Source organism: Bos indicus x Bos taurus, chromosome 8 (genome assembly GCF_003369695.1).
Source record: "Bos indicus x Bos taurus breed Angus x Brahman F1 hybrid chromosome 8, Bos_hybrid_MaternalHap_v2.0, whole genome shotgun sequence".
In the NCBI taxonomy this organism is placed as follows: domain Eukaryota; kingdom Metazoa; phylum Chordata; class Mammalia; order Artiodactyla; family Bovidae; genus Bos; species Bos indicus x Bos taurus.
In genome coordinates, this window is record NC_040083.1 from 86942532 (window position 1) to 87086710 (window position 144179).

Here is a 144179-nt window from a genome sequence, read left to right on the forward strand (position 1 = left end):
GTCTTGGGAAACCTCTTTCAGTGTCTTTACCTGCCTGCTGCCCACCTGGGTGGCCCATGCCCGGCACCAGGTAAACACAGTGGCTGTTTAACACCGACTATCAATGCCTGGGCACTTTCTCCAGGTAAGCCTGACCTCCCCCAGCTCCCAGCAATTCTGTGTCTCCCTGTGGCTGGCCCTGTATATGAAAAGTTGTTGGGGCCGTATGGGATGGGCTGGACATAGGGGAGCAGGGGGGAAGGAAACCTGGATTCTAGCAGAGCTCCCTCTTGTCCAGACGACTTCTGATAGCTGTCTCCCCACCACCACCACCGCCATGCCCACTGTTCTGACTGGCCAGAATTGGGGTGAAGGCTGGGGCCAGAGAAAGAATCTGTGGCCATGAACATGGGTGAAGTCTCTAGGCTGTTAAACACAGCCGTTCAGAGATCATAGTGGGGTGCCTCAGATGGTTCCCATTTCTCTGCCTGATCTGGAAGCAGGGGGGGCCTAGGTTGGGGGTAGCAGTGCCCAGCCAGGCTATTGGAGGCATGGACCCGTGGTAAAAGTATTTCTTTATGCAAATATAATCATGTCTGAAACAAAGTGTTAGTTTAGTCGTGCCCAACTCTTTGCTATCCCCATGGGTTCCGGCCTGCCAGGCTTCTCTGTCCATGGGATTCTCCAGGCAAGAATACTGGAGTGGGGTGCTGTGCCCTCCTCCAAGGGATCTTCCTGACCCTGGGATCAAACCTGGGTCTCCCACATTGCAGGCAAACTCTTTGCTATCTGGGCCACGAGTCAGCTGGATCACAGATTCTCTGAGTGAGAATATTCCTCTAAGGTCAGCATTTCTGAGCCCATGGGCCTTGCAGGGACACAGGAGCAGACACATGGGTACACAGCGATGGCAGCTGGCTTCTCAAAGGACTCTCAGGGCCCTGCGCTTTTGCTGGGGTGACATGGCCAGAGGCTGGTCTGTTGCAGGTGGGCAAGCCCATGTTACAGAAAGAGGGAGAGCCTCAGGGCAGGGACAACCAGTCCTGGTCAGCTACCTGCCCACAGATGTTCTCAGTTACACAGCACTGTGTTCTGACCCTGTGCTGGTCTGGGTGCTGGGACCCAGGGTGAGCAGGACCTGGTAGACTGGTACTGCCCTCCTGCCTGTGACCCTTTCCCCGACCCCTGCAGACTTGTGGACTCTGTGGGAACAGAGTCCGGTCTCCTCTGGCTCAGGGATCAGGAACCTGCCTAGTGCTGCAGGGAGCAGAAGGGGTCAGGCCAAGTACCCTCACAGAGAAAGTGGTGGAGTCCTGGAGACAGTCGGGCCACAGCTGTCAGCATGTGAAGTGCAGCGCCCTCTGACCCCCAGCAGTTCACACGCATGGCAGCACAGGACACGCAGGACCGGAGTCCTGGGGGCACTGGGTTATTTGGAAAGAGTCTGGAAGCAGGTGGTCCTCCGAGAAGCCGACTCTAAGGAAACGTCAGTGCAAGTGTTTATCAGCTAGAGCGTGGGTTCCACACCAGAAGTGGAGAGAGGTAGGGCCACAGCCGCCTTCCCACGGGGCTCGTGTGGCCCAGCAGAGCTGTCCCAGGAGGGCCAGACACCAGACCTGCACAGACCTGGACAGCCCACCTGGACGAGGTGATGTCCCTCGTCCCTCAGGATGTCCGCCTGTGCTAGGAAGCTTTGTGGACCCTCTGGCTGAAATGGGGCTCCTGGAAACCCAAGATATACCTCCAGGCCCTGGGCTTCCCTCTGGGACAGCTTCAGGCTCAGTCCTGGGAGCTCCTCCCTGTGGCTCCACTTGTGACCAGAGAGGGGGTCACTGTACAGCTGAAAATGGTCAGGATGGGCCTCGCTCTCTGCCCCCCTAGGACAGGGAGGCACCTCAATGACTTGCTCATGTAACCCTGTGTTCTAGTGAAGTGAAAGTGAACATGTCAGTCGCTCAGTCATGTCCGACTCTCTGCGACCCCATGGACTATAGGTCACCAGGCTCCTCTGTCCATGGAATTCTCCAGGCAAGAGTACTGAGATGGGTTGCCATTTCCTTCTCCAGGGGATCTTCCCAATCCAGGGATTGAAGCTGGGTCTCCCGCATTGCGGGCAGATTCTTTACTGTCTGAGCCACCGGGGAAGTGAAAGTGACACAATTTGACCCCAGTGCCTGAGACTGTGGTCTCCCTTCTGGGCCTTCCCAGTGTATCCATACTTGTCTATTCTTACAAGCGGTTCCCAGGCTGCACCGGATTCAGGCCCCACAGAACTAGAAGTGCTTCTGCTCCCCCCGCCCCGCCCCAAACACCTTGGGAGCCTGTTCCTCCTGGAGACCACACATCAGACTTACCCACCGGCCTTTAAACATTGTCAACACCCAGGCCACAGCCCAGACCCAAGGAGACGAGCACCGCATACCCCTGCAGGCAAGTCTGGAGGGCAGCAAGTCAACCACCAGAGCCCGGGCCCCTTGTTACTCTGCATGGGGCCCCATGAGCCTCACCTGGGAGCTGGGAGGCATGAAGTGTGCTTTCCCAGTCCCATTGCTTCAGAATCTGCTTTTCAACCAGATCTGTGTGATCCATGAGCCCGGGAAGGCACTGAGAAGGGTGACTGGGAGCCATTTGGTCCCCTCTCGGGTCTCCCTGGCACTCATTCCGCTCCACAGAGAGACAGGGCGCCTAGTGCGGGCAGGGCCGCCGGACCCTGGGTTTCCTTGAGGATGCTCGTGGTCGTTTCCTGGAACCGTTGTACAAAGCACTGCGGACTGAGCACCTTAAACAACAGAAACATACTGCCTCACAGCCCTGGTGGCTGGAAGTTCAAGATCAAACCATGGGCCGGGATGGTTCATTCTAAGACTGTGAGGGAAGGATCTGCTCCAGGCCTCTCTCCTTGGCCTGGAAAAGACTGTCTTCAGGTTCACAAGTCATCTCCTGGTGTGCATGTCTCTCTGTCCAATTTCCTGTTTTATAAGGACAAAGTAATGTTGGACCAGGGCCCACCCACATGACCTCATCTTACCTGAAAGTGGAAAGTAAAGTGAAAGTTGCTCAGTTGTGTCTGACTCTTTGACTCAGAGAGCCCGCCAGGCTCCTCTGTTCCATGGGATTCTCCAAGCAAGAATACTGGAGTAAGCCATTCTCTTCTCTGGAGGGTCTTCCTGACCCAGGAATCGATCTCTGGTATTCTGCATTGCAGGTGGATTCTTTACTGTCTGAGCCACCAGGAAAGCTGCATCTTACCTAAATCATGTGCAAAGACCCTCATCTGTCAGTAAGATTGTGCTCACAGGTACTGGGCTAGTATTTCAGCATCTTGTTGGGGACACAGCTCAACCACATCTTTCCAAGAGTGTCTCAGGGCGAGGTCGGTGCTGCAGCCTCCTCCTAACTGGCTAGAGCCACCCTCAGCCAAAGGAAACACAGCAAGTCCCTTAGAAGGCCCAGCCTGGCTTCGGCTGCCCCTGTCATCTTCAGAAAGACACGGCATGGGCTTGGGGCCCATCTCTGAACTATGGGGTCAGTCAACTAGAATCTCTCTGTGCTGGGAGTGAGGTTCTGGTTGGACTCCAGTGGGGACCCAGCTATTTCCAGGCTCTTGAGATGAACCAGTGAGCACAGTGACAGAAGAGTCCATCTGCACAGTGTTATAGGCTGAGTCATGTTCCCCAAATCCATGTTAAAATCCTAAAGAAGGGAAAATTTGGTCTCAAAGACAGATGTTCACAGAAGGACTAACACGTTTTTCAGGGAGAAAACAGCTGTCTGCAAGCCAAAGAGAGAGGCCTCAGGAGAAACCAACCCTGCTGATGCCTTGACCTTGACCTTCCAGCCTCTAGGACTGTGAGGCGAGAGATGTCTGCTATATAAGTTGCCCTGTGTTTGGTGCTTTGTTATGGCAGCTCTGGGACACTGCCGCACCCAGGGATGCTGACCTGGGGAGGACTCTAAGCTGCTGGCTTCAGACAATGGTTGGGCACAGGGAAGAGCATGTAAAACATGCTTTTTGGGGAAGGGCCTGATGGCCACACGCAGCTCCAGACATACACCTAGGTGTGCAGGCAGATGCAGCAGGCATAGTCTGAAGAACCTGACTTTGTTCTTGTCCCGTGAGACATGGGCCAGGAACAGTCCTGCTGGGCCTTGGTTTCAGGGATTTGGATTCAGGGCAGGCTGCCCTGCCAGGGATCACAAAGTCTGTTGGAGCTACACGTGAGATCCCAGGATGCTCAGCAGTAAGGTGGGGGCATTCACAGATGCCGGGGATCAGGACGTTTCCATCTTCTTTATGAATCTAGCCTTGGTTTCATCCACAGATGGTGTGATCTTGGGAAAAGGAAGCAGAGAATGTGGGGGCCAGGGGGACCCTGATGATGTCCCGAAAGGGCTGAGCTCCAGGGGACCCAGGTTGGGGGTGCAGAGCAGGTGGTAAGCATCCAGGCAGAACTCAGAGTGTGGTCCTGGAAGGTGACTTCTCTCCTCTTTTCAGGCACTGTCCATCCACCCCCACTTACACCATCTACACCCTCCAGGATAAACATAAAAGATATTTAGTCCCCCTGTTTGAGGGAGTTATTCAGCCAAGCCTTCCAGGTTGCGGGTCTCCACCAGGATGTGTGTACGGGAATGGCTCAGACTGACATCACCATGGATTTTGCTCATTGCTGGGCATCCTGCAACTCATCTGGGACACAGGTGCTGCCTGTGCTTTTGAGGGTGAGGTCCCCAGATTCTTTTCCTGGATGAGGCCTGAACCTCACAGTTTCCTCCAAGTCACCCTCTGCTGATTGATGACAGCTCCTGACACCTTCTCAGGCCCCCTGACACCCTATCGTCCTATTTGTGAGACTCTGCAGACAGAGAGGCAGTGAAGGAGGCAGTTCAGTTCCTAGGCTGTTTGCCAATTTGCTGGCCAACACCGACAAGCTGATCATGACACTTACTTCTTCATGCCACAGATTTCTCAGTTCTTTTGTGAAAAGTTGGAACCCAAATCACAGGGAAGTGATGAGGTTTAACAGTCAAAACCACCAAGTCAGATTTCTATCAGTCAAGGGAATTCAAGACCTTCGCTTTTCAATGAGATGCTTTGCAATTGCCGGGGCCCCTTAGAGAACTGTCCTGGTGGGTGTTCAATGACCCATCATAGAGAACGTTGGTCAATGCCACTTGGCCTTCATTGAAGAAGCCCAACCTCCTGGAACTCAGGTGGGGCTCTGACTTGAACTTCCTGTCCCAGGGCGCCAAATGGTTCCAAGTCGCCCAAGTTAGAGCCCTGATACAGAGGAGCACCAGTGATGGGCCACACAAAGGGGATGGGTTGCTCTGTTAAGTATTATCCATGCCTTGGCCCCTGAAGCTCCACTCCAGATGAGTGGAGTATTGCTGTGGGAACGCTGTAGAGAATGCAGCCTGGACACCAGCATTTTTAAGGTTCCAGCTGACTCTACTGTGCAGTCAGGCCTAGGACCCAGTGGTATTGGATGAAGACATCTGGGTTGGCCTCTTTTGGGCAGCTCTTTTCTGAGTCAGGAACTTCCCATTTGTAAAATGAGGAATCAGTGATCATAATCATCTCAAAAGTTGATTGTTTTTAGACTAAAAATAGAAGATGTACCTCAAAAGGCTTTGCAAGCTACATTATGCAAATGAAGCTTCTATTACAGAGTGCTCAAAAATGACACCACACACATTTGCTAGTCTACCAAAGCAAGCTGAACCAGGTGTGTGTGAGCGATGTTCTGGGCATTCATACTTTGCTTGATTTTTTAAAAATCGATTTTAAAGCCCTGTGCGTGCTGGTTGTCCCAGTGGTCAAAGGTGCAGGCCATGGGTTGCCAGAAGGCATCAAGTGGGAGTTCCTTCCTCTGACCCACGTTTGTTCACCTGGCATGATCCAAAAGCTGTATGTCACTTTCAAGTGGCATGGATGAGTGGGCTAACTTTGTTTTCTCTCCCGGTGAAGTCTCTAAGAATCAACAGTGGCTTGAGGCTTCAACCGAGGCTGAGGAAGGGTCCTTGCCCCTGTTAGCCATGCAGGGAATTGTCTTTGAGACAACCTGGGACTTGGCTAGCTTCCAAGCGCTGTGCAAGCCCACTCTACCAGTGGGCTGGTTCCTCAGGGGCAGGGGGACAAGGAGTCACAGCAAAAGCCTAAGTTCCACTGAGGATGCACCTGCAGGTGTGGAAAGGGTGCCATGTGCTCTCAGTAGCCCTGCCTCTCTGCTGAATGGGGCTCCCCAGCACCCACGCCACCCTCTCACTGCAGAGCAGCAGGCGAGTCTCTGTGCAGTGCAGGCAAAGCAGCTTTTCTTGTGCACTGAGACATTAGGCTCTTATAAAAATATCAATAACATGCCCTTGGTCCATGCTGCTAAGTGGGGGAAACCAGTTCTGCACACTGAGAACTGAAGTGGGGAAAGCAATGATCAGGTTGTTAACAATGAACAGTTATTTTTGTTGAGAAGAGTATTAAAAGTACAAGAAAGTCTGCATATGACCCTGCAATCCCACTCCTGGACACATATCCAGAGAAAAACATGATCTGAAAGGATACATACACCTCAGTGTTCATTTCAACACTATTTATAATAGCCCAAACATGGAAGCAACCTAAATGTCCATCAACAGAGGAATGGATAAAGTAGATGTGGTACATACATTCAATGGAATACTACTCAGCCATTAAAAAGAATGAAATAATGCCATTTTCAGCAACATGGATGGACCTAGAGACTGTCATACTGAGTGAAGAAAGTCAGAGAAGGAGAAATAGCATGTGTCATCCCTTGTGTGTGGAATCTAAAAAGAAATGATACAAACAAATTTATTTACAAAGCAAAAACAGACTCATAGACTTAGAGAACAAACTTACAATTGCCAGGGGGAAGGATGTGGGGAAGGGATAGTTAGGGAGTCTGGGATCCATGTGTACACATTGCTATACTAAAATGGATAAACAGCAAGGACCTACTATATACCACAGGGAACTCTGCTCAATGTTATGCAGCAGCCTGGATGAGAGGGGTGTTTGGGAGAGAATGAATACATGTATGTGTATGGCTGAGTCCCTTTGCTGTCCACTGAAACAATCACAACATTGTTATTCAGCTATATTCCAATAAAAAGTGAAAAGTTTTTTTTTTTCTTTCTTTTTTTAAGTACAAGCAGATCTGAAAAAAAGGAAAAAAGCTGAACACCTGTTTGACACAGCTTCACACACACACTCACACAGAATCCCTGGGGAACATTACAACAGAATACAGGCCCCATGAGCCAATTTTGGACTCTGTGTTTTAAAATTATGACATACAGAAGTAGGGTTTTGGAGTAGAAGGAACTCACCGGCACTTTAAGGCGAACCCTCACCTTAAATGAGAAAGCAGACTGGGGGACATGATGACTTAGTGCCCAAGAACGAAGCATAGGAAAGATACAGAAAAATCTCATTGCAGGACATTCAGGAGCAGACATCGTACTGACTTGAATGTCCCAGATGGAACAAATGTCTAAATGTTCTGATTGCAGAGCAAATCATTTGCCATGGCTCTCTGCTGTGCTGTGCTTTAGCTGGGCAGCCCTTTTCTTGGGAGCAATCACCTCCGCTCAATTCTGTCTGTCTCGGAAGGTTGGCTTCATCTCTGAGCCGAGTGGAGTCTGCTCAGGTCCTGATGTCCTGAAACAGATTGTGTATTTAGGTCACCTTCTTTCTGTCTGGTTTTCCTGCCTTGTACATAATCGCTTGAGGTAAAGGGAGAGATAAGTGGGTTTGGCTTCATCAAGCATCCTGTTTATTTTCTTCAGGGTTGAATGTTGACAGAAGCAAGAGGAGGAGGGGGAAGGTGGCGAAATGGGGGCTTACTGGGCAGCTCATGTGCCTTTGTTCTGGTGGGTGCTGGGGGGCAGCACACTGCTATGTAAGGTTGCCCACTGGGCACCTGGGCAGGCAGAAAGCTCCCTGGCCTCCCTGGGAACACATCCAGTACCCAGAGGTCATGCTCTCCAGGGTGACTTCAGGATGAGAGATGCCACTCCTGATGTTCTCCAAGCATCACCAGGTACATCACGCAATCAAAAACTGCTTCCTGCGCAGAGAATGCAGGTAACTCGCCTACTCTGGTGAAAATCATTTTCTTTCTGGCCCAAGGCCCCTGAGAAGGGCTTGAACTTACCAAAATGGTTTTCTTGATCAATAATCTTTCCTTCCTTTCCTCACCTGCTCACTGCCTATGATGCTGACGCCTCTACCCTGCCCCCATGTCAGGGAAGAAGGGACTTGAGCAGCTGTTCACAGGCCATGAGTATTTACAGCATCATCTTCCAAACAGCTTTGACAACCTTGGTGGTTTATAGAAAATTCATGATGTCATTACTTCATATGTGCTGTGGAGAATAAACAGCAGCTAGACACTGGCTCTTTACTTTTATGAATGAGAAAGAGTTGTTTGTGAACAATATTCATTTTCCACTCACTGTTCCACAGCTGAATGGTAGTCATGGAAAACTGAGTCATTCAAAGACCTCAAAGACTGCAAAGGCATCAAGTCTCATGACTCATGGCTTTGGTAAAATAACGCCTAGCTGAAAAAATAGCTCCTGGAAATGGCCTCAGTTGAGTGGCATGTGGGCTGAGAGCATCGCTTGGTCAGCGAATACCCCATAGGAGGGCAATAACTGGCAGTGCCAGTCTGGTGAGATCACGAGTTCAAACAGGCACAGATGGGCCAAATCACAGCTCAGGATGTGCTGGCTATCCAGGTGGATGCTTGCTGCACTTGGGGTAGTGGCTCTGGGAATGTGTTCTTTCTTTCTTACATTTTTTGGCCACACTGTGTGGCATGTGGAATCTTAGTTCCCTGACCAGGGATTGAACCTGTGTCCCCTGCAGTGCAAGTGCAGAGTCTTAATCATTGGACTGCTAGGAAAGTCCATGTTCTTTCTTAATGTAGGTTAATATTGTAAAACTACAAAACAATAAGTGGTCTTAAAAAGAGTTCTATGTGATGAAACATCAAGTTATATGCCCTGCGCCCTCCTTCTGTATGAAAATGTCATCGTTTGATTTCTTTTTCTTCAAAGGAAAGAGTGATTATATGTGTCCTGGCATTGTGTGTGTGTGAATGAGAGAGAGAGAGAATATGGTGTATAAATAACCCAAATTTGAGAACAGGATGGGGCTAGTTTTTCAGCAATAAATACATGGTAACTGCTTCCTTGAGCTTCCCTGGTAAAGTGGTCAGTGGTAAAGAATCCATCTGCCAACACAGTAGACACGGGTTCAGTCCTTGGGTCAGGAAGACCCCCTGGAGAAAGTCATGGCAACCCACTCCAGTATTCTTGCCTGGAGAATCCCATGGACAGAGGCACCGAGGGGGCTACAGTTCATAGGGTCACACAAGAGTCAGACATGACTTAACAATTAGACAACAACAGCTTCCCTGGCTGATTTCAGGGACAGAATCACCTTCCCACAAACACACTGCATCTGCTGTAGAGATCCCTCCCTCTTGAGTGTTAAGTGTGGTGTTTCCCAGTCTGTGAGGAGCACCAGCTCCGTCTTGCTAGTAGTCCTTGAGCACAATGATGGCTCTATGGTTAAAGAAGTCAGGAAAATGATGAGCTAGAAAAAAATGTGTGAAAAGTTCTTTGCTGCGCTATTCCTTGAACCTTGGGCTAAGGGGACACTGGGATTCTTATGTGGAAATGCTCCTAGCCATGCTATTTGACCAGGGAACTGCTGCGTGCACAGCACAGCTTTGTCTCCAGACTCATATTTGTAGGGAAGACATTTGTGAGCTGTTTATTGGGCTTCTCTTTGGGTGATGGCAGGGAGAAGGAGAAGGGGTAGGGCTTGAGTGCTTGAGTGCACTTTGCCTTTGCTGGGCTCCCAGTGCCTGAAAAAGGCCATGATTGAAGAGGACTGGTTTTCCCTGAAGGTTCGGATAAATTCCATCCTGAGGCTACAAGCCAATGTCCAGAAGGAAGCAATTACTGCCTAAAGTGGGAAATGCCGGCATCGTTTGTCCTGAATTAAGATCTCATTCTGGCTCTCTCAGGTATTTTTATTTTTCTGAAAATCAGCTGTATGTTTCAGAAGCTGGGAGCCATCGCCACTCCTGGCCTTCAGTTCAGTTGGTGGGCAGTTCAGGATCACATGAGGAGCTGTCATTTCCTTCTATCAGGTGGTCACTGGGTATGTTTCTTTATAGTAATCACAGGACTTTCCATAAAGGGGGTTACTTCTCAGGCTCCTCAGTTTGGCCTGTGTGGGGGCGATGGGGAAAATGCCTTCTCTTTCTCAAGTCGACAATTTCAGTGGAACTCGTGAGTGGACAAGAAGTCACCCCAGCTTACAGGAAGGCGGCTGTTCTCTGCCAACCCCTTTCCCTTGGGCCCCAGCAACTCTCATCCTAACTGCAGCTCGGGACAAAGTCTAACAGGCGCTTTTTCTGAAGTGAGAAAGTGTTTATTAACTGGTTTTGAAGTCTCTTCCTGCCTTTGGAAGGTCAAGCCACAGGTCTTAAAATCTCTTTCAGCCCAAGCTCAGTTTGGTGATAAAGCCACTTCACGTCACCGTTTCCAGTGGTCACAAACATGTGATTGCTTGGGTTCTGCTTCCTCACAGTGATCACAAACGGGATTGCTAGTTTTCTACTCTCTCCCTGAGCTTGAAGAAGTCATTTCCTGCGCCATCACTCAGCGCCACCTGCTGGCCGGCAGAATTCCCACAGGCCAGGTGCTGCGGTGACTCGGGCATTTTTAGAATATGCAGCCCCGCCCCCGATCCCGCCTCTGCGCCTAGCACTTAAGTGTGCCAGGGCAGTCAGTGGGTAACCCTCAGCTGCAGTTTTGCACATCAGGAGGCTGAGTTTGTATGACTCCCCCAAGGTTAGTGCTGGAGACCACCTGTCATGCTCTGCTTCGGGGGCAACCCGCCAAGGGGCTGTTTGGCGGTCTGTGTTGTTCCTGTCCTGGGGCCGTCTTGACCTCAGGGCTCACCAAGGGAGAGTGAGGCCAGTCAACCCAGGTCTCCTTCAAACCTCTGCCTGCCAGGAGCCGGAGAAATTCTAGTGGGCCTGGAGGGAGGCTGGCAGCCAGGAGAGACTCTGGTACTTGACCCTGGCATAGAGCAGGTAGAAGAGAGATGACGAGCCACCATTATATCTCCCACGGCAGGATGTCTGCCTTACACTTGCACTGAATTCCAATGAAGTGGTCGTTTGCAATAAGGTTCAGTGTACATGTGTGGCCTGTGTGTTTATGAGGTATGTTACATGCAAGGTATGTGTCTATGTGATGGCCATGCATGTGTGTGTAACCTCCTTTAAAAACAGGGAATGGGTTTCTTTCCTTGTCACCCCCAGGGCTCCCTAAGCTATGTGTACAGAGAAATGGAAAGTTCACACCCACAGCCCTGCTCTGGCCCCTTTTGGGATTTCTGTCTTGTCGGCCCACATCCCATTAGGGTACATTGTGAGCTGCAAGGCTCTTGCTGGGCAGACCCCTGCCCGTGAACAGAGGAGCTCAGTGGCTTAGGGCCCTCATCAATAGGCCTTTCCCTTCTGTGCATGGCAGAAACTTCCAGATCCACTCCCACCAGCCTGCAAACATCCACCATTTTAGACCATGGCTGGGGAATTAACATTGTTTTTAAGCATGCCGCACGTTGGACATGCTGTTCGACAGTGTATTTGACAGTATACCTGTCCTATTTGGGGCTTCCCAGGTGGTGCTGATGCTAAAGAACCCACCTTTCAGTGCAGGAGGTGTAAGAGACACAGGTTTGACCCCAGGATTGGGAAGATCCCCTAGAGGAGGAAATGGCAACCCACTCCAGTATTCTTGCCTGGGAAATCCCACTGAGAGAGAAGCCTGGTGGGCTATAGTCCATAGGGTCACAAAGAGTCGGACATGACTGAGTGACCGAGCACACCTATCACATTTTAATTACATCCATGCAACTCATCACAAAGCTCATTTAAATGTTTTATTAAAAATTACAGTTGAAAAAAAGTCCAGTGACAAAAGATTGCTCTTCTGAAATGAATGGAGAATACGACGCCCAGATTAACTGGTCAGCTGTGCTCCTTGGGAGGCTGGATGCCTGACAATCCAGCAGTCTGCCCCACATGTGAAAACCCAGGTGGGGTTCTGTAGTCATCGGTTGGGAGTAGATGTGAAGTCACCATCCAGTGGCAAAGGCAAGGCTGATACCAGCAATTGCAGGGAAAGAACAGGTTCAGACAAAAAGCATTTATTATTTTAACCACAGAATGAATTATGTTTCTTTTACAAAAACTTTTGGTCCCACTGAGGAACAAGGTGTTTGTGGCATCAGCAGACAATTGATGCCGGCCAGGGCAATGTGTCCATCATGCTGTCCTTTTGTTCCTGTTAAACGTGGACTGAAAGGTGAAGGCACGTGGAGTGAGCCCATATCAGGGTAAAGATGCTCAGAACCATCAGAAGGGCAGTGTGCATGTGAAAGCCCAGCCCAGGCCAGATGCCCCAGAGGAGGCTCTAACCTTCCAAATTTTGCTCATTTACATCACAAATCCCTCTTCTACAAGGTTGCCTCTCCCTGTGTCCCCTCCTCTGTGACCCCAGGGGAAAGGAGAGTTATCCATAACACAGGACACAGTTTTCACCAGATAAGACATGGACATTGGCCACAGGGGGAATTCTACACTCAGGTCTCTCTCCACTGGGGGCGAAGCAGAGGACAGAGCGGGAGGGGGAAGCACTGGCTGCCTCCCAGGCTGGGTTTCTCTTGCCCACTAGCATTCTAGATGGTCTTCCTCCCCAGACTCCGGGGAGGGGTGAGGAGATGCTAGGCAGTGGACAATCCCACCAGAAAGAAGGAAAGAGCTCCGCACACTTATTACATGCACATCCCTTATTCCTGTATTCATGTGGCCTCAGCTCAGACACACTTTAGGGCCGAAGAAGGACCCTGGGAGTCCAGCAGTGTGTATGGATGGCCTCTTTCTTAGATGCCATCCTTGCTTTATCCACATCTTCCTCTGATAACTCTACACAGCCTGACCATCTTTATAATTTCAGTGTGCTGTGCATTGAGTATCTGCTCAGCACGCAGGGATCCTCTCTTTAACACAGTGAATAAACCACGAGGTGGCACGATTCCAAAAAGCATGGGCAGGTTCTGAAAGTTTCTTAACACAAGTTCCACCAGGGGAGTCATGTCTTTGCCTGGCTAAGCTGGGGTGCTGACTGCTGCCTTTCTCTGTTCCCAGCTTCCCTGTTAGGAAGTGGGGCCTCCTCCTCTGGCCATCAGCTGGATGTAGATGCAACTGATGATGAGATGGTCTGAGTTTATGTGTCTTGACAGACCTAAGAAGGATGGCCAATTAACACCTACCTTCAAGGGCTACAGCAAACCTGATATCAATGAGCTGATGCCCTACATATGATCAAACAATAGTCAGGATTAACAAGAAGTAGGGGACTAGAAAAGATTTCCTGGGTCTTGTAGCTTCCACTGAAAATCATACTCAATGAGGCTTACTTGTGGGCAGGGCAGGGTCTTTGGCTTTATTTTGAATTAATACTTGCTTCAGAAACTTATCTTTAGATGGCCTTGGCCAACAGGTTGTCCCTTACCATGAATACAGAGAAAGTCAGGGAATTCCAGCTGCGGAAGAGGAAGCTTGGCTAAGCAGACAGCAGCCCGCAGCACCCTGCTGTTTGTCCTTGGTCAGACCTGAGATGATGGGCACCTTCTCCTCTACTGGATCTTTACAAAAAACCTTCTTTATTAGTCTTCAGTCAAGTACAGCCTTCTGAGAGTCTGAAGGAGAGAGGCTTTTGCGGGGAGAGTAGGCCAAGCCAATTCATTCTAACAGGCCCTGTTTTCCACGTAGACCCAAACTTTCTGCCTCAGAACACACAGAGCAAAAGCAGATTTTCCCTGAACTGGGCTACAGGCTTAGAAATAGCACTGATGCAGCCTGATTTTTGTTTGTTTTTAAGCCTCAAAGCACTTTTATTGGGGAAAGTTTTTCAGTGGCAGGACTCAGTCTCAGGACCTGTCAGAGCCATGTTTTAGAGGCAGTCAAACCCCTTCTCCTCTCCTTTCCCTCCCTGGCAGGTGTCACAAGCCAAAGGCGTCCTCCAGAAATTGCAGCCAAGGTGGGCAAGAAGGCTCAGCACGCCGTGGTGATGCTTGGTGTTCAAATGCAACCCAGGAGCCTGAGAACTGGAAAATGAGAAAGGAATTTGCAAACAAATCCTGCAAACAACGTGCCACATGGACAAGAAACGCACACGGATCCATAGGTTCCTTAGTCCTGCTGCCTGTCTGTCTGTCTTCCCACCGCTTCTCTGGGACGGGTTTACTTTGTGGAGGGTGTGTTCCAGGACAGGCTTTGGGGGAACAACAGTCACGGACACAGTCCACCTGAGCCGTCTCTCCCAGTGGGCAGAGGGAGATGAAGGCTCAAAATCAACGCACTAGAAAAGTCTTCCCGCAGCCGCTCATCTTCTGAAAGAAGGCGTGGGAGCCTTTAGTTAACCACGTCGTAGTAGTAATTGCGCAGCCGCAGTTCCACAGCTACGAATCCAGGCCTGTTCTCCACGCTGCAAAGGGAAGAGAGGTATTACTGTTTGTTATCAATGCTTGTGAAAAAGCGCTGATCACAGCTGGGGCCTTTGCAGGCCAAGTGCGAGTGGAGTGGAAGCGCCCTCTGCTGGCTTCCTCAGGAACCCGCAGTCACAGCACACCCCTTCTCTGGGCTCAGGTGACCAGAAGTCTCTGGGGAGCAGTGTCAGGCCCACCCTAGACCCACAGAACTAACCTGCATACAACAGAGTACCCAGGTGACTCCTGTCCACGTAAGGTGGGAAAATTTTGTACTCAGAGTCAGGATCTTTAAACCCCACTTTCAGAGATGGTCTCTTTATGATCTAGCAAAACAGAATGCATCTGAAAATACTTAGTTGATCAGTGTGCTGTAGATATACATTTAACACTTAGCTCCTAATCTTTTTAAGACAAAAATGTGGGCACAATTTAAGGTTGTGCCCCAGTAGATGGCTCTAGATTTTCTGAAAACATGCTGCTATTACACACCGTAATGTGGCAAGGTCTTACTTTTGTCACTGTTAGCAGGTGAGGCGATGGTGTATGCAAACCATGGGTAAACGTTTTTAACAATCTGCAGCCTCTAAACAAACATTTATAGGCATCTCTGTTTCCTCTAACATGGGCATACTGAACAGGATCAGCTGAAAGCAAGTATTTCTTAAAACTCTGAGAATATGTCCTTGCTTGGAAGTTATTTTATTTTGCAAGATTTTTGGCAATATTGCAAGTGGGTAAAATTGCCTAGTAAGTGACACAGAACTTGAGGTTAAACTGCATACACTGTCCACATTCAACCTTTTTGACCAACAACAGCTGCAACTTCACTTGGTTCAGTCTAGATATGAGAGAATAGCCAGGCACCCCACATGGGGACCAAAAATCACTCACTCACTGTTGTAAGAGCAGTGGTTTCTACAGAACCAAAATGGGCTGTTCTAGCAAATGGCATCAAAATAAATGGTTGCACTCATGGTTTTCATTTGCACTTATGGTTTTCAAGAGCAAGCAATAAAGCTGCTTGAAGTATGTCATCTGTGGTCATGGTTAGAGACAAAAGCTTCCTCTGTCTCACTGTGGGAAGATGTGTCTCCAGCCACCAAGGTGTGTGCAGGAGTGGAAGTGATGGCCAAGCCTGGGATGCAGAACCACAAGTGGAAATGTGTCCACACAGAGGGAAACCGTCCCTCCTGCTGCTAAGTTTCTACAACTAAAGAGCACAACCTCATCATCTTTGCCAAACAGGGTGCTCTCCTCTGACCGAATGCACAAAAAGTCCCTAAGAGTCTTACTGTGAGGGTTTCATCCACCTAATAGCCTGTACTGGGTGCCGTGCTTAGTTGCTCAGTCGTGTCCGACTCTGCAGCCCCATGGACCATAGGCCGCCAGGCTCCTCTGTCCATGGGATTCTCCAGTCAAGAATACTGGACTGGATTGCTATTTCCTCCTCCAGGGGATCTTCCCGACTCAGGGATCAAACCCACGTCTCCTGCATTGCAGGCGGATTCTTTACCGTCTGATCCACCAGGGAAGCCCATGAATACTGGAGTGGGTAGCCTATCCTTTCTCCAGGGATCCCCTGACACGCCAAGCGAACTAGTGTGGGGAAATAGGAATAAAGAATGACCCTCAGCAAAGATGCCTGGTCAGGTTTCCCATAGAATCTCTCCTTTACATTACGGGCCAGGCTGCTGCCAGGAGGCCAGGGAAACTCTGAGCTTCTGCAGAGGAGTGTGGCCAAGGGTCCTGTGTGCTTGCCGGTGTCCCGCCCACTTCTGTGTACCCGGTCTGGGGTGCTTTTGTTGCTCTGACCCTGGTGCCCAGCAGCCTCCTTCTCTTCTCATTTCCTGCACTCAAGTTCCTCAGCCTGCAGTTCTCAATTGGAACACCCCTTCCTAAAAGAGGCCAATATGGACTTGTCAATGGAAGTATAATCCCCACCCCTGGCAAATTCTCTGTGTGTGTGCCGTACTGTACTCGGTTGCTTAGTCGTGTCTGACTCTTTGCTACTGTATGGTAGTAGGGTTCGACTACTACCAGTCGAAGTAGTGTCCAACTCTATGTGCCTGTAACCCTCCAGGCTCCTCTGTCAGTGGAATTCTCCAGGCAAGAATATTGGAGTGGGTTGCTATTTCCTCCTCCAGGGGATCTTCCCCACCCAGGGGTGGAAATTCTCTACTCTCACTCAAAGCTCCCTGTGGTTTGCTCTGTAGCACCATCACAATATGTAATCATGTGTTTAAGTGCTTGGTTAATTTGTTTCCTGTTCGCCCAGCCCAGAATTGTTGACTTCCATGAGGAAAGTTGATCTTTCCCTTGGCTGACCCCGGGTCATTTTTAGATAATAAAGAGATTCTTAACTTCCATTCCCAGCTACAGTCATGAAAGATGCTTCCTGGGATGTTGCAGAATTCCAGGTTACATCTGAAAGCACTTAGAATATCCATCATCTTGGAGATGCTTCTGCAGCATCAGATGTCATACCTGAGAAGAAACCTGATCCTCAAAATATTAAATCTATTGGCAGATATATGAATTCCTCCTGATTACAGACCTGCATCTTTTCCAAGCTACAAGGGCTCTGCAGCACACTTTAGTGCCAGAGGGATGGAGACCCTGGCCCTGGGTTTCTCCACAATGCACATCCAGGCAGCCAAACCCAGGCAAGGTCAAAGGCCATGTCCCTGATTCTCAGGGGCAATGCGTTTCCCTGGCCAGCTGAGCTCCCCTGCACATCACGTGCCTACAATGTCACATGTGCTCTGCCTGGAAGGCCACTGGGGCAGACTCTAGGGCCACTGTTTCAAGTTCTGAGTCACTTTGGGGGAGTGCAACCTGAGCCAATCCATCCGTGATCATGCCTCAGGCTGAAAGGTGATCAGGAATTAGGACAGTATGACATCTCCCTGCTAAATACTTCCATCATCTTCTCTTACCAAACATGGCATGTATCCCCAGACCAGACACTTAAGAACATTTGTTTTTTATTTTGAACACCCCTTAACCCTGATATCATCTACGTTTAAATTTTTATACCTGGAATTAGAGTAATTGTATACTCTTTGGACTAAAGAACAGAAGTGTATGGTCCAGGAAGCAAGACCTGTCCCCGATTGTTTGTTTGAAGGGAGCCGACCCCTGATTCATGAAAAGGTAGCATTTATGGTCCTTATTAGTGCCTGGCAATTCCATCAGCCTCCGGAGGATTGGGCTAAATGGCAGGAAGGGCTAGGTACTCACTCATAGGTCCAGCACAGGGTCATCAGCTCGTACATCTCTCTCGGACACCCTGGTGGGCACCCCATCCTCTCTCCTTTCTCCAGCATAGCAGAAACTTCACTGCCTTTCATTCCCTAAACCAGGCAAAACCAAGCACAGCATTCAGCAAAACAAAACAAATAGAACCCATCCTTGAAAACAAACGAAAGAGTAGATGCTGTGTGACTTCAATTATATAAAGTACAAGAAACAGAAGCACCTAACCTATGATGCCAGGAATCAGGTGGGGTGACCCTTGGGGTAAGTCTTGTGCATGTAGGGGGAAAAGGGAGCTTTGGTTTCTGCTTTGAGGGGCTGGCTTTATGGACATGTCCCAGTTATGAAATTCCATCAAGCTGTAGCCTAGGATTTGTGCACTTTTCTGTATATATATTTTTATGTGAAAAAAAAATCTTAGAAAAGATTACTGAATTGCACATTTGCAAATGAGAGCAGCCATTATTTTTATTTCAACTCTAATGAATGTTGATTTGGGTACATGTTTAAGTAAAATTCGTATTTTAAGGCAGGATGAAAAAAATTAAATATAAAATCCTCTCTGTGTGTTTTGACCTCCTCTCTCCCTCCCTAGTGGGCAGTGTGTATCTGCAGTACACATTAACCAGAGCTCCTCAAAGACAGGAGGACCTGCTTGACCACAGAGATCTATTTTCTTTCTCTCTTCTGACACTGGCAATGTCACTTCTTTAAAAAATAGTGCTCTTTCTTAGCTCTGAGGGGGTCGTGGTGACTTGCTGCTCCCTCTGTACATGCTCACCTGGACTGTGTATATCCCTAGTGAATGAGTATGTCATTTTGATGTATAATCTTTTGTCTCAAAAGATCTTGTCTCTAAGACTGTGCCTTTGACTTTTAACAGGTGGAATAACTCTCAATGCCTTCTAACAATTTGCTTCCTGGGTTATGAGCCTCAGTTTGGCTCAGATAAAATTCCCTTTTTTCCTTCTGAACTTGATAGTTAACTGAATTTTTGTTGACGTACGAGTGCATATTTATGTGTATAATAGACAATGAAAAAAAAACACACATTGTCCAGATAGTTTCAAATATTTCTTTCAGTTTATAATAAACTGAGATCACATTAGCTCTGCACTCTCAAAAGATACAGACTCAGGAAGGGTGACCAAATTTGATGTTTTTCAGGGTCCTGTAAAGATAATCTGGTGCTTATCTGTTCTGACAGCCTTATAATTAGGACACGAGGCACAAGTAACTCACCCGATATGGCTTCTGCCCGTAGGAAAACGCTTCCCACATTAACACTCCGAAGCTCCAAACATCACTCTTGCTGGAGAACTTGTAGTAGTTGATGCATTCCGGAGCGTACCACTTCACAGGCCACTTTCCATGGGTCTGGGCCTGAAAACCAGGCAAATGGAGATGTTCCATCAAGAATAAAGTGATGGACACCGTGTCTGTTCACGGCAGCACTATTCACAACCGCCAAAGGCGTGAGCTCCCCGAGTGTCCGTTGACAAGTAAACGGGTACACAACACGGGGTATATTGATATAGCGGATGCACATCTAAGAAGGAAGGGGGTTCTGACAGATGCCATAACATAGATGAACCATGCAGTTACCTTGTGTTATGCTCAGTGAAATAAGCTGGCCAAGTCACTAAAGGACTAATACATGATTCCGCACAACTGAGACCTCTGGAGTCACAGAGACAGAAAGTAGAATAACTGTTGCCTGGGGCCAGAGGAGGGGGAGAGATGGAGAGCAGCTGTTACAATGGGTAGAGTTTCAGTTTGGGAAGATGAAAAGAATTCTGGAGAGGAGTTGTGAGCAACGTGAATGGACATTACTGAACTGTACTCTTGAAATGGTTAAGATGGTAAAATTTATGTTACGTATGCTCGTGCTAAGCTGCTTGAGTTGTGTCCGAGTCTTTGCACCCCTCGGACTGTAACCTGCCAGGCTTCTCTGTCCATGGGATTCTCCAGGCAAGAATACTGAAGTGGGTTGCCATTTCTTCCTCCAGACGTTATGTATATTTTACTGCAATTTTAAAAATCAATACAATCACGACTCACAAATGCCTGTGTTTATATATATATTCTGTCTGAATCTTAAAATATGATTAAATCTTAAAGTTTTAAGGTTTAAATATGTATTTTTAAGATTCGGACTGAAGTTTTTGTATCCTCGAAGTCTCTTTCTCTCACCTCTTTGGTTGCTCACAGCTTCTTGGAGTTTGGCATGACAATGCAGGAGTCAGGCCTGAGTGTTACTTAATGGTTTTTGGGCTGTTTACAATATATTTAACTATTATTGTACATTTGTCCACAGTTTTAAGTCAGCCCTGATTATTTTGGGGGAGAAGATTTCCTAGTATCATTTAAAACAAAGTTGCAAACTTTCTAATTTAAAAAAGCAAGTGGTGGTAAAAAGATCAAAATTTTGCCCAGAAAAACCCTTTCTGAGGGACATGAGGTTCAGTGTGACATGGACAAGTCTTACTACCTCCCCTGGAAGTCACTATAACCCTGGTGGCATCTCTTGGGGTGGACAGAGGGAGGCCAGCTGCGCTATGGTGGCCAGAGGGGGACAACTCAGGGATTTTAATCTGAGATCTTCTCTAAACGGCACATTGCTTATACTTCTGCCTCATTCATTTTATGCATTATTTTTAGATTTTGATTTCAGATTTTTCTGAACAATCTAGTCATGTATGTTATTTGAAGTTTATTCTGAATTTTGATTACAAGATAAACCTTTGACAAATCCTAAACATGAGGGAAAATGAGTCTCTTTCCACCACAGACTCCAAGTCTCATCAACAGAGACAGCACATTTGATTATTTTTCTTGAGTCCTTCCAGAAAAATCTATATACAAGTATAAATAAGTAATACATGCTTTTTTTGAGAGGTAATCAAGCTACAGGCATATACTTCTTATACTTTACTTTTTAATTTTTCTACTTAGCCATGTGTCATAGATATATTTCTGTCAGCACTTGCAAAGGAAGTCACTTTTAGAAGAGTTAATTGCATGCTTTCCATAAATCTGCTATGATTCATCTAGCCAGCCTCCTGCTGAGAGGTCATTAAGTTTTTTCCTGATTTTCGCTCTTACACATCACGCTGGAGTGAACATTACTGACAGTGTGTATTTGCCCTGTGTATGGAGTACTTGTAAGGAGCTGCTGGATCAAAGGGCATCTGTATTTATGGTCCTGGTGCTGCACAAGTCCATGCTGCCATGCACAGTTCTCCAGGAGCCCAGCTAATTCGCTTCTGCCACTATCATCTCTCCTTAATCTTTCTTAACTTTTTAAAGTTTTTCATTTCACTTTGTTTTCTTAAAGAAATTCTTCATGTTCTCATTTTTTCACATGTGTTCAGTTTCTTTAGGCTGCTTCTCACATGGCTTTTTTTGGATACAGTGTGATGACTGAGACATGTATATACTGCAAAATATTTACAACAATAAAATTAGTTAACACATCCTTCACCTGACAAGATTACCATTTTTTGTTGTTGTTGTTGTTGAAATGGTGAGAACATTTAAGATCCACTTTATTAGTAACTTCGAAGTTTACAATGTAGTGGACTTCCCAGGTGGCTTAGTGGTAAAGAATCCAGCTGCCAATGCAGGAGACCCAGGTGATGTGGGTTCTATTCCTGGGTCAGGAAGATCCTCTGAAGGAAATGGCAACCCATTCCAGTGTGCTTGGCTAGAGAACCCCATGGACAGAGGAGCCTGGTGGGCTACAGTCCATGGGGTCACAAAGAGTTGGACACAACTGAGTATGAGCACATACAATGTAGTGCTCTTAACTCTAGGCTTGTAGGTTAGAGCTCCAGAATTTATTTTATAACTAGAAGTTTGTACCCTTTGACCAATATCTTCTCATTTCCCCCACCTCCCAGCTCCTGGCAACCACAATCTACTCTCTGTTTCTATGACTTTGGCATTTTTTAGATTCTACCATACAAGTGAGGTCTTATAGTATTTGTCTTTCGCTGACTTTTTCCACTTAGCATAATGTCCTCAAGGTATGTCTGTGTGCTGTGCTGTGCTTGGTCGCTCGGTTGTGTCCAACTCTTTGCGACTCCATGGACTTTAGCTGGTTAGGCTCTTCTGTCCATGGGATTCTCCAGGCAAGAATACTGGAGTGGGTTGCCATGCCCTCCTCCAGGTGATCTTCCCAACCCAGGGATCGAACCCAGGTCTCCCTGGGTTCATTGCAGGTAGATTCTTTACCATCTGAGCCACCAGGGAAGTCCAAGAATACTGGACTGGGTAGCCTATCCCTTCTCCAGGGGATCTTCCCAACCCAGGAATTGAACCAGAGTCTCCTGCATTGCAGGTGGATTCTTTACCAGCTGAGCTACCAGGAAAGCCCCCAAGGTACATTGATGTTGTTTCAAATGGCAGGATTTCCTCCTATTTTATGGCTGGATATTTCCCATGTATTGTCTACAGTTTTAAGCCTACTCACACATACACACACATGCACACACTCACACACACATCACATTTTCTTTATCCATCATCTATTGATGGATATTAGATTGTTCCCATGTCTTGTCCATTGTGAATAATGCCGTAATGAACATGAGAGTTAAGATATCTTTACCAGATAGTGATTTCATTGTCTTTGAATATATACTTGGAAGTGGGATTGCTGAATGATAACAATAGTTCTATTCTTATTTTTTGAGGAAACTCTGCATTGCTTTCCATAGTGACTGTACAAATTTATATTCCCACCAATAGTGCACAAGGGTTCCTCTTTCTCCACATCCTCATTAACATTTTATATCTCTTATCTTTTTGGTGACAGCCATTTTAACAGGTATGAGGAGACATACGGTGGTTCTGATTTGCATTTCCCTGTTGCTTAGGGATGTTGAATACCCTTACACGTACTTGTTGGCTATTTGTATATCTTCTTTTGTTATAGAAATATAGGAAAAATAGAATCTTTCCATTCTGGTCCTTTGCCATTTAAAAACTGGATTATATGGGTTTTTTTGCTACTTAGCTGTATTGAGTTGTATGAGTTCCTTATATATTTCTGGTAATTACCAATTATCAGATAGATGGTTTTCAAATATTTTCTCCCATTCTCTAGGTTGACCTTTAATTCTGTTGATTGTTTCTTTTGCTATACAGAAAACTTTTTTGTTTGATATAGTCCTGCTTGTTGATTTCTGCTTTTGTGGCTTGTACTTTGGGTTTCATATCTAAAAAATCATTGCCAAGACCAGTGCTGAGGAGCTTTTTCCATATGTTTTCTTCTAGGAGTTTTATAGTTTCAAGTCTTACATTTAAATTCATTAATACACTTTGAGTTAATTTTTGTGAGTGTTATAGTCCAGGGGTCCACTTTCATTATTTTGAATGTGAATATCCAATTTTTGAAGAGTATTTTTCCCCATTGGATATCCTTGACTCTCCATATCAAATATTACTTGACTATGTATGCGTAGGCTTATGGGCTCTTGCTTCTGTTCCATCGGATTTCATGTTTGTTTTTATGTCAGTACCACACTGTTTTGTTTACTATAGTTTGGTAGTATAGTCTAAAGTCAGGAAGCATAATGCATCCAGCTTCATTATTTCAGAGGATTGCTTTGTCTATTGAGGGTCTTTGGGGTTCCATATGAATTTTAGGATTATTTCTTCTATTTTTGTGAAAAATGGAATTCTTGTAGGGATTTGTATTGAATCTGTAGATGGCTTTGTGTAGTATGGTAATTTTAACAATATTAACTCTTTTTATCCATGAACACAGGATATCTTTCCATTTATTTGTGTATTCTTCAATTTTTCATCAATATCTTTTTTCAGTCAGTAGATCTTTTAACTTTCTTGGCTAAATTTATTCCTAAATATCTATTGTTATGATGCAATTGCAAATGAAAGTTTTTCCTTCATGTCTTTTTCAGATAGTTCACTGTTAGTGTATAGACGTGCAATTGATTTTTGTATGTTGATTTTGTGTTTTGCTATTTTACTGAATTTGTTTATTTGTTTTCACAGCTTTTTGATGCAGTCTTTGGGTTTTCTATATACAATGTGGGGGTTAAACAATGTGGAGGTTCAGGGTGCCAACACTTTATATACTCAAAAATCCATGTATAACCTTACAGTTGGCTCTCCATCTTCATGGTTCTGCATCTATGGATTCAACCAATAATGAAATATGTAGTGCTATAGTACATACTTAGTGAAAGAAATCCGTGTGTAAGTGGATCTGCACAATCCAAATCTGTGTTGTTCAAGGGTCAACTGTATAAGATTATGTCATCTGTCAATAAAGACAACTTTATTCTACCTTTCAGGTATGGATGCCTTTTATTTCTTTTTTTTAACTTGAGGTAACTTTGATACATAAGGCTTTTCTCCCCCTAATTGCTCTTGCTAGGACTTCCAGTACTGTTTAATAAGCACTCATCTTATTCCTGATCTTAGATAAAAAGCTTTCAACCATTTTCCACTGAGTTTAACATCAGTTGTGGGCTTGCATACATGCCCTTTATTGTGTTGAGGTATGTTCCTTTTACACCAAACTTTATGAGACTGTTTATCATGAAATGATGTGAATTCTGTCAAATGCCTTTTATGCATCTAATGAGATGACCATATGATTTTTATCTTTCTTTCTATTAATATGAGGTATCACATTTACTGATTTGCATATATTGAACTATCCTTGCATTCAAAAATAAATCCCACTGGACCATGATGTGTGATCTTTGTAACGTGTTGCTAAATTTAGTTTGCTAGTATTTTGTTGAGAATTTTTGCATCTAAGTTCATCAGGGATATTGGTCTATAGTTTTCTTTCCTTGTATCTGGCTTTGGTATCAGGATAACATTGGCCTTGTAAAATGAATTTGAGAATATTTTCTCCTCTTCCATTTTGGGCATTAATTCTTCTTGATATGTTTGATAGAATTCTCTTATGAATTCTGTTAGGTCCATTTGGTCTAAAGTATAGGTCAAGTCCAATGTTTCCTTAGTGATTTTCTGTTTGTATGACCTATCTATTGTTAAAAGTGGGGTATTGAAAGCCCCCACAATTATTGTATTGTTATCTATTTCTCCCTTCATATATGTTAGTATTTGCTTAATATATTTAGGTTCTCCAATGTTGGGGCGTGTATATTTACTATTATTATGCCTTCTTTATGAATTGACCCCTTTGCCATTATAGGATGACTGACCTCCTTTGTCTCTGGCTAAGGTTTTTAGATTGAAGTCTATTTTGTATGATACAAACCTAGGTACATTTGCTACTTTTTGGTTTCCATTTGTAAGGGATATATTTTTCCATCTCTTCACTTGGAGATTTTGTGTATCCTTAAAGTTGAAATGAGTCTCTTGTAGGCAGTATATTAGCTGGGTCTTTTTTTTTTTTTTTGGTCCTTTCAGTCACTCTATGGTTTTTGATTGACAAATTTAATCCATTTACAATTACAGTAATTATTCACGGGTAAAGATTTACTAATATCATGTTATTGTTTTCTGGATATTTTAGATTTCCTATGTTCACTTCTTCCTCTCTTGTTGTCTTCCTTTCTGATTTGATGATTTTCCATAGTGGTATACTTAGTTTCTTTTGCTCTATCCTTTATGCATCTACTGCAGGTTTTTTCCTTGTGGTTACCCTAAGGCTTACATAAAATATCTTACAAATATAAATCTATTTTAAGGTGATAACAACTTAACTTTAATTGTATCCAAATACTCTAACCCTTTCACTCTTCCCCATACATGCTATGTTTTTGATATCACAATTAAAGTTTTTTATATCATATATCCATTAATAAATTATTGTACCCATAGCTATTTTTAATATTTTTGTCCTTTAGCCCTTATGCCAGCATTAAGTGATTAACATAACACCATATTACAGTAATGGGGGATGCTAAATTTGATTAGATATTTACCTTTATCAGTATGCTTTATATTTTCATATTTTTCATGTTACTAATTAGCATCCTTTTATTTTAGCTTGAAGAATTCAGAATTTCTTATAATATAGGTCTAGTGGTAATATACTCCCTCAGCTTTTTTTTTTGGCTGGGAAAGTCTTTATCTCTTCATTTCTGAAGGACATAAAGTGTTCTTTGGGATATATAGTATTCTTGGTTGGCATTTTTTTTTTTTTCTTTCAGTACATTGACTGTATCATTCTACTCTCTTATGGCTTATAGATGTGTGCTGAGAATTCTGTCGGTAGCCTTAGGGGGAGCTCCCTTGTAAGTGACAAGATTTTTTTATCTCTTGCTGCTTTTACAATTCTTTTTCTGATTTTTTGACAGTTTTATTATTGTGTGTCTTGGAGAAGATCTATTTCAACTGAATTTATCTGGGACCTATGAGCTTCATGAACTTGGATGCCCAAATCTCAGATTTGGGAAGTCTCAGTCATTATTTCTAAAAACAAGCTTTCTGCCCCTTTCATTCTCTCTTCTTGGACTTCAATAATACATAACTCATTTCGCTTTATGGTGCCCCATAAGTCCCATAGGCTTTCCTCATTCCTTTCTTTAAGACAGTTTTTTGGTTGTGTTGAGCCTTTGTTGTGGTGTGCAAGCTTTCTCCAATTGCAGTGCATGGGCTATCAAGCTGTGGTGCATAGGCTTAGCTACCCTGAAGTATGTCTCTGACCAGGGATTGAACCCATGTTACTGGTATTGGAAGGTGGATTCTTAACCACTGGACCACTGGGGAAATTCTGAGAGAATCAATTCCTTGGCAGGTTGATAAGAAGTGTGGGGTCCCTGAGGAGAGGAGGAAGGGGTCAGGGGCTCTTGAAGCAGAGACAGGGGTCTGGAATTCTTGAGGCTTTCCCTTTCCTGGTGAAGAGAACTCTTTCTAGCTGGGTTCTCGCCTGGCACTGAGAAGTAATGACCTGAAGGATGGGATGATGCAGGCAAAATGAAGTTATTGTTCTTTCCTTTTAGTGCAGTTATTCTCATGTTTTTCATTCTGCTGTGTTGCTAAAGCTTTTTAAGTGGACTCCAGAGTTCTCTCTGGAGCTCTGTGAGATGGTGAAGGACAGGAAAGCCTGGCGTGCTGTAGTCCATGGGGTTGCAAAGAGGCAGACATGACTGAGTGACTGAACAACAAGCTCTCAAAGCTGTTTCATTCATGGATAGCTATTTGACCATTGATCATTTCTGGAGGACAGAATCTGGATCTCCTACCCCACTGTCTTGTTCCTGATGCTTTGCCTTTTATTACTACACTATCTTCTACCTTTTCTTTCCCTTCTTTACAGACTTTCAGAGATCTGCTTGTTCCCTTTTCAAAATATGCTGTTTAATATCTGTGGCAGTTGAAAAAATTGACCCTCATGTTCTTGGACATTCCTCCCTTCTGCCTTGAATATGGGTGATCTGGGGTTGCTCTGACCAATAGAATAAGTGGACAAGACTCCTAGACAGTTCCTAGGCCCTGAAGTTAAGAGTGTGACAATCTCTACTTCCTGCCTCTTGAGTAACTTGGTCTCAGGACCCAGTTGCCATGCTGTGAGGAAGCCCAGGGGTACATGGAGAAGTCACATGTAGATAAGTTATTGTTAAATGGATACAGACCAGTGAAAGTCCCAGATCATGGCCCATGCCAAATCAGTCATTAATGGTGTGAATGAGCAGAGTGGAAATAAATCCTCCTGACCTCTTGGAACCACCCTCATGACACTGTATGGAGCAGAGATGCACCATTTCCACCAAGCCCAGCCCACACTGCAGAACTGTGAGTAAATAAATGCTTGGTGTTGTTTTAATGCAACAAGTTTTGGGACTATTTGTTATCTAAACTTCTCTGTCTCCTCTTTAAGCCCTTGCTTTAGATAGTCTGTATTTTCTTCTTCCTACTTATATCATGAAGTGCATGTTCCAAAGTGTCTCTAACTTTAAAATCTATTTTTTTCTGGTGTGTATGTGTGGTTATTATTTGAAGGTTATTGTTTCCTTTGCTCCATCTCCTAGCAGTCCCATCAAAGGGATCATTTGATGCTTTATACATTCTGTCTCATTTCTGAAGTGGCTTCTCTGGGGCCAGCTTGTCTATGAAGAATGGAGTGAGGAGCTGTGATGGGAGCTCTGCTTCTGCTTCTCAGCCTTTGTGCTGACCCTTCACTGACTAAGATCTGCTATCCATCACCAGCTGCCATACCTACTGCTGTCTCTCAGAGAAAGCATGGGTGGGTGTATGTGGTCACTTAGGTGTCTTCTCCAGCCACTTTGTGGTGTGGCACTCAGGGAAACTCCACAACTCTCATCCTGCCATTCACTAGTTAGATCATCAGGGTATGTCATCTATTCCTGAGACTTCTGGACATTCCCAGGGTCATGAAGAGTTGAGAATGTGTTCTTGACACCCTTTTCTACTATCTGGTCTCTGTTACATTTTCCAATTGGCCAGGGTAGACTCTACATACACTCTGTGACTGAGTTCATATGAGGATGGGGCTTTTTTTACTTTTTTCCCTTCTTTTACTTGCTATTAGTTCATTTGAGGATTCATAGAAGAGCTTTGAAAAATCCTACTAGAGTCAACCTGTCCAATACATGTTTTCCAAAGTAATTTAACAAATGAATTCTATTCTTGTTTTTTCCAGCTGAATCATCATTAATACCTTGATTCCCCATTATTCTAAGGAACATAGTTTGGAACATACTATTCTGAGTAAATCTCAAGTTGTGACATATTAGACTATTTCCATCTTTTTAACAATAGAATCAAAGCTTAAGAAGAACATTTCTTACACAGTTATTTTTCTATGGGGAAATTGCTTCTTGAAATCTTACCAAAATAAAATAAAGAACCATATATTTGCATTTCAGATTTTTACTACCAGCTGCTCTCAGTGGTGGGTAAGTTGTTCATACCTTGTAGTAGTTTTCATCAGCACGAAGTGCTTTGGAAAGTCCAAAATCACTGATCTTGGCATAATGTTGAGTAACCAGCAAGACATTCCTTGCAGCCAGATCTCTGTGCACAAAATTGCATTCTTCCAAATATTTCATTCCCATAGACACCTGATGAACCAGCTCTATGATGTTTTTATCCTTGACATGCCTGAAAGTCACACATATGTCATTAATGATAGTGAACAGGAGTCCATTTCAGAACAACCAACCATGCTTCTTATACAGAGAGAATATGAACCAACTTATTTCCTATTCTTCTAAAGCAAGAGTCATAAGTGGTGGTGACTGGTATTCAGCTGCTAGAATTTTCAACATGTGCTTTGAATTACATGAAAAGCAGTATAACAGGGTGGTCAGACCTGTCTCATGGAGAGCCAGGGTTCAGTTAGAACCCTCTTTCCAATATTGAAAAGGTAAGAACAGCAACCTTGAGTCCCAGTGAAGTACAAACAGGTGCAAATGGGATAAAGTAATCAGTGGCTATTGTTACGACTTATTCCTCATGACTCTCTATCTCAACCATGGCTGGAGATGAGCATAGCATGATTACTCCATTGATGGTTGCAATGAATTAACAGCAATGGGTATTTTCAAAAATAATTACTTATGGGAATGCAGTAGTGAGCCAGATATGTAAAATATCACTGATTTCCCATATAAAATGTTTATTTAATTGTTTCTTTTAAAAGAGCACATTCTTTCTGCCTGGTAAGGGGAGAATGCTTGCCAAGATAGTCTAGGGCTGACTCTATCACCAGGCCAGTATGACATGAGCAAAGGAGACCACATTGTTGAATTAGAGTTTTTCTTTATAAATTAAGAGCTAAAGAACACTTAATCCAAAGACTACAGCTCTCAAACCTCCCCACTCAAGGTCCCTGATTGTGGGCCAACTCTGGGAAGGCACTAGAGGAGACAAGGGTTCTGGAAGAAATCAGGCTATGATGTTCATTGGGTAGACAGGCCCTGCCCCTCACATATAAGCTGCTGAGGCACCTAAGGATACCTGTTCTGTTGTAAATATTTGTTGAGTGGACCAAGTTCTGCCATCTCCATGACCAGCATCCAGGACTCAGCTTCACATATCCCTATCATGCGCACAATGTAAGGGTTGTCAAGCTGCTGCATGACATTCGCTTCTGCTAATAACTCATCCTTAAGAGCAGGGTCATTGGCCTCATTTTTCAGGATTTTCACAGCCACTGTTTTCACAACTCTGCAAAAGAAATCAGAACACATAAGACACTTTTCAAAGTGGCTCACGTATAATTATCTTCCATGAAGCATAATTCCTGTGCTGGAAATGATGATATGGAAATACCTGCCACAGAGTGGAAATGTGTCTGTTGTACATGGCTAATTCTTCAATCATGTTCTCTCATTTTGTAGACAGGGAGTAATACCTAATTAGCTGAAAATAATGGGAGAGTGCCGAAGAATATCCCAACCAACCAGAAAGCTGACACACTGTAGAATATTTAAATAACTTTTAAATAAACTTTAAAAACTATGACATGCATGGATTCCAGTAACATCTTGAGATTTATCACATTATTATGTATAATGTATGTAATTGCAACATGCCTTTAATATGTGTTACAATGAATTTCCAGATGCAGAATTAAAAAGCATGCACTGTTGAAGCTTATAATTTACAAAACACTTCTAAAAACTGAGTTTTGTTCATTTCAAGCATGCTTCAAAATGTTTGAAAAAAACTAATTGTTTTCCATTTTTGAATAAAAGCATCATCTAAGTCGTGTTTAAAGTCTTGAAAATATCCTGACATAGTGGGGCTTAAATAAATAAATAGCACTTAACTATGTACAGTTTGAAAAACTGCATCTTTTCATGATAAAGTTTCCACAAATGCAGGAAGTATAACTCTTTTGTTGAACTTCAAAAGTAGAAAATAAAAACAGAAGTATCAAATAAAATAGGTTAAAAAATATAATAACAGAGTAAGTCTGACATACATTTGGAAAAGAACATATAGCTGCAGTGTAGAACTCAAGAGTATTTACACATTACACACAAGATGCAGTTCCTACACAGATGGAAGTATAGAACTTATCCAGTACCCAAGAAGCCTCTGCATCTTCCTCCTGAGATCAAGGAAATATAATCTTATGCCATCTCTAGATAGCTTATTGTTTTACCTTTCACATTTCAGTCTACCATCCATCTGGAATTAGTTTCACGTATGGTGTGAGGTAAGGGTCAAAATTAACAAGCATAAACCTCTTGATTCTTCCAATGTTTAAGGAAGAAAGAACATTCACAAACTTTTCCAGAAACAAAAAGAGGAAGGGAACTCCCCAACTCATTTTATGAGGTTATCATTAGCCTGATGCCAAAACCGACAAAAAAATTACAGGAAAATAATTTACTGATATCTCCCATGAATGTAGATGCAAAAATGCAAAGGGAAATATTAGAAAATTTAATTTAGTGCTTTATGAGAAGGATATAATGAATATATAATTCATAAGATCAACCCTGGGATTTCTTTGGAAGGAATGATGCTAAAGCTGAAACTCCAGTACTTTGGCCACCTCATGCGAAGTGTTGACTCATTGGAAAAGACTCTGATGCTGGGAGGGATTGGGAGCAGGAGGAGAAGGGGACGACAGAGGATGAGATGGCTGGATGGCATCACTGACTCGATGGACGTGAGTCTGAGTGAAGTCCGGGAGTTGGTGATGGACAGGGAGGCCTGGCGTGCTGTGATTCATGGGGTCGCAAAGAGTCGGACATGACTCAGCGACTGATCTAATCTGATTTGATCTGATCCAGGAATGCAAGTTGGGTGAAACATCTGAAAATCAATCAGTGTAATTCATCCATAAACACAACAAAGGAGAAAAAGACTATCAGCAGAGGAGAAAAAGTAAACCAAAAATGTAACACACATTTACAATTAAAAACAAATCTCTCAGAAAAGTAGAAATAAAAGGAAACTTCCATAATCTGATAAAGAGCAGCTACGAACCTACCGGTGAAATATTGAAAGTTTTCCGCCTGAAATCAGGAATGAGGAATGTGACCACTGGCACTTTTATTTAACATTGAACCACAGTTTCTAGTTAATACAATAAGGCAAGGAAGAAGTGTAGAAGTATGAGAATTGGACGGGATGAAATCAAACTCTTGTTATTTATAGATGATATATTTCTGGGTCAAACAATACACAAATAAACTACTGGAAATAATGAGTGAAAAATAATAGAAGACTTTAAGAAAAGTTGTTGGACATCAGGGAAACAGACAAAATCATATTCTTGCATTCAAGCAAGCCCAAGGAATAGCAAGTAAAAATTTTAAAATTATACCACATATAAAACCAAAGATACTAAATACCTATGAATGAATCCAGCAACTAAGCTGTGCAAGACCTTTACACAAAAAACTAAATAATTTTGCTCAGAGAAATTAAAGACCCAAGTAGATGGAAAGATGAGTCATGCTTATTGATATGAAGACTCAATACTGTAAAAACATCATTTTGCCCCCAGTTAACCTATGTGGCCTTTCCTCTCCCCACATCTCTAGTTGAAATTATGTATCTATGGTCATGTCCATGTCAATTTGTATATTTAATTAAGCAAGGAATTGAGTATCACAAACAAGTTGAGAAAATTTATACCTTAATACAGGATAATTTGTATTCATTTTATAAAATAATGGACATATATTAATTTATTTAAAAGTAAACATAGCAGTCATATATCTATATATATATGACTTTATATATCTGTCATATGTCATATATATATATATATACACACACACACACACACTTGGACATAACTTAGTGACTGAACAATAACATATATATACACATATATAAACACATATGGTGAAAGGCGTATGATTAAAAGCATGTTTCTGTGCCTACTCTTGCTTGTATTTTTGACCCTTTTATCTGCTCAAGGAAAAAACTGTATACAAATTCCTTAAATTTAAAATAGCATCAAACAACCAAACCCAATTATATTCATATCAGTAACTTCCTAGCTTGGACATAGATTTTCAGAGGATTTGTTTCAAAGGACTTTAGAAACCAATTTTACTGAAAATTCCATGACAGATGCCTTCTAAGCACCAAATAAAGTACAAAGAGATTTTTAGTAATCTAGCAATTTTAATTGTTATATACTACATACTAGGGTTTCCAAGGTGGTGTTAGTGGTAAAGAACCCTCCTACCAATGCAGGAGACATAAGAGGCATGGGTTCAATCCTTAGGTTGGGAAGAGCCTCAGGAGAAGGAAATGGCAACCCACTCCAGGATTCTTGCCTGAAGAATCCAATGAACAGGGAAGTCTGGCAGGCTACAGTCCATAGGGTTGCAAAGAGTCGGACCCGACTGGAGCACCTTAATACACACATGCACACACATAATACATACTGTTCTTTGAAATTATAGACTAGAGCAGATAAATAATTATACTAATGATACTTGTCATCAAGAATTTTCTGGCTAAGAGAAATGAGACACAATTTTTAAAAATCAAAGAAAGTAAGTGAAAACACTGTTATCAATGAATGATTGCATCTTAAATAATACATATGTGCATGCATGTGCATATAGAGACCTGAAAATTATAGACACTCAGGTTTGTTAACGGTTGCAGTGTTTGAGTGGTAAAATATGATGTTTTTATTTTCTTATGTTTTCATTGACTCTATTTCTTAATTTGCAATAAAGGACACACAATACATCTAAACTATTACATACACAGTTAATATATATAATGGACGCTTTCATTGTAATTGTACCAGAAATGAACAAAAATTATACAGTCAACCACAAAGGATTTAGCCATGCCACATTACATTTTGTGTCTGGGATTAAAAGAACACGATACATGTATATATGGTAGTTTCTAGAATGTAAGCTCACGTGAAAATAAGTGCAGGGAAATGGTGCAAACTTTTGACTTACTTTTTCATCTGGTAATAGCCCTTCTTCACAGTCCCAAAGTTCCCAGAGCCCAGTTCCTTGTCCTCCAGGGTCAGCAGCTTCCGGTCCAGGTAGACCTCCTTGGGCCGGATCTCCTCGGGGTCTGCATAGGGGCTTTCGTAGACCTCAGTGTCCATGGGCAAGGCTTCTCTCTGAGCTTCTGAAAAGGAGTTAGGAAGCTGGCAGCCTGTGAACTTGATCCCACGTGAAATTGCCGTGTCCCCTGCTCTTGCCTCCTGGGGTCATGCCTTGTCTTTCATGACCTTGTCCCCTGCTCTTGCCTCCTGGGGTCATGCCTTGCCTTTCATGACCTTGTCCCCTGCTCTTGCCTCCTGGGGTCATGCCTTGCCTTTCATGACCTTGTCCCCTGCTCTTGCCTCCTGGGGTCATGCCTTGCCTTTCATGACCTTGGTTATCTTGGGCATTTATAGCGCCTGTGAGCACAGCCTTTCCCAGCGATGGCAGGGTAGGAAAAAGACCCTCATCTTTGTTGTTCTTGACCCCTGTTCTTGCACTAAAGTACATCAAGAAAGAGTTTTCCTGTCAGCAGCAGAGACAGATGTGCTCAGCCACGTCCAAATCTTTGGGGTCCCATGGACTGTAGTCTGCCAGGCTCCTCTGGAATTTTCCAGGCAAGCATACTGGAGTGGGTTGCCACCCCCTACTTCAGAGGATCCTCCCAACCCAGGGGCTGAGCCTGTATCTCTTGCCTCGCCTGCACTGGCAGGTGGATTCTTTACCATTAGCACTCCTAATGGACTGTGGTGCCTTTAAACTCCGTCTGAAAATCCTGGCCCTCCTTCACTGAGAGGCGGGTTCTACGTCACCTCCCCTCCATGGCTTCTGTAATCATGTCCACCGATAGAGTACATCAGTAGTGATGCTTGTGATATACTCAGGCCAGGTCCTAAAGGCCATGCACCTTCTGTCTGGGTTGCTGGGACTCTTGAAGCTTCAGACTTCATGCAGTTGTTTAACTGCCCTGGCTCCTTCTATGCTGTGAGAATGCCCCAGCCCGTCCAGGTGGAGAGACCAGATGAAGAGTCTCTGAGGCTCCATATCCTGGAGATGAAAGATGCTGGCTGGCCTCCAGTGCCTTGGTTCTAGTCCCACCATGGTCTCCACTCCTGCTAGCCCAGCTCCACCCCCTACCTGCCTGTAAGAGGCCCCATGCTGCCATGGCCCCGTTCAGCCTTGCCCAGATTCCTGATCTGCATGAGATAATTAAATAACTGTTGCTGATTTAAGCTACTAATTTTGGGGTTGACTTTTTGTAGCATTAAATAGATCAGGTTTACCAACTAAAACAAAAACCTTTGGCAACCTAGAAAACCTAAGAAGCTGGTCCAGAGGCCCCATTTCTGACCAGTCTTGTAGAGGCCTCGTGAGTTTGAAGGGGTGCTTCCTCTCCTGCCCTCACAGAATCACTGCAGTTCCCTGAACATGTCTAGAATCCCAAAACTTAGACGTTTCTTCAGTTTTTACCAGCTACCCATTGCTGGACCTCCATCTGAATTTACTCCTGGACACAGACATCTTTCCAAGAACAGATCTTAGAAATGGAAACTTTAAGTAGCGTCAGTTATTACTGGAAAAGGTGAAATATTCTGAAGCAGGGGGTTGGAAGGATATTTTCAACATGGCTGATTTATTGTGAGGGAGGCTGTACAGACCATTTCATCCAACAGACACCACTACTCGTAGACACATGGCATATTCCACCTGCCCCCAGATGACAGGATCACTCACTGCTAAGCAGGGCCTGTAACAGCTGCTGACAGCAGGGTGAGCCTGCCCTGCCATTCGCAAGGGACTGTGGGAGGCATCCTTGCGCTGTGAATGCCCAGGACCAAAGGGGCAGCTCTTACCTCTCTCGTTGGCCCACGGTCCTCGTTCTGGCTCATAAGGGTTGAATGTTGTAGAACTATCCACCTGGTTCCCTGAGGATGTGCGGGTCTGAGGCACACAAATGATAACAGCTCATTTTTCTTCATGAATAACACTGTTGAGTTGGCCTGCATACTAATTTTTATTTTCAAATAATCACATCTTAACTTAAGCAGGGAAGACAAAGGAAGGAACCAGGAAAAGAGACAGGAAAACAACAACAACAGCATGGCTTATCTCATTCCCCGGGCAACTGATGGGATGCTGTGAAGGCTAAATAAAGCTCATGCTTCTATAACAGAAGGGGCCTGCAGGGATCCCAGAGGGTGTGTGAGAGAATTAACCAGAACTGTTTCGGTGGAATTCCCACCTACTTACTTGCCCTTTCAAATCCTACTTCCACTTGCTAAAAGATGCTGAGGATTTTCATTATCCCCTTGGATTCATTCTCCTCCATTAATTCTTTCTAATATTACAGAGAAGTTATTGAAAAACAAACATTAAGTATCCACCAGCTGCTTCAGCCCACTTCCCAACTTTAAAGCATCCATGAATTCCCAGTATCCACATGTATCTTTACAATCTGTGGAGATCTAGCAACATTTGGGTAGATGCCAGAGGGTAGTGTGGGTCTGGTCAGTAAGCTAGAGGTACCAAGATGAAGCGGCTGCTAGCATCCCAGGGTCTAGTGCTCCCCTGTTAATTGTCACTACTGTCATCATCCTCATCTACCAACCCTTTGAGACAGGGAAGCCTGATTTTGCTAACCTGAAGGCAGGTATTTCTTCCTTGTACTCAGAGCAGGTAACTGACGCAGATAAAAAAGCCTTGCTGGCCATTATTAATGGCAACCTTTCCTTATTATTTATTTGATTTGCATCAATTTGCAGCAGGAAATAATGGAGGGAAATCCACTGTTATATTTCTATATCTTTTCCCTTCCAAAAGTCTCCATCTCAGTGGAGATCCACCTTTCTCCTCAACTAAAAACAAAGGTGTGTGCTTAGTCACTCACTCATGTCTGACTCTTTGTTATCCCATGGACTGTAGTCCACCAGGTTCCTCGGTTCATGGGGATTCTCCAGGAAGAATACTGGAATGGGTTGCCATGCCCTCTTCCAGGGGATTTTCCCAACCCAGAGACTGAACCTAGGTCTCCCACATTGCAGGTGGATTATTTACTGTCTGAGCCACCAGGGGAGCCCAAGAATACTGGAGTGGGTAGCCTATCCCTTCTCCTGGGATCTTCCTGACTCAGGAATCGAACCAGGGTCATCCTGCACTGTAACCGGATTCTTTACCAGCTGAGCTAACTGGGAAGCCCCCAAACAAGAATATTGCTACTAAATTTGGTTCACAGAAAAACCATGGTTCAAATTATCTTTTTGGCATGAGTTGAGTAGAAAGAAATTTTATATACCCACTTTTTTTTTTTTTTAGCAGTGCCCAAACACTGGCCATGAAGAAATGAGATACTGCCATATTTTGGAGAAATTTAGAGAAACAGACAGTAAGCTGAATTTTACACAGTCGCTTATCTACTGGCACACACAGAATGTTCACCTGCCTTCCTGACATCCCCAGCTCGGGATCCAAAAATACAGTAATGAAGTCACAGTGCATCACTTCTGCGACATGGTCACTTGTGCCTGAAACTGTCTTCTTGCTGCTTACCGAGCTCTATAGAGCCCTGGCTCACCATTGCAAAGGCCCTTCTGACAAGCTAAAGGACATCCACTCTTATGTGTCAATGGAATGCCACTGTATCCATTTTCTGATGACTATCTCAGCATTCTTATCAAACTGTTTAATAGAAACAGCTGTGATGTATCAAGAATGAAAATAGAATATAAGTCACAGGGGATATAATCATTTATTCACTGCACCAGAGCTTGGTTGCTAAATTGTTCATTCAACCACTGCTAAATAAAAATGTGTTCAACAAACATAACATGAATGAACCAGTGAATGGAGATAAACTTCAAACTGGGAGGTGTGAAATGTAAACACTTTTAATGTGATTTAAAAATGAATTCTCTCTCAAGTTCTATTAATAGGTGTGGATAATTCCAAATAACAATATACCACTTTAAAAAATTAACATATGATTATAAGACTCTTGGATATACAGTTAGTTCACTTTTTATTTATAATTACCCTGTCTCAACGGAACTGTCCTAGGAGAAACTAGGTAATTCCCAAAGCTTGCCATACTCCTGCTCTGCTTAGTCCCCTCCGGTAATCAAACTACAAGATTGAAATAGTTTTCAAATTAAAAAATAAATTCTCTTTTAGGTTTGCATTGACTATCATTTCAACTTCTCTAATTTTTTCCCTCGAGGTAGGAAGGTTCTGAACTCAAAAGCAAAACCATGACCCCAGGACCAGCCATTATGGACAAGGAGAAGGCACCGATACCCCTTCTCTGCACTGGAAGGCCTCCCACTCTTTGCCCACTTAGGGATGTATCCCAGGACTGCAGCCCCTCCACCCTGATGGGATGTTCTCTGGAGCAGAAAGACTTCATAAAGGCTGTTACATTTGAAGCCAGAATGCAATGATCTGTGATATGAATCCTGCCAGGGAGAATTTAAAAACAGAGGTGGGGATGTAAAAAGTACTGAAAAAGACACTAGGCATGAGGAATAGGAATCAGTAGTGATGGCCACAGTTTGCCTACAGCCCTGGACAGAGTGATGCATACTTTCATTGGCTGTGTGGTGTCCATCCCTTGTCTGTCTTGTCTATGGATAAGAAAATGGGTTGTGGGTCTCCTCTCGAGAAGGTTGAGCCCCATCTTTTAAGCCAAGGTGGTTCAAGGGCTTCATTTCAACACTGCCCACTTAGACCCCTATGTGGTTACCAGACTTTGTAGCCTAAACCCAGAGTTTCCCTCAATAACCACATCAGCTCCCTGCCTGGACCCCTCGGCCCTCCCTACCCTGACTGGGACAGAGAATGGAAATACACTCCAAAGAGAATGCTCTTTGGAAGAAATGGGAGGTTTTTCTACTGTGTCTGCTAAAAAGGCCGTATTGACTTTATTTGAAGATGAAGCTACAAATGCAAGTTTCATCTTTCCCAAAGCACTTGGTGATTCTACCATTCAGTAGAACAACAACAAAACCCTATGGAATCAAATGCTTGATTGAAAATAAGATTTGAGGACTTTGTAAACAATGAACTCTAAGGCAAAATGATAAATTAGCAAAGTATTGTTAATGCTTAGAATTGAAATGCCTTTTAATTTAATGAAAAATATATTGCTGATCCATTATATCATCTGTAGTTATTATTTCTGCTCTGTATTTTATCATTTATTCTGCCCTAATCAATAACATCCCCTTTTCTGCATAGAGAACAAGGTATAAATGAAATGTTGACTGTTGCTTTCCCTCTACTTTTGCTGATATTTGAAACCGAAGTCAAACCACAGGACACCACTAGAGGGTACTAGCTACCTTAGCTTTCCACCTTCCAAAGCGCAATTTGTGAGTTTTAAGTTTTGTAAATTCAAAACTTGTATTTTTACAATTTTCAAAAAATTGTAAAAACAGATCACTCCACAATAATAAAAATAGGATTTGTTTAGGTTGGGAAGATCCCCTGGAGGAGGGCATGGCAACCTACTCCAGTATTCTTGCCTGGAGAATCCCCATGGACAGAGGAGCCTGGCGCCCTACAGTCCATGGGCTTGAAAAGTGTCAGGCACAACTGAGTGACTAAGCACAGGTTATAAATTATGATCCCTGATCTCTTGTTGGCTACTTAGCTGCAAGTAGAAAATATATTTGACAAATATCCTTTGAGTGCCTATTTTTAAGAAGTACAGATTCAGAAGTGAACAAAAAAGAAAAATACATTGCTTTTATGGAGCTAATTCAGAGTTTCCTGACTCGGGAACATTTTTTGCCAGGTATTCTGATTTTCATTTCTAGACCTTAATTTTTAGACTTAAGACACATTTTCAAGTCATGTAACAGCAGTAATAATGATGACAATATATTCAACCACTGCGATGACAAAAATAGCCAGTAGGCTTCAGAAATTGTAGCTGCCCAAACCAGACACAGCTCTGGTCTTCAGTGGAATGACGTTGGTCCCAGTCCAAGGGCCCAGAGTTAAAGGCAGACTCTCCTTGGTCAGGGCATGAAATAACCTTCCGTTTGCTTCAGATCCATAAAAATAAGCACTTGGCTGTCCTAATTAATCTTCCTTCACCTTAGAAGCAAAGCTCTAAGAGCTGGTCCTTTATAATGATGTGGAAACATTTTCTCAAGGGTGTGGCCCACTGCTTCCACATTACCAAGTACATGGGCATGATTTAAGAACTCCTTCTTTCTTTCTCCTAGCTGATTCTTCATGAATCGTGTTAAAATGTCTAAAAGTATTCCAGTCAGCAATGTAGGTGCTGGAATAAAACCTGAAAAATGGATTTGAATGTGAAATTCTAGAACATTTTTCCACAACGAAGACAAATGTGAACGCTATGTTTCATCTTAGAGAACGTGCCTTTGAACTCTGAAACAGAAGCACAGTCTTTAAGGCTGCTGTTGTTCAAACTGACAGTCATCCTCAATAGAAGGATTGGTTTACATACTTAAGGCAGCAAAGAAAAATATTCCAATGCTAACAATAGGAGGGATTTTATTCATGTAAGGATTACCAGTCCTTAGAGTAAGTGATGGCAGGAAGCAAGGAGAGGGTAGATTATGCTTGTATTATTTTCAGTTAAATTCATTCATGTTTTCAAGTGTTAAAATGTTACTAATATCTAAAGAAAAATACTCCTGCCCTTAAGTTTTTGTCATAACATTTCAAATTATCTGATTAATAATATTCTGCAAATCATAACACATTTGTCATTAACTATCTGCATGCTAGAGTTAATTCAGGCTCTATCACATCCATTTTGTGCCTGAATTATTTAAAAAACAACTATTCATATTGAACAAATAAACAAATTCAAGAAAGTCATTTATACCTTAACAGATGGGATATTTGACATAATTCCCACAAGTCTTTTTCATGACTGGTTAAATAATGGAAAATTCCTCTTTTATTTTTTAAGACCTAAGTATTAGTTCTCCTAAAATATTTCTGGTGAGCAATTAAAATATTTTTAATTCATTGCTTAAATCATACAATGCTTCTCTTTGTTAATGAACTACTGATATTTTTGGCTTTTATGAAAGCTCAATGCATACTTCAAAGCTGTTATAAATTTAAATAGTCAATAGCCCTCTTTTAGCCAGAAAAGTATTTCCACAGTATTAATCAGATTAATTAGCTTCTAACATTTAATTGTCTTTTAAAAGTGATTAAGTAATTTAAGAGGGGCAAATTTTAAAAGGCACAACAGGATTTCAATGAAAAAATGGGTCTCCTTGACACGCCATTTCCTACTCCCAAGGCAACGAGTGCTATCAGTATTTGCTATATTCTTCTAGAACATTCTACACTGTATCTGCACATATATTTGTGCCCGACTTTGTCATCTTCAATTAACATTGCATTTTGGAAATGACTCTATATCTCAGCTACCCATCGTGGTATGAATTTTATAACTGATTTCATTTATTTCTCATTGATTTTTAAATTATTTCCAGACTTTGTCAATGATGCAATGTTAGACATGCACCATTTCACACTTCTCCAATAAAGTACAGCTTACTCACCACACACTTGTTGTGTGGTGTCACCAAGCTTATTTATTTGGGCTAGTTTTACAGATGGACATAAGAGAGCACCATAGTTTTAACTCGCATTTCTCTTATGAAATGCAACAGCTTTTCCTATGCTTAAGAAGTGTTTATATTTTCTTTCCTATAAACTATCCTATGCCCACTAATCTAGTAGATAGTTAAAACTTTTATTGCTTTATATAATTTCTTTATATAGTAAAGATATTGACCTTATATATGTATATGTGTATATATACATATATGATCACTACTAATATTTATTCCAAGTTTATTATGTTTCTTTGGAAGATGTTTTGATTCTTATCCACACATGTATTTTATTTTTTGGTAGTCTTACTGATATTTTCTTCAATTTCTTTAGACATTCTTCTTTAATCTAAAGGCCTACTAGATCTTATCTTCTGCATATTTCTGTATCACTGTGGGTGAGTGGGTTCGGGCTGCTCGGAATAAGGACAGGGGTGGGAGAGGGGCTTATTTCTTCACAGCGCTGGGTTACTGTTTCCTGGGGTGATAGCGTCTTGACGTGTCACCCTGACTGGCCTGAATGATAGTGCTGTGTTATTGACTCAAGCTATGATCATGGTACTGCTGTGGAGGGATTTTGGAGAGGTAATTAAAATTCTTAATTAGTTGATTTTATTTAGGGAGATTATCCTGGGTTGGCTTGACTTAATAAGTCAAGAGTTCTTAGAAGAGGTTGAGACTTTTCTAAGAGGGGTGGGGCGGGGGAGTGACTGACCCTTGGCTGTTAATGACAGTTCCACCTTGCTTATCCTCCCTTCCTGATGACTTGCCCTATGGACATTGAACTTGCCCCAACAGTTGTGGAAGGCAAGCCCTAGTGATAAGTCAATATATATATGTGTGTGTGTACATGTATACAGATGTGTATATAAATATGTACTTAAGTGTGTTAAAAATTACCTATGTGTGTGTATGTGTGTGAGTGCAATGTGGGTGTTTCATGCATACATCTCTGACTGATCACATTCTCCTCCCTGAATGATGCCCTTGGACACTACAGAATTAAGGTAAATGTGGAAAGCTGTGTCTTCTCTGCAGTGAAATTGCTTATGTCTGGGATTGCACATGGATGGAGGACTGTGCATCAGCACACGGGCCTTGGGCCGTCAGAAAGAGAATGATGGATAACCAAGTGGTGGGAGTCAAGAGTGTGGTCCAAGTCCACAGGGACTCCTCCATGGCTGCCACACAGAGTCCATGCACGAAGGGGCCAAGGAAGCCAGGTGCGTGAAAGGTTCTAAGCCTGCCGATGGGGCTCCATGAACGCGCAACTCAGTGTCCTTCCCCAGGTTGTACTATAATATGAAGTTTTGTCACTGCAGTGTTTGATTAAGGACTCAAAGAGATGACTCATGGTTGAAAAGCACCCTGAACCAGAGCATATTTTGAATCACCTCAGTTGATGGGGCACCATCTGGCCTATTTTCCCCAGAAAATGGTCCTATGAGATGCCATCTTGACAACTAGGTGCACCCTCCCCAAGGAGAAGGGGTGTGTGCCGACAGGGGTTGAGGGCCAGGAGGGCCAGAAGGTGGCAGCCGTGGATAGTTTCACCTTGGACCACGGGGAATACTGACCTCTTCAAGGCCAAAGCCTCAATCACCTATTGGCCCTGGTGGCTTGAAACAAACACCAAGTCATGGGGCAAAAGGGGTACTGGCATAGAGTATGCATTCCTTTGACAACCTCCCAGCCTTCCAGCTCCTAACATGGCATGGACACGCTCTCAGGGTCAGTCCTCTAAGAGCAATAGCCCAACATAATTGATGTTTCCCATGAGCTGATCCACCCTGACTGAGAATGTGGCCTCAAAACAGATAGTTCCTCCATTCAGATTTATCACCTAACTTTCCCCCTCAAACACTACATTAAACTCACTTCTCTTTTTCGTAGTCAACAAGATTGAAAATATCTAGAATATAACAGCCCACTAGGAAAGAAAATCTCAGGGCTTTTAAGCTTTTCATTTATGTTGTTTCTGCTAAGTACTTCAGGCAATCTGCTTCATGAACTGATGCTTGATTATATGCTGACATGTCTAGAAAAGGGGCTTCCTGGGCAGCTCAGCTGATAAAAAATCTGTCTGCAATACAATTGCTGGGTTGGGAAGTTCCCCTGAAGAAGGGATAGGCTATCCACTGCATTATTCTTGGGCTTCCCTGATGGTTCAGATGGTAAAGAATCCACTTGCAATGTGGGAGACCTGGGTTCGATCCCTGGGTTGGGGAGATCCCCTGGGGGAAGGCATGGCAACCCACTCTAGTATTTTAGCCTGGAGAATCCCCATGGACAGAGGAGCCTGGTGGGCCACAGTCCATGGGGCCACAAAGAGTGGAACACGACTGAGCAACTAAGCACATATGTCTGGAAAAGTACTAACTGGATATGAAAGTGGAAAGAATTATTAATAAAATAATTTTATACCACAATGATAAAACTAAAAAAATAAGAAATCCATATACATGTTATAAATATTTCTTGAGGGAGGTGATTCATTAAAACTGAGTCATTAAAAAAACTTTTTATTTACCTCATAATTCAATCATACAGCAAAATATGAATATGCATTATACTTCAGCTTTTGTTGCTGTTGTTTAGTCACTAAGTCGTGTCTTTTGCAACCCTGTGGACTGTAGCCCACCAGGCTCCACTGTCCATGGGATTTCTCAGGCAAGAATACTGGAGTAGGTTGCCATTTCCTTCTCCAGGGGATTTTCCCGAGCCAGAGATCAAACCCGTGTATCCTCTATTGGCATGTGGGTTCTTTGCCACTGAGCCACCAGGAGAGCCCATATGTTGTCAGCTTTACTGTCTCATAAGTAAAAAGGATGCTTTAATCCTCAAATTCCACCTTGTCTTTATATATGATATACTTCAGGTTCTGTGTTGGAACTCTACAGCTACAATGAAGTTACTATGGCACTTGATATTTATAAAATCAATGACCTTGTGTAGTCATTGGGCAGGATCCACTCTACTTTGGCTATTCCTTCCACCAATGTGTAATTTATCTAGTCAATTACCATAACACTGCAGCATGTGATTCTAGTTTCCTTTGAAAAGACTTTCCCATATGAGAATTCCCTCCCACTTATTACACTGGCAGAGACGACTTCCAAGTGCGCATTGTAGCAGAGAGAGCGTGCTCACGGTGATGGACTTTGCAGCAAAGGGACTTGGACCCACATGGAAAGCACAATGAGTACTGGGCACGGGCTGCCCATGAGGGCTACACATGGCAGGGACATGAGACCAGAGCAGCAGGAGGGTCGGCAGCAGTGCACACGGAGGGGCAGCCACAGGGCAGAGCGTGGGTGCTGAGTGCGGGTCTGTCCTACCACTCAGTCAGGGACAGCAAGCAGGGGACTCTTTAGCACCTTTCTGTGGTCACGCTTTGGGAAGGAGTATGATTTGATTCTTGAGATTATTCCACCCGCTGACCAAGTCTAGAAACCATAATGGCAAAGAGGAATAGTAAATGTTTCAGAAAACAAATACAGGCTGCCTTACATGACATGTTATTTCAGCTGTTCCATAATTACAGTAACCCCCTCCAGATTCTGTTGATGAAATGCACTAGAGGCAACATGTGATCATTAGAAAGGCTTCAAGAAAAACCTACTATTTGAGTAGAAGGATCTGGAAAAATATTTTGGCAATATTTTCCATGAAAGGCTATAAGATTCAAGTTTTCATATTAAATAGCCCACTTTTCATATATAATTACTGTCAAACTGAAGACAAATCATCCTAAAGAAACTAATTCTGAGAGCCCAATTTTGTTACTTCTGGGTGCTGGTTCTATGATATTTGTGGAAATTCACTGAGTTGGACCCTTAGGGAACATGCATATTTTTATATAGTCAGTAAAAAGTTTTTCCAAAATGTCCAACTCCTTGAAGCCATTACGTGATGCACAACTAAAGAGAAACCATGATATTCTTTTAAAGTTCTCACCTCTAAGCCCACCTGCCTCTTAGAGCAAAATGGAGCTGTCCCATGGTGGATAAAATCTTAAAGTTGACTTGCCAGGCCCATGAGTCGTGTAAAGGGTAAAACGAAATGATGACTCCATAATGGTGCTTTACTTTAGAAGTTGATCCCAAAGTTCACTGGCATTTCAGTTCTCTTGATTTGGGGACAAAAGCTGCCTCAGGCAGACTGCTTGGTTCAGCATAGGTGCAGCTTCTGAACAAGTCAATAGCCCCTACCATGGGTGGAGGGTTCATTTCATCTTCTGCAGATTTTAAGGGTTAACGGGCAGAAAGTGAGGTATAGAGCACATAGCTCATATTGGGGGAATTTTTAGACCTCACAAATGGCATTAAAGGGCATCAAAGGTCCACAGTAAGGTCCCCTTCAAAGTAGCAGGACATCATTCCTGCTTGGAGTATAAATCTGTGTGTCAGCTCCTAATAGTCTGGAGGGAAGAGAGAGCTGGAATTCTCTCTCTTCAGGAGCATCAGGCATGTGTTGGCCAAACCCACATGTAGAAGTGTGGAGAGATCACATTCTCACCACCCACTGATGTGGAGTGGGTGGTGGGTTCTTGCCAAGCCTTCAACTCCATCCTTTTCTAGAGGCTTCTTCTCTCAAGTGATAGCAGCAAGCACCCCCATTCCAAGCCTTCCTCCACCAAGCTATGGCCAAAGCAGCTCCCCTGGAAAGGGTGAGTTTTCTGATAACAATGTCTTGGTTGATTTAACCAAAAGAGTTTGGCAGTCAACCTCACTGAGACAATTTATATACCCAGCTTACTACCCATCATGCATGTGGTCACAAGGATCATACACGTGACTCCTCATGGATGGGTCAGGGCTGAGCCTGAACAATATGTTACCATTTCCAAAATCTACCAGGAGGTATATTTCTGATTTAACATTGGGTTACATGGATATTTCATATACTTTTAGAAAATGGAGGGATTTTAACCTACCAAAGAAGCTAACTTAGCTAGCTCAGAACTGAAAATAGGCTGATTCTAGCTGCACCAGCAATCCCAGTTTATCAAGTGTGATAAAAGCAATGACCATTACTCCTTTGTCTAAAAATACTTTTCATTGTGCTAATATACAACTGCTTCATCTTTAATGGCCTGGCTAAGTAACACTTACCCCAGGATGAGAACTTGGAAGTTGTGGACGGAAGTTAATATTTCCTGGTTAGAAAAAAAATGCACAATTACTGCTGTGTCAGTGAAAACCATCTATTTATCCCCTCCTCCACTGCAGATCAATCAACATGACTGTAAAATATTACTGCTTGAGAAGCAGATATATTTTCTGCATACATTTCTTGTTATCCTCTTTCCCTCAATTTTCTCATACAAGCAATAAAAACAAATCCATTTTTAAAGTTACTGACTAGTTTTTGATGAATGATAAATATACAGTTGGAGTAATCATTTTAATCAATCAGTAAAACCAAAGTCTCATCCCATCTGGTTTGACTTTGCAACAGATCAAATCTAAAATCTAAAATCAGAGGCTGATTATTATCAGCATCTGAAGGAGTGAGACTCCAATGTCTTGGCTACTCACCCGATTGCCCGCCAATTTTTTGACATGGAACTGTAAGAACTCTTAACAAACCATCTGATTTATAAGAATAATGCTCGACCAGCTGAAAAAGAAAAAAGTAAGAAAGTATCATAAATAATGGGGGCAGGAAATGCTCCTTACCTGGAGCAGCTGACTCCCCTTTTGGATTTTAAAAGTGATTCAAGGACAGCCCTAAACAACAAAAATTGCTTCCTTGGTGATCTTCCTGATTCCTCCCCACACCTCTTTTCTGCCACCCTCAGACTTCCGGCAGAAGTCCACATGCCACCTTCCCTTTTTAACCTTATTCTACTCTTTGCTCCCTTCCCTCCTTCCTTCCTTCTTTCTTTGGTGATAAGTTGCATGTCTTTGTTTATATTCTTCTATATCCATGTGATACTATAACAATGAATTCATTTATTCAGTCTTTCAACAAACATTCTGTTGTTTGGTAGGCCCTGAGAGAGGACAAAAGGTAGACTATGGTGAATGAGACACATTTCCTACTGTTGAGGTGCTTACTTCCTTGGTGGAGAAGGCTATAAATGAATTATAAGGTAGAGTAATTGATTCTGTATTCGTGCTTCGGGTAAAGGCTTTGGAGGGACCAAATAACTCAGCCCAAAAGTTTTGGAGAGAAGACATCACCACACAAGTGACACAAGATCTAGGCCATGGAGAAAGCTGACCCTTTGGAGAATGGCCTTATGTTCACAGAACATGGACACCCTTGGCTAATGGTGCCCAGGAAACTATGAATCATGATGTCTGATTCCTACATTAAAAAGGAAATGAATGGTAAGTAGATTTATTTATATCTAATCAAAATTATGCAATACGAAGACAGCCTTAGTTTTCACATTTTCTCTTCTCAAACAGATATTTCCTCTTCAGACAAACTAAAATCCTTCCATCTGATATTTCTTTCATATCTATTTATTGATTCCTTTTCCATTTATGGACTCTTGGCTCCTAAACCTTTTTTTATCTCAAAACTTACCTATTTGGGTAAATGTTCATTGAGTGAATATATTTTATCCTTCCAGGGAGCATTCTTCTTTTAAATTTTATTTTGTTGTGGAAAGAACACAACATGAGATACACCCTCTTTGTAAATATTCCAGTATGACCAGCCCTAACGCACTACTGAAATGGACAGCAAAGCTCTCTCTGTTCTGTTAAATGCAACAGTGTGTTCTCAGACATAGTATTGAGATCCCTACAACAGCTGAAATATCCCATGCATCTCTCCATTATCATTCAAATATCTCCTTACATGCTTATGGTTTCAGACAATCTACTCCAAAAGGATGGGTGGGAGGTGGGCATATACATAAAGATTTCCCTCTTGGGCAAGGGTATGCAAACATTTTCTGTAAAGGGCCAGATACTGGTATTTTAGGTCTTTTCATTCCACATATCATCTCTGTCACATAGTTCTTTATTTAAAAAAATATATATATATTTTTAAAATATAGAAACCATTTTTCTTCAAGGACTACACAAAAGCAGCTCAGGGCCAGACGTGATCCATAAGTGTGTTGATTCTTTCTCTACAGAAAGGAAAACTAGAGTAGTGAAGTAATTACCAACTCTCAGAAAAACAGCACCAAATTCCTGGGTAGGGGAAGGGTACCGTGGAACCTTACTGTTGTCAAGAAAGAACACTGAAATCACACTCATGAAAATGGAAGGTACTGCTGGCACTTTCGAGGCTCTTTCTTAAACAAACATACAAGGAAAAGATTTAATTAAGGCTGACTACTACGATATGGTAGCGGAATCAGTAAATACGGGAAAAAGTCCTGGGAAGGAATTTTCCAACAATTAAAGATGTTTAACATTAAAGTCAGCATGCAGACTTGGAGACTGTGAGTGGACTCACTCAGGGAAAATGGTCATTCAGGAGAAATCCAATGGCTGTGTAGCAGTGATGGAGCCCAGGACCTTCAAGCATCAGACTGACGGATGGAGGCCAGTGCCTTTCAATGCACACATTCAGCGATTCTTGTAGGAGGTGAGAGTTTCTGATGGGAAATTAATCCAGAAGGCAATATTCCCTACTCATCTCTCTGATTTGCACTGGGCAAACACCCTTTCAAAACGATACCATTAAAATAAAGCAAAGCCTGTGGTCAATAATGAGCTACACGTCAATGAGCTACAAACCAAAAGATAATGTCAGCGTTATGACTAATATGCATGAATATTAAAATACCCAGCATTCAAAGAAAAAGATTTTCTTCCAGCTACAGTTAAGAGCCAAAATACATCATGTGGTGGTAACTCTGAGTGCTTTAAAGGTAACGGGGATCCCTGATCTCAAGTTTTAAAAAGACAAGATTTTTTGAGCCTGGTACTTTCCTGCTGGTGCCACCCATGAAGTTCCTGGTGGGGCCTGGTGTGGACATTTGACCCCTTCCCCAGTGACATCCTGCACCTACAAAAACTCAACGTAGCTGTCGTTCTTGGGGTGGCAGAGTCCTTTGGTTTTCTCTGCCTCTGGGCCCACTACAGTTTATAGGATGTTCTGCCATTTTCTCATGGAGCTGTGATTTAGAATGAAGCCAAGTCGTTCGTACCTGGTGGAAAGCAGGGGTGAACACCGGATTAGAGCTCACTAGCGCCTAAGTAACTCTCATATTACACATTGCTTCGGGCTTTACTATCAGGTAGGTTAAGAAGCGGAGAAGGCAATGGCACCTCACTCCAGTACTCTTGCCTGGAAAATCTCATGGATGGAGGAGCCTGGTAGGCTGCCGTCCATGGGGTCACACAGAGTCGGACACGACTAAAGTGACTTAGCAGCAGTAGCAGGTTAAGAAGAACCCCTTTTTAGGCCAGGCGTGTATAATCCTATACAAGTGGCGGCCTGACACGCAGGAAATGATGACCACTAGGTTGCCTTAATGTTGCAGTGATTCATTTTGCAGCGAGAATGGCACTTGACATTTCATATTAAATTTGGCCTTTCACAATTCAAAGAATAGTCTGATTAGCCACCTCTAAGACTCCCTTCCCAGCCATCTATGCCTTTCTTTACTGTGTATTTGTCTGAAAGGCTACTCTGGGCTCCAGGTAGAGTGCCTTAAGGCAGAATCTAGTGCCTTAAGGCAGGATCTCCTGTTAAACCACATGTAGTCCTGGTTAGGTACCACTGCCTGGTGCCAAGAGCTGAGGGGCCCTGAACAAGCTATGGGAGCCTCAGTCACCTAACATGGTAACCCTAGACCAAAGCATCCAGGAACCTGGAGGGTGCACCATAGACTCTGATTGGGCAGGTCTCAGTAAGGACCCAGGTCTTCTACAAAGGTCCAGGAGGACATGTACCTGCCAGAGTGTGTCGAAATTCTTCCCGCCAGGGATGGAGAGCTTCCCCGTTTTGTCCTTGTCGATGCGGTAGTGCAGCACCTTGCCCTCGTGCAGCAGGCACAGGGCGTAGGACCCGTTGTCCTTGGCCCTGATCCTGAAAGAGAGAAGACAGTGCGGCACCATCACTCCTACTGCCTGCCGGGGGTGGGGAGGAGCGCCCTGGGCAGGCCGCCTGCAGCAGCGTCTTGACCTCTGGGTCAAGGGCTTCGTACCCAGGGAGGCCCAGCTCACAGCTCGATGACACCTCGAGTCCCAGACAAGGAACACCCAGCGGGCTTGGGAGCACTGAGGGGATGTCAGGAGAGGCCCAGGCTCTGGGGGTGAGTCCTCCATTCACCTGGAGCACCACTTGGCTCAGAGCATGGGCACATGAATCCCATAGCACCCCGGAACAGTGGAGTCTGTGCAGCCCTCTGCACTCGGCTCCTCTCTTCCATGAGGTCTGCTTTTGGGTTAGATTCCAGACAGTGCAGATCCCCTGCCCAGCCCAGGGTGTGTCACTGGAGGGGGTGTTTGGTGGGCATTTTAACTAGGAATATTCTTGACCCCAGATGGAGGCCAGGAAAGGCTCCCACTTCCTAAGACCCTCTTCATTCCGTCAAGCTCACCCTCCCTTTTAGAGGGAGGAGAAAGCAGGACTGGGATTTAAAATGTCCCATGGTAAAGAATCTGCCTACATTGCAGGAGACTTGGGTTCGTTTCCTGGGTCAGGAAGATCCCCTGGAGAAGGAAATAACAACACACTCCAGTATTCTTGCCTGGAGAATGCCATGGACAGAGGAGCCTGCGGGGCTACAGTCCATGGGGTCGGACACGACTTAGTGACTAAACCACCATGCGATAGCGTCAGATGATGTCACCAGGAGAAGAAAATGTCCTTCACTGGGGGCTGGGGACCAATGAGCAGGACCCGGGCTGTGCTGGCTGCCCAAGCTCTGCCTCCTGGTCCCCTCCTTGATGCCACTCCCTTCCCTTATCCAGGGATGAGACTTGTGAGCCTGATGCCAAACAGAGACACCCATTGCACTGTAGGGGGAGGTCTTCTGCCCTGCCCAGGAAGACCTGTGGGACTGTGGGAGGGTGCAGTCTAGGTGAGGGCTGCAAAGGCACAGAATGGAGGTGAATCCCCTCCCCCAACTGAACTCCTTAGTCATCACCATCCTCAGCCCATCTTCCCCTCTCAGCAACTCAAACCTTTGGGATCACAAGATGTGAGAGGGTAAGTCACCGAGATCTCAGAAGGTCCCAGAAAGCCTTGCTGGCCTTGTCATTTTCTAAAATGAGGGAACTGAGGCCCGCAAATGTTAAGCAATGTGTCCAGTCAACTGTACTTTGGGAAGATGCCCAAATGTGCCAAAACTGTTGTGGGATTTCCCTGTTGTGGGGAAATTTCTGATGCCTCCCCTTGGCTGTAAGAGACCACATCCACAGGGCCAGCTTTGGAAGCTGACACAGTCACTTTTGGCCTTGTAGATTCATCTCAAAAAGTGAACCCAGGACATGAGAACTAAGCTGCATCACATGGGGTTGGAACTTTGTTTTAAAAATAAGTTTCTTTTAAGTTGTGCTTGGCTGTGCGCGGCGAACAGGTTCCTTCCATGCCTCAGTGCTCAGGGCAGCTGGTGTGGGTGGCGGGACACACCCAGACTCCCCTCGACCTCTGCAGGACTGCTTCTGAAACCTTCTGCACTGTGAAAACAGCCCTTCCCCCAAACCCAAGCAGGTCGCCTGCACCCCAAAGTGTAAGCTCCCTTTCATGGTCACATGGCCCATTAAGGCCAGTTGGCTGCTGTCAAATCGAAAAACAACCACACAGAAAAGGAAAAACAGTTTTATATGAGGAAGAACTGAGTTTATCTCTTAGGGAAGCTATTTTATAAGGCAGGATTATTCACCCCTGCTTTGCTTAGTTTATAAGCATCAGTGGCAAACAAATAGGATAGTTTGAAGATTCAAAGAATTATACAAATTCTAAATACGAAGCATTAAGACTTTATGCAAATACATATAAAAGGTTAACTCCAGATAACGATGTCCATAGGCCATTCCAAAATACCATTCTCTTTGATTTCAAGTCTTTGGTGTCTTGGGCTTCCCTGCTGGCTTAGAGTCTGCCTGCAATGCTGGAGACCTGGGTTCAGTCCCTGGATTGGGAAATGGCAACCCACTCTGGTATTCTTGGCTGGAAAATCCCACAGATGGAGGAGCCTGGTGGGCTCCAGTCCAAGGGGTCACAAAGAGTCAGACACGAGTGAGCAACTAAATTTACTTTTACCTTTGTATCTTGGACCTTTGGGTCCTGGAGACAATTAACTGGATCTGAACTCTGACTTTCTGAATCCACGTCCAGTGCCCACCACTCTATCTTGCCTTAGGTCTTGATTGATCTTTTATTGTTAAACAGACAGAGGATGGCAGAATGACAGGGAAATGGTGCAATCACCTCATTAGAAATGGGTAAATGGAAATGAAGCCCACAATGGAAATAACATTATGCCCCTTCCAGACTGGCAAAAGTTAAAAAGACTGGACATAATAAATTGCTGAGAATGAGGGCATTAGGCACCTTCATTTACTGCCAGCAGGCGCATGAATTGGTTCAATCATTTTGGAAAACAATTTGGAATTCTCTACTGAAACTGAACCTATGTATTCCCTGAGTCAGTGATCCACTCCAAGATATACAAAATACATGCATTCTGCACCTGTAATGTGTGTGGGGATGTTTATATCAGCTTTATTTGTCATTATCAAAAATTGTAAACAAGCTAAGTATCTGCTGAATACAGAGTCAGTCAGTCTTGGGGTATTCATACCACAGAATGTCATGAATAAAATGAACAAAGGACAGTGTTTGTTCAAATGTTTGTATCAAATGATACAAAGCACAAGTGACTCTCATAAGTATAAATGGACACTGTGATTCTACCTGTATGAAGTTCCCAGATAGGTAAATTTGAACGATTTCATTGAAAAATGTATACCTAGGTGGTAACAAGTGAAAGAAAAGAGCCAGAGCATGCTGGACACAAGGATACAGAAAGTGATGTCCTCTCTGGGATGGGTGTGAGTGAGGGGCCTTCTGTGATGCTTCTCCTATTTTAGTTCTTGACTTTGGTGGCATTTGCTTTATAATTATCCACTAAGATACACGTATAGAGTGAGGCAGTCTTGTGTGTATTGAATATTTCATAAGAAAAATGGCATTAAAAGAGAGCTGGTGTGAGACAGAAATAGATCAGCAATTTCTGTAAAGGCACGTACTTCCTTGAGGATCCTCCCATGAACAGGCCCTGGAGGAGTCTGTCTCTTGCAGAGCTCCTGACACCAGTGGCAACAGCTGCCTGGTGAGCACAGTCTAAGGACCAGCAGGCACAGGGACAGACCATGGACATGCAGCCTCAGCGGCCCCCAAGGCAGCTGGCAGGAAACGAGGCAAAGAAGGGAAACCCACAGGCCCAGCATCTGTAGGTGGCAAAGACCAGAGGCTTGGTGACACTAACGGCCAGCAACTGTGAGGTGTCTGCTGGCTGGCTGCAGGCAGATCCTGGGCTGGGCTATTTTTAATCTAACATACGGAAAATACTGGTTTGGAAGCTGAAGTAGCTCCTCCTCCTCCTGGCCCCGTCCTGTTCCTCAGAAAGACCCCCAGTGTCCTGGGACACCCACCGGGTTTGTGACATGGATGCCCAAAGCGGAAAGAGAAAAGGCTAGTCTTGCAGCCTCTCTTGAGGTTGACCACCTTCCAGTTTAGCTATCTTCAGCACATTCCCAGAAGCCCCAGAAGAATTTTTTTCCAGGGAGTCTCTTGGAAGAAGCAGATAGAAGAAGCCAAGACAAATCTTGGCTCACGACAGATTTGTGTTTTGCTATTACAAGGTGTGGGACTTCAGTGCTTTCAAACTGTGACGCTGTCCTAATTGGCCTTAAGATTGACTTGAGGTCCCTGCTGAGACAGCAGGAGATCCACCTTTCTCCAAGGGTAGACCGTCTCAGGCTCTGCCATGAGCAGGTTTTGCACATCACAGACATGAGGCACAAGCAAAACTGAGGTCTGGAGAGTGTTCATTCTGCCAGACACAGCCTGGAGGGCTTCCTATGACTTCCTGGATCAGAGAAAACACGTAGTAATGATGCCCAGACATTCACAGGGAAGTAAGGACCCAAGCGGTGGTAGGACCTTCAAGGTGACCCTCACCCACCAGGTCTGGGATCATGGCATTGTGTCTGCTGCAGACAGAACAGAACAGCCGGGGCACAGCCTGGCCCACCAGGCATTCTCACTGTCTGCGTATTTTTTTTTCCCCATGGCAGAGCAGAGCATGGCTGGCTCGGGGGAAAGGAGGGCTCTGGGGATGAGCTGTATATCTATGGCCTGGATGGGAAGTTCAGAGAGACATGGTGGGGAGGTTCCCTTCCAGAGCTGATGCTGTATCAGGTGGTCAGATACTGCAGCATGGGGCCTGACGGTGGCTTGTTAAGAGAGGAGCTGGGAGTGGGGGAGAAGATGTGGGAGTGGCATGCTCAGTAGTATGTGTGCTCAGCTGCATCCAACTTTTTGTGCCCCCATGGACTGTAGCCAGCCAGGCTCCTCTGTCCACGGAATTTTCCAGATAAGAATACTGGAGTGGGTTGTCATTTCCTACTCCAGGGGATCTTCTTGACCCAGGGACTGAACCCATGTCTCCTGTATTTCCTGCATTGGGCAGATGGATTCTTTACTACTGCACCACCTGGGAACCCTGCTCAGTAGTGTGCTTGCCCGCATCATGCCGAGAGCATCCTTGGACTCAGGAGAGGTACCAGCCCTAATGATCCACAGAAGAGAAAAGAAAATGCAACTTCTGGGTGCTTCTGTCTTGCACTTGAGCAAAATTGAGGCACGTGAGACTTCCACTCATGCAGTGAAAGCAAAATCAGTATGGAACACAGGTCCAAATACAGGGCCACGCCAAGCTCTTCTTTCACACATCTGCCTTTTTAAAAGTTTTATCACAAACTCCCCTCTCTCTCCCTCTGCTCTAACTCATGAGGTGAAACAGGTCACACTGCTTCTCCTCCAGCTTCATGGGGACTTTGATCAGACCAATGAAGAGATACTCACATCAGTCCATAACCCTCTTTAAACTTTTCACTTCAGACAGGCCGTGACTCTTTTTGCTGACCTATAGCTGCAGAGCCACATGTGTCGAATGAAATGGCACACTTTGATCCCTGATGGCAGCACACGAGAGCACTCAAAAAACTCAGCTTTTACTGTGGGCATATGAGGGTCATGCAGTCTCATTCATCAGTGAACAAAAGTAAGGTTTTTGTTTTTTTTCCCCTAAACCCACAGATTGCTTTTGAAATGCAGGTATATAAGAAAAAAGTGAGCTATAACTTGAGCAGGGAAAAGTGAGTGACAAATAAGAAAAAAAAGTGTGTTTCATCTAATGACAAATACCAATATCAGTACTGGTGTGGACACAGGGAGAACATCCCATTCTTGGGGTCAGCAGCAAGGTGAGCATCTGAACCTAGGATTCCCACAATGAAGCAAGGACCATGAAGAAGAAAACCTCTTCAACCCCGGAGGACAGTGTCCCTGGCACAGAACACTCAGGAGTCCCACAGATGAATATCAATCAAATACAAGCTCAAAAGATCACCCCAAACCAAAGGAAACAGGAGTTATGAGAAAGAGGGCAGGAAAAGAAAGAGAGCAGGAGAGACATAGATTTATACACTAAGGACTTTCTGTATTGAAATCATTAGATTTAGAATATAAGCTAATTATGCATGAAATGTTCAAAAAACAAATGAGGGACTCACAAAAACTAGCAAGCAATAAGATGCTCTAAAAAATGTACAGGACTATTTGGGAAACAACCAGAACAAACAGGACTGCTAGAAATTTTTAAAATGTATAACTGATGGAAAAAAACAGTGGATGAGTTTAAAGTAGATTAGATACAGATGAAGTGAAAATTAATGAACCAAAAGACAATCTAAGGACATTAAATAGTGCAGCACATAGAGAAAAGGCAACAGAAAATAAGAAAGAATTGAGGATGGAGTAAGGGCTAAAATATGTTTAATAGCAAGCTATGAAGGAAGAAATGATAAGAAAGAAGGATAGTAATATTTGAAAAAAAATTAGAGTATTTTCCAGGATTGATGAAAGAAAAAGATTCATAGTTGCAGGAAGCACAAGTACAGGACAGCCACAGGTTGAGCTTTAAACACATTACCTTGTTCATCTCGATTAACAAGCCAGATAGCACATTAGTTTTCCCTTTTTATCATTCAGTAAACTGAGGTCAGAGAGATTAATTAGGCTGTCAGTCACAGAGCTATTAAATGGTTGTACTTGTCTGAACTTAAGTTTCTACAAACAGAAGCAGTTTCAAGGTTAACAGTGTCTCAATCAATCAAATAAAACAGAAAAATTCCTTACTGCACATATACTTACAGATCCTCCAATGAACTTGGAACATCTCAAATTATCACTGTTCTTAGTTTTGCTTAGGTAGGCACTGGGCATCTTGAACAGGCTCAAATGTGGTCCCCAGACCAGCATCGCTTGGGAACTTGTCAGAAATCCAAATTTCTGAGTCATAACCCAAACTTGGTGAGTTAAAAACTGGGTGAGGGGGTTGTGGTTTGACCCAGCAATCTGTGCTTTAACCAGCCTGCAGGTGATCTGCACACAAACAGAATGTTGAGAACCACTGCTTACATCATCTGCTCTGGACTTCGTATCCATCCTGTGGAACCTCATTCTTCATCCTTTCTCCTAACTTACATTTGTTCCTTGCTCATAGGGAGTACAAGTGTGTATTCTTACAAGCTTTCTCACTGTCTCTGAAAAATGTGTCACATTCTGAATACACTTTTTTTTTTTTTCCTGGCTACCTTATACTGAATTGTACTTACGCTGAAAAAGATATCTCATAGCTCTTTCCAAAGAGAGACATCCACCTGCCTCCCAGTCCACCTGGTGGGACAGGGGCAGGGGAGGGGGGAGGGCATTGTTCTAAGATTCAGGGGTGGCAGGTAATATGTTATCTGGTGTCCCCAAGCCAGGTCCATCCTGGACAAGGACCATGCGGTTTTGTAGACCTCTGATTCTGGGTGGTCACAACCTTTTCCCTTAGAAAGGCATTGTCACCAAATCTTCCAGGATCCAGCTGTGTACAGAATGGGGGACACCCTCATCAGACCATCTATACACGCTGCTCATTTCTTTACCTGTAAGTTCTCCTGGAGGGCTTCCCACAGGGCCCCGAAATGTAAGAGGCATGAATAAATGAATGTGTATGTGTGTGCATAATTTGTGCACCCATGTGTGTAAGGGAGGTGAGGGTGTGAGGGGCATGGGGCTATAATGAAAATCAATTCAGTGGGCAGTGGAAGGGAGGAAGGGAGGAAATGATGAGCGGGCGACACTCCTGGAAAATGGCTAATGAGGAAGGGATGACGCAAAGGTCAAAGGGCTTACTTTTCGAACGGTATGAAGAAGGAAGGTCTGGGGCACCTGGATTTCAGATGCAGAGCACATAGGAGGACTCAGTTGTTCCAGCGGGCTGGGTGGGAAGATGATGGTGGAGGGCCTGAGAAGGGCAAATGGCACCACTACTTGGCACCTGCTCAGAGGCCTCTGCACTCTCTTCTTCCTCGGCATACAGGGCCCCGGGGTACCCGAGATGATTTCTGACATATTAAAAAGCTGACATGGGAAAGGAGCAGGCGGAGGGGTCCCACCCATCACATGCAACAACCACAGGCCGGCGCAGGGTGCTGGGGCCTACCCCAAGTGCCGGAGCTGTACCGCTCTATAACCTCAGGACGGGGGAAGCCCACAGGCCACAAGTCTCGCCCTCCTCACACGCTCCCCAGCACAGGTGCCTCTCAGACCCTTGGACTCCAGCTCCCCGGGGCTTCCTCTTGGCCTCAGTCTTCACCTTCCTGCCCCTGCCCGCCCAACCCAGCTACCACATAGGCCACACTCGCTCTTGACTTCTGCAAACTACTGTGCCTGGTCCAAGACCTGACTCTCTGCCATCTCTCTCCCCACAGAAGCCTCATCCCCCTCTCTCTTTACACTTGGGGAGGGGGCAAGCCCAGAGGTCAGGGTCTCCCTCAGGACCTCACAAGTCTTCCAGACCTGACAGCCCAACTGGTTTGACCCTGAAGACTTGACCTGGCAGTGCTCAAACCCACCACTCTCCTGGGATCTCTATTTCAATCCCCTCTACCTCCCAGCCCCATGGCAATGCTGGCCTGGCATTCACCAGGCATTTCCAAAAATAAGACCTGCAGTCAGCACCTGCAACCCATCCCTTTCCTTCCACCGTTCTCGCCCAGCAGCTCTGGGTACAGTTGCCCAGCACTTGTCCCACTGTGCCTTTTCCTCCCTCCTGATGGAGGAGGTCAGGCCTGCCTTTTCACCATCTCGTGCGTGTGTGCATGCTAAGTCGCTTCAGTCATGTCCGACACTTTTCGACCCTGTGGATTATAGCCACCAGGCTCCTCTGTCCATGGGATTCTCCAGGCAAGAATACTGGTGTGGGTTGCCATACCCTCCTCCAGGGAATCTTACCAACTCTGGGATCAAACTTGCATCTCTTATGTCTCCTGCACTCGCAGGTGGGTTCTTTACCACTGGTGCCCCCTGAGAAGCCTCAGCTAAATCTAATCAGCCAGTTTAAGGATCATTTGGCAAATCCTACACTTAGTGCAAAAAGGATGACCATCTGGCCTGAGACAGTCCTGTTATCTTCTGCTATACCCCTTTCCATCTTGTCATTGGCCCCTTCTTACTCTCAAAGTGTCCTTGAGTGGACAGTCCATTCCCTGGCCCACCCCTTAGGATCTGGAGGGACTTCCAGTCTGGCCTGATGACCTCCCTGTCTGATGAGCTCCCTGTCACTCTTGCTTTGTTCCTGGCCAAGTCACACTCAGGTCACAATGTTGACCCCTAAGACATTGCACTGACACTTTCTCCTGCCCAGGACCACTTTCTTTTATTTTTCAAAACACAATATGCTGTTTAAATTAACATTTGGCTGTGTTGGGTCTTAGCTGAGGCAAGCAGACTTCTCCCTAGTGGTGGTGTGCAGGCAGTCGTCCTGCAGCATATGAGATTTTAGTACCTCAGCCAGGGATTGAACCAATAGCCCCTGCATTGGAGGGCAGATTCTTAACCACTGGGCCACCAAGGAAGTCCCCAGTTTCTTGTCTTTTCTTTCTCCACTAATTTTCTTCTCATTGCTCAGAGCACAGCTTAAACGTCCTTTTCCCCAGAAAGAGTCTTACCACTGAGCCCCTGTTCTGAGCTTTGGGGCTCCAGCTGAGAAGATGCCAGGCCCTGCCTTAGGCATTCATAATAAGTGGATTGATAGACAATAGACACGTGAAAAGAAATATAATAAAGATAATGCTTGAGAGTCAGTGTCCCTGGTATCATTAAATAGGAAGCCTGTGATGATGGGTGGGGCACATGACACATTTTGCAGCATGTCTTTCTAAATTTGACATCTTCCCCTAGGCTGTAAGGGCCTGCCTGATGGCTCAGCAGTTGAGAATCCACCTGCAATGCAGGAGATGCTGGAGACTCTGGTTCAGTTCCTGGGTCAGGAAGATCCCCTGGAGGAGAAAATGGCAATCCGCTCCAGTATTCTTGCCTGGAGAATCCCATGACCAGAGGAGGCAGGGGGACCACAGTCCATGGGGCTGCAAAGAACTGGACATGACTGAAGCAACAATATGCAGTTAGGCAAGCACGGTATGGGCAGGGATCAAAGTCTATCTCGTTTGTCACGGTGCTGTCACAATGCCTGGTATATATCTGGTGCAATTCATTATTCTGTGGAATGAAAGGCTATTTTTTAAACAGCATACTTCTGTTTAAAGTCAGACAATAAGAACCATAGTGAAAATGGCATTGGCGACTTACTGGTGTGATGATTCCTTTGATAGATCTAAACTACTACCTTCTCTGTGCAAGGTTAATTCAGCCATTTGGAGAAGCCACCATCTGTGTGTTTTAAAGGTCACTGAACTCCCTCCCGACTCTTTAAGACTTGCAAGGATCTTTAGCCAAAAACAATAAAATGTTTACCTGGAGACTAAATACAAAGAAAGTGACAATTCCATTGTTTTATATTTGCAGAACATGGCATGGGTGGAGCATTTTTGTTCTGAGATAGCTTCCATGATGACATGAAGGGGCCAGCACCTTACATTTCAACAGACATGATGTGCTCTTGGGGGCAGCCTGTGTGAGAGCTCTGAGCTGCCCTGCATGAACCACGTGGTGAGATATTTATACACGAGATGGTCAGAGGCCTGTTGACCACAGCCCATCCCCATAGGCTCATCTGGCCCAAGCAAGGTCCAGCAGTGTGACCACATGGCCTTAGAGTTTTATATAATTTGTAAAAGTTATTTCATCATAGCCAGAGAAGACCGCTCTCTCTTCCACTCCAACTTCCTTTCCCAGAGTTGAGAGTAATCCTAAAAATGGACATGCATTACTTAGAATGAGTTGTGACCCAAGAGGAAGGACCAAGTTTTCTTTTTTCAATATGCAGGAAATATTGCCAAATTATTGTTAAATGAAGAGGCAACCAAGCACTATGCAGTCAAAAGACGCAGAAAATAAAAAGTGCTATAGACACATGTCAGGCACTTAACTAAAAAAATTATATTACTTTTCAAAATTTTGTATGTCTGAAGTATTTACCAGTTTTTTAGAAGCTTGCAATTCATTGTGATTTTTCTCTGACTCTAAAATACTGTATTTTGTACCTAATTTTGTGTTCTTTTTAAAGAAGATCTACAAATTATACAGGCTTTGAACCCCACCAATTCTGGATCTTTCCTTTTGGGGAGAGGATACACATTTTTTGTAAAGTAAGCTTTGTTTCCCTTTCCTAACAAACTCATTTTGTAGTCACACCTGAGCTGTGACTAATCTCTCAAAATCGCAAACCATGCTGTCAAATGAGGCCTCAGAGAGCCGAGGGGATACATTCTCAACATAGCCTGTCCACTCTGCCTCTGTCCCCGGTGTCATGAAAGAGGCAGAGCTCTGGCCGCCATTCACAGGACCTGGCTGGGGGTCCCTAGATGGTCCTTGGCCATCTAGACCCCAGACATGGACAAGTACCTTAGAACACCACACCTGGAGAGCTTAAACAACTGACATTTCTTTCTCATAGTGCTGGAGTAGAATTCTCAGATCAAGATGATGGTCCTAACTGCATAACACAGGAACTGTGTTCCATGTTATGAGGCAGCCTGGGGGCGGGGGCGGTGTCTGGGGGAGAACGGATACATGTATATGTACGGCTGAGTCCCTTTGCTGTCCACCTGAAACTGTCACAACATTGCTAATTGACTAGACTTCAATACAAAATAAAACGTTTCTTAAAAAGATGCTGATTGAGCCCATGTCTCGTGACAGCCTGTTTCCTGGCTTGTAGACCATCATCATCTGGCTGTACACTCACATACATGACCTTGCCTCAGTGTGCGCAGGCAGAGAAAGTCCTGTCTCCTCCTTTTCGTATGCAATCCCATCATGGGGACCCATCTTTGTGGCTTTGTCTAAACCTAATCATCTCCCAAAGCCCCCACCTCCAAATTTCTTACACTGGGGGCTTGGGCTTCGACATATGAATCTGTGGGGACACAGCATTCAGCCCATTATAGCAGGTGATGAAAAGCTACCTCTAGAAATGCCGCAGGTGACTGTGGGGGTGGGGGGTTCTGTAGACCACATTGTCTATTCCCTCTGTAGAGAGCCTTTATGCTTACATCCATTATTATCCAAGGACAGTATAATGTCTATCTTGGCCACTCCATAAAGCCACTCCTGAGCAGCCCCAGCAGCGCTGTGTGGATAGGAGACAAGGCAGAGAGTGGGCATTCTGAGTGACACACCCTGGCACCATGCCTTACATGGGGAGAGCAGTGGGGCTTGGGGCCTGGGAGAGGCCCTGGAAATGGATTTTGCTGCTGCTTCTTCTCAGGCTATGGTTTTTCCAGTAGTCATGTATGGATATAAGAGTTGGACCATAAAGAAGGCTGAGTGCCAAAGAACTGATGCTTTTGAACTATGGTTCAAAAGAGAAGACTCTTAAGAGCCCTTTGGACAGCAAGGAGATCAAACCAGTCCATCCTAAAGGAAATCAACCCTGAATATTCATGGGAAGGACTGATAATAAAGCTCCAATACTTTAGTCACCTGATGCAAAGAGCCAACTCACTGGAAAAGATCCTGATTCTGGGAAAGACTGAAGGCAGGAGAAGGGGGTGACAGAGAATAAGATGGTTGGATGGCATCATTGACTCAATGGACATGAGTTTGAGCAAACTCTGGGAGATAGTGAGGACAGGGAAGCCTGGAGTGCTACAGTCCATGGGGTTGCAGAGAGTCAGACATGACTGAGCAACTGAACGATAGCAATATCTCCGTCCAAACACATCAGAGACCCTAAATTCCAGCCCTCATCTCCTCTTTGCCTGACAGTCCTGGGCAAGTTCCCTTGTGCCTAAGTCCTTGCTGCTGCTGCTAAGTCACTTCAGTTGTGTCCAACTCTGTGTGACCCCATAGACAGCAGCCCACCAGGCTCCCCCATCCCTGGGATTCTCCAGGCAAGAACATTGGAGTGGGTTGCCATTTCCTTCTCCAGTGCATGAAAGTGAAAAGTGAAAGTGAAGTCGCTCATTGTGTCTGACTCTTAGCGACCCCATGGACCGCAGCCTACCAGGCTCCTCCATCCATGGGATTTTCCAGGCAAGAATACTGGAGTGGGGTTGCCATTGCCTTCTCCACCTAAGTCCTTGATTGAAAATGAAAGGATTTAGACCATTAGCAGTGAGGTCCCTCTTGGCTCAGAAGTTCTGCCACCACAAATGTACTTCATACCATAATTCAAGAAGAGGAAAAACTACAATCTGAATTGGCCAGATTCCCCAGACACAATCATCTCAACAGTTAAGAGTCTTTGGACCATACCTTCTGCATTTTAAACTGAATTAGAGAGGATTTATAACCTCATTTAGGTCTCAGACATTTTAAGATATGGTTTCTGTGGGTGGCAAGAAAACTGTTTTTCTACGATGAAGGCTGGGGATCTGCTTCATTGAACCACAATGCAGACCAGAGCTTCCAGAGTGAATCTAATATTTTCATACTTGATTCTCCAAGATATTCCTAAATGGAAACTTTCAACATTAGCCATGGGTGTCCCTTGGCCTTTTATCCTATGTTCATTAATGACTCAACATCCACTTATATGTATTAACCTTCTATGAAGTACTTAACATTACGTGTGACCTATTCATGCGCTATCCATGTATGTATGAGTTGCTCAGTCATGTCTGACTCTTTTTGACCCCATGGACTGTAGCCCACAAGGCTCCTTTGTCCCTGGGATTCTCCAGGTAAGAACACTGGAGTGGATAGCCATTCCTTTCCCCAGGGGGTCTTCCTGACCCAGGGATTGAACCCGTGTCCCTGCATTGCAGGCAGATTCTTTACTGTCTGAGCCACAACGAAGCCCATTATTAGGAATCACAGAGGATGGGTTCTGTTTCTGAATCTGAAAACCTCCTACATTCTCAACATCTTCCATGTGCTGTGGGCGTGTTCCAGGTAAGATCTGCCAGTCTTGGCAAGTCTTAGACAGGGTGGCACAGGAAACAAGCACCTCTGAGCTGGTATGAAGAGGTTGGTGGTGGTATAAGAAGCACATGGTGGTCATGGGCGGCCAACTGGAGTCAAACCATGTCCAGAGGGCTGGGAATGGACCTGCATAAGAACTGCAAGTAATGATGAGCTGGATCATCAGCCCTGAGTGATAAAATCAAGCAGCAAGATGAGATTGGACAAGGAATTGTAAACATTAGGGTAAGAGAAGGTTGGTGCTGAAATTGGCCTCTTCCCCAGGGTCACTGGGGACAAGAGAGGAAGCAAATGAACTGCTGCTCCCAATAATAAGGACCCGAATGCACAGGAGAGACACAGAGCCCAGCCACGCTGGTGCAGCCACCACACCCATGTCACTCCCCCTTCCAACATTCATTAAAGGCAGTTCTTGTGCTCAGACATGAGAAGGTGAAGGCCTTGAAATCTCTGCAGAAAAATGGACATCATACTTCGGTTTAAATGTATATAATCGCACACAAGTGGGCCTGGTGAGCCTGCTCATTTTTGTTCCTCTGCACTGGCTCTTTCTACACCCAGCCAGATGGGTCCCCATGAACTTCAATTGTATCTGCCCTAACATCTCCCCAAAAGTAGATGTACTGATTTGCCCAAAGAAAAGTCTTCTTAATACTGGAGAGCCTGCAGTGGCCTGGCCCCTATCCTCCATCTGTACCCCCCACACTCTGTACCATCCACAGTGGCCTCATGGTGGCCTCACTCTCCGAGCACACTCCTGCCTCTGGGAACCCACACAGGCTTTTCCCTCAATCAGGATGGCTCCTGGCTGCCCTCAGGTCTCTGCTCAAATGTCTCCTTCATAGCAAGGCCCCTCCTGATTACCCAGCATAAAACAGAATCCCAGACCGCCAATCACAGCAAGTTCTAGTCCCTTCCTTAAATGCGCCAATGCCCTGGGCAGCCCTTGTTCAATTGTTCAGTGTCTACTTCTGCCAGTGAGATGTGGACTTCACAAGGCAGAGATCTCCATCTCCAAAGTCCAAGATGGAGTCAACATCTAGATCCTCACACAACTCTGAAAGTGTAGTCACTCAGGCATGTCCTACTCTTTGTGACCCCATGGACTGTAACCCACCAGGCTCCTCTGTCCATGGGGTTCTCCAGGCAAGAATACTGGAGTGGGTAGCCATTCCCTCCTCCAGTGGATCATCTTGATCCAGGGATCGAACCCAGGTCTCCTGCATTTCAGGCAGATTCTTTACCATCTGAACCATGAGGGAAGCCCAAGAACACACACAGCTGTGGACACTGGTAAATGCTGGTCCACAGATGGACAAGTTCATTTAAATGATGGGAAAGTGTGGAGGAGACACATTCTTTAGGGAAACCTGAATGAGGCCCGAGAAGATTCAGTAGGAAGGACTCCATAGCTGTGGGGCTGTTCCACGGTGGGTGTCCCCTGCAGCACCCCCTTGTCTAGGTCGGAAGAAGGCAGCCTCCTTGAGTGCAGCTGTTCCCCAGTGAGCCTGAGAGCAAGCTTCTGAACTGGCAAGAAGGCAGGAGGCCTTGCTGTCTGGATAATACAACTTAGGGCTGACTTAAACCACAGGCGGCCATAGGCCCAGTCCCATGACACGTGTGTTGGAAATTACTCTTAAGAAGGTGGTAAAAGTCCAAACCTCATGGGAAATGAGCCAAGAGGTGCCACACTGAGGGGAAAATGTCTTCCTGCTCCAGGATCTCTACCAGTGGCTGTTATTGCATCCACTAAGTATCATCCCAGTTACCTTGTATGCCCACTCGGGCTGCTCTATGCTTGCTTTTAGGATCACTTTTTAAAAAAAGTATTGTGTTTAAGATCACCTCACCTCTTAAATAAAAGGGATTATGGTAAAGTCGGGTTTCCCTGGTGGCTCAGATGGTAAAGAATCTGCCTGCAGTGCAGGAGATTGGGGTTTGATTCCTGGATGGGGAAGATTCCCTGGAGAAGGGAATGGCTACCCACTCCAGTATTCTTGCCTGGAGAATTTCATGGATGGAGGAGCCTGGTGGGCTGTAGTCCAAAGGGTTGCAAAGAGTTGGACACAACCGAGCAACTAAATTTACTTTGATTCTTTAAATAGATGGATACTCAGAGAAAACACTTTTATTTATAGGAAAAATTTAAAACACCAGCTGGGTGTGTCTCCACATTCTTGGTTACAGGGCTAACACTGCTATGTAACTGTCCAAGGCCAGGATGGGGCACCTAGTCGGCACACACCCAGTCGGCTGTGATCACTGAGTAGCAACAAGCACAGGTGAGCATACCTCCATCCCCTTGGTCACAGCATCTCAGGGCAATGAGATCAACACCTGTTTGAGACAGCTCCTGGCCTTCTCTGGACCACCAACCCTGCCCTGAGGTGACCTGCATCTCCAGCAGCTCCAGGATTGAGGTGCACTGACCATTGAGAATAATAGTGAGCAGGGCTTGGGATGCACACCTCATTTCTGAGATTATGAGGCCAGAGTTCACACACCTGCTTGTGATCAAGTTCCTGAGCTAACCTTTCATATGAGTGACTATCAGAAAATTTTCTTTTCTATCTGCCCCATTGGCATATCTCTCCAAGTAAAAAGAGAAGCAAAGTCTGAGATCTTGGGGCAAATGTGAGCAAACATATTGCACTGTTTTTTAACATGGGTGGATGCATACTATTACACATCCCATGTTTGTCATTAAAAGCAGAATATGTGGCTGAAAAGATTCTCTTAACTAATGTCCCTCAGTGCCCAAGAAGAGGGTTCACTTTGGGGCCAGACTGAGCAAAACAAATGCTGAATTACATGAGATGGCTTCAATTTGAGATGTCATATGAAATTTGTCAATTTCATATGACAACCAACATGCGTGTCTCAGTTGATAGCACATGATCCCTCTCAGAGGTCACCAGGAGTTCAGGGGTGGGAGGGCTGAGTGACTCCTAACTGTCCAGGCAGGCCTGGTGCCAGTGACTGAAGGGAAAAGACACAATACTTACAAGAACTTTCCATTCGTCTTTGATCCTATCAGGACAATCTGCTCAGATTCATCCCGAGAGATTTTTCCATGGAACCAGGGCATTTTTTCATGAGCTGTGGTGGCTATCAGTTTCTCCAGCTGAGGTTTCTGGCTGATGATGGCCTGCTCAAGAGCTTGACCCTGTCACAAGGAGAGGAGATGGAGCCATAATAAGTGAAAGTGACAAGAAAGACACATGAAGCAGGTCCAATCTGGCCTAAGTCCTGAAAACGGTAAAATGAAATCACATCTGTTTGTTTGTTCATTCAATAAAGAAAGTTAATAGACCTTGCATGTTAAAGTATCTTCAAGTGTATAACTAACAAAATAGATTTTAGAATACAGAGGCTGGCCTTTGCAAAGACACATCGGGCTTTAAAAACCATCAGGAATAATCCATGAAGTCTAGAGAATGGGCCTCCTGCCCTCTCTCAATCAATCACCTCCTAGAACTGTTTTATATTAGACCCTGATCATTTAATGATAATCTGGAAGACTTAAGATGTGTGCAAGCAAAGAGACATGCTTTTTTTCTGTCTTCCCCTAAAAGGCTTCACGCTAAGTGTTTACACATACTGCTGCCTGTAACTGCAGATGTGGTCACAGAAAAAAGAGATAAATCTTGACAATGCAGAAATGACAACATGGAAAACAAGAATGAGAAGGAGGCTGACAGCTGGGTGAATTAACTTCCTAATCATACTTAGTGGCAGAGAAATAGATACCTATTACAGTAGTAAATGAAGAACACAAGTCGATGATTCAAAGTTATAAAAAGAACCAGAAGAAGTGAAAATAAAAACATAACCAACCCCTGAGGTGAGGGAAAAGAGGAGGGGAGGTAGAAGAGAAGGTGAATCTGAACATTTTGTCATGCTTCATGATGGGAGGAAAAACAAAAGCAGTAATAGCTACATACAAAGGAGGTAACCGGTTCAAAGTTAGCAAAGGGCAAAAGCAACAGAGTGTGGAATACTACTCAGCCACAATAAAGAAGGGACCACTGACACATAACTGGCTCACAAATGTGTTATACTGGGTGTGAGCAACCAGTCTGAAAAGGCTACATGCTGTGTGAGTCCATTTGCATGACATTCTGGACAAGGCAAAACTATAGGGACAGAAATCAGGTAAGGGGTTGCCAGGGGCTGGAGTGGGGGGTGGTCCTGAGGGTGCTTGATGGGTGATGGACCTGTTGTGTATCTTGATTGGGGCTGGGGATGGGGCTACGTGATGTCACCTGTTTGTTAAAAAAAAAATCATAGAACTGTACACTCAAAAGGGATGAATTTTCATAGTGTGTAAATTATACCTCACTGATTAAAAGAGTAAAAGGATGGTCTAAGTCTTGGTGCCAGGGACCAGTTTCGTGGAACATAATTTGTCCACTGACCTCATGGGGGATGGTTTCTGGATGATTCAGTCACATTACAGTTATGGTGAGCTTTATTTCTGGTATTACCACAACAGCTCCACCTCAGATCATCAAGCACTGGATCCTGGAGGACCCCTGGTATAAATCATATCCAATAAATACTAGTGAAAAATATAGAATCCATCGTATTGGTCTGCAAGACTGAATTCAGTGCAGAGCATATTATAGGAGTAAAGGAGTGAGTGGATAGAATCTTCAAAAAGCCTTTATTGTTATCCACCTGTATATATAAAAAGCATACATTCAAAAAGTGCAAGGAAATGGTTCAACACGTGAGTCCGATCAGAAGACTGTCAACCAGCCTGGAGCCTCCTGGTACCAAGTGCTATGGAGAGTGTGGTGGGAATGTAAGTTGTCACAACCTCCGGGACCTTTTTGGATGACAACCTGTCATCACATCCAAATCCCTCACTGTGTTCAATCCAACCAGTTTGGGGTTACCCTGCTGATATTGATAAAAGGTTAGGAGAATGTTAGGGGGGGCACTGTTTATAAACAATGAAGGTGTCTACCAATATGTGCTAGTAAAATGAATTATAGTCCACAGGAGGGACTATCAGATGGCCAGTAAGGGGCTGATTTAGCTGTGTGCTTGTTGACATGGAAAATTCTGGAAGAGATGTTAGGAAGGGGTACAATCAAGTGCCAATCAGTGTGTTCAGTATGACCCTCTTAGGTAAATAAAAACAAGTATTTGCCCAGTGATCCTGCTTTGAAAGGGCCCAGCATGAATTGGGTGACAGTGGTTTCCTGTGGTGGAGAAACCCACATTGCTGGCACAAAGGGGCCCACCCTCTCAAGCGTGACCACAAAAGAGGAAAGGCTGCCTTCTTGGAGTGAGACATTTGGGGGCCCATGTTGATGACTAAGGAGAAGGTTGCTTATCTGAAGCACCACTGCATAGCTCTTATGCAACTGGGTGCCCGTGTGGAATTCCAGGGCCCCTGTGAGCAATAAGACCCTTCATCACACCTGCCAGAGGACTGCCCGCCACCCACCTGTAGGTTCCATGTCTGTTTCACGTATTCTCGGATGAGGTTCTCCTTCAAGTCCTCAAAGGGTCCAGTCTTGGGCTGCACCCCCGGCGGCCGGTTGAAGGGCTTCTTGAGGAGGCAGACGAGGCCATCCAGCTCCTGGGTGTGGTAGTGGCAGAGCTCGGCTGGACTGCCATGGGCCCGGCCACCCGTGATGGCATAGGTGCCATTCAGCTCCCTCTCGATGGTGTAGTGATGTGCCTTTCTGTCGTGTGCCACTGACAGGGCAAAGCCACCCAGGTAGTTGCGGCTCTGGCGCAGCAGGTAGAGCCCATCGCTCATGCCCCCCTGGACCAGGTAGTCTTCCGCCTCCTCCCGAGTGATGTTGCCGAAGAAGAAGGGCAGGTTGTTGGCGCCGTCACCCATGCCTGCGCCTTTCCTTCAGGTGTCCACCTGGCAAAACAGAGATCAGGCAGTGGTCAAGACCCGAATGGCAAGGCATTGTTAGAGGACCCACCCTCCAGCCCTGGAGGAAAGTCCTCCAGTCAGCGGGATGCTCTTCCTTCTGGGACTTGGGTCTAGAGCCCGAGCTAATCTGCCCTCTTCCTTTCTGCCCACATAACCATTAGATTTTCAAACACATCCTCTCAATATTGAACCAAAAAACAGCATTGGACCAATGTAGCCAAATCAAGCTCTCTGTCTCTCTTTTTTCTTGTTGTTGTTGTAAACAAAGAATTATAAGAGACAAACTAAAAAGAGAAGTTATCCTGCAAAATAAGACTCAGGAGCTCTCACTCCGGTCACGGGGACATAGGGACAGGACCCAGAGGAGTCCATTGCTCTCTGGAGATGGAGATGACTGTCAAGACCACTCATGTTGGTCAGTTACCTGCAGTGAAGATGTTACTGGACTCCTTTTACATAAACACTGAGGGACTACTGTGTCATATACTGTAGTTGGACCCCAGAGAGCTGAGCACTGGCCATGTTTATATATCACATCAAACCTTTGGGTGGGAGGTAGGACAGGCAAGCAGTTGCCCTGAGGCATGAAAAGTGTCATCCTCCTGAAACCCCAGGCCTCACTAACATGCAGACCCCTCCCTGCTCTCCTCCATACCACTTCCTGGCACCCACCTTGTACCAAACACATGGCTGATATTGAACACATCGTGTAGGTTCCACATTTGATAAAGACATCTGTCACAAAAAAGCTACCTCTTGCACTAAACAGACACACACTTCAGAAGAGAAATGTGAAGATGATTTGACAGGAAGATTGTTTGATCAGTTGTGGTTGTAGATGAGAAGAATCTAAATTACCAGTCTAAAAAGTATACAAAAGGGTAATCCAAAAGCGGCTTGTCGTCAATGGAAAAGTATCTAGATGACTACATCTGTACACTGAGAGAGCAAAGCACACACCCCTTCATGTTACACACGCACACACCCGACACTTTCAGAGACGCAGATACACAAACACCTGTACGCACACATGATTACATGAAACAGTTTCTTCTCAATAGGAATTACCTTAAAAGGACCATAGAACATAATACCTGCCTGGTAGAGGTAAAAATTTTCTCCAGGTAATATTGCCAAATCAATATTTCTCAGTGAGCACCTCCCCCTCTCCCCGAAAAAGAGATAGGTTTTATTATAATTTGGTTGTAAAAATAATTTTCTTGCTTACTTCTCTTAATATTTGACTATCATTATTTTTTCTTTGTGGAAGTTTCTAAACATTCATTGTTCAGCAAGGTTTTGTTTTCTCTTAAAAGTACAGCTCATATTTTCTCTTAAGGCAAAGACATCTGCTATTAACCAAAAGCACTCTCTGGAAAGACAGTGAGTAGACATGTCTTTCCAGAACAATATTTCTCTTCTGCTTCTTTCTCCTTCTCAGGCTAAGTCTCCTTCACAGACGTCTGTGCCGTCTGTGTTACAACTTCAGCCCCCTCTCCACGGTGATGGCCCTCGCACTCCTTTCTCATGCTCTGCTCTGTTCTTGCAATGGGGCTTTCAGGTCCTCACCTGCCATGTGTTGTGGGCCCCCCTGCCTTTCCAACTCCTGTCCCCTGCAGCCCATCAGTTTTCCAGCTTCCATGTGCCTGCACATCACCTGAACTCCGTTAAGAGCAGGGACCAGCCTCGCTGCAGTGCCAGCAATCTGGGTGATGTCGAAGCTGGCTCTGACTGCATCTGAGGCTGCGATTTCCATGTACCTCTTGCCTACCTTTCAAAGCCCAGGCGTTACCCCAGCCAGGAACCCACAGCCTTTGAGAATACTTGTTTTTCTCTTGGGCTTGTGTTTCAAGTGGCTTTGGCAAGTGTTCTGTTTCTCTGTATCCCTTATACATGTATGTAAAATTGCTTCCGTCGTGTCCAATTCTTTGACACCCTCTGGATTGTAGCCCTCCAGGCTCCTCTGTCCATGGGATTCTCCAGGCAAGAATACTGGAGTGGGTTGCCATGCCCTCCTCCAGGGGATCTTCTTGACCCAGGGATTGAACCTACATCTCATGTTTCCAGCATTGGCAAGCATGTTATTTACCACTAGCGCCACCTGGGAAGCCCCCTGTATCTCTTCCCACTGGCTCTTTAACACATCTCCCCAACTGCACAGCTGTAAGCATCGCTGCCCTCCCCTTCCCCTCGAGGCTCTCCCCTCTTATTCCTGCTTCATCTGCCCCATATCCACACAGTTCCCTACAGCTCACCCTACCCCTCTCTTCCTGTCAGCTTCATTCCTAGCAGGCTCAGTCCACAGGCCATGGCTGCCCCCTCCTGTTTCCTGGCTCACATACTCCCTCTGCTTGGGTCACACACCATCTTGCATACCTGCCTCAGATGCACCCTTACTCTCGGCTGTTCCTACTTCTAGGGACTTTTTACAGAGCTGCCACCCAGCATTAGGCTCAACGAAAACCGTTAAGTCTTCAAAAACAATATTGTAAGTGTTAATAAGTATTTTTAATTTATATAAACCTTTAACCACTATCATTTTTAAAATTCATCAGTTTGCCACTAACATTTACATCAGTGCTGGCCTTCTGCTGTGAATCCCACATTGAAGTGACTGAATGCGACAAGACAGGAGACAGGCAGTAAGGCAGCCTGCCAGGCCCATCCTCCAGGCCCCAAGTGGGAGGCTCCTGAATGGCTCCGATGGAGCATGGCAGGCTCAGCCTCAGCAGGTGGCACTTCTCTGGCTTCCCTGGGAGAGCAAAGCCTGGCTGCCCTCAGTGTGAGCAGTGTCTGGCCGAGTAGCCCTTTTCTGATGGTGTGATTTCCTGTGCTGGAGGTGACACTGGGTGAGGGCCTGACGAAGATGCACTGGACCATTGCTCTTGGTGGTGGTTTTGACAGTAGAGATGGTTTATTGCAAGGACAGCTTAAGGAAGATTCTTGGGCTATTTAATTTGGAGGGTGAACAACATCTGGGATGCTCTTCTTATGCCTTCTTCAGACAGGTCCCACCAGCACCCACCTGACACCTTCTCCATAGCACAGGTTGTGGTGACGGGCGATGGTCACCTCAGCTGTAGCCACTGTGCCCAGAAGCTGCATCCCCACCCTGCTGTTCTCAGCCCTGCTCCTCAGACAGTAGCTCTCGTTCACTTTGCTAAAGCGGTACAGACAGCTCCTTCCCTGCTTCGATGCTCCCCTCTCCGCCTGCACTCTCTCACAGGAACTGCTTGAATCTATTGCCCTGGACCCCAGGGGAAATCTGTAGCTCAAACTCTGTTTAACACCCACTAGAATAATATGCCTTCCAGGGTAATAGGATAATATCCCTGGGTCTTCCCAGTGGTGCAGTGGTAAAGAATCCATGCAGAAGGTGCAAGAGATGCGGGTTCTACCCCAGGGTGAGGAAGATCCACTTGAAGGAGAAAATGGCAACCAATTCCAGTCTTCTTGCCTGGGAAATTCCATGGACAGAGGAGCCTGGTGGGCTACAGCCCATGGGGCCACAAAGAGTCAAATACGACTGAGTGACTAAATAACAACAAGGGTAATATTCTCCTCGACAGTGCCTAGAACTTGCTACCTGTTTTTTGTCTATTTCAACTTTCCCAGTTATTTTTTGCCATGTGTGAAACCACTTTATTCTAAAGTTCAAAAATTGGGAAACGAAAAAGGCCATTGGTCTCCATGGACCAGGCCCTTCTGCTGCTGCTGCTGCTGCTGCTGCTAAGTCGCTTGTCGTGTCCAACTCTGTGCGATCCCATAGATGGCAGCCCATCAGGCTCCACTGTCCCTGGGGTTCTCCAGGCAAGAACACTGGAGTGGGTTGTCATTTCCTTCTCCACCAGGCCCTTCAACTCCTCCCAAACACCCCCATCACCTCAGCTGGTGCATACCTGCATAGGTAGCTCTTGAGTAAGGTGAGGCTTCATGCTATTACCAGATGAGAGCCTCGAAACATTGCAGCTCTGGGGAGAGTTGGATTGGGAGTTTGGGACTAGCGGATGCAAACTATTCTATGTAGAATGGATAAACAACAAGGCCCTATTGTATAGAACAGGGAACCATATTCAATGTCCTGTAGTAAACTATAATAAAAAAAGAAGATGAAAAAGAGTGTGTATATAAGTATAGCTGAATCACTTTGCTGTATACCTGAGGTTAATACGACATTGTAAATCAGCTACACTTCAACTTAAAGCAAAACCTCAAAACACTGCAGCATCATTGGCTCTTTGGGGCTTTTTTATGAGACACATTCAAGGTGAATTTCACACCAAGAAAATGTTTTATAACATGAAATAATGTTTTGTGATTCCTGGGGTAGCCCATTCCTCTTCCCAGCTTAAGTTGCTCTCCAGAGCACATCTCCATGGGTGACAACCTTTTAATATGTGGTAATCTGCTATTGAAGACAGATTCTTGTCTTGGTCCTCCCACCAGAGTGCCAGCTCTGGGAGGTGAGAAGAGAAAGATTTTGTTCACTGCCCTGTCCTGATGCCTGGAACAGCTCCTGGTATATGGCAGGTGGTCAAACTATTTGTTGACTAATAGGCATTGTGACTTAAGTGGAGACTCAAGTGGAGAAGGCAATGGCACCCCACTCCAGTACTCTTGCCTGGAAAATCCCATGGATGGAGGAGCCTGGTAGGCTTCAGTCCATGGGGTCGCTGAGTCGGACATGACTGAGCGACTTCACTTTCACTTTTCACTTTCATGCACTGGAGAAGGAAATGGCAACCCACTCTAGTGTTCTTGCCTGGAGAATCCCAGGGACAGCAGAGCCTGGTAAGCTGCTGTCTATGAGGTCGCACAGAGTCGAACACGACTGACGTGACTTAGCAGCAGCAGCAGGCATTGTGATGTTGTTGCTGTTTAGTTGCTAAGTCATGTTCGACTATTTGTGACCCCATGGATTGTAGCACACCAGGCTCCTCTGTCTATGGGATTTCCCAAGCAAAAATACTGGAGTGAGTTGCCATTTCCTTTCCCAAGGGATCTTCCCAACCCAGGGATCAAACCTGTGTCTCCTGCATTGACAGGTGGATTCTTTACTGCTGAGCCACCAGGGAAGCCCCAGGTATTATAATGGGAAGAACAAGTCTGACTCCATATTGGATCTATTTCTCTTTAACCTTTGTATTCTGTTGCTTTGGCTTTGAGCAGTCTCTAAAAGGATGCTGCCTATAGCTTAAGTAAAAGTTGTGTCTGACTCTTTTTGACCCCATGGACTATACAGTCCATGGAATTCTCCAGGCTAGAATACTTGGCTGGGTAACCATTCTCTTCTCCAGGGGATTTCCCAACCCAGGGATTGAACCCAGGTCTTCCTCATTGCAGGCAGATTCTTTACCAGCTGAGCTACAAGGGAAGCCCAATAGCTTAATGTACACATAATAACCCACCTCTGGGAACCCTACCTCCCATGCCTGAACATTAAGCTAAAATATCTTTGGTTAGCTCACAGGAAATATCCTGACCTGGTCAACCTGTGAATGACTACAGGAAAGAAGAAATTAGCACATCCCCTGCAGTCTGACCGGAACCAAGAAATATTTGCAACAACTTAGCGCCAACTTCTTTTTATCTTCTCACCGCCCCGCTTTGCTCTAGAAGAGAAACTAGCATCCAAACCCCAGCAAGATGGGGACAGTACTCCACCATCTTCTCGGTCTGAATAAAGCTGCTATTCCTTGTCCCTACACCTCGTGCTCAACTTATTGGCCTGCGGTGTGGCGATCTCGGGCTTGGTAACCGTATGATTAAGTGAAAGCAGCTTTCAAAATAATGTGTCCAGAGTAATCCAGTTTTGCTTTTAAAAGGTTGTATGTATGAAAGTACATAATAATATACAGCTGGAGAGTGGGAAAGGAGAGAGAAGGTCTGAGGGGACGGTGGGGATGGAGGAAGGGCTGTGGCTGGGTTTACTGGCCTCTTCTGTATTTTCTGTCAAAGCGTCCACTCTGCCCCCTCCTCTTCTGCCTACCATCCTCTGCCTGGCCTTTACTCCATGCTCCATGAATCTACTCTCACCAGTGTCATCAATCTTTACATGGCCAAACTCAAGGTCATTCCGAGGGCCCTGTCCTTCCTGATCTCCTGTTAGCAGTGGGTGCTGCCCAGAACCCACACTTTAGTGGGTCAGTCCCTCTGCTTGGCCAACTCCTCCCCCAACCATGGCTCCTTCCTTAGCTTACTCTGCAGCCCCGTGTGGGGTCTTCATCTGCGTCTTCTCCCTGCATATGGCCCCCCTGTGCCCATGGATCCCACATCCACCTCTCCTGGCTGAGCTTCTGAACTAAACACTGCTTATCTGATGCTTCCACTGAAAATCTAAAAGGCAACTCAACCTTCAGATGCCCAAAATGGGCTTTCAATTGCTCATGTATGGTATCCCTGAGCCTCTCTTAATTAAGAAAATGACATTAACTCTAACCAGTTGCTCAGGACAAGACCCTAAAGACTCAGGATCCCTCCCTTTCACTCATCATGCATGTTTAATCCACTCACTTGTTGCTTCTGTTTAGTTGCTAAATCATGTCTAGCTCTTCTGAAACTCCATAGACTGTACCCTGGCAGGCTTCTCTGTCCACGGGATTGTCTACGTAAGAATACTGGAGTGGATTGCCGTGCCCTCATCCAGGGATCTTCCCAACCTAGGGATGGAACCTGCGTCTCCTGCTTTGGCAGATTCTTTACCACTGAGCCACCTGGGAAGCCCAATCTGCTAACTAGATGATCTTATTTGCAAAGCAGAAATAGAGACACAGATACAGATAACAAACATATGGATACAAAGGAGAAAAGAGAAGGCAAGATGAACTGGGAGATTGAGATTAACATATATATGCCACAATATATAAAACAGATAAGTAATGAAAACCTACTGTATAGCTCAGGGAACTCTACTCAGGATTCTGTGGTCACCTAAACAGGGAGGAAATCCAAAAAAGAAGAGATACATGTATACACATAGTTGATTCATTCTGCTATATGTTAGAAACTAACACAACATTATAAATCAACTATACTTCACTAAAAATTAATTAAGAAAAAGAACATCTTTTCTTTCAGATGGGTCCAGCCCACCCAGTAATGTGTCCCCTTGGGAAACAGTGAGCTTCATTCAAAGACCAAAGGGGCTCCATCAAGGACTGGGGTCTCCATCAAGGACTCTTGAAGGAAGTTGGACCAGTTGATCTCCAGGAAGCTCTCATCAGTTTTCCTCTAAAAGGTATCCCAAAGTCATGGCTTCTCTTTGTTTCCCTTGACATTCCCTGGGTGGAATGTTCATCAGCTCTCGCTCATGCGAATGCAAATCTTACCTCGTCAGTTCCCCCTTCCGTCCGACCCTTCTTCTGGTCCACCGTGACGCCCCCCGCCAGCAGGCAGAAGCATCACCCTCTCTCAGACACATCCTCCTCCCCTGACCTTCAAAGTCTACTTGATTTGGCCCAAGCCTCTTCCTTCTCTTGCCCATTTGCCCATCTCACCCGTGCTCACCACATCCAGCCACGCCACCCTTCTTCCTGTCCTGGCCATGGCGCTTTCCCCCTGCACCCGCCCACCCCCTCCCACCACTGGCTGGTTTCCTCCTTCTCAAGCCTGTGGTCTCAGCTCATGTCACCTCCTCAGAGGGGTGATGCTGATGGCCGAGTCTAAGGTGGCTTCATGACCCCCTTTATCTTCATCTCCTGAAAAGGTTTATTTCCTGAATCCATTAACCACAAGCAGGCCCATGTATAATGTAAGCTCCAAGGTCTACAAACTGACCTGCAACCCCAACAGTTGACCCGCATCCTGAACACTTAGGGGCTTCCCAGGTGCTCACAAAATACCTAATAAAGGGAAATGCGTTGTTCACTCCTTTTTAGAGTTTCCACAGTGAATACATATTACTTTAGTATATAAACTCTCACTGTGCAGCTGCTGCTCTGCCCAGGTGGAGAGCATGGTGCCAGAGTGAGAGAACCTTGGAGAACACACGTCCAACCTCTTTCAAGATCCACACAATTCCATTTTGCCCAAGACCCTCTTAAGGGTGTAGCTGGCTTTGTGACACCACGGCCGAGATCTAAACACACAAATGCACAGGTCCCTCTGGAGCTGCTGTCAGCGGCCCATAGACGTGGCCCTGGCTGGCCTCAGCTCCTGGTAGCCATACTGGGCTACTGGCAAGTGAAAAGCTGCCCTATCGCATGTGATCAAAGCACGTCCTTCACTCTCTATTTACATACTAAGAAGGCTGCATGTGCCCAACTCATACTCTTTTGATTGGTATCACCCATTTCCATCTGTCACCTCTCAATGCATCAGCACCATGCTTCTCAATCTCATACACTTGACATTTGGGCCAGATCATTCTCTGCTCTGGGGCTTCTTATCAACTATAGGCCGGGTAGCAGGAATCCTGGCCTTTGCCAGTAATGCCAACAGCTTTCTCCCATCCCCCAATCACGAAAACCATCTCCAGACACTGCCAAAAGTTCCCTGGACACAGTCCCCAAATGTCCCCTGACTGGAAGTCATTGTGTTAATCATTAGGTCTGCCCACAAATCTGCGTGTTCTTTCCATTGCTACAGCATCTTCACCAATAAATTAGATAAATGAATATCCCACTCTCTCATTTATTACCATGATCACTCTGAGCACAGGACAGGGAGGGGTGGAAAGGAACAGAGCCCTGTGGAGGTAAGTGTGCCTTGACTCTGAAGGTGGCAGAGTCAGGGGTGCAGAGCAGAGCCTGAGCGCCATACAGGCTGGCATCCCATCCCAGTTCCTGATTCCCAGGCCCATTAGAGCCATAGTTCTGTACCTATGACAGTGGTGGCAGTAGCACCAAAGTCACCGTAACTCACTACAGTCACAAAGGATGGTGCGGGGGCTGCCCATGGCAACTGGGACTCCATGAACGGAGGCTCTGAATAAAAAACAAAAGGAATGGTTCGTGGCAGGATGGTGAAGGGGGAGGTATGGGCAGCCCGCACTTGAAAGGAGTGTGTGATGTGAGTGTGTATCTTTGTGTATGTGCATGTGCGCACACCACCCCCAACAGACATTCTCACACAAGGATGAGCGAAGCTCAAATTGAACCACAGACAATGATTCCTTACTTTAAATCCTGCCTAATCAGCTAAGGCTTCATCCTGCATTCAACGCCCTCGGAGGAGTTATCTCTAGAATAGAGACTATTTCATCACTGGGCTTTGATTCTGGCTACCTCACCTAAGGAGCCCCATCAGCAGCCCCGCCTTGAGCCAACAGAAACGGATTCCTGGGATAGATGATGAACCCCTGGAATCCGACGAGCATCCTCCTGACTGTCTCGTTCCATTTAAGCAGCACTGTGCTCTGCACTTCTGACATGTTACAATCTTCCCTTCCAACTAACCTCTCAAAGTCCATTTTCCCCAGTTCCAGCGCCAAGGCTGCCTGCACAACCTTTGCCCTTTACAATGCAATTAGCTTGGAAAATATCACTTGTGTAGTTCTAGCTTATCATACAGCAGTTTCATAGATTAAGAGGAATAGCCCATGCTTGTCATCATGAACACAATGTCTCAGATAAGTTTAGCAAAGTTAAAAGAAAAAGTCACCCTTCTAGGAGCAGCCTGCGTGCAAGGTTAGGTACAGCCGCTCACACCCAGGATAGCAGCTACAAAAGCTGTTTAGAACCTACAATTCAGGTGGAAGGAAATTTTTTCCCTAGCAGAGAACACTCGGAGTGAATTCAGCATGAGAAAGGAGGGCTGGGATCTGCACGCTCATCCACCTCAGCTTTTAAAACCTATTTTTTCCTTGTCTGCATCTTGAAAGCCATTAGAATAGATATTTCATAAGTGTCAGTGTGTTTCTGTATTGTTTCCTGTTGCCTAGAACAGAAAGTGTTAGTCACTCAGTTGTGTCTGACTCTTTGTGACCCCATGGACTGTAGCCCACCAGGATCCTTGGTCCATGGAATTCTCCATACAAGAATACTAGAGTGGGTTTTGCTTGCCACTAGAGGGATCTTTCCAGGGATCCTTCCAACCCAGGGATCAAACCTGAGTCTTCCACATTGCAGGCAGATTCTTTACCATCTGAGGCACCAGGGAAGCCCTGTCTAGAACAGAGACACCCCTAAAAATGGGCTTCCACCTTGCAAAGCTTGGTGGAAAATTAGAATGTATACGTGGCAGCCAGTCTACATGATGGCTCCACAGATCCTTTCCAGCCCTCCTACCCTGACTGACGGCTGACTGCACAGTGATAATGTGTGATGCCTGAGGCTAGTCTATAAAGGCCTTTACAATTTTCCCGTTTCTGGATCACTCACCCTGGGGAAAAAGAAGTGACAGTGTTAGTCACTCAGTTGTGTCTGACTCTTTGGAACCCCACGGACTAGAGCCTGCCAAGCTCCTCTGTCCATGGAATTCTCCAGGCAAAAATATTTGAGTGGGTCACCAATCCCCTCTCCAGGGGATCTTCCTGACCCAGGGATTGAACCCACACAGATTCTTTACCATCTGAGCCACCAGGGAAGTCCCAATCTGGGGAAAGCCAGATACCGAGTCATGAGGATGCTCAAGGAGCTCTTTGGGGAACTGAGACCTCCAGCCAACAGCCAGCATGGACTTGCCAGGAGGGAAAGCCACCTCAGAAGAGGGTCCTCCAGGCCCCGATGGGCTTTCAGACAATGCAGCACTTGTGACTGCAGCCTCACAGGAGACCGTGAGCCAGGCCAGGCCACCTCAAAACCAGACCCACAGACACTGTGAGGGTTACTACATGATTATTGCTGTTTTAAGCTGCTAAGCTGAGGGAAATCTGTTGTAGAACAACAGATCACTAATACAGCACGTGGAATAGGGTCAGATGAGAGGAACAAAGCTGCTTCATAAATATTTGAATGACTTGTTGACGAACAAGGCCCCAGGTCTTGGACTGAGTAAGGGAAGTACCTAGAGGCTAGATTCTGGCAGAGTCAGAATAAAACTTCCAGGTATTGAGGACGGAAGAGATGAACCCCTAAGGTCAGGAGGGAGGGAACTGAGATACACGTACCTAGTGAGTGCCCCTAGGAACTGCCACCCCAGTCTGTCTTCCTCTATCCCCACTTCTACACACTGAAGACCATCAGAGGCACTGACCCCAAGCCCTGCAAAGGCCTTGGTATCCAAGCCTGGAAACTGGGATCAGAGGCAGACGCTAAAGTTGAGAGTAAGTTACTGTCTCTGACAACATTGTAACTCACTCACTTTCATAGCATCCTTTCCTTCCCTTCTTCCTCCTCTCTCTATCATGTCAATATTGCTACCCTTGGCTCTATTCTCTTTTCATCCAATGCATGAAACAAACCATAGTTGACTGTCATTATTTGTGACTAGTTATGTTCTATGGTGGTGCTAGTGGTAAAGAACCCACCTGCCAATGCAGGAAATGTATGAGACACAAGTTTGATCCCTGGGTTGGGAAGATCCTCTGGAGAAGGGAATGGCAACCTACTCCAGTATTTTTGCCTGCAGAATCCCATGGACAGAGGAGACTGGCAGGCTACAGTCTACAGAGTCGCAAAGAGTCAGACACGACTGAAGCAACTTAGCGTGCATATATATGTTCTATATAGGTGTTGTGAACAATGAATTTTCAAATGCTGAACTATTGCTCATACAGAAAGATTGGGTTGGGTTCTTTTGAGCCTCTGATCCATGATATTTTTGTCAACAGATCAATACATAATTTCATTTTATGTGTGTTCCTGTTTAAAGAAACTCATTTCGTATATATGATTGACATCAACAGCTCACTCATGGCCAACAACCCTATAATTTATGCCTGAGGGAAGCTTATCTAGTGTGTGTTTTCTCCATAAGTCACTTAATAGCCTTCTTGCCCTTAGAAATACCAGACAGCACTTCAGCACTATGCTTGGGGCCCTTTTAAACAACAACAACAAAAACACACAAAAATATACAAAAAACATGGCACTAAAGAGACTATGGAAAGGATACCTGTTTGCAGGATGAGCTGAGACAAGAGGACAGAGTGACCCTTCATTCAACCTCAGCTGGGAACGACTTGAGTGACTCACATTTTTCCCTGTCCTGTGCATGTAGACCAATGACCACAAAATCAAAGTGAGTATTGATGTAGGGGTTGCAAATCTATTTTAGCAAGAAGGTGAATTTGTAAAAATGGAATCCATGAATAATGAGGATCGGCTATGTGTGACTCTCCTCCACTCTCTCCCACTTGCCCCGAAGAGCCTCCACTTCATGGGTAGAAACACAATGATGCCTTGGTATAAGGGATTTGCTGGTAGCTCAGTGGTAAAGAATCTGCATGTAATGCGGCAGACTCAGGTTTGATCCCTGGGTCAGGAAGATCCTCTGGTGTAGGAAATGGCAACTCATTCCAATATTCTTGCCTAGGAAATCACATGGACAGAGGAGCCTGGTGGGTTGCAGTCCTTGGGATCACAAGAGTGAGATATGACTTAGTGCATAAACAGTAGCAACATAAGATTGTGTACTTAAATGTATTATTCTTGTTTTCTAAATCTGTGTTCATTTCAGTGCTTTTAAACTTGATGTAGAACTAGAAGAGGTAGCCTACATCTTTGTAATTTAAAAAATTTTAATTTTATCTTTTAGAGTGTGGAATATTTTTATTGATCATAATGTCTATCTTAATCATAGATTCCATAAAAAAATCCCAGTATTTTAGTGCTAAAAATTTCAGTTACAAATTGATCATTTGCTTATTTGTATTTTTTTTTCTTTTTCCCCCTCATATTTTAAATTTTTATTGTATATTTTAGTATTGTTGATGAACAATATTATATTAGTTTCAAGTGTGCAGCAAAGTAATTCAGTTATACATATGCATGTGTCTATTCTTTTTCAAGTTCTTTTTAAAAAACCCCATCTACCCTGGTTATCATCAGCCCTGACCTGCACTTCACGGCTTTTTTTAAGACCCATCAAACCATGGCTACTGCAGGTGCTGCCCCTGACTAAGCTTTCAGCCCTTTCTACTTCCTGTGGAGAACCTTAGCACATTAAAGGTAGGCTGATTTCTCATCATAGGGTCAGTTTCCCCTTATAATATGGACGGAGGTGACAGTGCCAACAGTTAATGGTGCTCCGGGGGACACCATCTAGGGACAATTTCTGTCATAGCCCTACCACGGAGGGGAACAAAATCAGGAAGATGGAAAAAGATATCTTGCTCAACGCCACACAGGCACCTCAATGCAAAGCAACCCTGATAAAATTGGCCTGGGAATTCCCTCTGCAGCTTCAAACTGAGAAAATTAAGTACTTGGACTTGGGTAAAAGGCAAAACCGCATCTGTAGGTTTGATTAATTTTCATAAGTAAGAGGACAGAGCTTGGCCCGGGGGGAAGAAGAGTTCTTCCTGGGCCAGTCAGGCTCTGGCTGATGAGTTATGAGAAATGACCAGGCAAAGGGAGACGCAGGGGGACCATCCCAAACAACACCAGCAGATGACTGCACTCCATCAGTCTGCAAAGGGCTCTGGGCACTACCTTCTGCAATAGGATTTGGCTGCAATAAAAACAAAAAAACAAAAAAACAGGTGAACAGACCTGTGGCTGCAACACGGAGAAACAGAACCCAAGTCCCCAGCCTGAGTTGGCCCCATATCCGTCCAGTTTCCTGAGTGATACCAGCTGGCCTTCTGGGAGACCACCCTGCAGGGCTGTCCCCAGGCCCTCTGAGGCCTGCTGGGCTGGTCACACTGCCTCAGACCGGGTCTCCCAAGGCAGAGGCATACTTCACAACTTCTGCCGAGTGGTCCCTGTTCTGCATTTGTGGTAAAGCACAGAGATTCTTAGATACAGAGACACACATTTAAGACACAGAAAGTAAGTCTGAGGCTGGAGAGAACACGATGTTACACTCATATTTAGAAGAGATGAGATGTTCCAATACTTGAAAATGTTATCCAAACTTTCAAAACCAAGTTCTTTTGCCTTGCCTTCAAAACCCCGAAGGTGCTGAAAATGCATCAAGGAAGTACTGATGTATCTCAGCCAACATCTGGATTTTCAGGCTCCACAAAGATGTTCCAGAACTTCTTTATTATATCCACCCAGTACTGCCTGAACATGATTAACACAAATCACAGATACAATCAATGCCTATAGAAACGTTAACACTTAACATAAACATTAACTCTCAATATGCTGCTGCTGCTGCTAAGTCGCTTGAGTCGTGTCCAACTCTGTGCGACCCCATAGACGGCAGCCCACCAGGCTCCCCCGTCCCTGGGATTCTCTAGGAAAGAACACTGGAGTGGGTTGCCATTTCCTTCTCCAGTGCAGGAAAGTAAAAAGTGAAAGTGAAGTCGCTCAGTCATGTCCGACTCTTCGTGACCCCATGGACCGCAGCCTACCAGGCTCCTCCATCCATAGGATTTTCCAGGCAAGAGTACTGGAATGGGGTGCCATTGCCTTCTCTAACTCTCAATATATTCGGTTACAAATAAGCAACCAGCCCACCATTGTGAATTTAATTTCAAAATATGAATCATTTATTCATTTAGGATGTTTGTTGGGCATCTTCTATGTGCAGTTCATTTTGTTGAGGACCCCATGGAATAGGAAGGGGACTTCCCTGCCTCCAGACAATGAGAAAGCAGAAGTGGCTCATGGGTGGTGGAATCTTCTCCAGGGGCCCTGCTTCCATCCCCAGGACTGTGAAGACCCTGATTCTCTACTGTCTACACTTCTCCTCGCTTCCCAGTGTGACTGGCCAGAGTCATTACAGATGTAACTTCTTGGTGGAAATTCACTATACTGTGCATTTGAGGCTCAGCCCTGGAAATGGGGTCCCCGACCCAGCTTGGGCCCAGAGACACAGCGTACAGAAGGCAAGTCTGGATTTTAAATAACTTCCTGGCAATTTTCAAGCACTTTCTTATTTGAGAACCTCTGCCATAATCCAATATTTCATTCCCCAAGTAGAGCTGGTAGAGAGAAAAGGGAATTGAGCTGTCTCCCTCCAGGATGTAGGGAAGAAGGGAGTCTGGAGATGGGGTGAAACTGGGCTGCCTGCTGCCACAGCTGGGAAGGGAACCAGGGAAGAAGTTTAAAGTCCCCCACACTGTGCCTGCTGACCTCAAGGCATGAAAATCCAGCTCCAACTCCCTTAGGGAGGGAAGGCTATCCAGACACTCCTCTGCCAGGGCACTGGGTCAGAGGCATGCTCGTCATGAAGCTGGATTTATGCACAAGGATTCAGTTGTTAAAAGTGAGCTAGACTTAGTGAAGAATCAGTGAGCACAGGAACACATCCAAGTGGTCACTAGTGATGCCCTCTCATGCTCTCTTGGGGTTGTTGACTGTGGGCTGAAGCCTGGGTCAACCCAGAGTGGTTCCTAGGACATCTCCCCACCTCCAACCCCCACCATGGACCTCACTCAACCATTGTGTCCTGAAAACCACCTGGTCACCCACTCTGCTCTTGGGAAATTTAAAAACAACAGATAAAGTCATAGATGAGAGAATTCACATTGTTGGTGGCTGATACCCCTCACTGCCCTTCTCTTCCTTTGGGCATATCCCACAGGAAATTTGAACAGGTAGTAAAATTACTGAGTTCTCCCTGATCCTGATCCAGATGACCCTCCAAGACCCCTTCCCACTCAGAGAACGTCTGGACCTGTTGGCAAAGCCATGGTTACCTCACAGTGACTTGGCCTGTCCTGTCCCCTCTGGCGGTACCTGGAGAAGGTTTTTAGCTTCTGAGCACTATTTTACTTTCCTGTACCCCCACCTCATCCACACGATATTCACAGGGACCTGCAGCTGCTGCAGAAACCAGACCACATTTAAATCAAGGGGCACAGTGGTAAAGAATTCACTTGCCAAAGCAGGAGAATCAAGAGACAAGGGTTCAATCCCTGGGTCAGGAAGATCCCCTGGAGGAGGAAATGGCAACCCACTCCAGTATTTTTGCTTGGAAAATCTCATGGACAGAAGAGCCTGGAAGGCTACAGTCCATGGGGTTGCAAAGATTCAGACATGACTGAGCACACACACATAGACACACAAATGAAAGGATCACAACTACTAAAAGTTTTCCTAGGCATACATGAAAAATTGCCATCCCTTTTTTTCTGGTAAGTGAAAGAATAATTATGGGTGATTCATGATGGCAAAATACTATAGAAACATATGACGGTATCCTTAGATGTCATAAACCTGTGACATAAATATATCCAGTGCTTACATAGCTGGCAAAGGGTTCTATGAAAGAGAGAGATGGTCTGACTACACAGTAACTATAGGCAAGAAGTAGGATGGCAAAGACCAGAGTCCTGCTCTTCTGGGTGTGGGTTCAGTGGGAGAAGACTGCCTGCACAGGGCAGAGAACACACAGCGCACGAGCACAGACACGAACTCCCTGAAATATGAGTGCACCACCGTTCCTGTGGGCAGTCACAGAGGGGAGAGCTCCAAGGTCACCATTCTGGATTTACTTGATTCCCACACATCTGACCTACCTTCCTTTTCTGGATTCAAGTGCAGGTCTGCAGTTAGAAGCCCAGGACAGCACGGAGTGTGGAAAGTGAAAAAGCCCAAGACGGAGAGACGTATTTAAAGGGGAAACAGCAGATATGGAGAGAAAGCAGAAGACAAGCCTTACCAACTGGAGTCCTTCCTGTCTGCGCTGTGTCTGCAATTAGGGAAGTGGGCCTTCTCCTCCCATTTCAGCGAACCAGCCAGAAAGCAGAAGTGCAGATCCCCACGCAACTGGCCTCGTTCACTTGCACAAATGGACCCCCCAGGGACATGGAACCCACCAGAACAGAGCGCGCCAATGGCTTAGCCTGCTTGTGTTGAGCCAGTCAGGAAATTCACTCTCCCAAGGGTTCTTACTGAAGGAACTATGTCCTGAAGTGCTAGGTGTGTGTTAGTGTTAGTCACTCAGTTGTGTCTGACTCTTTGTGACCCCAAGGGCTGTAGCCCACCAGGCTCATCTGTGCATGGGGATTCTCCAGGCAAGAATACTGGAGTAGATACTGCTGCTGCTGCTGATTAGTCACGTCAGTCGTGTCCAACTCTGTGTGACCCTATGGAGGCAGCCTGCCAGGCTCTTCTGTCCACAGGATTCTCCAGGCAAGGGTACCAGAGTGGGTTGCCATGCCCTCCTCCAGGGGATCTTCCAGACCCAGGAATTGAAGCAGGGTCTGCTGCATTACAGGCAGATTCTTTATGCTGAGCCACCAGGGAAGCCCACTAGGGTGGATAGCCAGTGCCTTATCCAGGGGATCTTCCTGACTCAGGGATTAAACCTGGGCCTCCTGCATTACAGGATGGTGAAGATTCTTCACCATCTGAGCCACCAGGGAAGCCCCGAAGTGCTAGCTGGGGTATACCAAAGTCATCTTGGTTGTTTTATACTTTAAACAGCCCCTGCATGCATGCGTATGTGATAAGTCACTTCAGTCATGTCTGACTCCTTGAGACCCAATGGACTGTAGCCCACCAGGCTCCTCTGTCCATGTGATTCTCCAGGCAAGAATGCTGGAGTGGGTTGCCATGTTCTCCTGCAGGAGATCTTACCAACCCAGGAATCGAACCTGCAATTCTTAGGTCTCTTGCATTGGCAGGCAGGTTCTTTACCAGTAGTGCCACCCGGGAAATCCCTTAAACAGCCCTGCTGCTGCTGCTAAGTCACTTCAGTCGTGTCCGACTCTGTGTGACCCCATAGACGGCAGCCCACCAGGCTCCCCCCTTCCTGGGGTTCTCCAGGCAAGAACACTGAAGTGGGTTGTCATTTCCTTCTCCAATGGATGAAAGTGAAAAGTGAAAGTGAAGTCGCTCAGTCGTGCCTGACTCTTAGCGACCCCGTGGACTGCAGCCTACCAGGCTCCTCTGTCCAGGGGATTTGCCAGGCAAGAGTACTGGAGTGGGGTGCCATAAACAGCCCTAGGACATTATAAATATCAAATTCCACCTGAACTCTGGATCAAATAAGAGAGAAATCCTAGGAAAGGACTTATCAGCAATCTCAGGATGCTAATTTCTGTCTGGAGATTGGAGAGGTGAGCAGATATGGTCTTTATGGCAGGAAGGCCAGAGTTCAGCGTCAGAGTACCCATGCCAGCCATCTCTGACTCTGCTCTCAGACCTCCTGGCAGACAGCCACCTGTAGTACCAGCAGGAGACACAACTTCACAAAGGGCCTTTTGTGAGGTCCTTCAAGTTGAGACAGGCGGTGCTTTCCAAGGATCTACCAAACACCCACACACTCTGCAGGAAGCACAAATTTGAATGTCTCACTCCAGGCTGTGCCATTCCCTTCACCTGGAAAAACAGGTGGAGGAGCCTAGCCAGGCTTCACCCAGAAACAGGTGAGGAAATATCCTTGGAAAGGCAAGATGGAGAAACACCCTCTCCAGACACTTGAAGTTGGAAGGAGTTCGGCGGGTGGTTTACTTGGGTGAGGCCAGGACACTCACAAGGATGTGTTCAGAAAAGTAACAGTAGCCAATCTGTACCTAAAGCTAGCAAAAATGACAGCTCAATGCAAAAAAGCATTACCATTTTACGAGTGATAAACCCAAGGCACAAACAAGCTTAGTGCTGACATCTGATGACTGTGAGATGGATGATGACAAGGATGGCAAGCAGAAGCAGCTCCCTTGCAGGGTGTCGGCTGACCTGCACAATATCCCTAAAGATAGTGGCTGCTGTAATCCCCAACTCACACATCTGGGTATTGGGCTCTGAAAAGTCAGTTGCTTCTCAAAACACGCACAGGTATTAGTGGGAGAGCCAGTGTGGGAAGCCAGCCCTTCTCTTAGCTACTGCCTTCCGGTCCTCAGCTGAATGTGAAAAGACGCTTCTATCAACACATCCAAATGCAAGCTCAGGGCTTTGCAACACGAGCATCACCAGCAATTTGCAAGAATTTTGGCTTAAGAACTCCATCCATGTAACTGCTGCAGACAAAAAAACTAAGCCCTTTCAGACAGTTCTCTCCCCTCCTCATTCCTGAAAATAATGTATCACCAATCTCATGCACCTTATCTTCTAACCTTCCAAACACATCCACTTTTCAATCAAAACCTAATCACACCACTTTTCTGCTAAAGATTCATCACTGTCTGCTCTCTGATCTCAGGATGAACACCAATTTCTTAGCATCCACATCAGTTACCCTCAGATCTTACTACCCTTGGCTTTCTCTGTACAGCATCCTGGATGTGCTCAGACCATCCACCTCCCCTCAAGATACCATGTGCCTTTCTGTTGTAATACTGACCACAGTTCTGACTTAATTTTAATTTACCTTTACTTAAATGTGTGTGATTATTTGATGAATTCCTATCTTGAAAAATGCGGGCTGAGATATCTATTCATCCCTCTCTCTCTTTTTCACTTTTTAAATGAACTTTTAATTTTATGATATATTTAAATTTACAGAAAAGTTGCAAAGATTGTACAGGGAGCTTTCCTATACCCCTACATCCAGCTTCCCTTATTATTAACATCTTACATGAGTATGGTACATTTTTCACCATTAGTGAACCAACAGTGACAAATTATTATATTATACTTCATTATTTTCTTTGGGTTTCCTTAGTCTTTACCTACTGTAACTTTTTTAACTGTTCCAGGAACCCAGCCAACATATCATATTATACTTAGTTGTTATACCTCCTTAGGCAATTGTTTGGCTACAACATGCTCTCAGACTTTCCTTGTTTTTTATAATCTTGACAGTTTTGAGAAATACTGGTCAAGTGGTTTGCAGAATGTGCTTCAGCTGAGGTTTATCTGATGTTTTTCTCATGGTTACTCTGGGGGTTATGTGTTTTGGGGAGGAAGAACACAGACGTAAGTTGCGTACTATCAACACGACTTGTAACCACTGATGTTAATCTTTGATCCTTGGCAGAGGTGGTGGTTGTCAGGTTTCTCCACCGCAACATTGCTCTCCCACCCCATCCCCTTTCCATATTACCCTTCTTGGAAGGAAGAATTTCTGCATGACTTGCACTTAAGGACAGCTGAGATACCTCCTTGAGGGGAGAGTATCTATATCAATTGTTTGAAATTCTCCTGCAGAGTAGATTTGTCTATTCTCTCCATTTATTAGGTAAGTATGGATTCGTGGATATTTATTTTTTTATCCATTAGGTTGTAATCTAATGCTACTTTATTTTGTGGCTTAAATTACTCCAGCCTGGTTATGGGAACACTTATAACTGGCTCCCGTGTTCCTCTGACACACCTGCATCACTGTGGGGCTTTTGGGGGACTTTTTTTGTTTTGTTTTCTTTACCTTTGGCATGACAAGATACTCCAAGCTTATCTTGTTTGTTTTTTGTTCCTATCACAAAATCTATGGTTTGTATTCCTTTTTATTGAGGATCTGGGCACTCAAGATCTGGGCACTAGGCATGCTTGCTGCTACCAGGATGTCACTGTTCTAGACCTTGTTACATGACAGAGCAAAGAAATACATGTGTATACTTAACCTGTATATGTAATACATGTCTAAAATATTTCTGTATATATCCCTCTGTATCTGTATGAATCCACATGAGAGTTTCTACTGATGTCTCTCCATCCCTCTGTTTTCTGGAAGAGAAAATTTTTGAAAATTAATATAATCTCTTCCTTAAGTAATTCACCAATGAAACCGTCTTTTCTGGGTGCTTTTTTGGAAGGGAGGTTACAAATTATTGATTTAAATTGAAAAGACATGGATATTCAAGCTAGTTTTCTTTCTATGAGTTTCAACGGTTTGTGTCTTTCAAGACAGTCTGTTTCACTTAATTTACCACATTAGTGAGAACCGAATTGTGTTATCAGATCAGATCAGATCAGATCAGTTGCTCAGTCGTGTCCGACTCTTCGCAACCCCATGAATCGCAGCATGCCAGGCCTATTTCATTATTGTCCACTTATCCACTGAATCAGTGACCTCTTTTTTATTTCTGATATTGCTAATTTGTGTCTTCTCTCTTTTTTCCTGTTTACCTTAACTAAAAGTTTATTAAGTTTATTGATCTTTTTCAAAGAACGCATTTTGAGTTTTATCAACTTTCTCTATTGTCTTCCTGTTTTCAATGTCAGTTATTTCTATTCCAATTTTAATTATTTTCTTCTTCTTGCTTTAGAGAAATGTACTCTTTTTTTCTGTAGTTTTGTCAGGTTGAAAAACAGTTTGCTGATTTTATATTTTATTTTTATCTAACATATGCACTTAATGCTCTAATGTATGCACTGCTTTTGATGCATCCTGTGAATTTTGGTTAAGTTGTATTTTCATTTTTATTCAGTTCAAAGTATTTTAAAATCTATCTTCAGACTTTTTTCTGAACCCACAATGTATTTCAAAGTTAGTTGTTCAATTTCTAAACATTTGGGGATTTTATAACTTTCTGTTACTAATTTCTGGTTTAATTCCATTATGTTTGGAGAACATAATTTGCATATTTTTTTCATTTAAATTTGTTTACGTGTTTTTCAAGAATTTGTTCTGTCTTGGTGAATGTTCCATGTGAGTTTGAGAAGAACGGGTACTGGCACACAAGCAAATATCAATAAAACTAATCACATGAATTTTTTTGTTTCTCAAGAAGTACATGCATATATTAATAAATATTATGTATGTACTATACTGGTGAGCAGTAGCATTGTTTTAAAAATAATATAAATATCTTAATTTAAAATACTCTATTACTAAAAAATATTAACCATCAACCATCAATGAGTCATAAAGTTTTTGCAATAGTAACACCAAAGATACACTGATCATAGATCACCATATCAAATATAATAATGAAAAAGTTTGACATATTTTGAGAATTACCAAAATGTGACGCAGAAACATGAAGTGAGCAAATGCTGTTGCAAACACTGCACTGATAGAATCGCTTGACATAGAGCTGCAACAAACCTTCAATTTGTAAAAAGCATCAATACCCATGAAGCACAATAAAGTGAAAATGGAAGTGAAGTCGCTCAGTCGTGTCCGACTCTTTGCAACCCGTGGACTGTAGCCCACCAAACTCCTCCATCCATGGGATTCTCCAGGCAAGAATACTGGAGTGGGTTGCCATTTTCTTCTCCAGGGGATCTTCCCGACCCAGGGATCGAACCTAGGTCTCCCACATTGCAGGCAGACGCTTTAACCTCTGCACCACCAGGGAAGCCCTTAAATGCAAGCATACAGTCTCTCAGAAAACCTCCTACAGAGACACAGAACTTCAGATCCAGGTACTAACATCAAAGATTTCAAGGGAGGAAAGGCAATAGTGAAGTAGCTCAGTCGTGTCCGACTCTGCGACCCCATGGACTGTAGCCTACCAGGCTCCTCTGTCCATGGGATTTTCCAGGCAATAGTACTGGAGTGGATTGCCATTTCCTTCTCCAGGGGATCTTCCCAACCTAGGGATTGAACCCGGGTCTCCCACATTGTAGACAGACGCTTTACTATCTGAGCTATGGCTTTTGCCCAATAAAGCGAAGTGCAACAAAATAAGGTCTGCTTGATTTTTTCCATTGTTGAATTGGATATCTTATAAGTATCAAGTCGATGAAACAGTGCTGCTCAGGTCATATATATACTTCTGATTTTCTATCTACTTCATATATCAATTACTGGCAGAGGTGATGGAAATTTTCAGTTGTAATAGTGGACTTGTCTAATCTCCTTTCAGTTCTGTGTTTGGCTTATGTATTCTGATGCTTAAACATGTGCACACATGTTTAAGCCTGTTGTGTCTCCTTAGATGGTTGATCCATTTATTATTATGTAACATGCCTCTTTCTTTATCTCTGATACTCTTCCATTTTCTGAAATCTGCTTTGTCTAAAATTAATATAGCTACTCTGATATTCTTTTGATTAGTGTTAGCATGGAATATCTTTCTCCATCACTTTACTTTTACTTTATATGTGTTTTTACATTTAGAGTGGGTTTTTGGTAGATAGTAGATGTGTCTTGTTTTTTAAACCATTCTGACAATCTCTGTGCTTTAATTTGTAGGCTTATACCATCTGTGGTGGCTCAGAGGGTAAAGCGTCTGCCTAGAGTGCGGGAGACCTGGGTTCAATCCCTGGGTCGGGAAGATCCCCTGGAGAAAGAAATGGCACCCCACTCCAGTACTCTTGCCTGGAAAATCCCATGGACGGAGAAGCCTGGTAGGCTACAGTCCATGGGGTTGCAAATAGTGGGACATGATTGAGCGACTTCACTATAACATCTGCATTTAAATTGATTATTGACTTAATTGGATTAATATCTACAACGCTTGTATCTTTTTTTTTTTTTAACTCACTGCTGTTTGTTGTTTCTTTTTTTTCCTCCTGTTTCAGCTTTCTGTGGTTTTAATCAAGCATTTTATATCTTCTCAGCATGTCCTTTAAAAATTTTAGTGATTGTCCTGTAGCTTACACTATACATTTTAAAACTTAAATTCCATCTTTAAATAACACTATACTGCTTTACACATACAAGGACCTCATAACAGGGTATTCTCAATTCCTCCATCCTGTCTTCAAGACAATGCTGTCTTTCATTTTGTGTATCCATATGTTATAATAATCCAATATGCTGTTACTTCTATTGCTTTAAACAGTTACCTTCTGACCAATTATGATTATGAAAAGCAAAATAACTTATTTTTTTCCTTTTTCACATAGATCCAAGCTTTGTACCTATATCATTTTCCTTCTACTATTAAATAGTAAGAACTTCTTTTAATATTTGCTGTAGGGGCAGTCAGCTAATGGTGATTTTTTTTTAAAGTCTTTATTGAGTTTGTTACAATAGTATTTCAGTTTTATGTTTTGTTCTTTTGGCCATGAGGCATGTGGGATCTTAGCTCTCCTACCAGAAATTGAACCTGCATCCTCTTCATTGGAAGGTGAAATCTTAACCATTGGACTACCAGGGAAGTCCCCGAATTTTCTGTTTTTGAAAAGTCCTTATTTATCCTTCTTTTGAAGGGTAAATTTGATGGATATAATATTCTAGGTTGTTGCTTTTTTTTCTCTTTCCTTTCAACACTTCATATCTTTCACCACACCATTTCTCATTTGCATTGTTTTTGATGAGACGTATGCTCTGATTATTATCCTTATTCCTCTGTAGGTAAGAGTTTCAGTTTTGTTTTTTCAACTGGACTCTCCTACAAGTGTATCCTTTATATTTGAAACAAGCAGTCCCTCACCCTCCTCATTTACATGCCAAGCCAGTGTTCCCCAGTCATCCCAGGGTCAGGTGCCAGGCAACTAGGAACAGCCTGTATGCACTAGAGTCCACTGAGATTATTCAAACTAGCCAATTCCAAGCTTACCTACTCTATCTCATTTGTTCTTTCCCACAGAAACCACAACCAAGGCTCTTGTAAGCATTTTCTTCTCTCCCTCTGCATCCTGGCAAACCCTGGCACTTCCTAATGTAGCCCTGCATGGTATGCTATAGCTCCTATTTCTAGGGATCTATGGGTATAAAGGTCAGTTTTCATTCCAATCCCAAAGAAAGGCAATGCCAAGAATGCTCAAACTACCGCACAATTGCACTCATCTCACACGCTAGTAAAGTAATGCTCAAAATTCTCCAAGCCAGGCTTCAGCAATATGTGAACCGTGAACTTCCTGATGTTCAAGCTGGTTTTAGAAAAGGCAGAGGAAACAGAGATCAAATTGCCAGCATCTGCTGGATCATGGAAAAAGCAAGAGAGTTCCAGAAAAGCATCTATTTCTGCTTTATTGACTATACCAAAGCCTTTGACTGTGTGGATCACAATAAACTGTGGAAAATTCTGAAAGAGATGGGAATACCAGACCACCTGATCTGCCTCTTGAGAAATTTGTATGCAGGTCAGGAAGCAACAGTTAGAACTGGACATGGAACAACAGACTGGTTCCAAATAGGAAAAGGAGTTCGTCAAAGCTGTGTATTGTCACCCTGTTTATTTAACTTATATGCAGAGTACATCATGAGAACGCTGGGCTGGAGGAAGCACAAGCTGGAGTCAAGATTGCCGGGAGAAATATCAATAACCTCATATATGCAGATGACACCACCCTTATGGCAGAAAGTGAAGAGGAACTCAAAAGCCTCTTGATGAAAGTGAAAGCGGAGAGTGAAAAAGTTGGCTTAAAGCTCAACATTCAGAAAACGAAGATCATGGCATCTGGTCCCATCACTTCATGCAAATAGATGGGGAAACAGTGGAAACAGTGTCAGACTATTTTTCTGGGCTCTAAAATCACTACAGATGGTGACTGCAGCCATGAAATTAACAGATGCTTACTCCTTGGAAGGAAAGTTATGACCAACCTAGATAGCATATTCAAAAGCAGAGACATTACTTTGCCAACAAAGGTCTGTCTAGTCAAGGCTATGGTTCTTCCTGTGGTCATGTATGGATGTGAGAGTTGGACTGTGAAGAAGGCTGAGTGCCAAAGAATTGATGCTTTTGAACTGTGGTGTTGGAGAAGACTTTTGAGAGTCCCTTGGACTGCAAGGAGATCCAACCAGTCCATTCTGAAGGAGATCAGCCCTGAGATTTCTTTGGAAGGAATGATGCTGATGCTGAAACTCCAGTACTTTGGCCACCTCATGTGAAGAGTTGACTCATTGGAAAAGACTCTGATGCTGGGAGGGATTGGGGGCAGGAGGAGAAGGGGACAACAGTGGATGAGGTGGCTGGATGGCATCACTGACTGAATGGACTTGAGTCTGAGTGGACTCCGGGAGTTGGTGATGGACAGGGAGGCCTGGTGTGCTGCGATTCATGGGGTTGCAAAGAGTTGGACACGACTGAGCGACTGATCTGATCTGATCTGATGGATATAAAAACTTTTATCTTCATGACAGTTATTTCTGTGTCTGTGTGTCTTACCATGCCCCAGGTACCCTTAAAATAAGGTTTCTAGAGATAAAGCCAGAGAAAGTGGAGACCTTCCTAAGACTGTGACTCACTGAAATTTCTGTCTTTCAACCTAGTCCACAATTGGCCTCACCAAAATGATCATTTAAGAGTTCTGTCTCTTTAGGGCTCCAATAGCTTCTGCTCTAGGTAAGCAGGATTTGGTGTTTCTGGAAGCACCAAAAATAACATTTGGTCCATAAACATTTCTCAAATGAATAATGAATGAATGAGTGAGATGTAACTGCAGTTTTATCCAGATGGGTGCCCTAATAGTTCATCTCAAATCTACAATTTCTAGGTGCCAATATGTCCTAAGACCTCTGTTTCCCAAATCTAAAAAAGTATCACTGATTCTCAATTAGTCCAGCTTTGTAATAGTCTAAGAATAAAAGTTGACAACACTCCAACAAGTTCTACTTGTTGGAGCTGAAACTGGAAGATGGTGTCTCTTTTCTTTCACCCTTACCTGGTGTCTGTCTTATTAGAGATGGCCCAAAAATATTTGTCAGATAAATAAATAAATGAATAAGTAATAAGATATGATTACTCCTTAACAGATGATCCATGTGCATTTGTCAAATGAAAGAATGAATGATCAGATATGATTTTTCTATAGTAGATGGTCTATAACTACATCATACCTATGAATTTATAAATGAATGAATAAATGATTCAGATGTGATTATCTGATCCATAAACATTTGTCGAATGAATAATGAATGAGTGAGTGAGTGAGATGTGTGATTGCAGTTTTTTCCAGACAGGTGACCCATCTCAAATCTAAGGCAACCCACAGGTACTTCAGGGTCCTAAGTCTGGTCCACCCAATTTCACTCTAAATAACTAGAGAACCCAACATCCTCTGACATACAGTGCATACCCCTTCTCTACTTTCTCCCCAGGAACTCTGAGACCAGTCCTAAACTACTTCTGCCTCAACTGACTGTCTTGTTTTTTCATGCAGATCTGGAATGCAGAAGGAAAAAAAAATTACTCTTCCCCAAATATGATAGTTAGAAAACCTTCGTATGTCCCATTTAGATACTGTCCCGTGTTACTTGCATGCATGTGTGCTAAGTCACTTCAGTCATGTCTGACTTTTTGCAACCCTGTGGACTGTAGCTCACCAGGCTCCTCTGTCAATGGGATTTTCCAGGCAAGAATACTGGAGTGGGTTGCCATTTCCTCCTCCAGTGGATCTTCCCAACCCAGGGATTGAACTCACGTCTCTTAAGTCTCCTGCATTGGCAGGTGGATTCTTAACCACTAGCACTACCTGGGAAGCGCTGGTTAATTAATAAATCATAATCTTGTGGCAAATTACAGGGACATTGTGGACCTTATAATTCCCTTCTTTTCCTTCTGCTTAACCATTAAAAACATTTGAGGCCTAAACCAAGAAAATTACAATAACTCTGCAAAATTAAGGGCCTTGTGCTTTGAAAGCAATGTTGACATTTCCCTTTTACCTGAATAGTAAGATCAAGCTGCATTTTCCATGCCTTATTTTAGGCAGAACCTTCTTGTAGAGTCACAGAAAGCCTTGCATTCTTGGGGTGGAGAGGTGGTCTGTGACATGGTCACGGGACCCAGCTCAAGACAGAGTCCCTGGGTCCAAACACTGACTCCACTGCTTTTAAACCAGGCAGCTGAGCCTCAGCTTTCTTCATTAGCAAAATAAGGATCATGTTGGAACCCACTTCCAATAGCGGTGTGGAGATTCCATTGTCAGTGTGTATGAAGTGCTCACAGTGCACGGCCTGGCACTTGGGACACGCCCCAGGTTGATAATGAGGGTGGCCTAGTGGCAGTCAGGGTAACAACAGCGTGCACCTTCACTCTTGGTGGAAATGACTTCCTTGGGTAGATTTTCTCATCCTTTCACTTCTAGGATGGCATGTTCACCTGTCTCCATGGTTCTGTGGCTGTCAGCAGGCTCAGATGACACCGTAATTACACGTGTTCCCCTAATGCTAACTGTGGTGGGAGGGGGATAACTCTATTATTATCATGCTTTTTTTTATGAAAGGAACATTGAGGTGTTTAGGGGTGAAATTTCATAACATCTGTAGTTTACTTGGAGTGCACTTTAGAAAAAAATATGGCAAAATAGTACCACAACTAAGCTTTGAGTATATGCATAATACACGGGTGAGCATATTAGAAAATATTCAAGATAAAAATGTAAGTTTTTTCATGCAAAAATTTTTTTAAAAAAGAGCATAAAACCCATCTTGCATAATATGGGCTTTAAAGACAAATTTTAAGCCTGTCCCTATCAACCACCACTTTGACGGCATGAGGGTCCATGATTATCCACAAGGACATCTCTGGGCTTTATGGATCTTACTGGAAAAAGTGTGGATTTATGGGTCTTACTAGGGCTAACCAGGTGGCTCAGATGGTAGAGAATCCGCCTGCAATGTGGGAGACTTTGGTTCCATCCGTGGGTCAGGAAGATCCCCTGGAGGAGGGCATAGCAACCCATTCCAGTATTCTTGTCTGGAGAATCCCATGCACAGAGGAGTCTGTTGGGCTACAGTCTATGGGGTTTCAAAGAATTGGACATTGAGTGACTAAGCACAGCACATGGGTCTTACTGGAAAAAGTGGGGATGACCACAGCCTGCTAGACCCAAACACCCCCTCTCCAAGCACATAAAGTGATGGAGCGTATCAAAGAATAAGGTACAAGAAACTTTGAAAACACAGAGCCTGAAACAAAATATTCTCTATTATGATGTTACCTAAAATATTTTGTTCACAGAAACCTCCAACTGTTAAAATGACTACCATTTTACCCTCCAAGGAACAGATGACCTTTATCACAAGAATTGTTTAGGTTCAACATTTCCCACCTAAAAAATAAGTTCTGCTCCCCCTAGAAGATGCCCTTCTCCTATTGGCTGGGTGGTGCCCACCTATTTAGGCAGCACTGCTTATACTCATGCTACTTAGCATTTTATTTTATAAATTGCATGTGGACTGGGGGAACTATAAATTTCTGACAAAAACCAAATCTTTGGCCTGTTTCCAGTGGGACCCTGAAGCTGTCTTGAGTATTGTACAAGGAGAGTGCTGGCTCCCCAGGCATGTTCCAGGCGTGGACCTGTCTTTTTGCACCTAAGCTGTATGATGCAGTAAAGACATCACTGGAGGAAAACGCTTGTTGGCACCCTGCTGTGCAGAGGGGTTTCTGTCTGACAGCCTCTGAGTCAGCCTAGGCCAAATATGAGCTGTGATGACTGAGGGTCTGAATACAGTGAGACACAAGGACCTTCTGGTGGGTTCATATTACTGTATATTATTACCAGCTTCCCACTGTGCACCTAGCTGGGAGGGAACTTGGCATAAAATCAGTCCCTGGTTATGATAAAGATATTTACTTAAAAATACTGGCTATGAAAAATTAATCTCTCATAAGAAAAACACTAATGTAAGAATCTGATTCTTATTTTGAGAAATCACTAGGTTTGCTATCAAATTTAAACAGAAATGACCTTGGCGAAACGTGAGGATGTTTTCTGTTTTTAAGATTTTTTTGATGTGGACCATTTTTAAAATCTTTAAAGAATTTGTTACAATAATGCTTTGGCTTTTTGGCTGCACAGCATGTGGGATCTTAGCTCCCCCACCAAGGATCGAACCTGCACCCCTACACTCGAAGGCTAAGACTTAACCACTGGACTGCCAGGGAAGTCCTAGTGTTAGGACTTTAAATTCTGATGAATTAAAAGGATTCATTTGACCTCTGAACCTGTTCACCAATGTCCTCCTGGTACCAGAGTAGTGACAGGCGCACGGTAGGAGTTCAAGAAAAAACCTGCTAATTTAATAACTATACAAAATGCAAGGCTAAGGAGATGTTCACTGGATTATAAAATAGTCCATTTGTTTCAAAACCATGTCTCATAAAAACAATCACATTTAACTGGGTTTTAAAAATTATTTCCCTGATTTGTACAAAAATGAAATAAAACAGTCATTCCTAGTTATTTGTGGTAATTATGTTTTATAAAGTTGCCACTAACACTGAATTAGCAAATATTGAACCCATTGCTACAAGGGGCAATACATGGCTAAGTTCCTAAGAGTCTCATGTTATCTTTTCATTAACCAAATAATACATAACCTTGTTTTCTGGATGTTCCTGTTTAAAGAAATCTTGTATTATATATATATATATATATATATATATATATATAGTTGATTCATTAATATTGAACTCACAAAAAAGCCCTATGACCCATGCCAAAAGGAAACTTACCCTACACACGTGTTTTCCCTGTTAAGGTACATCACAGCCTTCCTGTGCACAGCACGTTAGCACTTCAGCACTGTGTTTGGGGATCAATTTAAACTGTAAAATCATCAAAAAAAGCACAAAAAATACACTACTCAACTGATGTCAAAAAGAGCACCATTCTTAGGGTGAGCTGAGACTAGAAGGCAGAACTTCACCTTTTTCAGCCTAAGCTAGGGACAAGCACATCAGATGACTCAAGTGTTCTGCTGCTCTGCATGTGTCCACAAAGGGCCACAGAAGCATCATGGGTATTGATTCAGGGGTCACAGAAAAAATTTGGTGAGCAGGCAAATTTACAAATATGGAACCTGTGGAAAGCTAAATATAAGTCTTAGATTCATTTTTTATTCACAAGGGGGCTCAGTGGTCACAAAGTAGATGGGAAAGTACAGGCTACTGTAAAACATCACTACAAGGGTTAAGAGATACTAATATTTGGAAATTTATATCTCAATTCATCTCAGCTCCCTCCTGATAACCACGTTTTCCTTTTTTTGCTGGCTCTCGAATAAGATGTGTCTTGGGACTCTCAAAAAATGTAAGCAGTAATTACATTTACTAAAAATCAGTCTACTGTGTAAAAAAAAAGTCTGTCTGGTTTACTATCGTAGGTGTTGATGTTTGCTGTAGATGAGCTGTACAGCTCACATGTCATAATCAATGCCATATACACAAGGCAATGCAGCAAATAAGTAAGGGAATAAACAGACTTTGCACTCAGAGGGCCCTGCTGCTCACCAGCTCTCCAGCCTTAGGAAGTTACTCTCCTCAAAAAGGGTACAACTTCTACTTTATTTGGGATGCTCTTCTTTTAGAGGAAAGAAAGGGAAAAAATGGTAAATCAGCAGTGTTTGTTAATTATGAGTGATGTTGCACTTTTCTGAAGTTTTTAAATGGTTGCAGTGAAGAATAAATGAGATCATATCTGATCAAGTCCTGGTGCTGGGCCTGCTCCTTCTTTCAACTTGACTGGAAACAGCTTAAGTGCAGAGAGGGATCTTGGCTACTGCAATAGCCCCAGCACCTAGCACCGTTCCTGGCTGGTGAGAGGTATTCAGTGAATCAATATAATGAACAGATCAAGAAACCAGCCAACAAAACAGCCTCGGTTGGACAGGTAGATTGGAGAGGCTGGCAGAAGCAAAGAGTGCCACATGAAGTTTTTTGGTCATTCTGAAGTTGTTTTCTGTGTGTTTGTTCTTAACTGTTCCTGTAGAAATGTAGTTGCTCCATAAAAATGCCAAACATGCTAGGTTGTCATATATGATAAATATCAAAATATCAGATAGCTTGGATGTTGATAGAGTAAAGATGTCACAATTCCCTTCATTCTAAAATCACCCTCTAGAAAAAACAAGAGAAATGCCATGAAACTAATAGACCCCACTCACCCTGAACAACAATCTGAGGGGAGCAGGAAAATGCAGCAAAGTTTTGTCCTGGGAGCATGAATTCCTTTAAGGAAGATGGTCAAGGAAGCAGAGGTGCTTCTGCAGACCCCAAAGCCTGCAGAGATGGGGCTTCTACTGAGCAGGTGGAAGGCAGCCAGCCATCCCCTGGGGGTAGAGAGGAGATTCTGAATGGCTGGCAGCCACCCTGAAAGAAGTAAAGGTTTAGCCAATTCTCTCTCTTCCTTCCTTCCTTTCTTTCCTTCTTCCTTCCTTCCATTTTCCTTCCTTTTCTCTCCTCCCTCTCACACACATACACACACACAGAAACACACACAGCATTACTGAAAATGAGGAAAAGATTCTGTTAGGCTAGAACACATCCTAGGCCTCTCCCTGACATGATTCATTTCCGAGATGAGGAACTTACCTGTGTCTGTACAGTGACACTAAGAGGAAAAAAAGGAGAGAAGCAACAAGAGAAACAAACAGCACACAAAGAACACTGGCTGGAAAATCGTCCCAAGGGGCAGATGAAATCACAGCCACACATACCACCATGGAGCCAAAGGACTTAACAGAACAGCCACTGTTAGAAACAGTAGCTCTAAATGGAGACACAAAAGGCAGAGGATGAGGTGGGGAGGCAAGAAAAGTCATGAGAAATAAGCCAGCAATCAGGGGGAAACACAGGAAAGAAATGATGTCTGTTATTTCCAACAGAAAAAAAGAGAACAGATACTAACACTGTGAATAAGGCCATGGACAGGATGGAGTAGCTTGAAAAGAATGAAATGAACAAAGAGTGGAAGAATACAACAGAAGAAGACTAGAAGGACAGAGGAGAACCAAAGTGTGTAAGATTGACATTCCTGAAGTAGAGAATTTAAATAAAGGGGTGGGAAAGATGTTTAGAGTTTCAATTAAATTTCAACTTCCCCTGGATTCTCTTATCCAGGATCTTAGGAAAGGAAGGAAAGTTCTGGGCTTTAGACTTCTTGTCAGCCACGCTCCAAGCAAGCAGACAGAGGGCAGATGTTCCCAGAGGGGTCGGGCATGTCTAGACCAGAAACAAAAGGTTCAGCTGGGCTAAGGGCTGGTTACAAACATCACAATTTCAGGACAGGGACTAAAATTACTGTGGGTGGTAGACAGGTTCTAATGCTTCTGCCAAGAGTCCAAAGGCCAAGCAGACCCATTACACCTCCAAGACTGCTTCAAAATCACTCCAGATGCTTCTTATTGTGCAGATGGGGGTGGGAGGACAGAGGTCGGTACAGCAGCCTACAGAGTCTAAAGTCTGAGGGCCTGTGCTGCTGGCCCCAGTGTTGGGTGAGCACATAAAATCACAGAAGAATGTTTTCAGCAGTAAGTTCAATAGCAAAGCTCTAGGCAGGAACAGTGATTCTTCACGTGGACCCAGGTAACAACCAGCCGGGTACCTTAAGTACTGGTGATCGTGCCTTAACCCAAACTCAGAACTTCCAGAGGTGGGGCCCAGATAGCACTGTCTGTTTAATTTTCCAAGTGATTCTCGTGAGCAGCGGGGACAGAGAACCACTATTCTAGAATTATTGCCTCTGTACCGAAGGTTCAAAACTGGCCCAAACAGAGCTGGCTGATGACGTGAGCAACAGCGTGGGCTACTGAATGGAAGAAAAATGGAAAGAGTAGAAAATTCAAAGGTTTACACAGAATTCTAAAGAAGAAATAAGAAAGGCACTCAGGAAATCATGTTTAGTTCAGTACAGCCTCCGCACACACTGATTTTTAGACATACTGATTGTGCTAACTCAGCGATTCAGGTAGAAGTGTCTTGCCCCCAAGTCCTCCTAGCCCATCGCGCGTGCGTGACGGCCGGGGGTGGGGTGGGGCATGAAGTCCGCTTGGGAATTCACACGTTTTGCTGCACTTCCTGATGTCGGGCTGAATCATGAAAGGAAGTTCTATAATTCGCAAACCCGTCCAACTGCTTCACTTGTGGTGTTTTATCTCTCCCGAAATTGAGCAGCACAGGAATTTCAGAGACAGGCAAATGTCACGTCTCTCTTAACGCCGCCCAGAATGAGGATGAAGCAAAGATGGAGCCTGGGGACCGGGCAGGTGCCCAGCTGGGGTGGGTCCCCCGCACAGGGTGGGTCCCTCCGCCCATCCCCTCCCCATCACAGGCTCCACGGGTGCTGCCTGCCACAGGATGCACCTGCCTCTCAGCCCGCCTTGCCCTTTCCACTGCCCTCGGAGCTCTCAAATGCACGTGGTCACGTTCCATTCCCAGAAGTGAGTCTTTTGTTTTCTTGTATTGGCAGGAACAGAACATGGTCATGTGATCAGCATTGCAGTATTCCTCATTTTGCCTTGAGGAAGAATACATTCCCTCTTGAAATCTTTCTTTTAAAATGGACAGACTTTGGATTCCAGGTATTTTGAGGAAATGGCATTGGATTTTCTATTTTACTGCAGAGAAGTTAATCAGTACTAAAATTTTCCCCATTAACTCTAAATCCTCTTGAACAAAAAACGAGCCTATTCTTTCAGAAACTATACCGAACCAAGCGTGCTTAACTCCAGGATATATTACTTAGTATTCTCCAAGATGGGGTTCCCATTAGACTGCTCCAAGAGCACAACTGGGAACCATTTCAGGCCCTATGTGAGTGACCTGTCACTAAACTAGACTGTCATGGTGTGTGCACGTGTGCATGTGTGTGCATGCACATGTATGTGTGCTGTGTGTGTATCTGTGTGATGGAGGTTGCTGTGTTGGGAATGAAAGGGCCAGACCTGATTCTTGTGGTCTCATCTCAGGGATGTGGGCATCCTGCTGACACCATCACCTCTGAGGCTAGAGTCCTTTAAAGAAACAGGAAGCACCCAGGATCCACACATGGAAAAGAGTGCAACAATGCACTGTTGACACACAGCAGTATCAAGACTGAGGAACGGTGTGTGGGGGATAGAACCTTGTGTCTCCTCACTCCCCAGGAAGGACCCCATAGGGCTCAGGTATAACACAGAGTGGTTAATCTGTCCCCAAACTATATTGCAGTGGAGATACTAGTTCTACTCTGCCCCACACAGAGCCACCTGCCACATGAGGCTAGTGACCCCTGAAATGTGGCCACTGTGATCGAGAACTGATTTTTACATTTTATTTCATTTTAAGCATTTGCAGTATAAACAGCCATATGTGGCTGGTAGCAATGCTCTGAGCAGCACAGTTCTAGATCCTTTCCAGGGAAGCTGGAGAGAGGCCACTTGTCCTCAACTGGGCAAGATGTCAGAGGTGAGCAGCAGGCAGTTCCTCCATCGGACCAATGCGATAGGACTGCAGGTCAGCAATGGGAATCTCATAAATTCACCCCAAGGAACACACTGTGTGGTCCAGACACCTCTCCCTTCCAGATGTTTTTTCTACTTGGGCCAAGCTTGGGGCTCTAGGTTTTCTCTTAATTAACAAGAGACACACTTTATTCCAAATACCTAGCTTACTGTATTCAAACTATATGTGACATATTGAAATGTAAGGAGGGGACATTAAAAGTCTCTACACATGCGCAGAGGGCCCCATGCTGGAAGCATAGAGCTCACAACAATGTCCTCAGCATGGTCTCCAAACCAATGTAAAAGTACACGACTGGGGTCCAAAATAATGCCATACTGTGTTTTAGAGCTTCAGGGTTAGAGTGCTGCCAGGACCCCCTGAGCTGGTTGTCCTTGTCCAGTTACTTGGGGACAGGAGAGAACACACCATAAGAGCTGCCTGTTAAAACCCAGCAGGGTTCCCCAGGGCACCACCAAAGAATAGACACACACTTGCTTCAGAGTCAAGTGACACTTGGGCCAGAGCTACTCTTTCTGTGTTGTTGTTGTTGTTCAGTAGCTCAGTCACATCTGACTCTTTGCAACCCCATGAACCACAGCATGCCAGGCTTCTCTCTCCTTTACTATCTCCCAGAGTTTGCTCAAACTCATGTCCATTGAGCTGATGATGCCATCCAACCAGCTCAGCCTCTGTCGTCCCCTTCTCCTCCTGCCCTCAATCTTTCCCAGCATCAGGGTCTTTTCCACTGAGTAGGCCCTTCACATCAGATGGTGACCAAAAGACTGAAGCTTCAGCTTCAGCATCAGTCCTTCCAATGAATATTCAGGGTTGATTTCCTTTAGGACTGACTGGTTTGATCTCCTTTCAGTCCTAGGGACTCTCAAGAGTCTTCTCCAGCACCATAGTTCAAAAGGATCAATTCTTTGGTGTTCAGCCTTCTTTATGGTTCAACTGTCACATCCGTATATGACTACTGGAAAACCATAGCTTTGACTATACAGGCCTTTGTTGGCAAAGTGATGTCTCCACTTTTTACTACGTTTCCCAGGTTTGACTCTTTCTGTGACCTTCCCATAAAGTCTTTTAATGTCATTTTGCCCCTGACAGACCCTCCTTTTCAATCCCCAGGCAACCAGAGGCTACATAGCTCCTTGACTATCTTTACCCAACCATGACTGCTCTGCAGAGCACCTACCTGTCTGCAAGCCAGTCTGCTGAGAGCTCTGCACAGAGTGTCTCTGGAGCCACAGTCACTCTGGGGGAGGTCTTTCCAGCCTTGTTTTGGTGATGAGGTGGCCAGGGCTGAAGCAGTTTCAAGGAATGATGGAATTGGGCACTGCCTGCTGCTCGCCTCTGACACCTAGCCCAGGTGAGGACATCTAGCTCAGGTGAGGACACCTAGCCCAGGTTGGGTCCTGGGACCCTTTGCTGCAGTGTTTGTACCTGGACAAACCTCTCCTTAAGCAAAAAATTACAGAGAAGCTGTAAGGGACTAAAATAACTGTGTGCATGTGCAGTTGGGGCAAATTATGGATGAGATACAAAAAAGACCTACAAGCCTCAACCATCACTTTTGAAGTGCCAGGAACAAAAGCTGTGGGTTGAAAGCAAAAGTAGGGTACTGTGCATGCGCCCTGCACTCAACACCACTAAAGGAATGGGCAGCGCACCTAAGCCACCCCTCCAGTCTGACCCCTGGACCCACCCCTACCCTCACTTCATATAAGGAAGTAAAGCACTTTCACTAGGGCAGCAAGCAAGGAAAACTGTTCCTTGTTTTTACTCCCCACTGCTGTGGGTGCCCCAATAAAGCTTCGTTTGAATTTCTTGTCTGGGCTCTGACCACTTTCCATTGATTAAGGAGGCCACAAACCCTGGTCGGTAACAGAATCAGAGCTATGGGCTTGGCTTGCTCCCATCACCCACACCGCCTCCCAGACAGACTTTCAGAGCTGGACATTTATAGGTCACAGTCATGGTCCTAGAAGTTTCATTACACAATATAAATGTGAGTGCATGTATGAGCCCCTGGGGCTTCCCATGTGGGTGCTGCTCAGTGCTCCCACGTGTATGCCTGGATGGACAGAGTCAGTACCAGGAAGCCCAGAACCTGGGAAGCCAGCCCCTGGGAAGTCCCTAAATGGTCCACACAGAGAGTGGCCCCTCCGTCAACATCTGCTGCAGCCTTCAAAGCCCAGCAGCCACAGCCACCAGGAAACCCAGGCCCCAGCTCTTCACCCAGAGCAAGACTATTTACATCCTTCTCATGAGAAAAAAACCATCTCACATGAAACAGGCAGACAAAACACTGTCTGAGAGTAAATAAGGCCAGTGGACTTGGAGTAACGAAAAACTGGTCTGAAAGATAATCGTTCACATTATCTTGGGTAAAAAATGTGATGAGTGGTTTGTCTAATTGGACCAGTGCACACATTCTTTCTTGGACAATCATTTCAGGTGCTCTCACCTCCTACAAGTCTCACAGCAGGGTGCTGAGAGCACATTCACATTCTCACTCATGCTTCCCAAACTTCCACAGGCCTCCAGATGTTATGAGTGCAAGTTTCCAAAGAGTAGAGTGCTTGAAGCATAAAAATATGTGAGTTCTCTCTATCTCAATCATTCTTCTCTCAATCAATCTCTCTCTCCCTTTCCCCCTTCTCTCTCTCTCACACACACAAAGTGGGGATGTACCACCTAATATGCTCAGAGTCTCTTCAATCAGAGGCACACATAGCTGCCACAATACCCAGTGTACCAGTAAAATCACATTTGGTGGAACTGTGTCAGGCTATGCTTGTGTGCTATACAATCCCACAAACTAATTCTAAACCAGTGGTTCTCAACCTTGGCTGCTGCACTTGGTGCCAGAGGGGTGAGGAGACCTTAACAATAAATATCCAAGGCAGGTCACATGCCAGACCACGTCAGAAACCTTGGAGGCAGCCTGGGCATCAGTGAGTGAGACAAGCTCAGATGATGGATGTGTACAGGCATGTTGCAAACCTTGGCTGTACATCTCTGGGCAAACTGCCCAACCTCTCCAAACTTAACACCTCGGAGACAGTACGGTCCCAACAGCCATAACTGATACTTTGTTTTTGAATTAATTCTTTTTCCAGTCCTTTCCTACTTATCCTCCAGCCCCATAAACAAACCTCATCATTTCATTACAATCACTAAAACATCTGTATGCAAAGTAAAAATGCACATTTCACATTTTTTTCTCCAAACCAATTCCCCTGCTGCCCTCACTAGATAACTGCTGCTCACAGTTTGGTGCCTTTGCTTTAGAATCTCTCTACATATTTACACACACACACACACACACACACACACACACACACACAGGTATAAGCAGACCTGCATCTTTTTATAGCAAATAACATTCCAATGTAGCCTACATTGCTATGTGCATGCATTTTTAAAAATATAGTGACATACTACATCTTGCTTTTAACTTGAACATTTTTATATTTTACTTTATAAGATTCCACATTTAAGAAAAAGACCACATATGATTCCAGTATATGGAGAGACTACAGTTCATTTAATCAAGCCTGATACAAATTTCTTTCTTCCTTCTTTCTTTCCTATTGCAAAATAAAATGTTGCAATGAGTTACAGTATGCATATATATATTTCCCCAGTTTTATCAATTTATGCATGTAATAAGTTCCTAAAAGTGAAATTGTTGAGTCAAAACACATGTGTGTTTTATATTTCCAAAGACATTACCCAGCCGCCTTGCAGGTGCTGACCTGTGGGAGTGTCCCTCCCCACGTCTCACCATACAGTAAACCCTTAAAGCAACGTGAGCTTACGGAGAGGCAAAGCATATTCTCATGCTTTTGGCTCATTTGCATTTTGGGCTGCTTGTGTGTGTCCTTGACTGATCTTTCTACTGGAATGTGTTTATTTTTCTCATTGATAAGAACTCACTACATATGAGGGCTTCCCTGGTAACTCAGATGGTAAAGAATCTGCCCACAATGTGGGAGACCAGGGTTCAATCCCTGGGTTGGGAAGATCTCTTAGAGAAGGGTATGGCACCCCACTTCAGTATTCTTGCCTGGAGAATCCCATGGACAGAGGAGCCTGGCAGGCTACAGTTCACGGGGTTGAAGAGTCGGACATGACTGAGCAACTAAGCACAGCACAGCACTGCCTATGAAAGCTACTAATCCTTTACCACAGACCTTGAAAATAAATGTATCTTTTGTGTTTTTCTTCCCTCACTTATTTATATTTTCCCTTTGTATAAGGACTTGTTTGCAATTTTAGAAAATCATACTCATCAACCTTTTTCTATTATGGTTTCATATTTTCTACCATATTTAGAGAGGCCTTCACTCCAGTTATTTTATAACTCAATTTTTTTCTTCTAGCACTTTATATTTTTATTCTTTGTTCAATCCAGAACTTATTTTTGTACACAGAGCAAAGCTTTATTTTTCCCAAATCATCAGTCAACTTTCTCACGACCAATAATTAATAACCTACGCTCCCTTTCCTGACTGATGGGAAAGGCCACCCTTGCTTTGCACCAAATTCCATGTGGAGTTTGCGTCTGTTGCCCCACGTTCCTTTGCAGTTTTCCCTTAAGATCTTGTGGAATTTGTCTCTCTTCATCATTCTTACTTTTCTTTTTTTTTCCTTTGGGTCTCATAGGTTTCATTTTTTTAAAAAATAAAATTGCCAGTCTAAGGTGGAAGGAAGAGTGTATTGTGAACATTTTAACTTGCTTAGTTTTATGTGTGATGTACATCTTGTTTCATAACCTTCTGTGCACAGAGCTCACTTTGGCTGGCTTAAGAAATCTCTCCATCGTGATAATGGAGAGCTCCTTCATGCTCTTCTGGCTACATAGCAAGTCCACGGTGTGGGGGGGGGGGGGGCAGGGTGGGGGGTGAGGTGGCAGGCTCCACTTAACTACTTGTTGTAGGAGGAACTACTTCCCTTTGCAAATACATATGTTGAAGTCCAGACCCCCAGTACCTCAGAATGGGATGTTGGAAATCAGGCCTTTACAGAGGTAAGTTAAAATGAGGTCATTAGCATGGGACCTAATTCCCTATGACTGATATCCTTATAAAAAGAGGAAATTACAGATACATGCACAGAGAGAAGAAGATGTAAAGATACAGAGAGAAGACGCCATCCATAAGCCAAAGAAAAAGGCCTCAGAAGAAACCATCTCTGCCCACACCTTAATCTCAGACTTCCAGCCTTCAGGACTGTGATGTGATAAATATCTGTGGTACTGTGCTCCAGGGACCCTAGAAAACTAATACACCATTCCTCTATTAATGAATGTGGATAGTTTCCAGAGTTTTCTGTGGAAAATGGATAAGCTAGAAGGAATATCTTGCACATATTTTTGCAGGTATTGGCTTCTTGGGGAAACATGCATGACTTTTCTATCTTCTTTCTAGAAGGCATCCTTCCCCTGCAGTTTTCAACCTGCCTTCCTTTGACTCTAACCATTGAAATCCCACCTGCATCACAAATATTTCCACCATGGAACAGAACTTCCCTTGAAATTTTCCTTTATCTCCTGCTTCATTCTGATCTTCAGGACACCATGTATGCCCCCTCCCAACCCTCTCAACAATAACATGTGCAGAGAGCAGTGATTCTATCCTGTGTGGGGACAGTGGCAGAGATATCAGCCTGATATCTGAGCAGACAAAGGCTCAAAGTATCCTTTTACACCTTACTTAAATCTTCTCACGTTACTTTAGTTCACTCTGGGTGGTAGATTTGAAAGTCAGCTCAATCTCAGTTGGATAGCAGCATGTGCAAAAGCATCAGACATTCCCACGTTAACCTCTCATGGATTCAGGAATTTTGCATCCTATTCCTACTGAATTTGCTTAATTTCTCAACGCAAACTTGTGAAGATAACAAGTTTTCTAAAACTGCTGGTAAAAGAGTGAAATCGACATGTCAAACTGGGCTTCTGTCCTCTGGCTGCCTCCACTGATAGGACTTTAAATCTTAGCACCAGGCATGACAGCAGGTCCCTTTAGGCTCCTCATTAGAGAATTGGATACAGAGTCTAATTCTGGATTAGAAACACCTGGGTCTTAGGTTTCAACTTGCAGCAGCATTGCTTAGCGGCTGGACAAGTCCAAGTGACATCATCTTTCTGGGCCTCACTGCTTCTCAGGGGGTTGAATTAGATGGTCCCTAAGATCCCTCCCCCCTCTAACATACCAGGCATCCTTATACACACTTCTAAGAAACATGATTCAGGACTAGCAATTGCCTAATGATCAGTAGAGACTTGACAATGCAGCCCTTTCTCTAGAAACAGTTCCTGCCTAAGCTGTAGAAGGGCTAGCTCAGCTCCCAGGGCAATAGGGAAGATGAAAGAACCCCCAAGTCTGCCTTTCACGGCTGCTCTAGGGAGCTCCCCTTCCTCCTCCTTCCTGTTACTTCCTTCACAGCTATGACCATCAGCTGATTGGTGTGGCTGAAAAAAAGGAAGTGTTGGACTTCCCCTTCAAGTATAAACAGCAGTTAAAAATGCAGAGAAAGAAAAGAAACAGCACTAAAAACAAGAATATAGAATATAAATCCATAACCATGCTGGAGCAAAGGAAGCAGATTGCTAGTGGAATGGAAACTCTCACTACCCTTGAAGGACTCAAAGAAAGATGGGCTCAAACTTAGGAAACCACAGCCTAAGTGCAGGCAGTTGGGGATGGCTGCAAAGAGTCAAGGGCATGGTGCCTTGGAAATGACATAGCCTGGGTGGAATGGGGTGGGTGAGGACAAAGCCTGGGTGGGATGGGGTGGGTGAGGACAAAGCCTGGGTGGGATGGGGTGGGTGAGGCGTGGGAGAAGCAGAGTGGGAAGCAGGCAGGCAGCCAAACCCTCTCCACACCTCCTCAGCTGCTGGTACCCCTAAGAGCAGCAGAAGGCCCTCCGCAGGAAAGACGTGCATTTGGAGAGGCAGAGTATGGCCACATCTGCAAAGAACAGAGAGTGCCTGCACCCCACACCGTGGTTACTGGCTCATCCTGTCCTGTTCACATCTCACGCTCCTCCCATCTCATGTGTGTGTGTGCGTTAATCGCTCAGTCGTGTCCGACTCTTTGCTTTGCCACCAACTGTAGCCCGCCAGGCTCCTCTGTCTTTGGGATTCTCCAGGCAAGAATATTGGAGTGGATTGCCATTCCCTTCTCCAGACCCACCTCATGGGTGACAGGTAAAAAGAGGGCCATGCAACATACACAGCCTTAAAAACTAACTCCAAAGGCATCTCTGAAATAAGACCAGCACACATCCTAGCACAACAAGAAAGCTAACCCCACAAAGGTAAGGAACCAAATGGGCAAACAAATGAGTAGGTGTCAAAGGAGATAGAGCTCACGAAGCATGAAGAGAATGTCCATGCTGGAAGCAGTAACAAAAACAAGTATCTGGAAGAGCCTAAAGTATCACTTAAAAAATAAAAGAATTAACTACCTTCCTTCCTTGCTTGCCCGCCTATTTGCTAAAATACAAATGACTTAATAGTTGGACTGAAAAACAGGATGGACAGGGCTGAAGATCTTTCTTGAGCAAATGATCAACTTGTCAGTTCCATGAAGTGCAATGAAAAAGGTAAAAGAGAGGGAACAAATGAAAGAAAAAGTGCATCCCCTGCAGCTTTGTATATAATATCAAAAATTAGAGAAAAATCCTAAATGTCTGTCAATAAGTAATCATATTTTCTGCTCTGGAATAAGACACAAGGATCACTGATAAGAAGAGCTCCCTCAAGCCTGTTGATTAAAAAAGTTAGTTGCAGGATGACACTGGTATTAAGAAGACACACACACACACACTATATCTTCTAAAAATACACACATATATATACACACATGAATGCACAGGATGCTAGATTAGAACACTGTACATCAAGCTGCCCTCCCTGAGTTGGGGTGGGCTGGGGCGAAGGGTGGTGGTCAATGAGGGTTCCAGTGTCACCTGTCATATCTGAATTCTTCGCCAATGGGTATGTACTCAGACATCAGTTATGCAAATCAACACCTTTCAAAAAGAAAATGATAGAAAGTTCTCCCATCTTGGAGGTCAGATAAAAAAGCTTCAGAGACAGTACTTACTCATCTGTGACCTATTTGGGACTGCTATTATTAGTCTCCAGCCAAGACTACAGGGCAGACTCCCAGAGCTACCCACCTGGGAAAGACTGTGACCGTTATGCCAGTTCTAACCACAGGCCAGGTACGATTACTGCATATGTTGTCTCCACCATGCACCACAAGGAAATCCCCTGTAATCCTTCCATCTACAAAGACTGAAAGAGTAGCTTGAAAACAGTGGGATTTGAACCCGATGAGACTTCAGGCCCCGTACTCTCAACCACTGTTGATAAAAAATATTCAGTGACTGAAGCATTAGGGCAATCAAGTGATTCCAATACTCTTAGTGTTTGAGATGAAAATAAACTTAGCATTCTGCCTCCGTCTAAGCAAAGCCTGAGGATCTTGTAAAGGGGCAGCAGGTTACCCGCTTTTCCCCAAAGTAGACCTGGGGAGCCCCGGTATACAAGATGCTCCAAGAACCAGTGTATCCCATGATCACACGGGTGTGAGAGTTTAGTGACATGTGCCCTGACCATGCACACCACCTGTACAAACGCCATGAGCAAGCCCAGGACAATGATCCTGCTTACTCAGCTTTATTCTGTCTAAGAATAAGGAAACAAGGAAACGTTAAGCAAGGAAAGCTTCCTAGGAAATACCATTTAAAACTGCATAGCACCCACTTCAGAAATCAAGAGAATTGAGGCCAGTCATCTGATTTTTAAAATCTGTGGAGTCCCCATTCCCAGGAAAGTACATATTCCCATTAATCAAATAATAAAACATCAGGGTCAGAGCAATACAGAGGTGACACTGAGACTGATTTAAAATATAGATGCTAACTGCTAAATTGGAGCTAAGAATAATCTTTCACTAAGCATGATTCAGAATATGCCCCGAGCTGAGAAAGTATAAAAATTCCAAAAACTACAAAAAGTAATAAATTACACAAATAAGCAAATAACCATAGAAATCAAAAGTTTGGGGGAAATGTTTTCAACAATTATGACAATGGATTTAAAAAGTACATGAATGTTGATAAGAGTTAAGACTCCAAAATGTGTACAGGACAGCAACTTGCAGAAATATATTTAGCTAACCAACACCCCCAAATATGCTTCAGTTATTAATAGGTGAGTAGCAAGACTGAAAAGAAACTGTCAGACTGATGCAAAGAGGCAGGGGTTTCCAGAAAAAGAAAGAAATGGAACTCATAGAGTGCTTGATATATTTGCCTCAGTAGGAAATTGAGTCCGAGTTGGGAGGGGGGGATGCAGTTTAGCTTCATGTCAGAGAATTGGGGAGCGAACCACCGCAGGCACAGGACCAACTGAGAAGACACAAAAATGAAACAAGAATTTACCCCATGAAAAACAGTTTGAGGTACAAGAAAGAAAATAGAACTATACTGTACAACATGCTCTATTAGTAAACAAAATCTGAAGGTAAATATCAGCTAAGGTTCCAGCCATCCATTCATCATGTGTTCAGCAGGGTCTGAGTCTTGGTGACCCCTCGGACTGTAGCCTGCCAGGCTCCTTTATTTATGGAATTTTCCAGGCAAGAATACTGAAGTGGGTTGCCATTTCCCCCTCCAGGGGATCTTCCCGACCCAGGGTTTGAACCCATGTCTCCTGTGTCTCCTGCATTGCAGGCGGATTCTTTACCCCTTGAGCCATCGACTGGGGAAGCACACAGAAAGATTATCTTGGGTAATAATAATAATTATCCTAGGACTGCCATGTCCTTACTTCTCAGAATAGGAAGTCAGCATTGTCTAAACTGATATATATATAAAAAGCAAGTGAACACAGCGTCAGGAAATAAGAAGGAAAATTCTAGAAGAAATAGCTAAAAATATTAAAAGATTGCTTTTGGGGAATAGTACTAGAGGATGGGAAGGTATTGTTATATATTGAAATTAAATAAAAAGATTAACTCTGGTTGCACCAAAACATTTCCATGACAACTGAACAGAAATGGATAGATTTAATAAATTGTCAGACTGACCAGCACAGCATGAAGATTTAGCATTTAAGACAGAAGACGGAGTGGGAAAGGAGAAGGTTAATTGTTGCATATTCAAATGCTCTTTGTAGCCTCACTGAGTATAACTAAAGAAACCAATGTTTAAATTGTGACTTTTTCTAAAATTTGGTGCTCAGCCCTCTTCCATCCTTTCACACTGCCCCACTGACTGTATCCAGGCCTAAGCCTCACTTACGTGACATCAGCCCTACACTCTCCTTGTCAATCCTGCAGTCTGCCCAGCCTCTGCTCAGATCAAATACCTCACACACAGTGTGCCAATCTGGAAGCCCAATGTCCTCTCAAATCTGTGCTCCCCTCCAGGGCTCTAGCACAGCACTGAGAGGTACTGCCTTCTCCAGCAACAGAAGCTAGAATTCCAGTGTCAGAGCCAGGTACCCTCAGGACAGAGAAAGCTACTTACCAGAAACTGTCCATCATAAGTTTTCAGTACACTTCCCTTGGTAACTGAGGTGTTACATCATCCTCACCTTTCTCTTCCTATCTTCAGCCTTTAGCAGCCACCACAAATAGATACATAATTTCCCAGAAACAAAAGAATCAAGACAGAGTCCTTTTTGATTTGTTAAACCTACTGTAATAGAAACTAAATATTCTTCCTTCTATTGGTGTCTTTGGCAGTGGCTAAATTTGACTATATTTAAGATTTCAATTTAACCACCTTTCAGGATTCATAGGGCAAAACTTACATAATTAATTCTTAAAAGAAAAAAATCAAATTGATACAAGCTAACATTTTGCCAGAAAAAATTCTAAGCTAATAGAAAATATTCCTGCTGATGCAAAGCCACAATGAATGAATAAAACTGTCCCTTTAAAATCCAATCAGCTGAGTTTTTTTTTTTTTTAATCTTCCCACAATTCCTCTCTTTTTCACCCACTTTTAAAGAGAAGGGAAAAAAAAGTCTCTTTTTTTTCCTGAATGAAAAAAAGCAAACCCAACTTGTTCAGTTCCAAAGTAAAAGGTAAGATGGTGAGACATAATTAAGTCAAGCAATTTAATTCCAGTCTCTCTTTAAGACTCTGTCTTTTGATTTCAGTTGCTTTAAAAGAAAAGCAATGTTCAGCGTATATATGTTTTTTTAAAAATTTCACTCACTGGCCTAAGTTCCTAATTTTCTCTCCACTCTGCTGCTGCTAAATTAGTCCAGAAGTGGAAGAAATTGTGGGGCGGGGCAGGGGGTGACTTAGGGAATCAGAAAAAAATCTATATGGTGGAAGGCTGAGAAAGCAAACAGTAGCTTAGATTGTACAAAATACTGGGCCATTCCTTAGGCACAGATAACGGAGACAGATAGAACAAAGTGAACAGGAAGCAATATTTCTTCCAAAGACAGGCTGTAGTTGTGAAGGGTGATAATACCTCCTCTTTAAGTAACTCTTGCATTCTTTTTTTAGAATCAGAGTGGCAGAAACTTTGCTGTTGAAAAGTCTCTAAGAAAGGATGAAACATCCTATTCTCACTCAGAAGATCTGTATTTTAATTATCATTGAAAATTCAGGGAAGTCTTGCTATTTCAAACTTTCTGTAAAGGCGGGGGAACTATTTGTCTAATTACTGGAAAGTATGACTTGTTGGGCAACAGAAATGCAAGTTGCTTTCAAAACCAAACAGTAGCTCCATGAAGTCTAACACCGTCTCAGTTCCTTAGCCCTAATTCTACAAAGCTCTGAAAAACAAGGTTTGGGGTGAGTTTTGTAGGGAACCTCATAAGTGACAACATTTGCCCTGAACTGGCACACAGTATTTGTAGCCTCTCTTTATTCCACTTAGTGAGACTTTTCACACTATTGGTGCAGAAATATTAACACGTGGGATTACAGGAGGCTGCCCAGGCTGTGTTGGAGTGGTATGCCGTATATGGCGTCAGTTTGCATTGCACACCTTTCTAAATTCTGAGAAATGGATTTCTCAAGGCTGAAACTCATATTCTAAATTTGAATTCTAAATTCTGAGAAATCTTGAATTCCAAAACATCATCTTGGCACAGGGTTTTGGATAATGATTATGGATGTGCTATGTGCTGCATAAGTTACATTCTATTAAGAAGTCTTTGATTTAAAAACAGAGAAATCAAACCTGCACTTAGAACAATAAATACAAACCTAAAAAAGGCTAAGGTGAATGGTTTCTGAAACGCAAATCTAGCGATAAAATGAACTTTCTGACAATTTTAGCCCTCAGGAAAGGTAAAGAGCTAATAAATAAATTTATATTTAAAAAAAGATAATGAAAATTGTTGATTAACTCACCAAAATCACACAAATACAAACAAGTCTAATAAACAACAAAAATATCTTGTAAAAATAAAATAAAATAAAATAAACACCTTATTTTTATTTCTGGATTAAAACATTAAAAACATTATAGTTATTTAGATGATTCCTAAAATCCTACATATTGAAGCACTCTAAATACAAAGAATAAATTTTTTATTTATATAAAAGTAAAATAAAGAAATATAAAGTTTCTATCTGCAACATTTCTCTAAACAGCTCAAAGCAAAAGTTCAGTGTAGATAAAAAAAAACAATTTGATAAAATAATTTTAGTAGACAAGATTTTTCACTTAAAACATCTAATACTTCACACGTATTTAAATCTTTTAGTTCAAAGACATATAATTGCTGATAGTAGTCTCTTATGATCCTTTGTATTTCTGTGTTGTCTGTTGTGATCTCTCCATTTTCATTTCTAATTTTATTGATTTGATTTTTCTCCCTTTGTTTCTTGATGAGTCTGGCTAATGGTTTGTCAATTTTATTTATCCTTTCAAAGAACCAGCTTTTGGCTTTGTTGATTTTTGCTATGGTCTCTTTTCTTTTGCATCTATTTCTGCCCTAATTTTTAAGATTTCTTTCCTTCTACTAACCCTGGGGTTCTTCATTTCTTCCTTTTCTAGTTGCTTTAGGTGTAGAGTAAGGTTATTTATTTGACTTGTTTCTTGTTTCTTGAGGTATGCCTGTATTGCTATGATCTTGGCCCTTAGCACTGCTTTTACAGTATCCCACAGGTTTTGGGTTGTTGTGTTTTCATTTTCATTCGTTTCTATGCATATTTTGATTTCTTTTTTGATTTCTTCTGTGATTTGTTGGTTATTCAGCATTTGTTGTTCAGCCTTCATATGTTGGAATTTTTAATAGTTTTTCTCCTGTAATTGGGATCTAATCTTACTGCATTGTGGTCAGAAAAGATGCTTGGAATGATTTCAATTTTTTTGAATTTACCAAGGCTAGATTTATGGCCCAGGATGTGATCTATCCTGGAGAAGGTTCCGTGTGCTCTTGAGAAAAAGGTGAAATTCATTGTTTTGGTTATCCGGGGACAGGAGAGAGGTGTGCACATCAAGGAATTTAGTTGCATCTAATGAAAATATTGCCTGAGTAACAGCAATGAATTTGTTCTTACTACAACAAAGAAAACACATACTAGAATCAATTCCATTTCTTTCAGGAATTCTCTATCATCCCCCCCCCCTTTTTTTTTAAACACAAAGATTCAGATGTGAGATATCTCCAAGTCTTTTAACTACATACTGAACTACCTCTAAGGAAATGGCAACCCACTTGGGTGTTCTTGCCTGGAGAATCCCAGGGGCGGGAGAGCCTGGTGGGCTGACGTCTATGGGATGGCACAGAGTCGAACACGACTGAAGTGACTTAGCAGCAGCAGAACTACCTCTAGGGTTTAAGAAAAAGAACAACTCCAGCCAACAGTTTTATTTGGGTCAATGGGAATCTTTGATGGAGTCAGGCAAACTCATTAAAATAATCTGCAATCCAGTTTCCAAAGGCCACCTGGCAAGATGGTAAGGGCCAGCTGGTCACCAGTCAACAGGAGTGTCTTGGGTTGGTTCCTGTGAATATACTGCACAATGAAGGAGTCTATTTGCCAAGCAACTGCATTGCAAACGGCCAAAGATTCAAACTCTAACTTCTCCAGTGGTTGTCTTTTTAGTTCTTGATATCCAAACAAACCAAAAAATGAATCGCCTTTGTATCATTACGTAGGTTAGGTTTAAAGTTTTGAAGCCGTGCATGCATGCGTGAAGTCGCTTCAGTCGTGTCTGACTCTGTCCATGGGGAGTCTTCAGGCAAGAATACTGAAGACCCCATTTGCTACTCCAGGGGATCTTCCTGATACAGGGATCCAATCCGAGATTCCTGCATTGCAGGCAGATTCTTTACTGCTGAGCCACAGGGGAAGCCCTTTAAAGCCATACTGCCATAGTGCAAAAAAATCTTTAACTCAAAATCAACGCATTTTACTACACCAAACTTTCCTGCTCTTCAAGTCATTCACTGGCTAATTAAGTTATTTTACCACGAGAATGTGAAGGAAGAAAAAAAAAGGCAATCATGCTACATTTTAGTAAAGGTTCAGAAACTGTCATGTTTTTATGCAACTGCTCTTTCTGTAGTAAAAGTATAAATAAAACCTTTGCATGCGTACGAACATCTCTACATTGAGTCACTTCCATAAATTCAGTGGAATTTTCCAGTGACTTCTGTAAATGGCCAAACGAAAATATGTTCTTTCCGAGACCCGACACCGAGTTTCTTGTGCCTGAGGATTCCAGCTAGTCTTCCAGGACCCAGCAGCTGCCGCACTTGCTGCGCACGCGGCAGCACTTGGAGTTTGGGGGCCCCATCGCACAGCCCCCAGGCCCCCAGGCCCCCAGGCCCAGCCCCTGGCTTCCCGTACAGAAACCGGAGCCCAGGAGACACTAACTAGGTTTAGGAGAAAAGCTGGCACAACCGACTAACTCTCAATCGAAATATTTTATCAAACGTTCCCTCCGATTTTCAAAGCAGGAAGGCCCTGAGCGTACCTGCCCGGGTGTGCTTGGGGGCACAGGTCTTGTGCGGGCCAAGGAGGAAGGGCCGCATCTTTCCCTCTCTCGGCGCCTTCTCCCCTCCCATGCCGCCTTCCCAAGCCCGGCAGCCAAAGCGGAGGGATCGCGCGGCCCCACCTACCTGTGCCAGGTGAGGCGAGGGCGGGGCGCGGGGCTCCGAGAACCGGACGGGCGAGATCGCGGGGGCAATTCGGGCACAGTGCCGGGCCACCCGCTCCTCCTCGCTGCTCCAATCGCCGGAGTCACCTCAGTCGCCCAGTGCACGACGCTTCCTTATTTTGGGCAACTTCCTTAACGCGCCCTGGCAGGCCCTGAACTTCCTCCCAGCTGCCGCGCCCCGCTGCCCCAGGCCCGCCCTGCCGCCCGTGCGCCCCGTGTGCCCGGTGCGCCCCCAGCGCCCAGCGCAGGGGATCGGCGGCCAGAGCTCTCCGCAACCAGGCTCGCGGGGTCGGCCTGAGAGGCAGGAGGCCGGAGGGGAGCAGGGAAGGGAGCCAGGTGGGCGCTCGGTCCCAACTCCCCGGGCGCAGAAAGCCCAGACGAGGGGGCTTCATATGCAAAAAGGGGGCATGGCCAACAACTGGACCCTCTGGCCACCTGTCCTGCCTGCTGCGTGATTCTTCCAAGGACCAACAGGCACTCAGGGTCACGCCCATTTGCGGTGCAGTTTTTGAGAAGAGAATCTTCGTCACAGTGTGGTCTATTTCTAATCACCAGCCCAAGACGCTCCTGCTGACTGGTGGTCAGAAGGCCCACGTCGTCGTCCCAGGTGGTCTCCTGACATAAGCGAACATCAGATTTCACAGCTCACCTTTGGGTGAGCCCAGCCTGTCCAACCGATCCGTTGTCTGATGGCTTTAATTATTACAAGGTTCTTGACAATGAGTTAAACTTGCTTCCCTCTTAACCACAAGCGGTTCTGACGTTTAATTAAATAAAGTTTCATCTTTCTCTGTAGTCTTTAAAATGGTTTAAAAACTCCTACCTGGTTCTCTCTCCTCCCCCCCCACCCCCTTTTTTTTTCCTGTTAGCCCTCTTTAGAATCTTCCCGTAAAACAGCTTCCAAACCCTGGCTGCCCTGGTAACTCTGCCTACCATTGCTGAACCAAAATATAATCAATAAAATAAAATATATAGGGTGTTAGATTAAAGTTGCCATGGAGAAAAAAACGTTAATAAGAGGCATTTAGACTCCAGTGGGACCCCTCAGACTTTTCCACTGAAACATTCTCTTCCATTTATTTTTACCACTAAATTTTTAACTCAAGTGAAGGATTTTTATTATGGTTTTATTTGTTAGGGCTTCCCTTGTGACTCAGCTGGTAAAGAATCTGCCTGCTATGCGGGAGACCTGGGTTCTATCCCTGGGTTGGGAAGATCCCCTGGAGAAGGGAAAGGCTCCCCACTCCAGTACTCTGGCCTGGAGAATTCCACGGACTGTACAGTCCATGGGGTTGCAAAGAGTCGGACAGGACTGAGCGACTTTCACTTTATTTGTTAACCACAGGACTTAGTTTTACTGCAAATAGCCAAGGAAATAGCCACTGTTGTCTAAACAGAGGCTACAGAATCTGTTTTGCTTTTTACTAAGATTACAATGTTTCCTTAGATAATGATTATGGGAGATAAGATGAGGTTTTTCCATCCATCTCTAAGCCACCTTTTAGCACTGCTACAGTCCTTCCCACCTTTGAGTCATCTTAAAGTTAACTAGCCTGCTTTTCATGATTTTTTAAAAAAAATGTTAAAATTATGAACATCCCTGGTTTTCCAGTGGTTAAGAATCCATCTGCCAGTGCAGGGGACATGAGTTTGATCCTTAGTCTGGGAAGATTCCACCTGGGGAGGGGGAGGAAGGACAACTAAACCCATGCACCACAATTACCAGCTTGTGTGAGCTAGAGCCAGTGCTGATATGAGAAGCCAGTGGACCTCAACTAGAGAGCAGCCTCAGCTTGTAGCAACTGGAGAAAGCTTTCAGGTAGCAACAAAGACCCAGTGCAGCCAAAAATAAATAGATGAAAAAAAAAAAAAAAAATCATCACGGAAATACCTAGGGGAAAAAAAATCTTCCTAAAAGTCAACATGTTTCTTCCAATCTTTCTTCCTTCATTGCAATGTGTCATTTCCCTTTGCTGACTCTGCTGTTTTAGCTTTCATTGAGATAAATCTTAGCTATGATTATGGAATCCTTCCTAACAAAGCCTTGTACCCAAAGGGTCCTACAGACTCCAGACACAGTTACTTTTAAAAAATCTCCTGTTCCTTATAGATTCTTTATTTTTTATTTCTTCAAAAACTAAATATATATATATATATATATATATATATATGGTTTTACTGTGTTAATTCCACCTTATAAAGTCTTGAATATATACTTATATTGTCTGAGTGTTACAGTGCCTGGCTTTTTTAGTTGTACTTAGTTACACTGGACTGTGAGCCAGTCCTTGTCCTTGAAAAGTTATTTATGGAAATTAGTTGAGGCCCAGGAGAAGGCAATGGCACCCCACTCCAGTACTCTTGCCTGGAAAATCCCATGGATGGAGGAGCCTGGTAGGCTGCAGTCCATGGGGTCGCTAGAGTCGGACACGACTGAGCGACTTCACTTTCACTTTTCACTTTCATGCACTGGAGAAGGAAATGGCAACCCACTCCAGTGTTCTTGCCTGGAGAATCCCAGGGACGGGGGAGCCTGGTGGGCTGCCATCTATGGGGTTGCACAGAGTCGGACACGACTGAAGTGACTTAGCAGCAGCAGCAGCAGGGTGAAACTATGTTTGTTTGTTTGTCTGTTATTTCAGAGAGAGTTTGCCTTTGCTTCTGTCAGCAATCTGGAGTGCAACTAGTATGTCAACAATTTAAGGTAAATTCTCAGCTTATGTCTTTAGGGACCAACTAGGGAACATGAATCTGGACTGGAAATTTGGGCACTATTATGGTCAACTTGGACTTCCCTGATGGCTCAGATGGTAAATCATCTGGCTACAGTGAGGGAGATGTGGGCTTGATCCCTGGGTTGGGAAGATCCTCTGCAGAAGGAAAAGGCAACCCACTTTTGAGTACTCTTGCCTGGAAAATCCCATGGACAGTGGAGCCTGGTAGCTTACAGTCCATGGGGTTGCAAAGAGTCGGTCACGACTGAGCGACTTCACTTTCTTTCTTTCTATGGTCAACTTGTGGCTGCAGTTTCTCAAGGATTCATTTGCTCTGATTCTGCTTTGTGCTTCTTTTCACATTTCTTCTATCTTTGAGTCCATATTTTTTGTATTCCATGTTTTTTTCTCCTTTAATTCACTTGATCATTTTGGTAGAACACAATCTTCTACATAGATATTTATTTTAAAAAAGAAACATAATAACAAGAAAATACAGCACAATTCATCTTCAAGGGCGATGCATGTCTCTAAAATACTTTAGGCAGTCATATATTTCTATATTTAATATCTCTCATGGTAATTATCAATACCTGTGGTGGGTATCTTAACACTGATAAGATAAGCCGTGTAGTGGTGGCCTCCAAAGCGGTTAGAGCTCTAGCTGACTGCCAACGGGGATGTGAATCCCAGATAAGGAAGTGGAAATAGGTATTTTAAAGACCTTCCACATCCAAAATGCTTTTACTGTCAAATTTGATTGATGGCTTAGACTGTATAGAAAATAGTAGTTCAAAAATGACTTCTCCTCACATTTTAAAGTTATTATTCTATTGCGTTTTTGCTTCTAGTGTTGCTGTTGAGAATTCCAAACCATTCTGATTCTTCATCTTGCATCCTTCAACTTTTATTCTGATTCTTTATCTTCTTGGCATTGTTACTAGTTTATTGTTTTGCCCACGCTAGCAACCCTTCATTGTGTTCTGCTTCTTTGTGCCAGACTGGCTTCCCAGATGACGCTAGAGGTAAAGAACCAGTCTGCCAATGCAGGAGACGTAAGAGACCTGAGTTCAGTCCCTGGGTCGGGAAGATCTCATGAAGGAGGACACGGCAACCCACTCCAGTATTCTTGCATGGGGAATTCCATGGACAGAGGAGCCTGGAGGGCTACAGTCCATGGGGTTGTAAAGAGTCAGACCTGACTGAAGTGACTTAGCACACCTGTGAGAGATAGCTCCTTGAATCTTGTATCAGAATCTTTTTCTTTCCTCTGTCTGGGTAATATTGGTAGTTTTATATTAATAATAAAATACTATTATTGATATGAATAATAAAATATTAATATTTATTCACTTAATGCCTGTTTTACTATAGGCTTTGCACAGGGAAGGTGGGGATGTTTAGCTGGAGTCGTGTTGTACTAACTGGGCTCCTCTCTCCCATATCCCACATAATAAATATATGAGAGTTCACTCCTCCTTGGGACTTCCTAGGTGGCATTAGTGGTAAAGAATCCACCTGCCAATTCAGGAGACAAGGGAAGATCCCCTGGAGGAGGCAACCCACTCCAGTATTATTGCCTGGAGAATGCCATGGACAGATGAGCCTGGCGGGCTACAGTCCTTGGGGTCACAAAGAGTCAGACATGACTGAGTGAGCGTGTGCAATCCTCCTTGGCAGAGGAAGAAGGGAAAGTTAACTATTTGGGGAGCACTTTGGGGCATTCGCTCAGTTCCCCAACTCTTTACATGAATGACAGAGTCATGCCAGATTGCTGACGTTTTTCTTTTTACCCTCATCTCCACAGCAACTATTTTCACTACTTCTTGGTCAAAATTGGGAAAAAGAACAAACAGTCCTTTTTACTTCTCTCAAGATTTCAGCGAGAATTGGTAGGATTTTGTAGACTCACAAGATGAGGTTTCTGGGAGGTGGGGACATGGCCTCATCGTGACACTCTCAAAGTTCTGTTTTGTGGATGAGCCAGCACTTTTCTAAGTTCATGCCATTAAGGGCTTCTCCTTTTCTCCTTTTCTCATTTGGTTACTGTTGGTAACTTTTACATTTTTATTTCTCCCCCTTCCTTTTTTTATTGGGTGAGGTAGAAGAGAGGTAGGGTTGAAAGGGAAGGAAGGGTTCTTTATCTTTTTTCTAGATGGTATAAGCTTGATAATCCCTGAATATCTCACCACTTTTATCCAAAATTTAATGCCACACATTTTTTTTTCTTATAGAGTATAGATCATATATTTTAAAATTTAGAATGCAAGGTCCTCATTTTTCTTCTCTTTCAGATAAAAAATACACAGTTACACATGACACTTTAGTTTGCAAATAAAATAATATTTAACTACAACTGCTTAAACAGTAAAATTGATTCATCTGCGGTCAGACATTTTGATTGCTTCCATGTCTTGGCTATTGTAAATAGTGCTTCTATGAACACTGGAGTGCATGCATAGATTGGAGTTCTAGTTTTTTTCAGATATATGCTCAGGAATGGGATTCCTGAATTATATGTTAGCTCAATTTGTATTTTTTTAAGGGATCTCCATATTGTTCTCCATAGTGGCTGTACCAATTTATTAATACATTCTAACACTGATGTTAGATTAATACATACTAACAGAGTAGGAGGGTTCCTTTTTCTCCACATCCTGAATGGATAAAGAAGATGTGGCATACATATACAATGGAGTATTTCTCAGCCATAAAAAAGAAGGAAATGATATCATTTGCAGCAACATAGATGAACCTAGAGATTATCATACTAAATGAAATAAGCCAGACAGAGAAATACAAATATCATATGATATCACTTATATGTGAGATCCAAAAAAATGATACAAATGAACTTATTTACAAAGCAGAAATAGACTCATAGATATAAAAAACAAACTTATACTTACCAAAGGAGAAGGATAAATTAGGAGTTCGGGATTAACATATACATACTAACTATATATAAAATAGATAGCCAACAAGGACCTACTATACAGCACAGGGAACTATTCTTAATATCTTGTAATAACCTATAAGGCAAAATAATCTGAAAAAGAACATTTATTTATAACTATGTATATATATATATAAACTGAATCACATTGCTATATATCTGAAACTAGCACAGCATTGTAGATCAACTGTAATTCAATTTATGGGGGTCCAGTGACTGAGACTCTGAGGTCCCAATGCAAGGGGCCCAGGTTCGATCCCTGGTCAGGGAACTAGATCCCACATGCCTCAATTAAAGATCCCACATGTGACAGCAAAGACCAAAGATCCCATGTGCCACAGATAAGACCCAGCACAACCAAATAAATAAATACTTAAAAATGAAATAAGAAGATTGAAGAGTAAAATTTTGCTGACATATAAAGGAGAAAAATCCCGGAATTAGGACACTATCAGGTGTACTTTTATACAAATTATTTTAAGTTGAGATAAAAGTCACATGACACAAAATTTACCATTGTAATAATTTTAAAATGTAGGTGAAACTTTTAAAAATGTTATAGCTCAGCCCTTTCTTATCTTATGAAGACAAGTCAATTTTGGTTAAATAGCCAGAATCACTGGCAGAGTAATGAGATGAATTCCTTTATCTCAGTGATTTCCCCAACCTGGCCACATCCATCTCTCTTCTAAAATGCCACTGAACATGGCAGGAGGAAGAGCCTCTTTCTGCTGCTGGGATCCCCTGCCAATTCAACCATGATCTCAGTGTGACTTTTCACCTACAAATTACAGACTTCCTTCTTTTTTTATAGTTAGTGAGGTTTTGAACAGACAGAGAAAGAGAAAAATTACTTAAGAACCAAGTAAAGCATTGGAACTTGGATGCCAGCATCTAAGCTAGTGATAACACTGAGCAGAGGCTGCTAAGCCTGGGCTGTCATCCCAGTGCTCCCCCTTTCTTGTGGCTCTGAGAAAATCAAGTCTTCTGTGAGAATTTCTGGTTGCTTGTTTTCCATGAAGTTTAAGTCAGCAAGCAGGTATTGTGTGTCATTTATTGTCAGACATAATCCTAAGCACTGAAGATTTAAAAGGATGGGAAAATTTATGCTCAAAAATAAGTCCTCTCTTCACAAGTCTGAACAGGTAGGCATGCATTTGCTTAGAAGGCTATTCTTTAAAAATATAATTACTAAGCAAAAATAAACAAATGGGACCTAATTAAACTTAAAAGCTTTTGCACAGTGAAGGAAACTATAAGCAAGGTGAAAAAACAACCTTCAGAATGGAAGAAAATAATAGCAAATGAAACAACTGACAAAGAATTAATCTCAAAAATATATAAGCAGCTCATGCAGCTCAATACCAGAAAAATAAACGACCCGATCAAAGAATGGGCCAAAGAACTAAATAGACATTTCTCCAAAGAAGACATACAGATGGCTAACAAACACATGAAAAGATGCTCAACATCACTCATTGTCAGAGAAATGCAAATCAAAACCATAATGAAATACCATCTCACGCCAGTTAGAATGCTACTATCAAAAAGTCTACAAACAATTAATGCTAGAGAGGGTACGGAGAAAAGGGAACCCTCTTACACTGTTGGTGGGAATGCAAACTAATATGGCGACTATGGAGAATAGTGTGGAGATTCCTTAAAAAACTGGAAATAGAACTGCCATATGACCCAGCAATCCCACTGCTGGGCATACACACTGAGGTAACCAGAATTGAAAGAGACACATGTACCCCAATGTTCATCACAGCACTGTTTACAATAGCTAGGACATGGAAGCAACCTAGATTTCCATCGGCAGATGAATGGATAAGAAAGCTGTAGTACATATACACAATGGAATATTATTCAGCTATTAAAAAGAACATGTTTGAATCAGTTCTGATGAGGAGGATGAAACTGGAGCCTATTATACAGAGTGAAGTAAGTCAGAAAGAAAAACACCAATACAGTATATTAATGCATATATATGGAATTTAAAAAGATGATAACAATGACCTATATGTGAGACAGCAAAAGAGACACAGATGTACAGAACAGACTTTTGGACTCTGTGGGAGAAGGCAAGATGGAATGATTTGAGAGAATAGCATTGAAACATGTATATTACCATATGTGAAATAGATCACCAGTCCAAGTTTGATGCATGAAACAGGGCACTCAAAGCTGGTGCCCTGAGACAACACTGAGGGATGGGATGGGGAGGAAGGTGGGAGAAGGGTTCAGGATGGGGGACACATGTATGGCCATGATGATTCATGTAAGTGTATGGCAAAAACCATTACAATATTGTAAAGTAATTAGCCTCCAATTAAAATAAATGAATTAATTAAAAAATATAATTACTTAATTGAAAGGAAGTTCAAACTATTTTTGACTTAATCAAAATCACTTCAATCAAATGGATTTTCTCATAGGAAGATCTTTCAATTCTTATTTTATAAAAATGCAATTCAGTTTTAAACTTATTTTTTATATAATTGATATTTACATAGTTTAACAAATTAAAATGTATAATTCAATTATTTTACATATATTCACAAAGTTGTGTAACCATCACCAAATTCAATATTAAGACTTTTTTTTTAACCACGAAAAGAAATGCTATACCCATCAGTAGTCCCTCTCCATTCTCCCCACCTCACACATTCCACCCCTTCACATACACCCTAGGAAAGCACCAATCTTTATTTCTGTCTCTATAGTTATGCCTATTCTGGGCATTTCATACAAATAGAATTATACAATATGTGCTCATTGTAACTGACTTCTTTATTATGTTTTTAAGTTATGTTCTCGTAGCATATATTTGTATCTCATTCCTCTTTATTGCCAAGTGATATCACTTTGTATGGATATACCTACACACTTTTATTTATCCACACATTGGATATTCTTTGACTATTATGAATAAACCTGCTATGAGCATCTGTATGTCACTTTTTAATTATATCATATGCCAAACATAAGTTTTAATTTTGAAGAAGTTCAATTTTTCCAGTTTTTCTATTTTTTTGCCTATAGTTTTGTGTTGTATCTAAGAAACCATTGTCTTACTCAAGATCTTAAAATTTTACTCTTCTGTTTTCTTTTGTTTTCATTCTGTTTCTGGAGTTTTATAGCTTTAGGTCATACATTTATGTTTCAGTTCCAGTTTGAGTTAATTTTTACATATACCTTTGAGCATATAAATTTATTTTACATATAAATTTCAGCATATAATTTTTACATATAATAATAAGGCTGAGGTCCAACTTCAGCCTTTGGCAGGGGCATATCCAGTTGTTACACGTTAGTTGTTGAAACAGCTATTCCATCCACAGTCATCTCAACACCCTGTTGAAGATCAATGTAAAGGTTTGTTCTGGACTCTCCCTTCCATCTCATTGATCTATGTATCTGTCCTTAAACCAGCACTAGAGAATCTTACGGAGAAAGCGATGGCAACCCACTCCAATATTCTTGCCTGGAAAATCCCATGGACGGAGGGGCCTGGTAGGCTGCAGTCCATGGGGTTGCTAGGAGTCGGATACAACTGAGCGACTTCACTTTCACTTTTCACTTTCATGCATTGGAGAAGGAAACGGCAACCCACTCCAGTGTTCTTGCCTGGAGAATCCCAGGGACGGGGGAGCCGGTGGGCTGCCGTCTATGGGGTTGCACAGAGTCGGATACGACTGAAGCGACTTAGCAGCAGCAGCAGCAGACAATCTTAATTACTATCATTTTGTGGTAAACTTGGAAATGGGGAAGTTTGCGTTCAGCTCTGTTCTAACTCAAGATTGTTCTGGCTGTAATAGTTCCTTTTGCATTTTTATTATATGAATTTTAGGACTAATATCAATTTATGCAAAAACGTAAGCTAGAGTTTTGAAAGGAATTTTGTTGACTTTGTAGATCAATTTGGGAACATTTCCATCTTAACAATATTAAGTTTTTTTTTTTAATTTGGAGAAAAATTGCTCTACAATGTTGTTTTGGTTTCTGCCATACAACAGTGTGAATCAGTCATAAGTATACATATGTCTCCACATGTCTCCACCCCCCTGAACCTCCTTCCCACTCCTGACCCCATCCCACCACTCTAGGTTGTCACAGAGTACCAGGTTGGGTCCCCTGTTTTAAATAGCCACTTTCCACTGGCTATCTGTTCTACATATAGTAAGTAACGTGTATGTTTCAATGATAGTCTCTTAATTCATCCCACAAGTCTGTTCTTTATGTCTGCATCTCTACTGCTGCTCTTCATATAGTGCATGATTCCATATTTATGCATTAACATATGCTATTTGTTTTATTCTTTCTGACTTACCTCAATGTGTATAACATTTTGCTTTCATGTCCTAGCTATTGTAAATAGTGCTGTGATGAATGTTGGAATACATGTATCTTTTTCCTTTGTAGTTTTCTCTGGGTATATGCCCAGTAGTGGGATTGTTTGATTATATGGTAGTTATATTCTTAGTTTTTTAAGGAATCACCCTACTGTCCTCCATGGTCATTGTATCAATTCATATTCCCACCAACAGTGCAAGAAGGTTCCCTTTGCTCCCTTTCCAGCATTTATTGTTTGTAGATGTTTTGATGATGGCTATTGTGACTGATGTGATATCTCATTGTAGTTTTGATTTTATTTTCTCTAATGAGCAATGTTGAGCATCTTTTCATGTGTTTATTAACCATCCTAATGTCTTCTTTGGTGAAATGTCTATTTAGAAATGTCTTTTTCCCACATTGGGTTGTTTGTTTTTCTGGTATTGAGTTGCATGAGCTACTTGTATATTTTTGAAATTAATCCTTTGTCAGTTGTTTCATTTGCTATTATTTTTTCTCATTCTGAGGTTTGTCATTTCACCTTGTTTATAGCTTCCTTTGCTGTGCAAAAGCTTTTAAGTTTAATTATGTCCCACTTTTTTTTTGTTTGTTTTTTTATTTCCTTTATTCCAGGAGGTGGGTCATTGAGGATCTTGCTGTGATTTATGTTATAGAGTGTTCTACCTCTGTTTTCCTCTAAGAATTTTATATTTGTTGGTCTTACATTTAGTTCTTTAATACAGTTTGAGTTTATCTCTGTGTATGGTGTCAGGAAGTGTTCTAATTTCATTCTTTTATGTACAGCTGTCCAGTTTTCCTAGGATTGCTTATTGAAAAGATTTTTTTTTTCTCCATTGTATATTATTGCCTCCTTTGTCAAAGATAAGTTGCCCATTAGTGCATGGGTTTATATTGGACCTTTCTATCTTGTTCCATTGGTCTATATTTTCGGTTGTGTGCCAGTACCATACGCCTTGATGACTGTAGCTTTGTAGTATAGTCTAGAATCTGGAAGTTGATTCCTCCAGCTCCATTCTTCTTTCTTAAGATTGCTTTGGCTATTTGGGGTCTTTTGTGTTTCCATGCGAATTGTGAAATTTTTTGTTCTAGTTCTGTGAAAAATGCCACTGGTAATTTGGTAAGGATTGCCTTGAATCTGTAGGTTGCTTTGGTAGTATAGTCATTTTCACAATATTGATTCTTCCAAATTCAGGAACATGGAATATCTCTCTATCTGGTTATGTCATCTTTCATTTCTTTCACCAGTGTCTTATAATTTTCTGTATACACCTCTTTTGTCTCTTTAGGTAGGTTTATTCCTAGATATTTTATTCTTTTTGTTGCTATGATAAATGGCATTGATTCCTAATTTCTCTTTCTAATTTTTTCATTGCTAGTGTATAGGAATGCAAGTGATTTCTGTATATTGGTTTTATATCCTGTGACTTTACTAAATTCACTTATTAGCTCTAGTAATTTTCTGATAGTATCTTCAGGATTTTCTAAGTATAGTATCACGTAATCTGCAAACAGTGAGGGTTTTACTTCTTTTCCAATCTAGATTCCTTTTATTTCTTTTTCTTCTCTGATTGCCATGGCTAGGACTTCCAAAACTTTGTTCAGTAATAGTGGTGAGAATGGGCACCCTTGTCTTGACCCTGATCTTTGAGGAAATGCTTTCAGTTTTTCACCATTGAAAATAATGTTTGCTGTAGGTTTGTAGTATATGGCCTTTATCATGTTGAGGTAGGTTCCTTCTATGCCCATATTTTGAAGAGTTTTTTTTTTTTTTTTAATTATAAATGGATGCTGAATTTTGTCAAAAGCTTTTTCTGCATCTATTGAGTTTATCATATGGTTTTTATGTTTCAATTTGTTAATATAGTGTATCACTTGATTGGTTTTCATAGAAGAACATGATGTGAACTTCCTTATGTTCTACTTTCATTAACTAACATTGGTCCTTATGAACCTACTCACCCCTGACCCAGACAAATAATTGTTGAACCCTCTTCAACATTTCTGCTAGAGATTATATATATATATATATATCAGACAGTAGAAAATTAAACTTATAAAATTGACACTTTCTAAAATATCACTGGTATTTTTCTTTTAGTTAAGCAGTACTTAAGTGAATTTTGTTTCTTTAAGTCTATATGTGGTCTTAGGGAGATGGTGAGTGATTTGTGGAGGAAATTAAGTTAAATATAAAAGTAAATAACTTGAAAAATATAGTATTTAAAAAAATATTCTAATATAAAGTATTAAGCATATTGGTATGAAATCCTATTAAATATTATTACCCTTCCCAGTGTGCTAGTGATGAAGAACCTGCCTACCAATGCAGGAGACATAAGAAATGCAGGTTCTATCCCTGGGTCAGAAAGATCACCTGGAGGAGGGCATGAGAATCACTCCAATATTCTAGCTTAGAGAACTCCATGGACAGAGGAGTCTGGTGGGCTATGGTCCATAGGCTCACAAAGAGTCAGACACAAGTGGAGCGACTTAGCCTGCATTCCCCCTGAGAATCATAATCTGTTTCAATTTTACCTAGAAAAAACATTCTTAGAAACAAAGAATAGAAACTATTTTTTTCTGATCCAAAATATGTTTCAGTTCCATGAATGGGCACTTCCTTCTTGGCCATACAACTCTTCCACTGATGTTTGAAAATCTTGACTGATTTGAATTTTCAGTTTTGATCTGGTGTTGAAGCTGTCACTTTGAAACTCAGTTAAGAATGAAAAATTGTGATTCTTTTCATTCATACAAATGGCAAATAGGTCCGTGAAGACATACAGATGGCCAGTAGGCACATGAAAAGATGTTCTACACCACTGATCATCAGAGAAATGCAAATCCAACCATAATGAGATACTACTACCCTACACCTGTTAGAATGGTTATTATCAAAAAGGCTAGAAATAACAAGTGTTGGTGAAAATGTAGTGAAAAGGGAACATTTCTTTGCTGTTAGTGGGCACTAAATTGGTACAACTATGGAAAAGAGTAAAGAGATTTCTCCAAACATTGAAAATAGAACTACCATATCATCCAGGAATTTCACTTCTCAGTATTCGTCTAAAGAAAATAAAAGCATAAACTTGAAAGATATCTGCACCCTCATGTTCTTTGCAGCATTATTTACAATAGCCAAGATAAAGAAATAACCTAAGTGTTGATTGATTAATGAACAGATAAAGAATATGTGGCATATATACACAGTGGGACATTATTTAGCCATATAAATGAATTAAAACCTTCCACTTGTGAAAACATAGGCAGACTTCAAGAACATAATGCTAAGTGAAATAAGGCAGACAGAGAAATACAAATACCATATGATCTCACTTAAATGTGGAATCTAATATATATATTAGATTTATACACACACATATATATATAGGCATGCAGAGAACAGAGTGGTGGTCTCTGAGGTAGGAAGTGGGAAGGTAAGAGAAATGAATTAGCTGTTTTCGTCTTTTTTTGTTGTTTAAATAAACTTTATTTTTAAAGTTAAAAATGAAAAGTTTTCAAATTAATGTATCTTTTGCAACTATTAATACAGTTTGTTGTAAAATTTGTTGCCATATAGAAACTGAAGAAAGGAATGACTGATTGAAATTATCTACATTCTTTGCTTGTGAGTCTGTGGGTCCTCAAGTCTCCCTGTGTTCTAAATGGTGGCTCTTTGATTTGAGACAAAGACAAAATAGATGGCTAAGAATGACAGGGGGCCACTAGACAGGCGGGGTTAAATGAAGACAGAATTAATAAATAGAAATGGCTCAAGAAAGAACTCTGATTTTCCAAAGTTTTCAGTGTGTAACTCTGATTACACACACACACATATATATCTAATGTGTGTGTGTGTAATCGCTCAGTTCTGCCCTATCCTCTGTGGCCCTTTGAAAGTAGCCTGCCAGGCTCCTTTATCCATGGAGTTCTTCAGGCAAGAATACTGGAATGGGTTGCCACGCCCTTTTCCAGAGTATCTTCTCAACCCAGGAATTGAATCTGCATCTCCTGTATCTCCTGCATTGCAGGCAGATTCTTTACCCACTGAGCCATAGAAGCTTTAATAAAAGGGGTAAATTATAGTTACAATTTCAGTTCAGTTCAGTTCAGTTGCTCAGTCGTGTCCGACTCTTTGTGACCCCATGAATCGCAGCACGCCAGGCCTCCCTGTCCATCACCAAATCCCAGAGTTCACTCAGACTCATGTCCATCGGGTCAGTGATGCCATCCAGCCATCTCATCCTCTGTCGTCCCCTTCTCCTCCTGCCCCTAACCCCTCCCAGCATCAGAGTCTTCCAATGAGTCAACTTTTCACATGAGGTGGCCAAAGTACTGGAGTTTCTGCTTTAGCATCAGTCCTTCCAAAGAAATCTCAGGGCTCATCTCCTTCAGAATGGACTGGTTGGATCTCCTTGCAGTCCAAGGGACTCTCAAGAGTCTTCTCCAACACCACAGTTCAAAAGCATCAGTTCTTTGGCGCTCAGCTTTCTTCACAGTCCAACTCGCACATCCATACAAGACCACTGGAAAAACCATAGCCTCGACTAGACGGATCTTTGTTGGCAAAGTAATGTCTCTGCTTTTGAATATGCTATCTAGGTTGGACATAACTTTTCTTCCAAGGAGTAAGCGTCTTTTAATTTCATGGCTGCAATTTAGAAGTAACTAAAACTTTTCTTGTTGTGGTTTTAGTCATTTGTTTGCATACATATAAATGTGTGATTATTTATGTTTTTTATTACTTGATTGTAGGATTAGATAGCATGTCAGGAAATGTTTTTTTATCTTCCTATTGACTCTGTAATGCATGGACCATGAGTGATAACCAATCCCTGATGATATACCATTAATTATTTCCAGAGATTTGCTATTATGAACTGCCTTGCCATAAAGATCCCTGTTTGTACATCTTTGATCCTTAATGGATCTTTCTGGGATAAATTCCTACAAACTGACTTAGTCAGAAGAGGTGTAGTTTTGTTTATGATGCTTTTTGCTTGTGGTTCATGGGGTCGCAAAGAGTTGGACACGACTGAGCGACTGAACTGAACTGAACTGAGATGTGATTCTGATAATATTATACTTCCACCTTGTACAGGTGGTACTCAGAACATGTTGGGGTGGAGCCAAAGTCTAGCATGCACTCTGCTTAATGATACCTTTATACCAGGTAATGTGAAAGGTGAAAGTTCTCTCATTTTAATTTCTAATTTATATCATTTTAACTAAAGAGATTGAATGTAATTTTATAGGTTCATTGATTATTAATATTTACTTCTTTGGGGAAGTGCCTATTCATTACATTTCACAGTATTTTCACCAGGTGCTAATTTTTGTGTTGATTTATAAAAAGTTTTGTAGGTTATAAACCTTACTTCTATCTATGTTCACCCGTTATGTTGTAAATGTTTCCTCCCATTTATACTTTGTCTTTCAGCTTTCTATATTTCATTTGTTTATGTATCTATACCAAAATAATATTTCAGTATCTTATATAGAAGAATTACCTATTGTTTCTAGCTTTAATGCCTTTGTTATCTTAAAATATATAAAAATATTCACATGTTTTTGCATTTAAATCTTTAGAATCCATTATAATCCATGTGAAATTTATTTAGCCATAAGGAGTGAAATAGATATTCAATCTCTTTTCCCAAATGGTTAGTCAGTTCATTCAACAGTCCATCTTTTCAAAGATTAGTAATTAAGTTTTATGAAATACTGAATTGCTAAATACTTGGACCTATTTCTGTTCTTTCTGTTCTATTTCATTTATCTGTCTAATATGCTAGGACAGTACTTCTTTAATTGCTTTACCTGTGTAATTTTGATGTTTTGTAATTTTGCTTCATTCTGATTCTTTTTCAAGATTTGAAAATGTCTTCTTTGCTAGGAATAGCCCTTCCCCCAACATGATAGGATGTTTACTTTTATTATCAGTAGGCTGAGAAAACACATATGCGTGTACATTCTTAGATCACAGATTCTCTGATTCAGTTTTGAGGCACCAAAGGAGGAAAACAGAGGGAAGCTGTTCTCCAATTCATGGTTATTAAATGGAAAAGCAAGTTTGGTATAATGATACAGCACATTTCTCTAACAGTGGTCTACACTGTTTTTTTCTGATATATCTGGTGACTTGCAGCAGAGTGAACTGCTAAAAAAATCAGTGTAGGTCACTCTACACTTTGTTGTCTTTCCACACATGCAGCTGGACATATTTGTATTTAATATAAATTTATTAAACTATAATTTATGCTATAGGATATGTTTATGTTAATTTATAATTTAGAGGCTGATGGTTGTTGACAACAGTTTCTTTTATGACTGGTATAACTAGACAGTCCCCCTTTCAGTATATGTTTGATGTTATGGAGAGAATCCTTAACAGAAAGTATACATTGGACACCCTTTCTGTTACATAAAACAGACACACAAACTTACATAGAACCTAAGAACTTAAAATTTTCTGCTATTTATTTCTTCTATAGTTAAGAGGACTATAGTTTGTAAGGCGATATGTAGACACATTCCCTACTCTATCTTTTCTGTATTAAAGAAGGTAAATGTTAGAACATGGCTGGGGCCATTGAGGATTTGGAAGGAATTGTGTCTGTGGTCACAATCAGAGGATGGGCATCTAGAGACAGCAGGGAGCAGGGGAGCTGTCAGTGTCTCAGGGGAGCTGTTAGTGTCTCAGGGAGCAGGGGAGCTGTCATTCCAGCCATGTGGAGTTCTCAGCCACGGAGGGCATCAACTTCAGTAACACGGAAGGTGTGGGTTGGAGTGACCCAAAATAGGTCCTGCATTCTCCTTGTCAGAGGCTACGCTGAGAACTGAAAACATCTTGAGCACCCAGAGCATTAAAAAAACTCATGATTGGTGAGAAGCTAATGATGGCTCCATCAGGACTGGACCGTCCTCTGCTGTCCACCTGGTCTTAGTGTCCTTGTAGAACAGGGACATCTCAGAGGAGAAGCAGGACTAGAGCTTCCTGGGAGTGCTGTCTGAGCAGGTTGTGGAGGGAAGTGGGTATGAAATGCAGGGGAGAGGAAGTTGGGAAGGCAGCTAGCTACTGAACTTTGATGAGCGGACATCAGGTGAGCAGTCATCAGGTAGACTCATATACACACCTGAAATCAGAGGCTGCCAGCTGATCCTCCAGGGACTGGACTCTCAGGCCCTGGTGAGCCCTCCAGGACCTTCTGCACCTGGGAGGAATATCCTTAACCAGCGGTTGTGTGAGCTTCTGCTTATTGGCTCAATCCACAACCTCCTGCCTGGAACCTGCAGAGGGTGCTGTCTGAACAAACCCTGACTCAGGGAACAGCGCTGTAAATTTAGGAATGTTTGTCATCACGGGGAAAATTTTTTTACTTTTTTTTTGACAGCTCTTTTCATTTGTTTTTTGTTTTTGAGGCACTTTATAAAAAGTAAAAATTAAAGATGCTGTGAACAGCGGTCGGAGATCGGTAAACTGCAACAGCTGACCAGATTTGTCCAGTGGCCTCTTTTGTATATGCCCTCCCACACCAAGGATGATTTTTACAATTTTAACGGACTGTTTAAAGGGTGTTTAAAAACTCATACAAGAATTAAACACTGGACTGCAGCCTAGTCCCTCCCCTATCTCCCCATCACACAATTGTTCTCCTGTTTGGTAGAGTTTTTATTGCCCCTAGCCCATCCTGTTTTCCTCTCTTTTGCAAGAAAATACAGGTACAAACTACTCCTCCAGTCAGGAGTCCCTGAGATGTGCTGCCTTTTGGTTTTCAGAAGCTGCCAGTGGGTTCCAGTGTGTTGTGTTATGATATCAATGATTTTAAAAATTATATTGTTGTTGTTTTTTTTATATTGTATACTTAAAAGGCAGTATCTTTTGTACTTTAATTTTTCAGAAAAAGATGCATAATGTACTTTTGTTTTTCCTTCTGTTGGAGTGTATTATATATAGTCTGTGTGCTTCTCCTGATGAGAATAAACTTTATCTTTATAAAAATAAAAAGTACATCTAAACAGTGTTGACTATGCCTCAGAGATTCCTTGTGACCTGGGCATTTTTGCTAACATTAAAACCTAACATTTTTACTCTCTGGCTGTCTGTAATAAGTGTGTGGACCTGTGACATGCTGCTGCTGCTGCTAAGTCGCTTCAGTCGTGTCTGACTCTGTGTGACCGCATAGATGGTAGCCCACCAGGCTCCCCAGTCCCCGGGATTCTCCAGGCAAGAACACTGGAATGGGTTGCCATTTCCTTCTCCAATGCATGAAAGTGGAAAGTGAAAAGTGAAAGTGAAAGTGAAGTCGTGTCCGACCCTTATGGATGCCATGGACTGTAGCCTCCCAGGCTCCTCTGTCCATGGGATTTTCCAGGCAAGAGTACTGGAGTGGGTTGCCATTTCCTTCTCCCCCGTGACATAGATAATCTAAATTATTCAAGGAATTTATTAAGTAAGAGTATTATGGTCCTTCTGTACATTGCATGGATTCCTTACACTAAGTCAGAGATGGGCGGCTTAGTGCATTTTCAGAGAGAACACGTTAAGTTTGGGTACTATGTGCTCACATATTCAATTACATCTGACTCTGTGACCTCGTGAACTGTAGCCTGCCAGGCTCCACTGTCCATGGGATTTCTCAGGCAAGAGTACCTGATCAAGCTGCCATTTCCTCCTCCAGGAGATTTTCCCAACCTAGGAATCAAACCTGTGTGTACTGCATCTTCTGCATTGGCAGGTGGGTTCTTTAGCACTGAGTCACCTGGGAAGCCCTAAGTAGGTCTAAGAGATGGAGACTATTTAACCGGAAGTTAGGTTTTACTGGGAAAAGCACATTCAAGTCATTGGGATTGAATAGCCAGCTGTTCTGAGCTGGTTTACCCTGGTCATAGTCAGGAAAAAGAAAAAAAGGGTCTCATCACCCACAGAGCACACCGAGGCTGCCTCTAATCACAAGTCTGCCGACTCCTGCCTTCTTCTTCCGTGTGACCTTTGCAAGGACCTGATCACCCCCTACACTACCCCACCCCCCACAGCCCTCCAGAAGGCAGAGGTTATGTCTAAGCTTATAATAAATCTTGTAATAAATATGAAATATTTATCTTAAGCTTTCCCACTCTTGCTCTTTTACATATAATAATGAAATGTGATGATAGTGGTTTAGTTACTAAGTTGTGTCCGACTCTTGCACCCCGATGGGAGAATCCTGCCAGGCTTCTCTGCCCATGGGATTTCCCAGGCAAGAATACTGGAGTGGGTTGCCATTTCCTTCTCCTGGGGATCTTCCTGACCCAGGGATTGAACCCGCGCCTCCTGTATTGCAGGTGGATTCTTTACCACTGAACCACTAGGGAAGCCCAGTAATGAAAGGAAGAAAGCATAAAAATATGAAAGGAAAAAAGAAAGTTCTGTTACCTTTCATTGAAGTTTTATGCAAACTTTTAAAAGAATGATTCTGTTCGAAAAATTAGGATGCAAACTGATTTACATAGAAGTATCAGGTTCAAACGTTTTTGTATCTATTTGTGGTGCTCACTCTAAGTTCTTTTTAAAATTTATAAAGATTTTAACTTTCTGAATATCTTCATTTTACTTTATGGATGGCAATGAGAAAGCAGTGTTCATTTGTTTAACTTAGGGAATCTTTAATAAAGATCCTGATTTAATCACACATTAAAATATTAAAAATGTATTATTACTCAATTCAGAAAATAAATTTGACTCAGAGAAACATACTAATAAATGGAAATCTGTCCTTTATTTATTTTTTTTAAAGAAAAAGACTTTCAATTTTGGAATAATTTTAGATTACAGAGAAGTTGCAAAAAAGCTACAGAGAGTGGCCATGTACCCTTCTCCCAACTTCCCCAGCATTAACATCTTATATAGCCATGAAGCATTCATCAAAACAGAAGGATTACCACTGCTGCAATATTGGTGCAACGTTGTTAGCTAAACTGAAGATTTTATCCTACTTTACTAGCTTTCCTGTTTCAGGATTCATACCAAGGTTCAAGGCTGTGGTCGGTGCCCTTTTGGGTTTAAACTCCCCTAAGACAATATCACATTCAGACTTAGGTGTTTAATGAAAAGGCTGGACTTTCTCCTTTTGAAGATTCCTTTAAGATATGATTTTCCTTCATTCTGTAATGTAAGAACCAACGAGAGAAAGAGATAAAAAACTCCTCTACCTTCAAGTGCTTTTAAATAACAAAGATTTTTGGACAGACACCATATTGACAGAAAGAAACCCTTAGTAATTTTTCTTAGAAATTCAAAACTCTCATAATTATTGATAGAAAATTCTTCCTAAATTCCAAATTAAATTCTTTCTGTGGGAATCTAATTCAGCAGAAACAACAAAGAGTTTATCATTGTCATCATTAAAAGTAGAATCAATGGTTGTTTGGTTTAACTCATCATGAGAATCAGGGTCCTGGTGGGGAGTTTGGGGGCCATCAGAGAAAAAGTAAGTCAAGAACCACAGAACAGTTTCCTTGCTGTGGCAGGAGAGACGGAAGAGCTCCCTCTGACAGGGCTGCTGGCTTTGCCAGGACACCCCTTCTTTTCACCAACTGAGTGTGGGGTAAGACCCCAGAGGCTGGTGTGCCCCCAGCCACCCTGGCTTCACTGAGTCTCTTGTCATAGCTGTCAGCATTTCTACCTTACAAGAGTCTCGGCTGAGTGAATATTTGCATCAGGGTTTATTTAGTTTCCGATGACTAGAAATCAAAGTCAGGAGCAAAACACCTAAAACCTTGCCAAAACCCCCCCGAAAACCTGTCAGAAAAAGTGGCAGTTACACCACAGGGAGCATATCAGCTTCCTCCTGCCAGCTGAGGCTTCACACTGAACATGTGCTTTTGTATTTAAGATTGTTTCCATTTTTTTTTGGTTTGAAGAAACCACATGCTCTTGTGTTTCCAGAAAACACCATTCTGTTGATGACCTTGGGGAGAGACAGTTGAATTCACTTGTATTCCATCAAGATGTTGGTTCTGCTTCCAGGAAAATCGCCAGTGTGCCAGGTCAAGACAGGGAAAGGCAGCTCCATTTCTGCCTCCAAATGATTCTCCCAGGGCCAGGCTTAGCTGTGCTGGAGACACCCCTTCCCTGGGGGAACTCAGAGAGCCCAGCCCACCAGGAGCAGGCTTGTCTTAGGAGATTTGTGCTTCTGCTTAGTATGTGATCACCTCTGAACTCCGTCCAGTGGCAGGAACTCTGCACCTGAGCATGTGTGCCTACAGTGGTGCCCGTTAGAAACTTGACTCTGCTCTGGGGCCTGTTTGATACATCCATAAAGGCCGCCATTTTGTTCCTAGGTTCCTGCATGTAGGATCAGAGCAGTCCCAGAGTCTCTTCCATCTTTGGAGAACCCAATTTGTATAAAGTTCTTTCTCACATTGTTCAATACTTTTTCTTCCTAACACCTCTTGGTGATAAGGATGCCTTCAGGAACTAAGACTTAATCTTTTATTGTCACGAAAGTCTAGTTTGGAGATGTCATCAGTGGACCCAAGTGCATAGACTCTGGGCTTCTCTGGCTTGGACTTCTAGTACTGTGCTGAATAGAAGTGGTAAGAGTGTCTTCCTGGTATGAGGGGGAAAATATTCAGTTTTTTTTTACTGCTGATTATTATGTTGGCCATGGGCTTTTCATACAAGGTCTTTGTTGAGATCATTTCCTTCTGTTCGTAGTGTGCCAAGAGTTTTTATCATGAGAGGATGCTTAATCTTGTCAATTACTTTTTCTTCATTTGTTAAGATGATCATGTGAATTTTTTATTCTTCATTTTGTTAATATAATGTATCACATCTATTGATTTGCCTATACTGAACCATCCTTGCATCTCAGAGGTAAATCCCACTTGATCATGGTGTATATCCTTCTTATGTGCTGTTGAATTCAGTCTGCTATTTTATTGAGTATTTTATTGAGGATTTTTCCATCTATAGTCATCAGGGATATTGGTCTATAGTTTTGTTTTCTTGTGGTATGTTTTCCTAGTTTTAATAACAGGTAATACTGGCTTCATAAAATGAATTATAAAGTGTTTCATCCTCTTCGGGTTTTTGGAAGAGTTTAAGAAAGAACAGCATTAAATTTTTGAAAGTTTGGTAAAATTCACCAGTGAAGGCATCTGGCCTTGGGCTTTTCTTTAGTGGGAGGTTTTTAGTTACTGATTCAATCTCTTTACTCATTATTTGTAGGTACCATAACTTCTTTATCCATTCATCTGTCATTGGGCATCTAGGTTGCTTCCATGTCCTGGCAATAGTGATGCAACAAACATTGGAGTACCTGTGTCTTTTTGAGTTATGGCTTTCTCAGGGTATATGCCAAGTAGTTGGATAATTTGGTCATATGGCAGTTTTATTACTAGTCTTTTAAAGAATCTCCATACTGTTCACAATGGAAGCAAGGTCCAATGCTGTAAAGAGCAAATGGCATAGGAACCTGGAAAAACAAGACCAGGAGCTGACTGTGGCTCAGATCATGAACTCCTTATTGCCAAATTCAGACTTAAATTGAAGAAAGTAGGGAAAACCACTAGACCATTCAGGTATGACCTAAATCAAATCCCTTATGATTATACAGTGGAAGTGACAAATAGATTTAAGGGACTAGGTCTGATAGACAGAGTGCCTGATGAACTATGGATGGAGGTTCATGACATTGTACAGGAGACAAGGAGCAAGAGCATCCCCAAGAAAAAGGAATATAATAAAGCAAAATGGCTGTCTGAAGAGGCCTTACAAATGGCTGTGAAAAGAAGAGAAGTGAAAAGCAAAGGAGAAAAGGAAAGATATACCCATTTGAATGCAGAGTTCCAAAGAATATCAAGGAGAGATAAGAAAACCTTCCTCAGCGATCAGTGCAAAGAAATAGAGGAAAACAACAGAATGGGAAAGACTAGAGATCTCTTCAAGAAAATTAGAGATACCAAGGGAACATTTCATGAAAAGATAGGCTCAATAAAGGACAGAAATGGTATGGACCTAACAGAAGCAGAAAATATTAAGAAGAGGTGGCAAGAATACATAGAAGAACTATACAAAAAAGATCTTCACGACCAAGATAATCACGATGGTGTGATCACTCACCTAGAACCAGACATCCTGCAATGGAACGTCAAGTAGGCCTTAGGAAGCATCACTATGAACAAAGCTAGTGGATGTGATGGAATTCCAGTTGAGCTATTTCAAATCCTAAAAGATGATACTGTGAAAGTGTTGCACTCAATATGCCAGAAAATTTGGAAAACTCAGCAGTATCCACAGGACAGGAAAAGGTCAGTTTTCATTAAAATCCCTAAGAAAGTCAATGCCAAAGAATGCTCAAACTACCATAGAATTGCATTCATCTCAATGCTAGCAAAGTAATGCTCAAAATTCTCCAAGCCAGGTTTCAACAATACATGAACTGTGAATTTCCAGATTTTCAAGCTGGTTTTAGAAAAGGCAGAGGAACCAGAGATCAAATTACCAACATCTGCTGGATCATCGAAAAAGCAAGAGAGTTCCAGAAAAACACCTATTTCTGCTTTATTGATTATGCCAAAGCCTTTGATTTTGGGATCCACAGTTTATTGTGGATCACAATAAACTGTGGAAAATTCTGAAAGAGATGGGAATACCAGACCACCTGACTTGCCTCCTGAGAAATCTGTATGAAGGTCAAGAAGTAAGAGTTAGAACTGGATATGGAACAACAGACTGGTTACAAATAGGAAAAGGAGTATGTCAAGGCTGTATATTGTCACCCTGCTTATTTAACTTATATGCAGAGTACATCATGAGAAATGCTAGGCTGGATGAAGCTCAAGGTGAAATCAAGGTTGCCAGGAGAAATATCAATAACTTCAGGTATGCAGATGACACCACCCTATGGCAGAAAGTGAAGAAGAACTAATGAGCCTCTTGATGAAAGTGAAAGAGGAGAGTGAAAAAGTTGGTTTAAAGCTCAACCATTCAGAAAACAAAGATCATGGCATCCGGTCCCATCACTTCATGGCAAATAGATGGGGAAACAGTGGAAACAGTGTCAGACTTTACTTTGGGGGGCTCCAAAATCACTGCAGATGGTGACTGCAGCTATGAAATTTAAAGACACTTATTCCTTGGAAGAAAAGCTACGACCAACCTAGACAGCATATTAAAAAGCAGAGACATTATTTGCCAACAAAGGTCTGTCTAGTTAAGGCTATGGTTTTTCCA

The 144179-nt window shown here is 43.3% G+C and overlaps 1 protein-coding gene across 3 annotated transcripts; it reads right to left on the reverse strand.

Annotated features, from left to right (window-relative positions):
• Positions 1-11957: 11957 nt before the first annotated feature.
• SYK (spleen associated tyrosine kinase) lies at positions 11958-120103 on the reverse strand. Of its 3 annotated transcripts, none has more exons than XM_027550359.1 (14): positions 119898-120103; positions 69400-69828; positions 66947-67107; positions 50222-50357; positions 46892-46973; positions 46466-46509; positions 44729-44797; positions 35601-35688; positions 33715-33892; positions 29774-29983; positions 28726-28915; positions 19082-19222; positions 17825-17937; positions 11958-14580 (listed from the first exon to the last, which is right to left on the reverse strand). In XM_027550359.1, exons 2-14 carry the CDS (start codon positions 69799-69801, stop codon positions 14508-14510), a joined length of 1887 nt encoding a protein of 628 aa, XP_027406160.1. In that variant the 5' UTR covers positions 69802-69828; positions 119898-120103; the 3' UTR covers positions 11958-14507. The 3 variants fall into 3 exon arrangements, with proteins under 3 accessions (XP_027406160.1, XP_027406161.1, XP_027406159.1); XM_027550358.1 differs by lacking the exon at positions 119898-120103 and adding an exon at positions 86357-86439 and having other exon boundaries at positions 14118-14580; XM_027550360.1 differs by lacking the exon at positions 44729-44797 and having other exon boundaries at positions 13963-14580; positions 119898-120025.
• Between the last annotated feature and the right edge of the window lie 24076 nt (positions 120104-144179).

Coding starts and splice junctions, on each gene's coding strand:
- SYK (XM_027550359.1), bottom strand. CDS start 69,801: ATGGGTGACGGCGCCAACAACCTGCCCTTCTTCTTCGGCAACATCACT. Junction 17,938..19,081: donor ACGGGCAGAAGCCATATCGG/GTGAGTTACTTG, acceptor TGCCTGGTTTAG/GGAATGAAAGGCAGTGAAGT. Junction 14,581..17,824: donor ACCCTGTGCTGGACCTATGA/GTGAGTACCTAG, acceptor TTCCCTTTGCAG/CGTGGAGAACAGGCCTGGAT.